This window comes from Ascaphus truei, chromosome 3 (genome assembly GCF_040206685.1).
Source record: "Ascaphus truei isolate aAscTru1 chromosome 3, aAscTru1.hap1, whole genome shotgun sequence".
Lineage (NCBI taxonomy): Eukaryota > Metazoa > Chordata > Amphibia > Anura > Ascaphidae > Ascaphus > Ascaphus truei.
In genome coordinates, this window is record NC_134485.1 from 299,540,749 (window position 1) to 299,684,927 (window position 144,179).

Genomic DNA, 144,179 nt, shown 5'->3' on the forward strand with positions numbered 1-144,179 from the left:
CGACCACAAGCACTTACTCTACATCAGGCCTGCACAACACGCGGCCCGCGGGCCGCATGCAGCCCGTAGGCACTCACTCTGCGGCCCGCGGTGGCATTGGCTGCTTTCCCCCACTCCTCCTCCTCCTCCTCCCGAGCCCCCTTTCCCTGCAGCCGCGAGCTGAGCCCCCTCTCCCTGCCCCCGCGAGCTGAGCCCGCTATCCCTCCCCCCGTGATCTGAGCCCGCTCTCCCCTTCCTCCAGCGAGCCGAGCCCGCTCTCCCCTTCCTCCCGGGGGGAGCCAAGCCCACTCTCAAGTGCGGCACTCCCGGTGCCCGCTGCCTGCGAGCGAGCGAGCACGCGCAGTCCCGCCGTGATCGGAGGTGAGGAGGTGAGGTGGGGTGCAGAGGAATATGTGCAGGGAGGGTGATGTGCAAGGGGCGGGGGGTGATGTGCAAGGGGAGGGGGGGTGATGTGCAAGGGGAGGGGGGTGATGTGTAAGGGGAGGGGTATGATGTGCAAGGGGAGGGGGGGGTGATGTGCAAGGGGAGGGGGGGGTGATGTGCAAGGGGAGGGGGGGTGATGTGCAAGGGGAGGGGGGGGTGATGTGCAAGGGGAGGGGGGGTGATGTGCAAGGGGAGGTGGGGTGATGTGCAAAGGGAGGGGTGTGATGTTCAGGGAGGGGAGGGGGGTGATGTGCAAGGGGAGGTGGAGTGATGTGCAATGGGAGGGGGGGTGATTTTCAAGGGGAGGGGGTGATGTACAAGGGGAGGGTGTGATGTGCAAGGGGAGGGGGGTTGATTTGCAAGGGGAGGGGGTGATGTGCAAGGGGAGGGGGTGATGTGCAAGGGGAGTGGGGTGATGTGCATGGGGAGGGGGGTGATGTGCAAGGGGGGGTGATGTGCAAGGGAGGTGTTTGATGCACAAGGGAGGGCATTTATGTGCAAGGGGGGTGTTGATGTGCAAGGGGGGTGTTGATGTGCAAGGGGGGTGTTGATGTGCAAGGGGAGGATTGATATGCAAGGGGGGTTGTGTGCATGGGGGGGTGATGTGCAAGGGGGTGGATATGTGCAGGGGGTGTGAGGTGAAGGGGGGGATGTACAGGGTGGGTGATGTTCAGGGGGGGTGATGTGAAGGGGGGGTGATGTACATGGGGTGATGTGCAGGAGGGGTGATGTGCAGGAGGGGTGATGTGATGGGGGTTCCATGGAGAGAAGCGGCATCGATGGTGAGTGGAGGAGGTGACCTGTGGATACCCGGTAGAGGAGAAGCGGTAGCGTCGAAGAGGAATGGAGAAGGTGACATTTGGATTTCCGGGCGAGAAGCAGAAGATGTACAGGGAGTATCGCAAAGGATTATAGTGAGGGTTTCTGGGGGAGATATGAGGATGATGATGAGGGGTGCTAGGGGAGGGGGTTGATTTGCAAGGGGAGGGGGTGATGTGCAAGGGGAGGGGGGTGATGTGCAAGGGGGGTGATGTGCAAGGGAGGGGTTTGATGTGCAAGGGAGGTGTTTATGTGCAAGGGGGGGATTGATGTGCAAGGGGGGTTGTGTGCAAGGGGGGGTGATGTGCAAGGGGGTGGATATGTGCAGGGGGTGTGAGGTGAAGGGGGGGATGTTAAGGGTGGGTGATGTACAGGGGGTGATGTGCAGGATGGGTGATGTGCAGGAGGGGTGATGTGCAGGAGGGGTGATGTGCAGGAGGGGTGATGTGCAGGAGGGGTGATGTGAGGTGCAGGGGGGGTGATTGGAGGTGCATGGGGGGAGTGATTGGAGGTGCAGGGGGGGTCATTAGAGGTGCAGAGCGGTGTCCTTCGATGTGCAGGGGGGGTCATTGGAGTGCAAGGGAGGGTCATTGGAGGTGCAGGGGTGTCATTGGAGGTGCAGTGGGGGATGATTGGAGGTGCAGGGGGGGGTGATTGGAGGTGCAGGGGGGGTGATTGGAGGTGCAGGGGGGGATCATTCGAGGTGCAGGGGAGGGTCATTGAAGGTGCAGGGGAGGGTCATTGGAGGTGCAGTGGAGGGTCATTGGAGGTGCAGGGGAGGTGATTGGAGGTGCACGAGGGAGAAGGATGTGAGGTGCAGGGGGGTGGGATGTGTGTGGTGTGCAGGGGGTATTGTGTGTTTTATGTGGAGGGGGAGTATTATGTGTGTGGGTGAGGGGGAAAGATGGGGGTATGAGAGATAGATGGGGAGTATCGCAAAGGTTGATAGTGAGGGTTTCTGGGGGAGATATGAGGATGATGATGAGGGGTGCTGGGGGAGATATATGAGGATGATGATGATGAGAGGTGCTGGAGAAAAGATGAGGATGACGATGATGATGACGATGACGATGATGATGATGATTTTACCCATGCGGCCCATAATTTGTTTCCTTGGAGCAGTTCGGCCCTTCTCGCTTAATGAGTTGTGCAGGCCTGCTCTACATCAAGGGCGCTCGTCGCCTACGGGCTCAACAATCCCAGTGGTCGCTTTTCTTTTCCTGTTTCAATTATATTATTTCTTTCCTATTTGGTTAAAAAAATGTAAAGGCCGATGCTCTCACCCGTCAGTTTTTGGTGGATGACAAAAACGAGGAGCCAGGAAACCATACTTCCCTCAAAATTCATACATTCCGCTAACACATTCGATGACTTGAGAGAGATCGTGCAAGATCAGTACCACATCCCAGAAGGTCTCGAATTCCAGAAGGGCGATTCTTTACTTCACCACCTCATCAGAAAAAGGTTCTTAAATGGGGTCATTCTTCAAAGTCATTTGGACATCCTGGTACTAGAAGAACCACCGATCTTGTGGAGCGGACCTCTTAGTGGCACGGCATGCAGAAGGACATTAAGGAATTTGTTGCTGTGTGCTCGACATGTGCTCAGAATAAGACTCCTGGGAACAAACCACCAGGACTCCTTCGACCTCTTCCCATCCCGGACCATCCATGGACACATCTGTCTATGGATTTCATAGTAGAACTGCCCGTGTCTAAAGGGATGAACACCATTTTAGTAGTGGTAGACCGCTTTACTAAGCAGTCCCACTTTATCCCATTGAAAGGTCTTCCCAACTCTCCCAAACTGGCAGACATCTTTGTCAAAGACATTTTCCGCCTCCATCGGGTGCCGCAGTTATTCATCTCCGATTGTGGCTCAAAGTTTATTTCCAAGTTCTGGCATTCCTTCTCACAGCATTAGGTATATCTTTACATTTTTCTTTGGGTTTTCATCCCCAAACCAACGGTCAGACAGAGCAAACCAACCAGTCACTGGAGCAATATATTCGCTGTTTCATCTCAGACACCCTGGATGATTGGACAGACCTTCTCCCTTGTGCTGAGTTCCCGCACAACAATCTGCACAATGAATCCACCATGGAGTCGCCCTTCTTCATTAATTATGTGTTTCACCCATCTCTCATGTCCATCGCCACACCCAGTTCGGAGGTACCGGCAGCATACAACAGAATTCTTTGGCTACAGAATTTGTGGAAAAGAATCCAGCAGAATCTTACCAGGGCAACTTCTACACAGAAGACACAGACGGACTGCTGCCGTAGGAGCATTCAAGAGTTCAACCCAGGAGACAGGGTGTGGTTATCTTAAAAGAATATCCGCCTCAAGGTTCCCATGCTCAAATTAGCTCCAAAGTTCATCGGACCCTATTCTGTTGTGGAGAAGATCAACCTGGTGGCATACTGTCTGCACCTTCCTCCTTCTATGTGGATTCCATCGGTGTTTCATGTCTCCCGTGTGAAGCCGGGCATCCGGGATCTTCACTTCCCCGATTTATCCACATCTCCAGCTCCCCTCCTTGTACAGGGCCAACAGGAGTACAAGGTCCAGTCCATCTTGGACTCCAGGATTTCCAGGGGGTCGATACAGTATCTCGTACACTGGAGGGGCTTTGGACCCAAGGAACGGTCCCGGGTTCTTCGCCACCATCTTCATGCCCCAAGGCTTGTCCGTCTCTTCAACGCCAAATATTCACACAAGCCCTCCCTGAGAAGCCCAGAGGTCACTCCTGAGGGGATACTGTCAGGATCCGTGATCCGTGACGCGCTCAGCGCACTCGTCACCTAACCCAATCCGTGATCGGGCCCCCTGCTACTTCCGCCAACCATGACGCTTCTCCTCCTTCTCTTGGGCTCAGCCTCCATGCTAGGCACGCGCGCATCCCACATGGAGATTAATGCTACTGTCTCTGGCCACGCCTCAAGACTCCACCCACACAGCAACTTTATCAGTGTGCAGTGCAAACACACTGCGCACGGTCAGCGCACGCACAAGCTGTGTCATCACTCCGCCTCTTGGATCCTCCCAAGACCTGTCTCCTGCACTATATCCTCCTATCACACTCACTCTCTCTGGAGCACCTCCTCCAGCCTGTCACCTCATTGGTCCCTGTTTCCTGTATATGCTCAGCCAGTTCACTGGCAAATCGGCTGTGCATAAACCTTCCTATGTGCAAAGTATTCACTGCTACCCTTGCCTCCACAGGCTTGTCTTGTACTCCGGTTCCCAGTTCCTCTGTTTCAGACCTCGGCTATTCTTTTGGACTCCGCTCTTCTAAACTCCTGACCCCGACTACCAACGACAATCCGCACCTCTCCAACACCGACCGCTGCAAAGTACCACGACGATCCGAACTACTCCAATCCTAACCACGGCTAAGTATCTTCAATGATCTGCACCTCTCCAACCCCAACTCGGGCAAGTATCTCTGACCATCCATACCTCTCCAACCCTGACCCGGCTACCTCAACCTATCTACACTCCAAATGCGCCCACGTGGCTGTGGGTTGGTGTTATATATCAATCCCACCTCGGCCTCACGGTCATGCTTGTTTGTGGTGAGCACTCCGTTACAGTCACCCCTTAAGTTAAGGAATCACATGATACAGGATTGGTTGGTGTGTACCATGTGATTCCTTCTCTTTAAGGTGACTTCACACCCTTTGGAAGCATGGACCCCACAGAGTTAATTCTCCTGCCCTGTTTACTGTTTTATGGGACGAAATTGTCATGGGCACCAGACCTCATTGCCACTGCATGTGATCACGGCACAAAAACAGTAAATCGTACTACATACAGGTATGTACTGTAGTAAGAATAATTTAAAGCAATTACAGGGCAGTTCTCTATTGAAGCGATAATTGCACCACATGAAATATGTACCCCAAAAATATCCTTCTAAAGGAGAAAGAATAACTCTTCCACAATATGGTACTAAGGAGTGTGCAATAATAATAACAAATCTATTTAATTCAAATAACAATCCATTTAAAACAATTAAAAAGCAAAAACATACGCCCATATCATACCCATGAATTCCTCACGACCCAAATAGCTTATTAAAGAAGTGTCTTTTGTGTTTGTTTCTGGTATTTTGGTGTTAAAAAGCATCAACGTTCTGAACCTAGAAAATATCAGTTCCATTACTTCATGCCATTGAATTTCCAGGAGAATGAGCAGAGTAAAGCAACGTCTGAATGTCTTCAACGGATAAATAACAAAATGAACAAATGAACCAGAATGTGTTGTTATAACCTAAAGATGTAAAGTCATTCTCCTAGAATATAATGCACTTACAAATTGACAAAAAGCTACAAAGGGAAAAACAAAAAATAGAAATACTGTAGCTTATGGTCTGCAAAACACTTTTAGCATTCATGTATACAAAACTAAAAGGGTTATAGTTCACAAGAACTGAAAAGGGAAATAAAGAGAGAATGTTTATTGATTTTACCTTCTCTGCTTGTAGGTATGCAATTTTGCAACTTTTTGATCAAATTGAAGATTATGCTAATATTTACACATACCATTTTTTACAATGACATCCACAGCCTACTGTACTTAGTACCTACAGTATAGCAAAGACAATTTATAATTAATGGGTAGATTTAAAAAAAGACACTATGACCCAAAACCCATCTTTAGGATTGCCACACAGACTACCGCTGCAAAATACCTACTGTGCATTCCACAGCTCTTTCATACAACTCCCATTCATAATGAATATTTCAAACACTGAACTCTGCACTGACACAAATACTGTACACAAAAACATGCTCCACTGTTAGCAGAGAGGTAACGTCGTTTGAAATGTAAAATATTTGCAAAAATAGTGGCTCGTCCTGTTCTAGAGTCATTTGTTTTATATATTTTATCTACAGCTATGATTTTCCTAAAATTTGGCATAACATGAAAAGCTGGTTGGTATGAACCTGAAGCTCTCAGTCAAAAGGAGCTTCTTTCTCGTGATCAAAGATTTGACTTCCTCATAACTGAAGATCAAGATGACAACTCACACAATGAGCATCATTAAGGTTGTATTCTGCTTCATTTTGTGTTCTAAAGCATTTTGCTTCTCCCACAAAATGAATATGCTTCTTATGTGACTTACTTTACTGTAGCTGTAATATTGTGGATTTTCCACATAATAGTATGGGCACTAAAATAATAATAATAAGTAAAAGGAACACTTTTTGTTTTATGATTTCATGCATGTAATATCTAGAAACCTACTGCCACAGTCCCAGGCTATCCCGTTAAAACATCCATAACATCAACAACTTAAAATATTGAGAAATGAGCAGTCTGGAGAATCAGACTGCATACAATATTACAGCATCTACAGTATGATTAAATACTTGTAATACTTGTAGTAGATACTGTAAAGTATTTTCTATGTACTAATTATTATTATTATTATTATTATTATTATTATTATTATTATTTATTTATATTGAACAGACATATTCCATAAGGCAGTACAATAGGATTGAGGAACGAAAATAATAAAATGTCAAACATTAACATAGAATGTTATTGTAGATAAGGAGGGCCATGTCCCAAGGAGTTTATAGTCTATAAGGAAGTGTTAAATGTATTTTGGATACCTGCTAATTTGAAGGGGTTGGCGTTGGGGAATGAGCAAGTGGAATATAGCAGAGGTAGAGCCATGAGTGAAGGGTAATGGGTAAACATGAAATGTTTCAATATACCTCTTATTTTATTTTTTACCCAAGATGAATAACAGGGCAGCTGTAACATCAGTGAATGGCAATAAACTGATTGCACCTTTTGTCGGCCCTTCAGCTAACCTTTTCTCTGACTCTGGTGTTATTTATAAGAGAGTCTGAGGTGAAGTGAAGACAACTGCACATCAAACAGACACCTACAGCACAAAGATGCAGAGGGAGAGATGGTGAGGATATCCAAGTTTTTGATACGGTGTCTGTCTTTCCCTGATAATGTTAACCCTATCCACACGGACTTAGACGACAGGAGCAAGTGAAGGTGAAGCATATTGAGGAGACTCTCTTAGGGGGGCACTTTGCTGCAGATTGGTTGTTAGTTCTAAGAGAGTGTGCATTATACATACACGGATCGTTGGTAACACACAAACAAATCAATATATAGTTTTCAGCATGTTCAGAATAACATTGCAATTGATAAATACTGTAAATTAGCACCAAGGTCATGAGCATATTTTATCTCTCAAGTTTGTTTAGTCTTTATTGATACTGCCAGGATACAAAACCTTGGGTCTCCCATAGCAGAAATATATTTCCCAGTAGGCAGGCTCCAGTCAGGAGAGAATAGCAGTGCCTCACTTTTTTGTCTCCATTCCTTGGCACTTTGCCACAACTTCCATGACTGAATCAATATTCTTTAAAGTAACAGCATTGATTTGGTCATTTCACTTTCATTGTTTTACTGTACTTGTCTGGCACACAGGGATACTTGACTTTCATTCCTATTTTAACATTTGGTTTTCTTTAATCGTCTTTTGTTTGCTTGGTTTTATCTAGAGAGGTTATTGAAATATATATTGTCGACACATAAAGTTGGCCGTACGAATGCTAGTTTGTTATTTTGGTTTATCACATAAGATTAAAATATTTAAAGAAATAATGTTTCTGCCATTGGATGTAACGTTTAATTTTGGCTGTTCAAAAAAATTCGGGCAAGGCCTAAGTCAAGTTGAAAACGTAGAGTTAAAGACTTTTTTGCTACCAGTACATGAAAAACAGTTCAATTAAAGAAGGAAAAGATAGAGAGGTACTTTTTCCTGCTATCATCAAGGAACAGAACATTTCCCCCTTTCTATAGTAGTGTGCCAAGAATCCTATTGCCAGATCTGGTTAGGATTACCAGCATTATGTTTTCACCCTCCCTCATTTAACCATTACCCTGTTTAATTTTCTTCACCTTTAATCTTTTAATGTATGTCTATGTAAATTATTAGCATGTATTTTACAAGTATAAGAAAGTCCCTAGAAGATTATAATAAGCTTTGATATTGTTTTACTGTAGTTAACCTCTTCAAATTGTAATATGATAAGCAGATGCTAGAGCAACAGTGTTTTCCTTACATAAAAAGCATGATAAACTGACAAAATTATATGGCAATCCTAGCCACATACTGTACTGCACTCATTTTGTCATCCCAAAATAAATATTAAAATATAAAATAAACACACATACCAGAAATATAAACATATGTTTTTTCTCAATTAAAATCTCAAAATACATTTATCACAGCTAAAAGGGAAATGCTATTTCCCTTGTTGACAAAATGCTTAACATATAGAGACCATTCTATAGTACTATAAAAGAAATCTAAAACAATAGTTACTGTGTTATACTCCATGAATATGTTGTATTCATTTATAATGTTCCATCATATTCCCAAAATAAATATTGTTTATTTAAAGAAGTCAATCATAGCACATAGAGCAGTTAAAAGGGAGATAAAAACATAAAAAATAAATTTATAATACAGCAAACATTAACATAAGATTTTTGTTGATCAGTGGTCCTATTCATTTCAGCAGGAAAGTCATTGGGGCCGATTCACTAAGCTCTGTTAAGTGGCTTTAAGAGCGCAAAGTACCCTCTAAGCCCGATAAGGCTGCAGTGAGATTCACTAAGCAGTGATAACTGTGCTTTATCGGTTTTAAAAGGGCTTTTTTTAGCCCTCGGCGCAAAATGCGCACGATCAGGCTATTGCACTGCTTTTTGCCAGTACTAGAGATTCACTAAGCAGCGCTTAGTGAATCGGCCTTAAAAAACGCGCCAAACAAACGCGCCAGCTAAAGGCAGGTGCAAAAGAAGCTGGACTTAGAAAAAAATTCTTTGTTTACCTTTTTTGCAGGCACACCATCCATACAACAGGCCCGCGGGGGTGCCCGTGTGATCCCCGAGGGACAACGGGGGTCCCCGGGGGTCCGAGGGGGTCCGGGGGTCCCCGCGGGGGTGTCCAGGAGTCCCCGCGGGCATCTGGGGTCGTCCGGGGGTCCCGCGGCCGTCCGCGGGCCTGTGTTACAAATGGTGTGCCCCCAAAAATTAAACAATACTGTAAAAAAATACCCCCGTCCCCTAACACATACACTACATTAATGGGCAAAATTACTATTATCCACATATGGATAATAATGCATTTGCCCATTAAATATCCTATTTCCTCGATTGTAAGATGCCATCGATTCTAAGACGCACCCTTGATTTAATAAAAAAATCCCAGTATATTAAATGTGCAGAATTTTTGTGTTTATTTTTTAACTAGCAGGGTCACATGACACTTCAATAACCAATGGGGAGAGAGAGGCAGACACAGAACGGGGAGCAACAGGCAGAATGGGGGGAGAGAGAAAATGGAGGGAATGTGAGGGAAGGGGGGGAGGGAATGTGAGGAAAGAGGGGGAGAGGGAATGTGAGGGAAGTGGGGAGGGAATGTGAGGGAAGGGAGTGGGGGGGAATTTGAGGGAAGTGGGGGGAGAATGTGAGGGAAGGGGGGGAGAGAATGTGAGGGTAGGGGGGGGAGAGAATGTGAGGGAAGGGGGGAGAGAATGTGAGGGGTGGGGGAGAGAATGTGAAGGGTGGGGGAGAGAATGGGAGGGGTGGGGGAGAGAATGGGAGGGGTGGGGGAGAGAATGGGAGGGGTGGGGGAGAGAATGGGAGGGGTGGGGGAGAGAATGGGAGGGGTGGGGGAGAGAATGGGAGAGGTGGGGGAGAGAATGGCGGGGATGGGGGAGAGAATGAGGGGTGGGGGGCACACAGACCAGAGAGAGACAGATATGGCAGGGGCAGTGGCAGTGTTGGGGGGATTTTTCTTAACCCTTTTGCTGTCAGAGCAGCCAGCATCAGATTTCAAAGCAGTGAAAGAGGGGAGCATGAGAGAGCAGTAAGAACAGGATGGGTAAGAAGGTGTCCTGGGTAAATAAACACACTAGCCATTTACATTTAGTGGCCCTTATTATGATGTTACCAAGTACCTTTTTATTCCTTTACTCATTGCTTTCCTTAAAGTAAAAAGAACATGTTCTAACAATCTCCTATCTTGCAGAGACACACACACACACACAGAGACACAGAGTGACACACACAAACACATAAGAGACACACACAAACATACAGAGACACAAACAGACAGAGAGAGACACACACAAACATACAGAGATACACACTGACAGAGAGCGACACATACAGACAGAGAGAGACAGACACATACAGAGACAAACACACACACACACACACACACACTGAGAGAGACACACACACAAACACATACCAAGACACACACAGACAGAGAGAGACACACATAGACACATGCAGAGACAAACACACACACACATACAGAGAGAGAGACACACACACACAGAGAGTGACAAACACATACAGAGACACAGAGAGAGAGACACACAAACACATCCAGAGAGACACAGCTACCTCTGCACCTCATGCCTTTCACACAGGGATTCGGGAAGTGGGAAGTGGGGAGGAGGGGGGGCACTTCTGGGCAATGTTGATGTGCCCTGGCAGACATCTCCGATCCCTCTGCACCTCGAGGGGAGGGGAGGGGGGGTGATCGCAGCCATGTGCTGTTCATGCACACTGTGAATATCCTGGCCAGCATTTGCAGCAGCACCCCCTAGCGGATTTTTTTTTAAATACATCGATTCTAAAACGCAGACCTATTTCAGCCTGTGAAAATAGGAAAAAAAGTGCGTCCTAGAATCGAGGAAATATGGTATACATTAATCACAATAAAAACATTAAATATATTTTGTACTCACCCTTGTCCGGCACCCATGATGAAGGCCACCCGCATCTTCCTCCCCGTCCATAAACTGGGGTGCTGAAAAATATACACAATAAGAAAAAGAGACAAACTAATGTCCCCTAACCCCTTAATGACATTAGCGGTTATTAACCACTACAGTAATTAAGGGGTTAAGCCACTCTGACCCGATACCCACCCTTCACCCATTTATTTGTACAGTGGCTTCATCATGTATATATATATCTATATATTATAATATATATATATATATATACTGTATAGGCATGATTAACCAATATACAAATAAATACTGTACATGGCCAAATACAAATCTCTCCCAATATCAAACAGCACCAAGCAAAATCAATATCTAAGAAATCCAAATACAAACACTCAATTTGACAATGTGTACATGATACAATTAATCTGTGCAGCATGTATACTATGTCAACCAATGCTCCAAATCAAATACACTAGTCCAAACAAGATACAAATACAATCATTAAAGAAAAACAAAGCATCAACACAATTAAATTACCATCAATTAATCCAATCACCAATCAATTACAATCCAAATCAATTACACACTTCAAATCCTACAAACAAACCATTGTGAAAAATTATCTACAGTATGTCTAAGTAACCATCACACTAAATCTATTTTCCAAAAATAAGCCAATAAAATAATCTATAGCAAACAGCCTTTAACTAAACATTTGAAAAAATGAAATGTACATTAGAAACACATTTTTACACAAAGCAGCAAATTGCAATTCCAAAAAACATCCAAACAAGGCAAGCCAGCAAGTTTTTATTATACCTGTATGTATGTCCATCTATAGTTTACAGACATATATATAGGTGCAATTAAAGAGCATCAAAAACAATTTAATCACATTAAAAATCAACATACAATACAACCACTGATTTGTCCTGTATGTATGTATATCCATAGTGACATACATAAATTCAGGGCAAATAAATGGACATAAAAAAAAATGGACGTCAGGAAAAAAATTCCAAAAAACCTGTAAAATAAAAATAAAATACATTTATTTTGTTTACTTACCATTAGATGAACCACTCACAGAAATCAAGGGGAACCGGAAGCACTGGAACAGGTAATCCAACAAAAGGAACCAGGTAACCATTAAAAAAAAACCCTTACAATCCACACGTGCCTGTATCTTCTTTCTTCTATTTGTAATCCATAGTGGGGGTCTTCTCTGTCTTCTTCTGTCTTCTTCCGGGGTCTTCTTATCTTCATCCGCCACGCCCTGGTCTTCTTTCTTCCAAAGGAGGTCTTTCCTCCTCGGCGTCTAGCTTCAAAATGAGACGACATAGGCTTTTATAGGCCTATGACGTCACATTTTCGTCATATGGTTCTCACGGTCCTGATTGGGCCGTGAAAACTATGTGCTTTGGCCGACAAAAAAAAATGATGATGTCATTTAAAGGCAATGATAGCACAGCCAATCAGAATGGCTGTGCTTCAATTGCCTTTAAGATGACATCATGAAAAGAAAGATGGCCGGCCTCACATGGTACGGTAGCCAATCAGAGTATGGGAACTCCATTCCAACTCTGATTGGCTCAAGTAGACCATGTGACAGAGGCTTTGGGGAGAACGGATGTGACATTATTGAAAGCCTGTCACATGGTACATGAGCCAATCAGAGTTGGGATGTATTCCCCACGCTCTGATTGGCTACCGTACCATGTGAGGCCGGCCATCTTTCTTTTCATGACGTCATCTTAAAGGCAATTGAAGCACAGCCATTCTGATTGGCTGTGCTTTCATTGCCTTTAAATGACATCATCATTTTTTTTTGTCGATATTTTTGAGATTTGGAGAGATTTGTATTTGGCCATGTACAGTATTTATTTCTATATTGGTTAATCATGCATATACAGTATATATATATATTGTGACAAACGGCTTACTCCAGGGCTCCGCCGTCTGTCCGGGACTGTTAGAACACTGTCTTTTAGGGTAGGTTAAATGACGAGGCGTTACGTGCTGTTCCTTTAAACAGGCTATGCCTGGTTTATTCAGTCCCAGGCACTGAGACTGCCACAGTGCATACAACAGAAACACAAGCAAAATAAAAACCTGCTCACCTGAGCAATAACTTAACTTAGGTTTTCCCTGACTCAGGATTGAAGTGGCTATTCCACTTCCAACAACAAAATAAGGAACTTTGCAGTTTTAGACAAAAAGAGCAGAATGATTTAACCTGTTTGGGGAGAGGCTTTTCCCCTCTCTGCTTCCAGCAGACTTCCTGTCTCCAGGCTCTTGGGGATAGGGGTGAGGAACCAGGAAATCAGTCTTAAATACCTGATTTCTAATTAGCAGGACAGGTGACAGAAATCAGGCAACAGACAAACTCTGGTCTGGATCCCTCATCCCTCAGTTCCAGCACTTGCCAAACTGTGGGATGGAGTGCATGTACTATGAGGCTGCACTCCCAACCCAAACAAGATAGAAACTGTTCAGTATCCTGGGAGCCCTATATATGGAATTTATTACCATCCCCTGGTTTCTGTCACATATCCTCACCCCCAGCTCAGACCTCGAGGGATGAGCGGCCATGGATATTAGGGAGTGCATCCTTGACAACCCGTCAGCATTGCCATGTTTGTGCCCTGACCTGTGTTCCACAGAAAATTTAAAGGGTTGTAGGCTTAGGAACCACCTGGTCACTCTAGCATTCTTCTCTCTGTTTTGACACATCCAGGTGAGGGGTGCATGATCTGTGACCAACCGGAATTTTCTCCCCAACAGATAGTAATTGAGCGTCTCTACAGCCCACTTTATTGCGAGACACTCTTTCTTGACTATGGAGTAATTTTTCTCTTGGGGATTTAGTTTCCTACTTAAATAAAGGATGGGGTGCTCCTCACCTTGAGACTCCTGGGAGAGTACAGCCCCCAGCCCTACCTCAGTTGCTTCGGTTTGGACTAAAAACTCTTTAGAGAAGTCAGGTGTGACCAACACTGGTTGGGCACAGAGAGCTTCTTTCAGGCTTCTAAAGGCCTGTTCGGTTTCGGGGGACCACTTTACCATTAGCGGCCCTCTTGCTTTTGTAAGGTCGGTTAGTGGGGTTGCCTTAGTTGCAAAATTGGGAATAAACCTTCTATAGTAACCAATTAATCCCAAAAAGGTACTTACTTGTTTTTTTGTAACTGGCCTTGGCCAATTTTGTATCGCCTCTACTTTGAGTGTTTGGGGTTTGAGTAAACCTCTGCCAATAGAATACCCCAGATACTTGGCCTCCTCCAGACCAATAGTGCATTTAGCGGGGTTAGCAGATAGTCCAGCAGACCGAACTGCGTCAAGCACAGCTTGGACCTTTGGAAGGTGGGATTGCCAATCTTCACTATGGATTACCACATCATCCAGGTAGGCGGCAGCATACCAAGCATGTAGTTTAAAATTTTTATCCATCATTCTTTGGAATGTGGCGGAAGCTCCATGTAAGCCAAAAGGCAGCACTCTATACTGAAAGAGGCCGTCTGGGGTTGAGAAGGCTGTCTTTTCTTTTGCCCTTTCTGTGAGGGGAACCTGCCAGTACCCTTTTGTTAGGTCTAGGGTCGTGAGATATCGGCCTTTGCCCAGCCTCTCTACCAGTTCATCAACCCTGGGCACAGGATAAGTATCAAATTTTGACACAGCGTTTAGTTTACGGTAGTCATTGCAAAACCTTGTTGTACCGTCTGGCTTTGGGACTAAAACTATAGGGCTGTTCCACCCACTTTGGGATTCCTCAATTATGCCTAGTTTTAGCATTATTTAACCTCTAAACTTATAGCCTATCTTTTGGCCTCTGGGATTCGGTACGGTTTAAGGCTAACTCGGACCCCCGGTTCAGAGACTAGGTCATGTTCAATTACGCTAGTTCTACCTGGCTGTGTAGAGAAGACTTCTTTGTTTCTTCTCACTAAATTCTGGACCTCTCGTTTCTGATGAACGGACAGGGTTTCAGCTATGCTAACCTCTGGGTCAGTTTCTCGATTCTCTGATGGACCTGGGGGTACTAGGGTTAACAAGACCTCTCTATCTTTCCCGGGAAGGTTTATATGGTAAATTTGTTCAGGTTTCCTCCTACCTGGCTGTCTCACCTTATAATTTACTTCTCCCACTCTTTCCAAGACCTCATATGGCCCATGCCACTTCGCAAGGTATTTACTCTCTACGGTGGAAACCAGAACTAGTACCCTATCGCCTGGAAAAAAAATTATGACCCTAGCACCCTTATTATATGTATTCCTCTGTGCCTCTTGAGCTTTTTCCATGTGTTCCCTCACTATAGGTAGGACTGCAGCTATGCGGTCCTGCATCTGGGCAACATGCTCTATTAGAGGGAAAAGGGAGACCAAAAAGCGCACCAGCACAAACGGAGCAGGAAGAAACGCTGTGAAAAAGAACGCTGTGACGTTCGAAATGCATTGGATGGGTCTTTTGCCACATTAAAGTGCCCTTTTAATCATTTTTTTGTTCTGGTTTCTTCCTGCTCCGTTTGTGCTGGTGCGCTTTTTGGTCTCCCTTTTCCCTGTATTGCATTGAGTAGCTGCACAGCCTGCCTGCCTGCCCTACCAGGATGTGAGTATTTGCATATTTTTCAGGGGAACCTGCCAATGAGACATATGGTGAGTGGGTTGCACCACACACCACCTGTCTTCAGGAGGATAGTACCCATTATATGACACAATAGGTACTATATCAATTGTTAGTACCCTGGTACAGTGGTCTGGCTTATTATCATTTTGAGATATACCTGCATTTGAGCGCTTCAGCTATTTTCCATATTGCAACATGCTCTATTACACTTCTGTAAGGGGTAACCTCGTGTTCCCAAGTCTCTTTGGCTATATCCAGTAAGCCCCTTGGGTGTCGGCCATACAATAGTTCAAACGGGGAGAAGCCTGTGGATGATTGGGGAACTTCCCTAATGGCAAATAACAGGTATGGTAACAAACAATCCCAGTTTTTCCCATCCTTATCGACCGCCCGGCGTAACATGCTCTTTAAGGTTTTATTGAACCGTTCCAATAAACCATCTGTTTGTGGATGATAGACAGAGGTTCTGAGATGCTTGATTTTTAGGAGTTTACATAACTCTTTTGTTACTTGGGACATAAATGGTGTTCCCTGGTCAGTTAAGATCTCTTTAGGAATTCCGACCCGGGTAAACAGAACTATTAACTCTTTTGCTATGTTTTTAGCAGAGGTGCTACGTAGGGGAACTGCCTCCGGATATCGGGTGGCATAATCTAATATTATCAATATATGCTGATGTCCCCTAGCAGACTTTATTAGGGATCCTACTAGATCCATAGCAATCTGCTCAAATGGTACATCTATTATGGGAAGGGGTACCAATGGGCTACGATACGCTTTGAACGGGGCGGTGATCTGACATTCTGGGCATGAGGAGCAATAATTTGTAATTTCTGCCACAACCCCAGGCCAATAGAAGCTCCGGAGAACCTTTTCTTTTGTCTTTTCCACCCCTAGGTGTCCCCCCAATGGGTGACTATGTGCGAGGTGTAATACTACATTACGGAATGTCCGTGGTACCAACAATTGTTTAGTTATAATTGATTTCCTTTTATCAACCCGATATACTAGGTTATTCTCTACCTCGAAGTAGGGGTAGGCAAGTGACCTATCTGGTTGGCCAGGAGTACTATTCTGGTCCGTATATTCCCCCTTGCTTCCACTAATGTGGGGTCTTCCCACTGGGCCTTCTTAAAACTCCCAGGACTGACCTCTAGGTCAGCGAAGGTCTTATTCTGTTCTGGGGTGGTAAGTGCCTGTTCAACATCTTGATTTGGGGTATTCCCTACCAAGGTAGCCATGGGGAAATGGATTTTACAGCACTCATCCTCTTTCCCCTTCTTATTTGGGCCCTCGTCAACCTCTATTTCTGAAAAAGGGAAAGGATTTGTTTCTTCTGTTACTTTGTTATGGTCCACTATTGAACTCTGGGCGCTATTCTGAGAGGAGGACCACATTTTTAGAAAATGGGGAAAGTCGGTCCCTATTAACACATCATGTGCCAGTTTGGGCACTATACCCACTTTGAAATCTAAAGAACCAAACTCTGTTTCAATAAGAACATCAACAGTGGAATATTCGTGATTATCCCCATGTATACAACAAATTGCCACTCTTTGTGAACTGTTTACCTGTTTTTTCTCAATGGGCAACAGGTATTCGGACACTAGTGTGACCATACTCCCAGAGTCAAGAAGTGCCCGTTACCATTTACCTTTACAAATGCCCACAGATGGTTATTCAAGGGGTCCTCTTGGCTAGGGCCCATACATTGGGACTACAGAGAATAAGGTTCAATGCTGTTGCATTGCATTGGTTCAGCATTTAGTGGGCAGACTTTCACGGTGTGACCCCTCTCATAACAATTTACACATTTAGGTACATAGCCTGTGTCCCACTTAGAGCCCTTTATCGGCTCCCCATTTTGGCTGTTGCCCTTAGTGTGCGAGCCCCTGTTGCTGGTGCTGTGTGAAGGTGGTCATCGCTCTTCAGCCCCCCTTAACCCTGGTACCCTTTTACCATCTCTGGAAGAGTCCTGGAACCTTGGGGAGTGGGGATGCTCCATGACTATGGGTTGTGGGTGCTCTTCTGCTGCATTGTACCTTTCTACGAGGGCCACCAGCTCATCTGCATTGTGGGGTCACTCTGACTGACCCAACGGCGTAGGGCAGAGGGAAGTTTCCTCAACAACTGGTCCATGACCAACCGTTCCACGATGTGGCTTGCTGAGTTGATCTCGGGCTGTACACACTTCCGAGCGAGGTGGATGAGGTCATACATCTGGCTTCGGGTGGCTTTATCCAACGTGAAGGACCATGCGTGAAAGCTTTTGGCACGAACAGCCGTGGTTACGCCGAGGCGGGCGAGGATCTCGAACTTCAATTTTGCATAGACGTTAGCTTCGGCTTGTTCTAGATCAAAGTAAGCCTTCTGGGGTTCGCCGCTTAAGAAGGGTGCGATTAGGCTGGCCCACTCAGCTTCTGGCCATCCCTCTCTCTGTGCCGTGCGTTCAAACGTGAGAAGATAGGTTTCAACATCATCCGAGGGCCCCATCTTCTGAAGGTAGTGGCTTGCCCTGGTCATTTTCGGGACTGGGGCTGCCTCTGCCAGTGGAGTCTTAATGATAGTCCCTCTCAGGATCTCGAGTTCCTGCTGTAAGCCCTGGGCGAACCGTTGTTGCTCCTCTCTCAGCAAGCGTTTTGTCTCTTGCTGGGTTGCATTCGCCTGTTGCTGGTTTGCATTAATCTCTTGCTGGGCTATTAGCAGCTGTTGGTGGGTTGCATTCGCGTTTTGCAGAGCTGCATTCGCCTCTTGCAGGGCTGCATTCATCTGTTGCTGGTTTGCATTAGTCTCTTGCTGGGCTATTAACAGCTGTTGCTGGGTTTCATACGCGTCTTTCTGGGCAGCGACATTGCGTACCAGCGCACTCACCACGTCTTCCATCTTGTTTGGAGAGAAAAAAAACTTTTTTTTTTTTCCTTTTTAAAGTTCTTTAACCCGCAGACCTTTTAGTGTTCTGCCCGCATTCTCTACCATATGTGACAAACGGCTTACTCCGGGGCTCCGCCGTCTGTCCGGGACTTTTGGAACACGGTCTTTTAGGGTAGGTTAAATGACGAGGCGTTACGTGCTGTTGCTTTAAACAGGCTATGCCTGGTTTATTCAGTCCCAGGCACTGAGACTGCCACAGTGCATACAACAGAAACACAAGCAAAACAAAAACCTGCTCACCTGAGCAATAACTTAACTTAGGTTTTCCCTGACTCAGGGTTGAAGTGGTTTTCCACTTCCAACAACAAAATAAGGAACTTTGCAGTTTTAGACAAAAAGAGCAGAATGATTTAACCTGTTTGGGAAGAGGCTTTTCCCCTATCTCCTTCCAGCAGACTTCCTGTCTCCAAGCTCTTGGGGAGAGGGGAGAGCAAACAGGAAATCAGTCTTAAATACCTGATATCTAATTAGCAGGACAGGTGACAGAAATCAGGCAGCAGATAAACTCTGGTCTGGATCCCTCATCCCTCAGTTCCAGCACTTGCCAAACTGTGGGATGAGTGCATGTATTATGAGGCTGCACTCCCAGCCCAAACAGGATAGAAACTGTTCAGTATCCTGGGAGCCCTATATATGGAATTTATTACCATCCCCTGGTTTCTGTCACAATATATATATATATATATATATATATATATATATATATATATATATATATATATATTATAATATATATATATATATATATATATATTATAATATATATATATATATATATATATATATATTCACATGATGTTAAACCACTGTTCAAATAAATGGGTGAAGGGTGGGTATCGGGTCAGGGTGGCTTAACTCCTTAATGACTGTAGCGGTTAATAACAGCTAAGGTCATTAAGGGGTTAGGAAACATTAGTTTGGCACTTTTTCTTATTGTGTATATTTTTCAGCACCCCTGTGTAAGGATGGGGAGAAAGATTAGGGTGGCCTTCATCGTGGGTGCCGGACAAAGTTGAGTACAAAATTTATTTATGGTGATTAATGTATATTTAATGGGCTTATGCATTATTATCCATATGTGGATAATAGTAATTTTGCCCATTACTGTAGTGTATGTGTTAGGGGGCGGGGGGGATGTGTGTTGTATATAGCAATGTTTATTGGGGGCAATTGTCCCCAATAAACATGCTATTATGCCTTATCCCCTTCATTGCCTTAGCGGATAGCCGCTAAGTTAAGGAGCTGCTTTAATGTATTTTTATGAATAGTGTGTGGGAGCAGGGGGTCCCATGAGCTGAACCGCATTGATTTGTGGCTCAGGGACTCCCTGCTTCCTGAGTTACAGGCCCCGGTAAGGGACATCAGATGCCAGTGTGGACACCATCTTTATTGAGCCCACATTGCGTCTTTTACGCTATAAAGATGGCGCCGACACTGGCACCGATGCCCCATACTGGGGCCTGTAACTCGTGAAGCAGGGGGTCCCTGAACCACAAATCAATGTGGTTCAGCTCAGGGGACCCCCTGCTCATGTACACTAGTATTAAAAATCATATTTGGACAGCACGATCGCCTGTAAGAGCCGTGCATTGAGACGCAGCGTCTCCATGCAGTTCTTACAGGCTGCTTTGTTTATAATAGTTATCGTGCTAAATAACTTTAAGCACGATATCAGGGGGGGAAGAAGGTGATTGCGCGCTATGGCCCTTTTGGGCAAGGCACGCCGTAAACGCGCCAAACAGCCTTAGTGAATAGCGCTTATGGCTTCAGCCTTTTGCGGCCGAGCGATATAACCCATTTCAGCGCTAATTAACGGAGCTTAGTGCATAGGCCCATTGAGTCTTGACAATTGGCATCTGCTTCCCCAAAGTGTCTTCAGGCCTTCTCACCTCACCTACTGCAAGTAGAAGCTTCCACCTTCATCATGTTCAGCAAAAAATAATGCAGAACAACCTCCAGAACAAGATACATTAAATAATAATCTTTAGTCACAACTCCAACCTCCATAAACGTTAAAAAAAAATATGGAATTCTGAGTCTTGTCAGTGCCACAAGTGCCATACTACAATTACAGTAAACAAGGTACACTACCGACACACTTTATTGAAGTGTGGTCGGTACCGCAAGCCGGGAAATCTCCCGGCTTGCTAGTGGCCGCCCCTCGGCGTGCCGCGCGTCATAGACGCGCGGTCACGCGTCATCGGGAGCGTGCGCCCCCTGCACGCGTGTCCAGGGGCTCCCCGAGGGAGCCCTGGTGTCCCGCGATCGCGGGACAGCGGCAGGGGGTTCCGGGGGACCCGGCGGACCCGGCAGCGGTAGGGAGAGCGCCCCGATCGGAGGGCGCTCTTCCGCTGCTTCGGCGCGCGCCCGTCACACTCGGGCGCGCGCCAGGCTACTGCTGCGGCACAGAACGGGCAAATGCTCGAATAAACTGTGCCGCAGCAGTATGTGGCCCCTCCTCTTACTTTAAGATCACCCATAATACCCCTATTTAATCAGCATGTCCAAGCACACATGTGAAGGCACTAATCCAGTGAGAGATGTCTTCCCTGGGAGAAAGGTGGGAGCAACATTTGCCACAGTAATAAGTCTGGGCAGTATGTTTTTATTTTTGTACTTTTTTTCACCTTTATTATGACACTTCTGGGTTTTAACTGCACTGTAGGTCTGACAGACTGTAGTACATACTGTATAGTGCTCCTAAATTTTAAACCCCTTAGGTACTGCATACGTGTCATACATCCCATGCTATTGACTACCATTGTTTTGTTATCAATTTTCTCTATGTAGTGGAGGAAATACAAAAGGACACAGTATAACATTGGGGGTGTAGGAATCTGCTGAAAGGGGCTTCCTTCACTTGGTTGCAGGCTTAACATGTTGTAGCCAAATTATTTAACTAAATTACCCATACTTATGAGAAGAAAACACTTATAGAAATGAACTAAATAATTTGTCATATTGCTTGTGCATTGGGGTTTTCTTATTTACTTTACTATATTTGAGGTCACTTTCCAAGTAACACACACATTTACACAATTAAATACATAAATATATAATACTGTGAGTCTGGGCTGTTGCACTTGCTAAGATTTCACTACACTACAATTCGAGCAATACAATATATCCTTAACACCTAATGCAGCATCATATATCTGAAAGAGAATATTACTTGTAGCCATGTGTAAAATTGGTGTACATATCTCTTTCATGCTGGCAGTAATCCTGGTAAGTATGCAGGTGTAGCCCCCTGTAAACAGAACGAGCTACTTATCCTTCTACTACTGGAGTAAGCCCTGGTAAGGGCAGGCGCCAGTAGTGACCATGGGCTTTTCCCCCTCACCAAGCCCCGCCTCTGTGGTGGAGGCAGGCCCCTGAGCTCTGTGCAGGCTGTACAGAGGGGAGGTCCTGCTGACATCATGGGGGGTGGGGCTGAGTCTATTTAGTGGGCTGTCCTGTGTGTGTGTGAAGTCAGTTCTGCATGGAGTTGAGTGAAGTCAGTTCTGCATGGAGTTGAGTCTGGTCTGTCAGGCCTGTGAGAGTTTGGAGTCTCTGGAGAGCAGTGTGTCTGCTGAACCAGAGAAAGGAGAGATGACCCTGTGACAGCTGTGCGGGTAGCTGGTCAGTCTGGGAGAATCAGATGGGAGCTGAGGAGAGTGTGCGGTCTGAAGTGTTGTAGGACCGATAGGAGAGAAGGACAGACCTATATCGAGGTGGACCAATGCCCTCACCCTGCTCAAGGGGTGAGGGGAAAGAGATCTAGCCTCACCCACAGGGCCTACCCTGGTGGAGGTGGAGGCAGGGGTATTGAGGCCCCATCCAGACCATCCTGTCTGGAGACATTACTGGAGGGAAGGAGAGGAGGAATACCAATACATTTGAAAGCCTGCTGCACAGGACTTGCTGCTGTATCTGAACTGCGGCTACTGTGTGCTGCTGCTGTGATAAGAGACAATAAAGAGACATTGCGGTTTTATTTCAGACTGTGTGTGTGTTCTGGAGCATTCACCCTGGGACCAGGGTTATTTCTCTATAAGGGTCCTACCACACATTCTGGGAAGTTATAGAGGATGGAGGCGCTGCACCGTTGCTAAGGAGAAGATGGAGGCATGGTCCTGTATCCCCGACATCACTGCGGGAGACTCAGGCCCTCCTGTTACCGGCAGGAATGCACCACCAACATACATGTAGCCAGCCCTCACTACACCCTAGATATGGCATCTGTGTCTGGGGGGGGGGGGACATGGGTTACACATGGTTGCCAGTAACAATCATAGAGGTTTGCCCTCAAACCCTGGTGAGGTGTCATATGTCCCAAAGGAAGCGACACAGAGGGTGTCTGTTTCTGGAGGTGATATAAGACACAGCACTGCCTAAAGTTAGTGGTTCAGTTCAGTTGGTGTTCTGAGAGTCATGTGGAGGTCTGCAACAGTGTGATGCAATAGCTGTGAGTCTGTGCAGCTCAAGAGAGACAAGCTGGTGAATCTCCCTGAGGGGAGAGGTGGAAACAACTCCATTAGGAGAAGGAGGAACCTTCCAGATGGAGTGCAGCAAAAGAATGAGCGGCTAGGCTGACCACTATGAGGGGCAGCTGCACATAAATATGTCAATAAAGATGCCCAAGTTCACCAAAACCCTCATGTGTGAGTGTGGAGTTACTCAGCAGAGGAAGGCACCAAGAAGGAGTTCCTCATCAGATCCATCTCCCTGTGGACGCAGAGATCCTGATGAGGTGGAGGCGCTGCACTGTATATAGGTAGGACTCAAGCACACTACCTCAGCTGCCTGTCTTGCTGATAACCCCATACCAACATCATGCGGGAGACTCAGGAGTCCTGTAGCTAACAGGTGCACCACCAGATACATCCATGTAATGGGGACCGGTTAGACCACAGGGGCCAATCTAAGATTGGGTGGGTCAGGAGGGGTCCAGAAAAACTGTTACATTTGGAGGCGCTGCTGAGATCTGTGTGAACAGGACAGGCTTTTGCTAGTCACACTTGGGAACAGGGAGAGTGTATGCTGCCAGTCAGTGCTGTGTTTGGGACGGAACCTAAGGGTAGTCAGGGGGCCTGATGGATTTGACAGCTCGCAGGGATGACCTAGGATCCTGAAGGAGTTAGGGGTCTGGAGACAGGGCTATAGCTGTTCTAGTCACCTTGAGGCAGCTAGTTGGTAGGATGCCTAAAGGGATAGCCTGTTTACGTGGTCAGGAATCCTGGAGAGGGTCTGCGCTAGGCTGACCAATAGTAGCTAGACGCCCCAGTACTGCATGGAGAAGCCAGAGTACTCTAGCCCATTCCAGACTACTTACCACAGTCAGCACAGATTGGAGAGAGGAGAGACACAGCATACACTGAGAGAGTGAGCCTAGCCTGAGGTAGTGCAACACGATTCAGACCTACATTAGGTACATAGGTGGTGCATAGGGCATTCTTTATTGCATCGGTATGGTAGCTGCCCCACAGAGAGGAGCTCCATGTGTGATAACAGAATCATATACAGTGAGAAGATAGCGACTGCAAGAATGGAGGATCCGTGCGGCGCGGAATGTCTAAAATGGCAGACAGAGGCAGATGGAGGGAGCGCACGTGGTGTGCGTTCCACGGAAGAGCAAGCTGCAGAAGGGACTTTTGCAAGCATGCTGTGGAGTGACGCCAAGGCTGTGGCCGCGCCGTTTTGGTCCTGCTTGGGACCGCGGGGTGATACCCTGAAGGACAGTGTTGAGGACATTGTGGTAGTGTGCAGTGGAAATGAGGAATCTGCTTGCCAGGCAGCGAGTGCTATAAAAAATCTACCTCAGTTGCAATTGTGAGTGGCCGGGTAAATCAAGATGGCAGTTCTCGCTTCCCTGGGAGACCGCATGGGCCGAGTGCAGAAAATGCTGCAAATGCTAAAGTTGCAGAAAGTTGGCCGGGAGTGGCGCCAAAAGGAAAACCCCACCCTGTTGGGGGGTGTAACAGGGGATTTATCCCTGTTCACAAATGTGCCTCTAATCCAGCAGTGTGGTGGTTAACTGCTGGTAGGCAATTAACTAACACCACCTGTCTGATTGCAGGTGGTAGAAAAAGCCTGCCTTTGAGACAGGAAGAGAGACTCCTTTGCTCACACCTGAGTTGAACTTGGAGACAGAGCAGAGATTCCTTAGTCCACAACTGGGCTGCACCATGGAAGGGCAGATGTCTTGAGCGACAAGCTGACCACAAGACAAAGAGGACAAGATTTTAACCTGGAGCCTGACATTTTCTGTACACACAAGGGTACGGTTCCAGGAGAGGAGAGAAGCTTCCCCTACAGCAGCCCAGCTAACAGATAAGACTTTTTCGTATAAGACTATTATCTATGTATGTGTATTGATAAATGTATCCATGATTTGGGGCTTGTAAATAGCTTAGCTAACCAACCCAGTCAGAGAGGGCTGAGCTACATGTATAGATAGTCTCCAAAGCAGAGATAGGGGTTTTTGGTTGGCTCACTATTTCGCTTATGTTGATTTTTTTGCTGTTTAAAGCAACAGGCACAATAAAGCCTTGTTATAATTTCACCTTACAACAGCCTCCATTGTGTACCTCTGCACATGTCCTCCTACATATGGTGTAAGAAATTTGGGATGAGAGGTGGCCTTTGAAGTTTAAAGGGCCAGAGATTGCCTGTGGAATTTTTTTTTGTGCTTTTGCCTGCATACAGTCTTGCAAACAAACCTGAGCAACAAAAACAAAGATTCACCTTTAGCAGAGATTAGAATTAAAGGGGCTTTGCCTTCCAGCACTATTCAGGGTTCAAGAAGTGAGTTAGCGCTCCAGAGGAGCTGGGCTTTATTGTTTTCGTTAAAAAAAAATAAAAAAAATTTGCGCTGAAGCAGTGAATACAGACAGTTACCCACGAGCGGTACTGATTCTGGAAGTAAAGACTGCCACACCGCATAGGACTACCAGCTGTGAATGGAGTATATGCAGAAAAGTGTGAAAATTGATGCAAGAGTGTGCTGAAGCAGGGGAATTTTCAGCAAACAAATGCTGAGTGTGAAATTGCCCTACAGGGGAAAAAGGGATTGCTGAAATCTGTGTAAAAGGTATTCCAAAGCCAAATCCTGAGTGTTGAGTTACCCTGCCGGGAGTGAAAGAAATATTCCACTGCAAAGAATGTTTTTTTTTCTGCAAGTAAAAAAAAAAAAGTCTGCCTGTGTATCTTAGGAGAGTGAATGCCATAATACCCAAAGATGAGACTGAAAATTACTGAACTCAAGCAGAAAACCAATTCTGTTGCTGAAGCGGAGGTATTGCCATAGCAAGTAAATAGTGTAAAGCAAATGCCTTTGCTGAAGCCAGAAAATGGGCAGCTAGCAAGCATTGTATTTAAAGAAATAGAACTCTGGGAATTTAATATGGCCACCCAGCTGAAGTTAAATACAGACTCTGTAAAAATAGGGAAGAAAATTTGTTCCTGGTGTAAAGAACCCCACCACACGGAGCAGTGTCCCTTCAGGACTTATTCAGACGTTGAGAATGAATGCATGCACATTAATGCTAATGTTGTAAAACTTACCAAAGGGAAGGAAAAGTCTACAGAGAGGCTTGTGAGAGCTACGACCTCTACAAGCAAAATATGCCCACCTGTAGGACTACAACTATTTGGGGTTCTAGCAAATTCAGTGACAACAGCTGCAATAGCGCCTCCTGAGGTCAGGAAGAAAAATATACCTGATGGCCCCAAAATGGAGGACAAAATACAGTGTTCCTGTAATGAACCCTACCCCATGGAAGAGTGGCCCTTCCAGTCTGATGAGGAGGAAGACATCTCTTATGGGGAACCCAAACCGAGTCACACCCACAAAACACCCCAAGATTGGTGGGGGTGCCTGAAGTCGGTACAAACCGAAAAGACCGCTCCCTATGATGACGAATATGATCGGCGGGAGAAAGAGCGGTATCAGTGGATCACCGAATATTTCTGTCAGCTATTACAGTTGCAAGAAAAGCCAGGTGGATCCAGTGATGCTGCTAAAATTTCAAATGAAGATGGAGACCCCAGTATCCCTGAGGGGACCGTGTCATCCAAAACAAAAAGGCGAAAAAAAAAAAGCGGTTCTTCACTTACTGTGGAAGGAACAGACACATCTGCAGATCTTGCGGAGGAAAAGGGGGTCCGAAATGCCCTGCAACCTAGAGAAAATGGAGAAGTCGTCCCGCAGATGACCGAATATCCAGAGGGCCCAAGGCAGAAGTCGTGTACCCCAAAGAAGTGTCTGTCCGGTGCTAATAGTGAAAAAACCTCAACCAACCATCCCAGGGAAGCGGAGCCGGAACCGGTGAGTAACGATCCCTTGACCAGCCCTGGGGATGCCCTGAAGGTTGCCAGGCGTGACTGTAATCGGCTACGGGAAAATAACGTGAAGCTACAGAAAAATGTGCTCACAATGTACTCTTTGGCCAGGACAGAATTGGACGATCTCAAGACTGAGCTAGACACTGCAAACTCTACTATTACCGCCATGGATGAAAAGCAGAGCCAATCTGATAAAATGATGGCTAAGCTGAAGCGGAAGTATGAGGAGGCACTGAAGCAGATGACGGTCTTCCAGCAAGAGATGCACACTCTTCGCCTAGAGCTGAATGCCTCACAACAGGAGGTCAACAGTGTCCGGACAGAGGTAGACGTATCTCAGAAGGAGGTTCATACACTCCGCAGAGCACTGGATGCCTCACATCATGAGATCAACAGCGGCCGCACAGAACTGGAAGTCTCCAGAAAGGAACTTCACAGTCTCACTGAGGAGCTGGACATTTCAAAGAAAACTATCCTACATCTTAACTTAGATCTCAAAGTCTCTCAGAAGGAGCTTCAGAACCTAAACCTGTAGATGGAAGTCTCACGCCAGGAGACAGCCCGCCTCCAAGCAGATGTGCAAAAATGGAAGGTGGACTGCAATGAGGCCCTGAATAGTACAGAGACTGGAAAAAGAGATAATTTAAGATTAAAAAAAGAAAATTCTGAGTTGACAGAACACGTCAAGTAAATGTTTGAAGCAGAGCACCGACTGCAGAACCAACTGCAAGGTCTGCGTATGTACCTCAAGTATGCTGAGGAGAAGCAGCAAACGCTGCAGGAAGAATAGCTGCAGGCTGCTAAAGAGGTACAAGCGCTGCAGGAACGTCTGAATACCCAGTACGTCCCCACAGAGCAGTATGAGGAGTTAAAGGCCACTCTGCATGTCACCAGAGCATCATTATAGGCAGAGCTTCGATACCAGGTGACTCTGTATGAGAGGGAGCGTGAGAAGGCTCAGAAACTGGAGCAAGAGTTGGAGAGACAGAGAGACTGTTCCATTCCCTTGAGTCAGTACACCAGGTAGGACTCAAGCACACTACCTCAGCTGCCTGTCTTGCTGATATCCCCATACCAACATCATGCGGGAGACTCAGGAATCCTGTAGCCAACAGGTGCACAACCAGACACATCCATGTAATGGGGACCGGTTAGACCACAGGGGCCAATCTGAGATTGGGTGGGTCAGGAGGGATCCAGAAAAACCGTTACATACTGTAACAGTGATAGACAGACATTGTATGCGTCTAAAGCCTAGGCACCATACTCTGAATAGTGAACATCATGTTTGGAGGGCTATGTGTAGATATATTTTTTACCTGGATTGTATGCTAATTACACTCCATTATTCAGCATTAGCACTTTACTCTCCTTGCAAAACTAACTAAGATAAAATTGTTTATGTTTTGCTGTTGTTGCTTCTTTAATTAGGACTGCATATTTTAGAGTTGTGGTTCAACAGATCTATTTCCTGTCACTTTCAAAAATGTCATTATTTTATTCTAACTTTATATTATTCATATGTAACCCTTCCTGTCCTGTTTTGTAAGGGAATTTACAATGATGTGTGTGCTGTGGGCTACTCAGGGTGCATTTTTTCATCCAGGGTGATAGTCCACGCAGGCTAGGCATATATTTAGATGGTACAGATGGGCGCCAGGAGTTTTTTAGATTTGAAACAAACAGGTTTTATTTGTATCTTTTTTTTTTTCAACTTTTTATTTTCATTGTTTTCCAAGCATACAGCGGTGTAAATACATTTTTTGGCCAATATTAGCTGAGGTTGCCACATAACTTGCTGATTCTCTTACGCATAACACGTTGATTCAGGGGGGAAAGGGTTGCGCCACATCGGGGAAGACACATGTGGGAAATGGGGGGGGGGGGGGAAGGGGTAACACGAAGGGGGGGGGGGGCAGAGGTGGGGTAGGGGGGGATGGGGAGGGGGTGTTGACCTGTATTCCACAGCTTCTTGTAACTCCTCGGAACTCTCGGCTCACGCCGTGCAACCCAGTGTTGGGCTGTTCTTGCCACGTCCCCTCTCTGGTCTGTGTCTGGGGCTCGTACTCCCCCTATTACCGTCCGGAACACGTCGAAGGAGAACTCACCTTCCATTATTACAGCCAAATGGTGGCATTGCTCACCCCTGTGATGTCAGTCTGTACCAACCAGGGGAACCAGACTTTTTGGAAATTTGCGCCAGTGTCGTTGACCAAACTAGTCAACTTTTCCATCTGGCAAACAAACCAAATTCTATTCCGAATCTTTTCTAACGATGGAGTTGTATTTTGCTTCCACAATGCTGCTGTCTCACACCTCACCGCCGTCGCAAAATGAGCGATCAATTTGTTCCCCGCTCTTGACAGGCCCTCTAGTGGCCGATTCAGGAGAAATAGCCAGGGGTCTAGAAGAATTTCAAGGCCCAAGATCCTCTCCAGCCAATTCTGAATCTGTTCCCATATTGGGCGCAGTCGAGGGCAAGACCACAGCATGTGCAGCAGGTCTCCGGGCTCTCCACATTGTCTAGGGCACAAGGGGGAGTAACCCGCGACAAATTTTGATAATCTAACTGGGGTGAGATACCACCTCATTAACACCTTATATGAGTTCTCCTTCAATGTCGTGCAAATCGATGTTTTTGCTGTCGCCTCGAGTATGTCTGTCCAGTCTTCGTCCTCTAAAGTCTCCCCTAAGTCCCTCTCCCAGTGGGTCATGTAGTCAAGACGTGTGTTGGGGCCGGTCCCAGGATCGACTACCTCTCTGTACAACCTAGATGTAAGTCCCGAGATGTTGTGCCCTCGTGCACAGAGCGATTCAAAATTTGTCACTTTAGGACGGTTCTTGTATTTGGTGTAAAATGCCCGGATCTGGAGGTATCTAAAAAATTCTGTGTTGGGGATGCCTTTGAAGGCCTGAATTTGCGTGAATGTTTGAATAGTGCTCATGCCCTCCAGATCCCTCAACCTCCCGTAACCCTTCTGCTTCCAAACCATAAAGTGTCCCTCGTCCAGCCCTGGAGCAAAATCTGGGTTGCCGAATAGTGGTGTCATCAAGGAGTACTTCTTAGTTAAGGCGCATTTGAATTTAGTATCTTCCCAAATCGAGAGTGAGTTAGTTATTGAGGATAGCGGTCTCGAGATTTTCTTTAACCTAAATTTTGGGTACCAAATCAGATTCTGAATGTCCAATGGGGCACACAGCTCGCTCTCCAGTTTCACCCATCTACGGCGCTCAGGATCTACGTGCCATTGGATAATTTGGCTCAATTGTGCCGCTTTGTAATATGAGAACAAGCAAGGTACCGCCAATCCGCCTGCTGTTTTGGGTTTAATCAGTGTTTTTGCTGGAATCCTAGCTTTCTTATTGTGCCAAATGAATTTAAAGATCTGAGCCTGCAAGTCACTTATCTCCGCTCTATCTATGGGTATGGGGAGTGTCTGGAAAAGGTATAAGAGCCTGGGCAAAAGGTTCATCTTCACGCTATAAATTCTTCCAATCCATGAGATCCCGAATGTCGCCCATTCCTTCAGCTCTCTTCTCAAAGATTGCAAGAGTTTGGGATAATTTGCTTTATATAGTGATTTGACCTCCTTCGTGAGATTAACTCCCAGGTATTTAATCATTTTGGGTTGCCAATTCAGATTGAAGTTAATCTCTACTAGTTTTTCGGTAGTTTTGGGGAGGTTTAGGCTTAGCGCCTCTGATTTTGATTGGTTGATTTTAAACCCCGAAACTGAGTTGAATTTGTCCAGGAGGTCAAAGAGGTTGGGTAGGGAGACTAGGGGCTTTGACAGTGTCAGGATAACATCATCGGCGTATAACGCGGTTTTGTACTCCTGAGACTGAATGTGGATTCCCGTGATGTCTTTATTGCTGCGAATGTGATTTGCAAGTGGTTCCATGCATAGGGCGAACAACAGTGGCGAGAGTGGGCAGCCCTGTCTTGTACCACTTTTAATGTGCAGCGAGTCTGACGGGTACCCTTGATGGATTACCCGCGCTGTTGGATTTGTGTACAGCGCTTTGATTGCCCGTATTACCGTTTCCCCCATTCCAAATGCTGCAAGCGTGGCATCCAGGTATGGCCAGTCGATTCTGTCAAAGGCTTTTTCCGCGTCTAAGCTTACAATCATCCCCGGGATCTTGTTGGCATTTATGTAATCTATAGTATCAATTATCCTTCTAGTATTATCGGCCGCTTGCCTACCTGCGATGAAGCCAACCTGATCTGGGTGAATCAGCCTAGGCAGAATCGAACTCAATCTATTGGCCAGTAATTTGGAGTAAATTTTAATATCTGAGTTAATTAAAGATATTGGCCGATAGCTTGGACAATTGATGGGATCTTTGCCCTGTTTATGGATCACTGAGATGGACGCTTGCAACATCATGTCTGAGAAGGAGCCCCCTGTCAAAATATGGTTGAACATCCTCAGCAAGTGCGGGGACAGGATTCCTATGTATTTTTTATAATACAGGTTAGAGAATCCATCTGGGCCTGGAGCTTTAGCAGGTTTAAGATTAACAACTACCTCTTTTAGTTCCTCCGCTGTGAACTCCTTACCTAGGAACTCCCGCTCCAACCTTGTCAGTTTTGGTAGGTTTGCTTTGGCTATAAATTCGCCTAAAGCCTTATTTGTTTTAGCGTTATGCCGAACCTTCTGGCCATCGTATAGCTTTGCATAGTATGCTCTAAACTCCTCGACTATGTGTTTGGGATTGGCTGTTATCTCTCCCGTTCTAGTCTTAATCGCATGGATTGTGTAGTTGTGTTGTTTATTGCGAATTTTCCTCGCTAGCATGGTATCTGGCTTGTTCGATTTTTCAAAAAATGTCCTCTTTGTCCAACTCAGTTCTTTCTCAGCCTGGGAAGTGAGGAGGATGTTAAGCTCTATTCTAACGTCCTTCAACTCCTTCAATGTATCTGCGTTCCCGGATTGGATATGTTGTATAGAGAGCTCATGGAGCCTCTCCCGTAATAATTTTGTTTTGGCTTCCCTCACTTTTTTCTTACCCGCTGCTATGCTTATCAGGACCCCTCGCATAGTAGCCTTGTGAGCCTCCCACAAGGTGACGTGAGATTCCACACTGCCGGAGTTAGCTTTAAAGAATTGTGAGATCTCAGTTTTAATTCGTTGAGCGGTCTCTGGGATCTTTAATAAAGACTCATTTAGTTTCCAGTTTGCTCCCGGGCTGATCAGCTTAATCTGGGAGCACCTCAGCTCAATCGGTGCATGATCAGACCATGAAATATCATGTATCCCTGAGTAGGTGATCTGAGGGACCAGTCTAGCTGACACCAAAAAATAGTCGATCCTGCTGTAGCTGTCGTGTGGGTTTGAGTAGAATGTGTAACTCCGCTCCCCAGGGTGTTGTTCCCTCCAAATATCCACCAGCTGATTCTCTCTGATCCCCTGTCGGAGAGCTGTGACCCCGTCCACTCTGTCCCTATGTTTCGTCTGTGTTCTGTCCATATCTGGGTCCAACCGTTTATTAAGGTCCCCCGCGAGTACTATACTGCCCTCTGCGACCCTGCTTAGGATGGCGAAAAAGGATCTAAAGAACTGCGGGTCATTCTCGCACGGGGCATAGATTGAGGCCAATGTCAGTTTACTGTTTTGTGTCGTCCCTATCAGAATCAGATACCTGCCTCCCACATCCCTTTTAATCTTCTCTATTTTGAATGGGAAGTTATTGTGTAGGAGTATAGCCACCCCCTTCCTTTTTTCTCTTGCTGAGGCTAAGTAAAACTGTCGGTATTGGGCATCTAAATATTTGGGGTTATGTCTGGCCCGGAAGTGTGTTTCCTGTAGGAACAAAACATCTATTTTCTTTTTCTTATATTCAGAAAAGGCAACCCTCCGCTTCTGCGGACTATTAAAGCCTTTCACATTTTGGGATAACCAGGTTACAGACATTGGGGAGTGTGTATAGATCTGCTTACCCTATTCTGTGCCCTCATACGGGTGATTTTGCCGGACGATGGCTGAGATTCCTTTAGACAGCGTGACTCCGAATGCTCCTGCAGTCGCTCCATGTGGGGGGTCGGGATAGGGGGGAGGGGGATACGCACAAAAACAGACAGGGGAGACAACACAACATGTGGTATAGACAGCATCACAATAGACAACAATATAAACTGTTCTGAGCTTATGCCAGCCCTTGCTGGTTTGAGCTCATGTGCCCGGGGACCCCGTGGTCTTGCGTCCACCTCACCGTTCATCACTGCAAGGCTCCAGTTCTGGAGACAGTCCACATTCCCCGGGTCTTGCCCACCTGACCCCAATGTATCCAGGTCAGTGTGGTTGAGGCCCATGCCTACTACCAGGAGAGAGGAGCTACCTCCTACCCCCCCGCGCTGTGGAGCATTATCTGATGTGTCACTAAATACCCACATAAAGTATACCATTAAGTAACTCTATCACCCAGCTTTCCTGGGAAACCCAACTTGTTTCGAAACTTCAACTTCAACTTGAAACTTTATCTTCTTTCCCCCCTCCCCCCCTCCCCCCTCCACTCCCTTGATTGGGATAATGAACCTGTTGTGCTACCCCTGTTTTAACTCATTTAGCTGCCTATCCTCTTTCCTGTGTTGTTATTTGTAATTTTGTTTTCCCTGCTTTTGTAATTTTGACTCCTCCTTTGTGCTTTCTTTACCATTCCCCTTCCACTCTCTGCCCTCAGTTCCCTCTCCTTGCCCTCTCTCCCCCCTCTTACCCTCTCTCCCCCCTCTTACCCTCTCCTCATCTGCCCTCCTTCTCAACCTCCATCCACCCCCCCTCCCTCCTCTCCCTCTATCTGTGGAGCCTAATGCTCCGCGTGTAAGCAGCTTCTGCCGTCTCCCCCTGCTGTGATATGGGGCTGCCTTGCCCAGTGTGTCGCCAAGCCTCTCCTCTGGCTCCCCTCCCCTTGTCTCAGTTCTCCCCTTCCCTTCCGGGTGGCGCGCCGATGACGTCATGTCCGGGCGCGCCGATGACGTCATATCCGGGCGCTCTGTTCCGGCCGACGTCAGATCCTGCTGCATGCGGATCGGGTGAGTGGGGCCTCCCTCTTCCTCTGCTCCTCCCAAAACTCCGCCCCCGCTTCCTCCCCTCCCTCCCACTTGCCTGGCAGCAGTCTGTTCGCGCCATTTGCAGGGGCGCCATGTTTCCCCGGGAGAAACTCCCGCTTCTTCCCCGGCTCCTCAGTGTAGCTGCAGAAGGCGCCATCTTGGGGGCCATTATCCCCTGACAGTAACACGATGCTTCTTATGCTGCTAACGGGGGACCGCCATCTTTCATTACACAGGAGGATAACTTGAAAGCTGCTTCAAACTGCAGCAACAGGTTGGAAAAAGAAACTTAGTCTCTATAGCCAATAACTGTCACTTCTAGGGGGCAACGTGTCCTCTAGGAGAATCGGGGGTATAACTAGGGGGTAATATCCAGTCCAATCTCCCCTCCCGACCTTAGGGTTTGTTTTTATTGTTGGTCTTCCTGTTCTCGGCCGCCCTGCTCACTCGTGTCCAGGAGGTTTCTGCAATCGGGCGCTGCTCTGATTGCTGCGGGAGCTTGTCCCCAACTCCTAAGGATTGCAGGAGTGCTGCCCCCTCCTCAAGATGCCTTATGGTGCGGGCTTTGCCATCCTTAATGACGAGGAGTCCAAAGGGAAAAACCCACCTATAACGTATGCCCCTCTCTCTCAGTATTTTTGTAAGGGGCTGTAGTGCCTGTCGTCTGTGTAGAGTAGTGGGGGAGATGTCCTGGTAAACAGCCAGCTTCACTCCCTCGAATTGGAGGGTGGGGGATGCCCTTGTGATTTTACTAAGCGCCTCTTTTATTTTAAAATAGTGAATGCGCAGGATGACATCACGTGGGGGATTGTTGGGAAGAGGTTTCGCTCGCAAGGCACGGTGACATCTGTCCAGTTGGAGCTCAGAAGGGGACTTATCTGGCAGCAGGGACTCCATCCACCTCTCCACAAAGTCCTCGATGTCCGTGACCTCCTCAGGTATGCCTCTCAGCCGGAGATTGTTCCTTCTGTCCCTGTTTTCTCCGTCCTCTTGCTTCTCTTCCAGCTCGAGCAGCCTTTGTTTTATGTGATTTAATTCTTGTCCCGTGTGCTGGTGACACTCCATAGAGACATCCATCTGCTGCTCCAATTCGTGGGTGCGTTCTCCTATGCCCTGTATGTCCTTGCGCAGCCCATCTATTTCACTACGGAAAAAGTCTTTTATTTCCGTTAGGAACTTAGTCATGTCCTTCCTTAGGACGGGCTGCATCCCCGCATCCTCCTCTGGGTCTCCTCTGCCCTGCGTGGAATCTGTGTCAGAACTCCCCCATGGGAGACATGGCAGACATGGCCATCTCGTCCCTGGCCTTTACTTGCTCTGTGTGCCAGAAATAGGATCTCAAATCCAGGGACTTTCTCTTCGTGCTTTTTGTCGTGGCCCGAGTTATGGGCATAGCCGCCGCTTCAATGCTGCTGAGGGTACAGTAGCGACATATCTTATTGCACTAAATACCGGCGGCATGCCGGGATCTGCCCCAGCTGCCGCCAGTAATGCACGCGCGCCGCCGCGTTCCCCCACTCACCCCCCCTCCTCCATCGCGCGCAATTTACTCACCCTTTCGGACCCCTGTACCCCATCTGCTCTGCCACTCTGCTTCCCCGAACCCCCGCTTACCTTAATTTCATCTCCAGGGGTGTCGGGGAAGCCTGGGGAAGCCGGGGAAGACGGGGAAGCCGGGCGCGCCTGTGACTGTGACGTCACAGTGCGCCGCCACGCGCCGCGGCTACCCGCTTCCCAGCCACATACAGCCAGCGGCTTTTGCTCGAATAAGAGCTGCCGCTGCTGTATGTTTTGCGCTGAGTTTGGGTGGGTTTTTCTGGTATTTATTTATATAAATGCGCTGGGGATCGGAGGAGCTCTCAGCTTAAGCAGCCATCTCCCAGTCCGTCGCACATGTGCCTCGTTTTATTTGTATCTTAATAGTTATAATACTACCTCTACGGATTCCCCGCTGTCTTGAGGAAACACAATTCATTTGGTATCAGACTGAGTTGCTCTTAAAACAGTTTACAATTAAACAGGCCCTTCCTAGTATTCTCTATCCCTCTCTTACTAGGGTTCCAGCTTGGGGTTCCATTTCTTACTGTGATAGAATAGGAAGTCACTACTCTAAGTCCTGCTTTACCCACTCTGCACCCAGTCCCCTTGTACTGGGGTGATATGTGAGGGTTCCTCTTACTGGTACTGTACTTCATCACTTTAGCATCATGCCTAAAGTATAGTGCACTAGCTTTGGCAATAACAAATGCAAAAACCTTAGGGGGTGCTTGCCTCATATCTGTTATAGGGTTAGGGACAGGCCAATCCTCTTGTAGTAACATACTCTTCTGTAACTCTTGTCCAAGGGCCTCAATTGGGACACTTCCATGTTCTGCTTTAGCTCCTATACTAAGGGTCTCACAACAAGGGGCACTTCCCTGTACTGTAAAACAATAACAATGGTTTCTACTCCAATCTAAATTCTGACAACGGTAGCCATTCCTGGCTTGGCTACTAATCTACCCTGCCTGACATGTATGTCCTGGTATCAGTACAGGCAGTGTTAGGGCTAGTCCAGGGTTGTCCCCACCAGCAAGTAGCTCCCTTGAGAGACAGGGTGAGGTAGGCTAAGGCCTGTGTGCTGCCCAATAAGGGGATCAGAACTTAGATTCTCCCCTCGGTACATAAGGGGCTGCACACCCAAATTGTTTCAGTTGTCTCTCCCCCTTGAGAGAGACTGGTCTCACAGCAGAGGTGATCAGGGTTCTGTCACCTTCTGTCCCCTCCCTTAGGGGAGTGGGAGTGAGTACCATACCTCCTGCTCTACCAGGGATTAGGAGAAGATCTAGGACCGCCCTTGGTGCCCATGGCTGGGGGTGCGAGTCCAGGGACCATCCAGAGGCTGGAGACCAGTGATAGATTGTGCTGTGTACCCAGTGTATGCTGTATACAGAAAGAATAAAGACTGTTCCTGTTATCAAATATACTTCTGCCTGGGCATGCAGTCTGTCTGGGGGAGGAGGAGAGAGTTCTTCTGCAGGGACTGCATCCAGAAGTACTGGAGCCTGTGGTAGATGGAGGCGCTGACACCAAACTGAGAAAGAACCACATGTCATCCCTAAAGCCTGTCCTGTTTCCCTAACAACATCGGCGGAAGCTAAGATCTACTGTGAGCCAAAAGGTACTTAATACCACTGTACACCTGGCAGCCTGGGAAATCTCCCAGAGGATGGGGGAAACAACACTACACAGCTTAGATCCTTACTTGGTCTCTACTCTCAGTGTCTCCTCTCTGTAATCCTCCTGCTCTTGACTTTTTACACCACTCTTACTCCACCCCCTGGTCTCTGGGCAATAAAAGGGGTGTACCTAAGCTCATACATGGTCATTGGCAGACAACTTATTTAAAGAGTAAGTGTTTAATATTTCCTTCTTTAATCCATATAGTAATCTCATGAAATGGGAAAGGGTTTACAACAACATATTATTTTATGCATATTGAGTGCCTCTGTAACTGGAATACTTTTGTCCAACAAAATAGTGGCTTCCCATATCCTCTGGTATCCTCTGTAACTGGAATACTTTTATCTCGGGTACATAGTTGATGGGCACAGAAAGAAGAACACAAATATAGAAAATTCATTATTTTAGGACAGCCACTATCTTCACGAGTATGGCAGGACTAATAGGGCCCATATGTATTAAGCTGAACTATTTTATAAGACATTTTTTCAGCGCTGGAAGACACCATATGCCCCTATATATGCCCCTATATATGAATGGGTCACTAGGTTTCTCTGGTGCCAGGAATTGTCTTATGAAATAGCATCACTTTGTAAATATGAGGAAAAGTATTTTGTATCTATAGATATAGTGCTTTTGAAACATGTTGACAGCACATACTGAAGAGTGTGAGAGCAATAGTCTGTTTCTGACTGTACATAACCATGGAAAATGATTGCAGCTCTCAATTTTATATTTCTCATCACTGCAACTTACTGCACTCTCCCATTTTATTTAACTGAACAGTAGCTGTCAGAAAGAATGTAAATGAAAATTGTATCCAAGTGCAGCTTAAATGTAATTTTGTATTTATTAATTCAAGTTTAAATATATAATTTATTGTAGTCAACTAACTGTCTCATTATTTTTGCAGTCGTACTGTATATAGTACTTTTTCATGTTTGTTTTCCTTGGAAAGGTGGTTTCAGGCAATAAAGACACCACAAGGTGTCTTTTTAGCATAGCACAGTTATGGGTGAATGTGTCAAAGTTAATCCCACTAAAATTTGAATTAAATGTTTTTTCTTCAGTAATCGTGACATTTAGTTCTTCAAAAACCACGTGAAAGCATGCAAAATCAACCTAATTCTTTATTTCGCTGTTTTTCCACTGCCAAGTTGCTGTTTTTTAAGTTCGTCAAAGCTAACTTAAAATGTTAATTGTTTTTTTTTTTTAATTCTTAATAGGAGTCTTTTTTCGCAACAAGTCAAACGAACCCAAAAAAATTACTTTTCACGGTGGATTCAAACTTTGGTGAAAAATTAATTCATCTCTAAATAACACCACCTTGTTAGTGTGTGAATTAAAAGCCTGGAGTCACCGTTTCAAAATAAACATGAAAATGTATGCTTTAACATAAAATAAATAAGTGAATGGACTGTATGTTGTCTTTTTGCACTGGAAGGTCTCTTATGGCATAGCATCACTTAGTTAATATGGCTCAATCTTCAACGAACACAGAATTAGTGCAAGATGTCCTTAAAAAATAATCTTATTTCTCATTTATTATTTAAAGATCCACTGAGACAAAGATGCCATATAGAAATTCACACATTTAATGATGTTAACCTAGTACATCAGAAGGAAATGGGCAAGAACTGAATAAGGCAGGAAACATCAAATGAACAAGTATTATTGAGCATTAGCATGGCCAGACTCAAACTCAACAAACCCTACACTATGGCATTTTATTTTCATGTTTGGCTGAAGTTGGTCTAGACAGGCCTTTTGGGTACCCAGGAACATTCCCAGTAAGCCATGCCTTTTGTGGTATCAACTTTTCAAGTCCCCTGGAATTACCTGGCTATAAATTAAATCTTGGATACACTCAAGACAAAGTCAAATCATGACATAAGTAGAGTATTTAATAATATTTACAGGTGTAGCAAGACTTACTGTTCCCATGACCGTGTGAAACAAAGCAATTCCCTGGTATTTTTTTTCTGTCACTGTCCCATAACCGCGACTGAATGAGGGCTCCCAAATGCTGTCGTAGTAATTTGTAGTAATGATAGGCGGTGTGTCTTTAACTTAAATTCAATGTACACTATTCCAAGCCTATTTCTACAATAATCCAGAATTTGTTCTGTTTTGTGTAAAGTAACCCCCTTAATTCATTCTTTCAATGCTAGGAAACTTCAGAAAACAGACACCATCTTTATACTGTTAATTATGATATTTATTAAAGTCAATTAGAGAAACGTACTGTACATCAGTGTAAGATTAATGAAAATATCAATTGCTTTATACAATAACAGAAGTAACAATAACGGGAAAAATAATACAATCTTGTTCAATTCACATGCCCTATTGGTCTCTTGTATGGTTTTACCTGTAAAATAATTGAGAAGAAATAGATGCATTAATTAAGCACTGTACGCTTTATCAGAAACAGCTGTGCATGTTCATTCTATGTATACTGTATGGAAAGCATATGTGTTCTATTGAATTTGTGTGCATGCATGGCATACTGTAGGTATATGCCAATTGAATAGATTGCATACAGAATGTGTTCAATTCAATTACTGTGCATGTACACTCTACACCTACTTGTTTAACACATACTGTGTTTGTGTTTCATCAAATTCATACTGTGTGTGAATGTCACCGTTTTTTTCAAGACAATTACACAAAACACAGTGCATCTGTGACATTCATTAATGATAGTGGAATGAACTGGGTCAGAACACCTCCAGAGTAAGTAACGACATTGTGCTCTGGTATACTATTGACTGTATAGAATACTGTAGTACTGTGTATGCTTGTTTTATTCTTGGCAATAACTATACTGTATTTGTCTCTATACTTATGTAGCCATGGCTGGGTATGACTACTATTCTGCCCTTGGGCTGGCAGTAAACCTTGGTACTATCAGGTTGCCTGTAGTTGGTATGGGGTTTTTCCCCTTCCTATGGTACTGCACTTGAGTGACAGCAGAGGGTGGTACAACCTTTTGTAGCTGGGACAACGGGTGCCTGCCTTCTGGCTGTACTTAAGAGCAGGACCGCCCTAAAGTTAGAAGTTGTTCCTTCGCCTCTGAGGAAGGCAGGTCACAAAATTGGGAGCCTGAGATTGGGGCCTCCCCATGTGCTCTTCCCTCTGGGGAGAGTGAGTGTGGACATGGACCATACCTCTGCCTCTGCTAGGGAGGTGGGGAAGAGCTAGGATGGCTGTGGGTGCCCTTGGCCTGTAGTGGCAGTCCAGGGACCATCATCCAGTGAATCCTCACAGACTGTATTGGGCAGATCCTGCCTTGTTCCTGTTACTACAGAGCATAGTAATAAACTCTTTCCCGTTTGCAATATACCTCCTGCCTGGTGCGTGACCTTAATGGGGGGAGAGGTAATAAGTTCTACATTGGAAGATTACCTTCAGTTTCTGGAGTCTATGGCAGATGGAGGCGCTGCAGTGCTAAAGAGATATGGGGTATGAACCCCGGAAGCCTGTTCCTGTGTCCCCACTACCCTCGGCGGGTGACTCAGCCCTCTTGTTGCCAGCAGGTATATGCACCACACACCCTTTAATGGCCCCTATCTGCGATTGGGTGGGGAAAATACCGTTACACTTATATATCCCCCGATTTGAACCTCATCGAATTGGTCTGGCATGTATAAAAGTATCATCTGTGTAAGTAAAGTGCTGTATGTTAAACCTGTTAACAAATATGAACAAGTGAAGGGGATAAATAATGACTGTAATGAATGTCCTTGTGTAGAATAATACAACAACTAAATCAACCATATCAACAATTTGTTTCAAGTGGTTATTGAAAGAAACAATATGAGAAAAGGATGTACTGTAATAATTAATTGTACTTGAAATTATTATAAAGTGTCAGTTGTAATTGCATAAACAATTTAATGTTTCAAAGTGTAATGTTTTCCATTCTCTTGTAATGTACCATTATCAAGTTTCTTAGCTTAATGATCTCACATAGGGCCAGCACTCTAATCAACAACAGGCATAACCTTGGGAACTGCAGCCTAGTATCAAACACAGAAGGGGTGTGAATGGCTTATTGATTTGCAATTTTGGTAAGAAAAGACAGAAGTTTTATTCAAACTAGTTAATAATCACCAATCCCCAAGCAGATTAATGACAGAGTAATAATGGTTCTATACAGTGCATGTATTCCATGTATTGCAAGAATGTATTGAAACATTTTGTGACACAATTACACAGGCAGAGGACAAGCTACACAGAGCTCAGGTGGGCACGCATATGGGCAGGTCTGGCTGCATTCCCATGCCTCATGCTGAATGTGGCTGAGGTGCCTGTCAATTAAAGACTGTGAAAGGACTTGGGTCAGTATTAATGTATGTTTGGTTAATCCCCAAATCTTCTTTTTAAAAAAAATTTTTTTAACCCACAGCCAAGGCTCAGTGTTTTGAAGCACAATACAATTGGTTGAGGGGAGAGTTGAACAATGTTGGCTGAAAGGGTGAAGGGAGCCCACTGAGAGAAGCTGATTAACGTGTTATTGGATACTAATACTAATACTGTTGTGCCAGTAATATATACTGCAGTATCTTTCGCACCCAGCTCAGGCAGGGTTGCTCATGCCGAGGGTGTTTCCATGCTTCATACGACTGTAGTGCCTGACGAGTGAGCCGGAAAAAAATGAGGTCAGTAAGTATTCTTACTTACTGAAAACTATACCGGTGTGTGGTTCAAGAACAGAATTGGAATAAAACGTAGTGACTTGGCTCCTATAGAATGCCTACTCATGATGTATAGGAAGTATATGCTCAAATCCAAAACTGTGTCAAATTTGCACGTACTGTATGTTGTAACTTCAGGAGAGGTGAACCTCAGTAGAAGATAGACTTCCATAGCACAGATCAATATATCAAAAACGTTTGTAAAGAAAGTAAAATATCACACTTACATGCTTTTTATTATCATACTTATTGTATCACCATATACTGTATAGACGTCCTTGATCTGAAACGCTCACCTCCTCCGTCTCGGGCTCCCTGAGACTCACAGTCTTATGTTTAAAAGTTCAAGTAGAGAAATATAATTTATTTTTCACCTGAACAATTGTCCACCATTGAAATCAGTTAAGTTCTGTATGAAAACATCCATTAAGTTATTGTGCTGTTCAATAGACTGACCATGGACACGGATAAAGATATTCACTAGGCCATCTGTAGGACACATTGTAGAACGAGGAACTGGCGCACAATCCAATAAAGTGGGTCCCAGGATATAGGAAGAATTCTTAATTTCTTAATTATCCATAGTTCAAAAGGAGGTGAGCACCCTCCTACGCGTTTCGAGTACACCCGTACACTTTATCAAGGAAGACCCCGCAGATGGCAAAGAAGACCCCGAAAAGAAGACCACAGACGGTATGGATTATAAAGACACAAAAGAAGACACCACATTGGATTACAAAGGTTTTTTATTTTATGGGTTTCTGGTTCCTTTCTTTGGTTTTGTTACAGACGTAGCGGTTTAAACGGAAGTCGGTCATTGGTCATCTAATGGTAAGTAAACTAAAGAAATGTATTTTATTTATGTAGTAACTGTTTTTTTGATTTTTTTTTTTAAATGTCAGATCTATTTTTTTCCTTTTCATTTAATTCCCATGTACAGTATGTATATATATATATATATATATATATATATATATATATATATATATATATATATATATCCCTATGGAGCTATATACATACATGTTAATTAAAGGGTTGTTTTGCAAATGTTATTTACATTTTTTCATGTCTTGTACACTACCGACACACTTTATTGAAGTGTGGTCGGTACCGCAAGCCGGGAAATCTCCCGGCTTGCTAGTGGCCGCCCCTCGGCGTGCCGCGCGTCATAGACGCGCGGTCACGCGTCATCGGGAGCGTGCGCCCGCTGCACGCGTGTCCAGGGGCTCCCCGAGGGAGCCCTGGTGTCCCGCGATCGCGGGACAGCGGCAGGGGGTTCCGGGGGACCCGGCGGACCCGGCAGCGGTAGGGAGAGCGCCCCGATCGGAGGGCGCTCTTCCGCTGCTTCGGCGTGCGCCCGTCACACTCGGGCGCGCGCCAGGCTACTGCTGCGGCACAGAACGGGCAAATGCTCGAATAAACTGTGCCGCAGCAGTACTAGTATTTCCCCTGTTTGGTTAGAATTGTGTGTATAAAATGTTTTGTATAATTTGTTATGTCATTTAAGATGCTGATAGTTGCATGGGTATATGTTGGGACCCTGCCTTGATTTTTTTATTGTGGCTTTGTTGGTGAACTTAGATTGTGTATGATCGTGTTAGTTAGAAATAGATTTTTTTTTGCCATGGATTGTTTTTGCATAACAATATTGAATATGGTTTTTATTTTGGATTTTCTTCTAATGTATTTCGGATGCCATAAATTGTGTGTTGGTAATTTATTATTGTCTACTTGCTTTGTTTATATTGCATGTTTACTTTCAATCGTGTATTTGTTTTGGACCTTTGATTGCTATTGTGTACATGATGGAAATATTATTTGCATCATATAAACATTGTTCAATTGTATGTTGTCTTGCAATTTACTGGTTTGGATAGGTGCTTGCTGTATTCCCTTTTAAGATGTGTTTTAATAGTCATTTGGCTTTGTTTTAATTTTGTCTGTGATGTTGTCAATTAGAGATCGGAAGTGTTCAATTAGTACTTGGATATCCTTTACCATTTCTTTGTAGATTGCTTAATCATACATGTATTTGAAATATTTATATATATATATATATATATATATTTAACATAACATAATTTTATTTATATATATATATATATATACAAAGAAAGAAATATCAGTAGCGCCACTCGTGAAATCAAGTAAAAATGAAATAAAATAAATGAATATTAATTATTAACGTGCAATTATTATGTGCAATATTAATGGTATTACAATATAAATCAATCTAGCAAAAATGATAACAAACAGTGAATTTGAAAAATTGAATAAGGTGATATATATAAAAAATGTGCTAATGTATCAAACAGGGAAAAAAATGGGAGAGGGAACAAAAAATGGAGGAAAGTCGACCCTTGATGAAAGTCCAGTGTAAAATCAATGATGATATGAGATGCTGTTCAGGGATCCACGGCTGCTCTCAGAAGGAATAACCAATTGCAACAGGGAAACTATAGAAAAAGAAGAACAAAGAGCGCACGTCCCATAGTGTAAAACAGTACATTTAATCAATAAAAAGGACAAGGGGATTAAGGACACTCACAAGGATAAGAATTAAAAAGGCAATTTGTGATATATATAATCACCACCAGCAAGGCCACACCATCCTGGAACACATCTGATGGTATAACATCCCTCCGGTGTACCTCCAGCAGTAGTTTGGTGATTGGAAACAAAGTCTCTCAGCGTCCGTGCAGTAAAGAGATTCTTTCAGCCTCAGATCAGCTCCATGCGCTCTCCGGCCGTAAAGCGCACACTGCGTGATGACGTAGTGTTGTGGTAGCGTGCCCTGACGCGTTTCGTCACGACAGTGACTTTTTCAAAGGGAATATCAGCTAGGGGGAGTGCTCTGTATATATGGACGCATTCAATCAAAGAGGAGTGGTAACAGAGCAGCCAGAGGCCAATCGCCAGTGTCCAGTCAAGAAACCAAGGCACTGGCGATGGGCCAATGAAAATCACCCTGCCAAACCTGACAGCACAAATACTGATATGCATGGGTATAACTAGATAAACTACAAATAAAATTAATTATAATAGGCAATATTACCAATTTTAACCACTAATCAAGACAGGTGGATATAGAGAAATATTAATAAATGACATACATTCACAGAAGGAATTGTACACAATAATAATGATAATAATAAAAACTCTCAATGTTAAAAACATCTTAATCCGTATATAGGCGCTGACATCAGCAGATGGACATATAACAAATATGTAGGATTAATTCATTAATAAAGGAAGACCCCTATTCAACAACAATTCATTATAAAACAATCAATAAATATGTAAACATACACATGTATTATGAATCTAAAGACCAATGATTTAATAATTCTAACCTCACTAGACTAATGAAATGGAATTGAAACAATTAACTAAAAAATAAAAATAAAAATATGAATAGATGTACACATAAAAATAATAATGATAAAATACATGTTTAAAAATAGAAGGAGGGGAAGGGGGAGAGGGAGGGGGAGGGGAAGGGGGGGGGAAGGGAAAGGAATGGAAGTGCACTATGGGAGGGGAGAGGGGAAAATTACTGTAACAAAGGAAAGAGGATGGCAGAGTCAATAGACCAGGACTGGGGATTACACCAAGGTACTAGTGTCAAAACATTCATTGAGTCCACCAGGGGTTAAAGTTCCCAATTGGTGGATCCAATATGTCTCCCTCCGACACAACATTTTGAAACGATCCCCCCCTCTAGCAGAGGTAGGAATGTGTTCAATACCCATAATCTTTAATGAGTCAGGACTCTTGTTGTGAAAGTTTCTAAAATGTTTTGAAAGACTATGGGCATTTAAACCATGCAACACATTCCTCCTATGCTCGAGGAAACGGGTACTGAGGGGTCGTGTGGTGCGACCAACATACTGCTGGCCGCAACCACATTGTATGAGGTAGATCACATAGGTGCTAAGGCAATTAATACTGCCCCTCACCTCATGTTTCCCACCTTTTCGAAGGGAGACGAACTCCGCTGAACCAATAAGATGCTTACAAGTGATGCAACGGCCTCTGCCACACCTGTGGTTACCAATAGGGCCCACAGGTGTGGCATTGGCAGCCCCATCAATCCTGGATAATTTACTCGGAGCTGGAATTGTTTTAATATTTCTGGCCTTTCTGTATATTATTGGTGGTCTCTCAGGAAGGATATTACCCAAATGGGGATCGCACTTCAAGATACTCCAGTGGGAATTTAGTATACCCCTAATAGTTCCAAATGACTGATTAAAAGTGGTGATGAACCTGGGATTCCCATCGATGTTATTCGATCCGTTCCCAGGTTTACCATAACCCACATGCGTCTTAATGGAGTCTTTAGATTTCTTGAGTAACGTAGATCTGCCAGCTGCCCGTGCCCTACCGAAAGAGTCGTTGACAAGAACGGGGTCATAACCCTTCACGGCAAATTTGTTACTTTTATATATATATATATATATATATATATATATATATATATATAAATAAATATAATATGTGAATTATGAAGCCACTCTACAAATGAATGGGTGCAGGGTGGCTTAACCCATTAATAACTTTAGCGTTATTGTTATTAAGGGGTTAAGTAACACCATAATATATTTGCAATATGTTGTGGGTGGGTTATGTATAGCTTTTTAATAATTGATATGTTTATTGCGGGTGTGTGTATTGTTTTGAATGTGGGTATTGGGGGTAGGAGTTTTTGTCCCCAAGGGACGGAGGGTAGGCGTGATGGTGCTTATGCCTCACGGGGTGGGTAGTGGGGGGGTATATTTATGTTGAAGTATTTGTGTTTTTAAATTATTTTTTTGGGGCACAGACTTGATACTGCAGGCAAGCGGGGACCCCTGCGGAAACACCCGAGGGCCACCGCCAGCCTATAGTACCATTCCTGTGCCTAAAACAATAACTATGGGTTATGTATATAAGGGGGGTTTAGGGGTTGTTGGGAGCTCAGAGGCTTATTGTGTTGTGTTTTGCTATGTTTATTGGGGGCAATTGTCCTCGATAAACATGCTGCTGTCACTTAACCACTTCATTGCCTTAACGGATAGCCGCTAAGGTAATGAAGCAGCATTACTGTATTTTTATTAATAATGTACATGTGCAGAGGGTCTGCGGACATGAACCGTGTTGGTTTTATATCCGGGGACCCCCTGCTTCCCGAGATACAGGCACCTTTATGGGGTGCCGGTATCTCCTATGAATGGGAATGTCCCGCGTCACGTGATCGGGCTATCTCCATGCATAGGAGATACCGGCACCTCATAACGGGGCCCGTATCTTGGGAAGCAGGGGGTCCCCGGACATAAAACCAACGCGGTTCATCTCCGGAGACCCCCTGCACATCTACAATATGAATACAATTGTAATGTAAACATTTTTTATTTGCCGGCGAGATTTGTGCAGAGAGAGGCGGATCTCGCTCTCTGCTGACAGATCTCGCCAGCGGAGCCCTTCTCGCCAGGGCTCGCCATCTCTCTGCCGGATTCCTCTCCCAGATACTGCACCGACACACTTTATTCGAGCAAATACCCGGTATGTACCTGGCAGATACCTGGAATGCACCACTCCTCACCTCTGACAAGCCCCGTTGCATTTGCCTTCCCAGCCTGGGTTCATGCCTGGCTGATGGGCGGCTGATCTGTTAAATGATAATGATTAGGATTTAATAGGCTGCAATGCTTCGCGTGTCTACCAGATGGCATAAATTCATGAATTATAATGCAGTATATATATATATACTGTGCAGTATTGCAGCCAGCGGGAATAAAATGCTTCAATCCCTGCTTGGAAAATAACTCAATGCACTCGGGCAGAAAACAGTCACAAACCTCAATACACCCGGGTATACCCGAATTCGTGGGACTAGCCAAGCTCGAATAAAGTGTGTCGCCAGTGTATGCGCACTTTCCTGCATACTGCGAGGGGAATCCGCCAAAAACGTGGAGAGTTCTAAGTCTGGCGAATGGCCATTCTCGCAGTTCTCTGCATAGGCCCCGCAGAATGTTTCATTAATCAAATGTTAACACACTTTCCAAATACATACACAATATGCTTTATTACTTTAGTAAACTAGAACAACATAATTTCAGCAATGACAACAATGACTGAAAAGGAATCATTTTGTGCCATAAATATTGTAGAATAGTTGTACTTGTGTACATTTCTACAGCATATTGTAACCATAACCTCTAAAAATACTGTAAATATTGTCTCTCAAATGTAATATGCATCATTTATATTATGACTAACTGGATGTTTAATGTACCTGATGGGAAATCTTGCTAAAGTGGCACAAAACTAATTTCTTTCAAGCACCATTTCACACTTGTGTTGGACAGAATATTAAACAGTAGCAGTTATATTAAATTGCATTTATATTTACCCTCAACACTATATACTGAATAATTTAATTTGCTGAATATTAAGTTAAATTATTTTTTAGTTCTACTGTGTGCATCAGAAACTAATAATTAATGTGAAGGAAAAAATATGTGGGAATACTGGTGTAAATAGATACATTTGTTTTGCTTTATTACTTTGATAACACTCCAGCGAAGATCAAAACACTAGCCTTTTAAGATTATGCTGATTTATTAAATTACCTTTAAGCACCGAGGAAGGAATATAAAGGTATATTTGTGAAGGTAATTTTCACCCTGGATGAATGTATCAATGTTATGTTGACCCAATTTGCATCACTGTAAAATTTGTGAAGAACTGTATGAGTAACATATCTCTCAATGTTATATACAATATTGTGTTTAAAAAATAGATTTTCCCTTTCTTATTGCATCATTTCAAAATGGCAGTTATGGGGTAGCATTTAACCTGTTTGCTCTACAGATCCACATCAGACATAAGACTTAAAACATTTGATATATTAGCTGATGCAGCTGATAATTACAGTAATTACTGTAGCTCACCCGTTTTGTTTCTGATCAAAGCTAAGTACTGTATCTGTCAATGTTAAACTTATATTCGGTATTCTGTATAAAATACCCTTACCAAACACATTTCTGCTCAGTAAGCAATGTAAAGTATTTTATTCTTTGTTGCAAAAAAGTTTTGCAAATTACGTTATGCTGTGGCCCAGATCCTTAAAGTTCTGTCAAGTCACTTAATGGGATATTAACCTACAGAACCTTGATGTCACATTATGCCAAAGCACATATTTTCAATGCAGAATAACGTAACATCAAGTCCTGTTTACTCCCGTAAAGAGCATAGCCTTAACAATAATGGCCATTAGTGATAATGTCAAGCAAAATGATATTCACATACCATAACAATACATATTCACAAAAGTCTGTTAAGGTTAATGCGGACCCATAACATTACATTAGTTAGGTTATACTTGTACCTAAACTTGGCGTTACACTCAGACAGACTGGCATAATGTTACATGAATTATAATGTTAAAAGTTACATAGTTACATAGTAGATGAGGTTGAAAAAGACATATGTCCATCAAGTTAAACCTATGCTAAATTTAGACAGTTCTTTATCCATATTTGTATAGCCATGGCTAGGCCAACTATCTGTATGCCTTCCCTGTCACGTAAGTTCTAGTAAGATTCAGACAGTGACAAGCTACCCTATGGGGTTTTCCCCTCCGGCAGCTTCTGTGAGTGGCAGAGGTGGAGATGACATGGGAGTCTGTGTCTGTCCAATAACGATGCAGAGCCTGTGCCCTCCCCTTGTGGCACAATAGAGGAGGTGTTCTAAATTATATAGAGAAAACCTGCCCTCATATGGTGGGGTGAGGTGAGTCCCTCTTCCTCCCTGAGGGATGAGGATGTAAGCAAAGTTTCCTCCAGGCTGGGATGAAGACGTGCTAGTCCCTCATGCCTTAGAATATGACAACAGATTAAAAGTGATAACAATTAAAAAAAGTGTTGAACTTATATATCATCAGTGATAGTGACTTCAGTGATGATAAATATAATAAGAAAATATACAGACGAATATGGTTTGCAGCTTCAGCCCCACAGATGATTGCTTCCTCAATCCACGTGTTGTTTCAAGTTTCCAGATTGTAGGGGAGCGCATTCATGTAGAAAAAAATAAACACACCACAAATAGTGCAATATGTCTGACCAGGAAAACAATCTTTCTCCAATTCTTGTGAAATTTGTACTTACAAATTTCACTCTTTGGCAAATCCCATAAAGGTATCTTTATATAGTAGAACCACAAATGATCCCAAAGATGTAGTAGACAGGTAACACTATTCACCGGATCAGACCTTGATATAGTAAAGCAAGAAACCGGAGAAAGTGCCGACTGGTACAAATGGATTTATATATAAAAATCATAAATAAAACACACTCACATTGTGTCTGATCTGAAAAAGCATTTTGATCAACAAACAGACGCCGGCGTCTGAAGGCTGGATCTGTTTCCTCTGCTCCAACTATGCTTGGATCACGTCTCCTCCCTCCACGCTTGCGGTACTGGTTACCCGGATGTTACGCCGGAGCGTAGTCGCCTCGGTAAGGCTGGAGATACTGCATACAGCGTCCTGCTTCATTGCCACACTCAGCGCGTTTCAACTTTCAAAGTTTTCTTCAGGAGTGTTTCTTTCTCTTTCAGGTGCTCACAGATCATGCGATCGAAAGACTCTGAGGTCTATTTTCCTCTCTGAGTTTGCTTACATAGACCACTTGATGCTGTGTTATTCTATGCTATATAGCCTATTAATTAAGCAGCAGCTGTATATCCACCAATAATGCAATAGGTTAGGGTATTTAGAGACTGAGTCCAAAATCTGTGAGATCATGAGAGAATGGAGCGTGGGCTGCAGCATTTTTAATGATCGAATAGAACTGCGCCATGAAAGTGGTACCCTAAGGACACACTTCGTCTGGGCCACGGATTTTTATGGTCAGGTACTTTAAAAGCCTGATCCTATATTTTATAAATAAACCTACAGAATTCTTCCCGTTGGAAGTGGTTCAGGTGTTTTTCATTGCTGTAAGCAGTGAATGGAACTAATACTATCAATGTTTGTACTGCATTGGTAGTTGTTTAATATGTGATGTAACCACTATTATATTTCAGTTCCATGCTGACAGATGGTCCTCCAAATTTGGTTCCAAGTGAGGGCCATTGGATTTCACCAGAGTGCGAATGTAGCCATGGCTGGTTCTGGCTACCAGTCTGCCCTCCCTGACATGCAAGTCCTGGTAAGAGCAGGCAGTGTCAGGCACCTTATTTTGTTTTCCCCTCCACAAGTAGCTTCCCTGAGTGACAGAGGTGGAGACGGGACAGGGTCTGTGTCCAGCGCTAAATTGCATAAGTGTGCCTGCGAGTAAGTGGCTGCATTAAATATGGGCATCAGTTTCCAGACCACAGATTTCAAAACCGCAAAGTCAATTGAATAAGTGGTTTAGCTGAAGTTTCTTCTTCCTACAATATATCCAGCAGTCTCGTTATCCACTTAAGTTGAAATGGTGGCGCGCGTCTGCGGTTACCGATGAAAGCCAGCACAGATACATTGTATGCCGGCTTGTAGCCTAGACCGATAATAGGTCAAACCGGTACCCACATCACAGAGCCCCTACAATTAAGTGGATGACTTGCGCTAGGAAAGAGCTAGCAGTCTAATGTTTGGAGTGCAGCTAGTTAAAAGTGTACCATGAACATACATATTGGTTTTATATTTGTTGCACATACAGAACCTACATAAAAAATAAAACTGTATTTCAATGGTGATTTAAATGTAAAGGCAGGAACCCTTTCCAAAAAAAAAGAGAGAAAAAAGAGAAAACAGTGGTGCTCCTTCAAATGGGTGAATCTATTTGGAGCCCCTGGGGTGGCATAAATAAAGAAAGGAGAGGCTCAGAGTGATATCAAAGGACTAATACTGGCCCTGATGGTACTGCGGCTCAATCAATAGGATCATCCCCTGATCCTAGGTGAAGTGGTGAATGGAGTGGAGATGAGCGCATGTAAGGAGAAGGAACATAAGACAATAAATTGTGGTACAAATTGAAAGGTGTATATAAACAGTGGGGTGAGGGTGATGATACTATAAATACTCACACGGGCCCATGTGAGCAGGATCCCTCAGCGTTGTCTTTGATGTTCTTTTTCTGGTCACGAAGTGGGATCATCTACTGGAACGGATACTGGCTTGCATGGGTCGCTTGCTGATGCTTTCTTATAGCCGTGTATTCTGGCTCATAGGACTGGGAAAAGATACCCCAGGAATCCTATGTGGATTATGAAGCCCACATGACTTTGCATGAGACCCAGTAGGTGGAGGAGTACAGAGTCAACACGTCCATACACAGTGAAGTGGTCCCTCTCTCTGCATCTACCTGCACAGATCTTACAGTTGATTGCACTGTTTTTTTTTATTTTTTATTTTTAGTACATAGGATTTGAAGCAGGGGGTCTCCGGAGCTGAACTACATTAATTTCAGGTCCAGAGATGCACTGCTCCCCGAGGTAGAGGCCCCAGTAAGGGGTGCTGGTATTTCCTTCAATTTTAAATGAGATACCGGTAACCCATACTGGGGACTGTACCTTAGGATGCAGGGGGTTCCCGGACCTGAAAGTAATGTGATTCAGCACTGGAGACCCAGGCTTCAATCCTGCTCTGTGTAATAGAAATAAATATATAATATAAACAGAGCTTCATTACCTTAGTGACTGACTGCTAATTTAATGAAGGGGTTAACCCTTCTGTTACCTATCATTGAGTCCTAAACACTGACAAGGGAAACTACCCCCTTCACCTACACCCTTGGCCCCCAACACCACACATAGAAATGGGCCAAATTAGCCTAATAGACAAATATGGCGCTTTAGCACATTCAAATATACTACACATTACAAAAAAAAATACAAAAAAGTAAAAATGTTTTACGTACAGTACCCTGCCAAGATAAAGTCTATCCTCCTCCCCTTCTTCCACACAGGCACAAACATTCCAGCAAGGGCAGATGTCCAACCATTAAAACAGCAGTACCCATTTTTTTGGTGTTTAAGTGGGTGTGTAAAGGGTGTAGTTGCCCCAGGGTGGGTGGTTAGGCCTTCTGGGTGCATATTGGGTGGGTTAACCCTTAATTACCATAGCGTTACTACCCCTATGGTATTTAAGGTGTTAACCTCTCCTGCTACCCAATTGGGAGACCTTACCACCCACCCTGGGCCAACTACACCCTTCACCCACTCCTTCTACCACCATCATCCACCCCCACATACGCACACATACACACCACCACCACACAAGAATGGGCAAAAGCCCTTAGCCAAATATTGCTAATAGTGCATGTGTCCGTTCAAATATACAGTACTGCACATTACAATAAGATAAAATACAAATAAAATACAATTGTCAGGTTCTCCTAGACAATCTGCCCCTAGCCCCTTTCTCTGTACACCGGGTGTGCTGCTTGTTTCTGTCTGCTCTGTGGTTCCTCTGTCTGTCGGTCTCCTCTTGTTGCTCCTGTCCTCTATCCTTATAGTTTCCTGTTCCTCCCTTGCCTTTGTTTTGTGTCCAGTCTCCTTATGCCCCTGCTTCTGTTCCTGTTCCATGTGAAGTCATTACTTATTTAAGGCCCTTGCTAGTTATCTGGCTTGTCCCCGTTTGTTCCCTGATCCCTGGTCTCAGTCTCAGAATAGTGAGTTTAAAACTATAAACCAAATGTGCAAGAACCTGTCTGTCCAAGCCAATGAAGGAGATAAGAGACTCCATGAATTAGAAGAAGAAACAATTGACCCAGGAAAAGTTAGACGTACAGGCCGCTCTGCAGAGAGAGTGCTACAAGTAGAACGTGTCTCCCTGTATTTGCGCACACAAGCAGAGAATATGAGTCAGCTACAAGAACTGCGTACAGATCTGCAGGACGCCAAGGAGAACCATCTGAATACTGAGGATAAGCAGCGAGTTCTACATGAAGAAAGTATCCAGATTGCTAGCAATGTAAAAATACTGCAAGAGCATTTGAGTACCCAATGTGTCTTCAGAGAGCAGCATGAGGAGCTGAAGGCCACACTGAGCATTACCAGAGCCTCGCTGAAGGAAGAGCTTAGAGGCCAGGTAAATCTGTATGAGACGGAGAAGAGGTGGTCCAGAAACTGAAGCAAGAGCTAGAGAAGCAGAGACAATGCTCTATCCCTAACAGTCAGTACTGGAAAAGGCAAGTGGCTGGGACCCTAGCGAATGAATTCGCTGAGCTCCAAGACGTAATGAAGGATGCGTGGAAGCAAGCTCAGAGCAAGCACAGTAAAGAGATGAAAGCCCTAAGAGGAGAATTGCTGGATGCACTCAAGAAACAGGGGTCCGTCGCTTTGGAGTGGAACTTGCAGCCAAGCCTGGAAGTAAAAGAGCTAAAGCTGGCAGCTGAACTCACAACCCAATAACTCAAAGTGTTGCAGGCACAGATCGCTTTGCTCCAAATACAACTCACTAAAAAGTAAGAGAGAGAGGAGGTGACCGTCCGCCAAGTGACCGGCGTAACACTGTGCTATGAGGTCAAAATGGCCGATGCCTGCAAATTACTGGACCACACAGCCCGTAAAAAGGCCCGGCTGCTACGGGAGCTGTGTAATGTCCTGGAGGAGTACGGCAGCTACTTGTTGGAAATAAAGAAAAGGAAACAGATTTAAGCCTTGCTCTGAGTCAGCTGGGAGATGTGGAATCGTGACTTAACTCCAAAGAAGCTGAACTGGCAACTGCATTGAGTAGGAAAGGAAATGCAGAAGGACAGCTTCAAGAGCTAAAAACTCAAATTGCTGGTCTTAAATGCTCATTTAGTGATACCACAAAACGAAAGGAGACTGGACAGTAGAAACAGATTCAGGACATCAGACAGAATTCACAAGCAAGCTGGTCTGCAAGACCTGAGCAAGGGTTACAAGGAAAAGACATTTATTGCTAAATTGAAGTCTGAAAAGAAGTTCGCGAAAGAAATTCCAAAACTAAAAGAGAGTGAGCTCAATGTCCCTACTGACGTATGGATAGCCTGATGCACCTGTTACGGATGCCCATGTTACTGTTGTCCTTGCCACTGCGATTGAGTTGAACTCACCCATCGGGAAGTTCCAGATTCCAAAACTAAACGAGATATGTTGGTTACAAAAAAAGACCACGGAGAGTGAATTCAATGTCCCCACTGACTCATATGGAGAGCCTGATGCACCCATTCCTGATGCCCATGCTCCTGATGTCCATGCAATGCCCGATGTACCAGTTACTGGTTCCTGTGCCATCTCGGTGGGGACAAGTATTTTGCCCGTCAACAAACAACCAGACGTGGGTCACCCTGAGACTGCCTTTCATCAAGGCCACCGGGATGAGCCTGAAGTATCGTCCGGAGAATGCTCTTGAGAGGGGGAGTAATGTCAGGTTCTCCTAGACATTCTGCTAGTAGCCATAGTTACTTTGTCTGTCCACCGGGTATGCTGCTGGTTTCTGTCTGCTCTGGGGTTCCTCTGTCTGTCTGTCTCCTCTTGTTGCTCCTGTCCTCTGTCCTTAAAGTTTCCTATTTCCCGTTCCTCCCTTGCCTTTGTTTTGTGTCCAGACTCCTTATGCCAATGTTTCTGTTTCTGTTCCTGTTCCATGTGGCGTCCTGTACTTATTAAAGAACCTTGCTAGTTATCTGTATTGTCCCCATTTGTTTCAGATCCCTGGTCTCTGTCCCTGCTCCCTAGTCTCAGTTCCTGCTCCCCTGCCCTGCTCCTGCCTTCCTGTTACCGAACCCTGCTTGTGACTCCAAAGATCCTGCTTGCTGCCTGCCACCGAACACTGCTTGTTACCTCTACAATCTTGCTTGAAGCCTGCCACTGAAACCTGCTTGTGACCCAGACGATCTTGCTTGCTGCCTGCCTCCTACCTCAGCCCATGACTCCAACAATCCTTACCTGCTCCCCGCTGTTCCGGTCACCGAGGTCCTACCCACTTCATGAGTCTCCCATTGACAACAATCAAAACAAACACTAGCCATGTAATCCATTGCTTGTCATTGCTTGTCACTGTGGATATCTATGCCCTCAACAGGGCACAGATAGCCACATTGGCCACATTGGCAATAAATTAGCACCCTACCACCACCACCCCCACTGATTATATAGAGTATGTCATGTAAATGTTCACTGAAATATTACATGCCATTTTTCTCTATTTTGAATTCATTTTGCAAAGCTTGTCTACCATATAAAAAATGTTCAATACAATGTGGGACAATAATTAGTGAAAATTGCTCACTTAACTGTATCTATCCTGTATGTGTAGCTACATTATAACCTCAGCATTTAATTTGCAAACAAAATCATGTGTAATATCAAAACCCCATTTAACTTCTGGCCAAATGGGGTTGCTTGCTTGCTAAATATTTTACTTTTTGAGCTATAAGGATGCCCTTGCTGTAATTTGGAACAAGTGCAAAGCAAAATATGGGTCTCAAAAAAATTAAGTGCTCTCTTATTACTAATTAAAAGCTCTCATATTCCTTTCCACATGGCCAGGGCAGATGCTTCATATCCTCTTGCTGCTAAGGAAACACATCAATTCAAATACAATATTGTGAACAGCACCTGCTACTTGCTGCACCTGCAGTGATGAGACTATATTTCTTTCTGTCGGTAAATTAGCATTCTCTGAGGGCTAACAAGATGGGGTTTTTTGCCTTCAAAACTAGGCTTTTTCATTTTCCCCAGTGATAAAAAAAATAGTTTACTTCCATTTGTGATACTAAATATATCATATTGTTGTTTGCTTCACTGATGCACACACCTGCCTCCTGCTGTAAATGCTGTATTACAGTTTTGAAAAAATCCCTTGGGCTGTACATTCAGGTATAGTCTTGTAAGTATAGCTTAATATCATGTCATAATATCTTATGGAAGATGCAACTTGTCAAGTCATTTTAGGATTCAATCTTCATCTTTTGAAATTCTCAAAGTGTTCTTTTAGTGTTTATAGTTTTAGCAGACAAATAAAAGGCTAGCAAGTCATTTGTAAAGATAATAGCTAACAGCGTGCATTTCCATTTCCCTAGTTTCCATGAAAGCTTGATAAAGAGAGAAACTGACTGCAGGGCACTGATCTTAGTTATTCATTAACTCACAAAAGTTCAAACTAGTATGTAGTGGGTAAACAATAAAAAATAGAATTTTAAATTGGGTAATTATAAAAACTGCCAGTTGCTTTAGCTTTTTACCATAGTTTTCTTAACAGCCTCTTTACCATTTTTAGGGTTTAGTATATTATGCAAGAAAACAAAAACCGAATGAAAGCTCTAAGAGTGCAGATTATAGAAGAATACAACAATTAGACCGGAGTCTGTGTGGAAGGTTTCAAAGGACGTAAGTCTGTAATATTGCAGATAGTGATAAGTAGGGCAAAAACACAGAAACTTGGAAGATAGTGGATACCTGTATAGGTTTCAGAGAGTTCTCACCAGATTGCTGCCTCAGTTCATAGCCACTTAATCTAGTTGGTGTGGAGTAACATTACTCACAATCGTGCACCGTCATTTTAGTTCCAGCTGATCTGTGTAGATAGATTCTGCTGCTCCAGAAGCACCTCCGCAATCCCCAATGGCGCCCACTCGAGCCAAAGAAGCAATTGAAGAAGTGGATAGATCAAGGTGTTGCTGCTCCAAGGAAAAATGGGAAAACTCACCAGAAAAATTAGGTAAAATTAATTTATTGAACTACATACTGTAAGAAAACATGAACAAAACAAAATTCCTCCTCCTCCCATGCGTTTCATGCCCCCTGTGGCGCTTTTCAAGGAGTATACAGCTTGGGGAGGGAGAAACCTATTTATACCTCCCCCAGTAGAACAAGACAAAAGAAATATTAAAATAGATGATTGCAAGAAAAACATGCAACATGCATCACATATGGAAAGAACAAACAAGAAAATAGGAAACAAAATGTTTGAGACTTGTATAATTAATCGACTAGGTCTATGATGAATTGAAACAAAACAAGTATAATAATCCAATAATCAAAAACTTTCTTTATATATAATGGATATAATGTAGAATATGCCTGGACAATGTGCCTACATGTATCTGAGAATCAGACATGATTCCCAGGTACATTTGTAGGTGAACCAACAACTCCAGACCCAAACTACCTAGGCACATTCTAATAACAATTCCTCTGCAAAATCCCCCATGAAACTTATGCCCTAGCAATCCCTGTTCGCTGACATGCCCGTAAAGATAAAAACACATAAAATACTTTTTTTAACGCAAAGCACATGTAAAGCATACATTGTTACTGGGAACAGATATGGATAATAGATTATTTGCCTTTTATTAAAAACAAGATTAGCCAGCATAAATAAAGTAAATAAAAACCGTTCTACTTACCCCTGCAAACATTCCATGTGTCATTTGCCCTTTTTTTTTTAATGGTGACGTCATGAAAGGGACTGAAGCCAACCAATCAACATGAAGTCACCAAACCCACATGGCCACAGACAGATGGTAGTCCAGTCAATCAGATTGTGAAAAATATATCCCCAATCTGATTGGTTGTAGTAGACCATGTGACGGCAGCCATGTTTGATTTTGTGATGTCATGTTAAAGGGAAATGAAGCACAGCCATTCTGATTGGCTGGCTACAGTCCCTTTCATGACGTCACATTAAAAAAAAAGGGCACATGGTTTTCACAGCTGATCAGATGTCGTGTGAACCATTTGCCGCCCAAATGTGACATCACAAGCCATATTTAAGGCCGTGACGTCTCATTTGAGCCTAAGAAGCCGTTAGGTCAAAATTGTTGATTTAACATGGGGCTATTAGATTAACAGATGAAGATAAAGGGGCCTATGCAGAGAGCAGCGCTATTTCGAAATTCGCCATTTTTTGGAGAAAATCGCGCAGAAAGCAGCAGAAAATGGCGAGTTCCGAAAAACGCGCCAATTTTTCTTTTCTAGTTATAAAACTCGCCTCGCGGCTGGCGAGAACCTCAATCTCGCCAGTTTTAAAAATATCCGTATGCAGAGAGGCGCGAACGGCATCTAGCGGCTGTTCGCGCCAATAAAATGGCGCGATTGTCTCAGTTTTAACTCGCCAGAAAAAACTGCCGCTCGCGGCCATTGCAAAGGGAAAAAAAAAGCCGCAAATTTGTTTTAACACATTTCTGAAGCGCGCATCTCGCCAATTTAAACTCGCCACACGCATCCATGTTAAACATAGCAGAATTCGCACTTTTCTGCATATGGAGATTAAAACTCTCCAAAAAAGCTACTTTTTAATAAATTCGCCAATTTTAAAATTCGCTGCTCTCTGCATAGGCCCCAAAGACAGAAGATAAAGAAAAACAAGAAATAATCACAGATGAAGAAAGAAGAAGATGAAGGAAAATTACAGAAAGTAGACTTTTGTTACCCGTCCTTGATCTTCACGGTGGATGGCGTTGGATTGTGTTTTGTGTCGTCACGGTATGAGAGCTTGCTGATTCCCCAGGATTCAGAGGGCACACGCTTCTAAAGGTAAGATAAATATGGAATATATGTCTATATTTTTTTCCAGGTTTTTTGATTGGATTTGTCTTTTTTTATGTTTTTCATTGGCCATTGACAGCTAATGTATTAATCTGTGCCTGTTTATGGTACAGATGAATACAGTGAGAGCCAATGCATTTTTTAGCAAATGCATTTATTCTAGTGACTGTTTTATTTTCTATGTCTTTTTATTGTTTAGATTAAATTGATTTGAATTGTCATGGCTTATTTTTTTCTTTTTAAAGATTGGTTAGCGATTTTATTTAATGTATTTTGGTGGCTACTGGTTTTAATTAATGTGTTGAGTAGTGGTTGTATGAATTAATTGTTGTGTTGGTTACTGCTTTTAGGTATTAAATGTATTTTTTGGCTAGTGATATGATTTATGTAATTGATTGCATAGTGGTTTTAATTATCTTATTGAATGCCTAGTGGTTTTATTTCTTTAATTGATTGGCTAGTGGTTTTATTATTTATTAGTTAATTGCTTGGTTGGCTAGTGGTTTTAATTTTTGTTTCTGGGTGTTAGGTGCTTGTTGTATCTGTTTTATTATTTTGTATTTTTGATATTCATGCTTTTGTATTAGTGTGACCATTGACTGCTATAGTAGCTTATCATGCCCATATTATATGGGTATTATGTACTACTATGCCACTCAATGGGTACAGGGTGGGTATAATGAGTTTGGGGTAGGTGGTTAGGGCTCCCGTGTAGGTAGTGGGGGATGGTGGGTTAACCCCTTAATTACTAAAGTGGTTATTAACCGCTAAGGTGATTAAGGGGCTAGGGGCAATTCGATTGTATTTTTGTATGTATTGTTGCTGGCATCAGAGGACATGGCCCTGCAGTATGCTGATGAGGATGCCCTCCATGTTGGCAGGGGTAAATAGAACAGTTTTGATTTAATTTATTTTTGCTGGCTGGCTAATGTTGTGTTTAATAATGGGCAAATAATGTATTATCCATATATGGATAATAATTATTTTGCACATTACTGTACTGTATGTGTTTGGTGGGGGAAGATGAATTTATTGAAATGTAGGCCATGTTTTTGTTTTTTTAATACAGAAATGGTACCGCAAGGCTTAGGGAACACACGGGAACCACCCAAGGACCCCCAGAAGCCCACTGGGACCACCTGAAGACCCCCAGACGCCCATGGGGATCACCTGAGGACACATGAATGCCCACAGGGACAACTTGAGGACCCCTGGATGCCCACGTACACCACCCGAGGACCCACAGACACCTGCAGAAACCACCTTGGATCCCTGTGGGGCCCGTGGTCACCTGCAGGGACCACCCAAGGGCCCACAGACACCCATGGGAACCACCCAAAGGCCCCCAGAAACATGTGGGAACCACCTTAGGGCCCCAGAAACCCATGGGGATGACCCGGGGACCCCCAGACACCAGCTGGGACCACCCGTGGACACCATTGGGGCCCACAGACACCTACAAGGACCACCTGGAGACCCATAGAGCCTAGCGGGGACCACCCGATGGCCCCTAGACACCCATGGGAACACCCTATGGTTCCCTGTTGGGCCTGCATACACTCATGGGGACCAAAAGAAAAACACAGTACAAGTGCGCAACTATAATGAATAAACAGAGTGAATTGAAATAAAGGGCATTAACCACTTAATACTAAGTGAGTATAAGTAACTAGGTTTCCAATAAGGAGCATCTGCTGCTGTGATAGGGTGATCCAAGACCCTGAATCTAGACAAAACAAAACACAAAACAGCGCACAAAGCTCATGGTGAAGTAAGAATGAACAATTTATATTAAAAAGTAATTCAAGGTTCTGCGTACATCAGATAAAGGTAAAACAGGTATGTAACTGTAACTATGACAGTTGTTACCACTCAGGTATCAGGACACAGGAGAAGGCTGCAGCGGATCACCCAATGTCAGGAATCTGCTGTCATATTAGGCTGTGCTTTCATCTGCAGAAGTGGAGGGTTCCCTTTAGGCTTCCACGTAATCAAGGTAGATAAGTCCCAAGCTCTGTTTAGGAGTAGCTGGTAGAGGGACAGTCTCACCGATCAGGGTCAGCTCTGCCTCCCACGCTAGCTTCACTTAACCAGCAAAGTAATAGAATACTAAGGGTACTAGTAGATCAATAAAAGTATAATTCCAACTAGTTTCATAGCAACTATAAAGGCCACTTCAACAGGGAAGTGGCCTTTATAGTTGCTACGAAACTAGTTGGAATTATACTTTCATTGATCTACTAGTATTTATATTATATTTATACTGCCAATTCTTGGAGTCAGGAAGAATTTTTTTTTCCTCTTATGAGATATCATTGGATGATATTTCACTGGTGTTTTTTGTTTGCCTTCCTTTGGATCAATATACTGTAAGTACGGATATAGGATAAAGTATCTGTCTAACTTTAGCATAGGTTGAACTTGATGGACGCATGTCTTTTTTTTTCAACCTCATCTACTATGTAACTATGTACTGTGTATATATATAAAATCTGATTTATTTTTCTTAACAGAATTGTACAGTAAATAAAATAGGACAATAGTATTTTATTTTATTTAAAAGAAACCTTGTTAAAGAAAAATATATATGTTTGGTATTGTTGCATACTGTATAACAAATGTGTGACATTGGACTTCAGGCCTATTATAGTATTCGTTAAAAAGAAAAAGAAAAGTGCTAATGCAAATTAAGTTCTTGAAAAATATAATATAATAGTATCTTCCAATTTATATGGAAAGACAAAAGACCGCGGGTGGCTAGATCGGTAATGTTAGCTCCAAAGGAGTGCGGAGGTCTAGGTGTACCTGATATAATAAAATATTACCACGCAGCCCATCTAAAAGAAGCGGTGGTATGGAACAATGATCCAGCGTCTTGTTGCTGGTTGGAGATTGAGGCCTCCTACGGCTCTCCCCTATCTCTCGAGCGATACTTTGGACCGGAGGGGGAGGGGAGATATTATCGGGCAGGACGGGACTGGGAGCCATGAGATGCACGTGGAAGATTTGGGCAAAAGCAAAAGTCAGGCACGGGCTGGCATCCTCCCCTTCCATTCTTACTCCCATTTTTGGGAACCCAGAGTTTCCCCCGGGGTGTGACACTAAGGAGTTTGTGCAGTTCCAGAGGGCTAACATACGAAAAGCCTCAGACCTATTGAACAAAGGGTCGGTGATGGCACTTGCGTAGCCGCAGGGGAAACATCAATCGGAGGAATTCCCTCTGTCTGGGTTCTTCCAGATCAGACATTTCCTTCAAACAGTAGCCAAAAAGTCAAAGTTTCAGGGCCCCACGCCCTTCAAAAGGGTTTGTGGGGTCCAGACGTACCAGAAGGGTCTGATCTCGGAGATCTACTCGTAGCTAGTGTGGTTCAAGATACCTGCCAACCATAACTATATGATGAAATGGGCTGAGGACCTCAATTTGGAAATAGATAGAGATGACTGGGAGGACATCTGGGAGGCAGCAGTTAAAACCTCAATCTGCACTACCATCAAGAAAAACACCTACAAAATCCTATATCAGTGGTACCTATCCCTGAGTAGGCTGAGCCAGATCTTCCCTGGCCTCCCCGACCTTTGTTGGAGGGGTTGTGGTCAGTGTGGAGACCTGGTCCATATATTGTGGACGTGCCCCGGGGTCCAGACATTCTGGAGCATGGTCCGTGGACTAATCAAGGAGATTTCTGAGGTGGAGGTCCACCTGGATCCACTGATGTTCCTCCTGGCAAAACCGGCGGAGGTAGCCCCTGCCCCTCTTAAAAAATGGATTGCACGCTTACAGCTTGCTGGAAGAAAATCAACCCTCCGTCAAAACAAATGGTTCTTAGACGAGTGAATGAGGTGAAACTCATGGAATACTTAACGGCTCTTTTGAATCAAAAGATCGAGCAGTTTAACAGGGTCTGGGACCTTTGGCCTTATAACTAAACCACTGGTGGATGTCCAAGGGGGGGGGGATCTTTTGGGCCTTTCCTCCGGGCTCCTGGGTCCAGTTCGGACATGGTCGTTTGCTGCCTCTCCCCGGCTTTGGGGGGTTCTCCGATGGGGTGCGGGGGAGCTGCCCCCTCTCCCCTTCCCCGCTCCTCTGACCAACCCCCAGCCCCCCCTCTCTCTCTCCCCTCCCCCTCCCCCCCATTCCTCCCCCCCTTCTTTCTCTTTCTATCCTTTGTTACTTTCACAGAGGAGTACGGCGGATTCTTGGTACACTAATACTGCCTCCTGCCAGAGGTGGGTACAGGTTCGGGCCTGGCCAAAAGCCCATGTGTGGTTTCACCGGGTGAATGCCAGTCACGATTTGCTACCATACACCGAAAACAAGCATTTTTTAGACCGATTGTTAAACCTTTTCTGCGACTCATATGTTCATTTTCTCCAAGAATGCTCCTGATTTGTGATGTACTCCTTTGGTAAAAAACCCAATAAAATATTTGAAACAAAAAAAAATATATATAATATAAAATAGTATCGAAGTGAGGTGAAAATAGTCTTTCTGCAGCCAGAATATAGGGGTTCTCGTGTCCCCTATGAAGAGAATACAAACAGGAGAGATCTGGCGCATTAAATAAGCTTTAAATTTAAAGCTGTAGTTACCGAGGTGCCTGTAGATAAATAACATAAATCACTGATATTTAGGAGAAAATATACATTTACTAAAATACATAAAGAAAGATAAAATATACAAATAATTATACCTAAACCTTGATTAAGCTAATTCAATAACACTACCTATTCATAAAGAAAACTTGATTTACAAATATTGCAATACAAAATCCTTACGTGTGGAAAAGGGGAGGTTTTATGGTATTCATCTATGGCATGGGGAATAGGAAATGGAGTAGTTTAAACCCTGAAGACGCCCCCATTGGGTTTAAAACATTTGTCCATTTTTTGTAATCTTTCATATATATTACACTTTTCTAATCATGCAAGTTGTGCCTCAAGAACCTTTTTTTCAATATTTATCTTGATCTGGGAGGTATTTTTCTTGAAAGACACAAGAGAAGCCTTTATTTTATTATTATTCTTTTTTTTAAAACAATGGTCTTCACTGTGACTGTTAATATAGTAGTGTTTGGAAATGTTCAGATTCTTTAGTTAGAGTTGTATACAGTATTTGGCGTTCTATATTGTAAAGGCTATATGGCCCCATGGACTAGTCAGTGGGGTGGTGATGAAAATACTGTTAATTTATGCCCAGCCCCCCCAAAAAAAACCTTTTGGAATATAGAAAATAGGATGGAGAAAGTTGAGAGGTTAGTGAAGCCAGCCACTGGAGGACTTTAAGAGTCAATCAGCTTCCCTAAAAAATACATTTTTATCTAAAGGACCTCAAGTGGCGAATATAGATCATGTATATAATAGAGCTCTAGCACTACAGTAGATAGAGGAACAATTTGAAATAGTGGGGTCAATAAACATGAGAATAATGAGAATGATAAGGATGTTATTCATTACAAAATTCAATGGGGCTTCCAGTTGTATTAATAAGATAATGTCAAAGCATTGGGGGATTCTACAGTGTGACCCTATTCTTAAAAATATTATTGCAGAGTGCCCTACAGTTGTGTATAGGAGAGCTAACACCATTAAAAACGTGTTAGCTCCCACTTTACTTAGGAGTCAGCAAAATACCAACACGGTCTCACACACTAATAGTTTGCGTTTAAAGGGTTTTTATCAATGTGGTGGCCGGTGCTTGACTTGTAAATTTATTTCGGAAAAGACGAGGTCTTTTACATCAAATGTCAATGATATAATTTACCCAATCAAAAGTTTTATAAATTGCAATTGTAAATTTGTAGTTTATGTTTTAATGTGTGCATGTGGACTGAAGTACGTAGGGAGAACGAAACGTACCCTTAAACCACGCTTTTTAGAACACAGAAGTAACATACTTAAAGGTGTTCTTACGCATTGAGTTTCCAGGCATTTTAAAAAAAAAGCATAATATGGACCATGTGGTTTGCGCCTAATAGGTATAGAGCAAGGTGAAATGGGACCAAAGGGAGGTGATAGATTTTTTTAAACTATGTCAGAGAGAAACCTTTTGGATTCATGAACTGGGTACACTATCACCAAGAGGTTTGAATGAGGAGATAGACCTAGTATCATTTTTATGTTAACATTTATATATCTTTTATCTTTAAAGTTAGTATTTAAGGTAACATTTGTGACTCGGTTTGAGGTTTTATGGGATAATTCAATTTTTAATGATTCACACTAAGTAAATAATTAAAATTCATTTTACTAAATTATCTTAATAGCAAGAATTAATAGCTTATTATATTTAGCAGTATTTTATAAATAATAATATGTTATTATGTGTTGGATGCAATTTATTTAAAGCATTACCATGTGTCGTTTATTTTTTATTTATTATTAATTATTTATGTAGGTAATTTATTATGGTGAATTTATTATGGTGATTTTGTGTGTGTGTATATATATATATATATATATATATATATATATATATATATACACACATATAGGCTATTACTGTATATGTATGGCTGAATTATTTATTATTACTAATTAGTCTTGTATAAGGTAGGATTATATTTAATATGATATGTTGCAAAACATCTTTTAGGTTGCCATATCCTTGAATACCCTATATGGGGGGATGTAATTAGAGTTGTAAGGGTTAACCAGGTCCTAAGGTATTTAAGAATTTGCATCTCCACTGAAAGCCACACCCCTTACGAAGAGGCTATGCCTCGAAACGCGTAGGGTGACTTTCATTGACGTTAGAGAAAGGTTTGGAGTGTGAGGAGGTCAGAGTGGGCCCCTGAAGAGGAGAAGGAGGAGCGCATCACTTAGTGATCCGTGCAGAGATTCAATCATCCCTTAACTGCCGGTTAGCTGCGACGCTGCAACGGAGTAAGGAGTCATGTGGTGACGCACCAGTGAAGGGTCACGTGGTGCGTAAGGAGACTCCGGATTCTGTCAAGGCATCAGGGAGCAGTGGACACACTGTGGCAATAGGCAGAGTATCCTTGCAGAGGAGGGACGCTGTACTCCAGAAGCACAACTTGCCAAACCACTGCAATTTTTATTGGATGTTTGTGAGTGTAATTCAATTTGTCTGTCTTATTTTTGAGTAAAAACTTAATTGAACAGGAGGTGTGCACTTTCTCTTCTTCTCTTTTATCATACAATTTCCTGTAATGCTTGTTCTGTGGCATCAGACCCTGTCCCACTCTGAAACCTAATTTGTCTCTCTGTCACTCCCTATCTTCGGGATGATGGTGTGAATGTTTATTATTTTTATTTATTTATAAAATATTTTATCAGGAAGTAATACATTGAGAGTTACCTCTCGTTTTCAAGTATGTCCTGGGAATGGGGGGGGGAAGGAGTCGTCGGGTGGAGAAATAACGTCTCATAGCATGGGTGAACCGTGTATCCCGCCTGGTGTGCCATGGTGAAGGAGAAGATGTGGATGACCAACACCTCCTTCTGTGGGGGGAGGGGTGTGGTGGCCCTTCCACAATGACCCATAGCTGGATTATAATATCTGGAGAGATGTAATGCAGAGCATACATAATCTCAAATGTGTAGGTGTTTGTTCTAAAAATGTTGCAGTGGAACACTTATCTCCGGGAATCGTCCACACATGCCCCTACCTTAAAGGAGCTCAACAAGCCATAGCGGGGAAAATTTAGGTTTGAGAGTTAGGAGAGGAGGCTGTAATTCCAGGAGCTCTTAAAGCCTTGAGACATTGATAAGAAGCATCTCTGTGTTCCTCTTCCTCACTTTCTCCATGATGCAACTCCTTGATATGCTCCTTGGAGGTGCCACCACCAACGATTTCACCATCATCTTCTCTAAATTCCACTGGGGGACTCCCTGAACAAAGCTGGACAGCAGACACAACATCCTAACCTCTGTAAGGGATCCCTGTTACCCTATCCACTCCACCTGACAGCAGTTCATCTCCTGAACTCTCACATTTCCACCTACTGAAGCTTCCAGTACACAAACTAGAGCAACAGAAGCAACTGTAGAGTGCTTGTTGAAGCAGACAGGTGGTGCAGCTGAAACTAGATCCAGGCCCAGTGTCAAAACCTATTATAGTGGTCAACACCATATTGGACCTGAACCCTGCTCTGCACATCCAGATCCATCTTCTCTTCAGTTCAAGCAACAGTTGGTCCTATGTGCTGGATGCCTCAACTGTCTCTGTCACTGTCATGAAGGCACCATGTGAGGTTAATGAGGATGAGGAAATAGCAGGGAGCAAAGATGACACAGGGTGAACAGGCACAGGCGCAGATGTTTCCTCAGGTACGCTTTCAACCGGGGTTGAAGAAGGCACAGTACTTCACATATTTCAGCGCCTGATACAAGCAGGAACAGTCGCTGGTACATTAATCACTGCTAGAGCTCTTCTACCCACAATGCCTTAGCCTAAAACAGTTGTTGGTGATGACATCCTCATTAGTATCCCAGGATGGGCACGAGCAGAGCACCTCCTGCCCTCACTGCCACTGCTACCACCAAATATAGACACAAATAAAAAAAATATTAATAGAAAATATTTTGCAAAAAGAGAAAGAAAAGAAATTGTGTGTCTGTGTTTTGTCTGCATGACTGTGTGACTGTGCATGTGTTTGTCTCTCTCTCTGTCTTTCTCACCCTATCACAGCAGGCTCCTATGTCTTAACATCTCCTCTCTCAAATTGTTGTGAAGATAAGAGGACATTGCCACATGGCAGTGCCACATGGCATGCTGTAGCTCCTGTTGGAAATTTTAATGATGGATTAATCTGATGGCGGGGTTTAAAAATGCCCTATGTATTAATGTTTTATCTATTTTTTTTCATACAATACAATGACGGATTAGAAATAAACACAATCCGTGGACTGGATTTACGGTAAACCTGCTGGGGGGTTATTTTTCAAAGCCGGTATAACCAAGCCCAATAGAGGAATTTTAACTAATCCATAAAGATTGAATTTGCAACAATACGTCAACGGATTTTACCACGGGGAACGGATTTTTAAGGAAATTCCTGGAAACAGATTCATTATTTTCAGTTACTGTATTATTTTTTCTTGTATGTGACCAAAAGCCCTATTAGTCCAATTCTGGGTGGTTAGTCACCCTGGGTTGCAAGTTGTAGGGGTTAACCGTAGTTTGCCTTAGCAGTTGGTAAAGCATTTTTATTAGCACTAAGGTAGCCAGGGGGAAGGCATAGTGGTCAGCTAGTCATGGAAACCAATAACTAGATCACTATTTGGAGAACTAAGGGGTTGATGTATAGTTAAATGTGTTGTACAGTACTTAATTTTGTATCACTTATTCAATGTTAGTTTAGGTTATCATACCCGTGTATGGAATACCATTATAATGGCCATTCTAAACATAGCCAAGATAGGGCTAACGCTAGCCATGCCATAGGCGATGAAAAAAAGTGTATTTTAAATAAAGGGGCTTGACGATGAATAGAATGGAAATAATATTTGTGGTATTTAGGTTTTTTGGTGTAATTCCAAATATTTTTACCAACCGCTGCAAATAAATGGGTTATTTTTAGCAGTACCAAGTACAGTAGATTAGTCGCACCATAAAAATAATGCTTTTTTTTGTCTATATCAATTTTTTTGCAGATCAGAGTTTGACTACTCCAGACCTTTGTCTTTTTAGTACATTTAAAAATTTCGGCTGCGTAACCAAAATCAAATGCTTTTTTGTAATCCACAAATTTTTAGCACATCTGCCTTCATGCCTTCTTGCTTCATGCTGTCAAGCTCAGGCAAACTTCTGCCTTCAGAGTGATGGCAATGGCTTTTCAGTATCTTCCATATCTGAAGCTTGAGGCCTTAATTGCCAAATCAGTCTCACTTGCATATTGGCAAGTACCTTTCTTACTTTAGTGGGGTATCTTGTTTAATCTTTCATAGTATGATTGAAAACATACCAGTACAAGTGCAAATATACATCATCTAGAACACCCATTACCACCTTCCTGCAATTGAGGCAGTAAGATAAGGTTATGAAGGAAGGGTATACACTGTATATATATATTTTTTTTTTTACATTTCCTGAACACTCATATTCTGAGTAAAATGGTGGAAAAACATTGCATGACTATCCTATGTACAGTAGAAAACTATGGGTAACGGTGTTTCCCCCACCCGGTGGGAGCTTTGTCCATTACTACAGTGTATGGTGCATATATCTGCTGGCAACAGGAGGGCTGAGTCATCCGACGGTGGTAGTGGGGACCCAGTACTAGGTTTCTGGGGTTCATACCCCACATATCTCTTTAGCAGTGCAGCGCCTCCATCTGCCGTAGGCTCCAGGAACTGAATGTGATCTCTCATGGTAGAACTATTACCTCTCCCCCCAGTAAGGTCACGCACCAGGCAGGAGGTATATAACAACAGGAACGGTTTATTGTCTTCTGTACAGCACAGTTACACGGCAGGCTTCTGCCCGATGCAGTACTCTCAGATCTCACTGAATGATGGTCCCTGGACCGCCAATACAGGCCAAGGGCACCCGCAGCCATCCTAGCTCTGCCCCACCTCCCTCATAGAGGCAGAGGTATGGTCCACACTCACTCTCCCCCGAAGGGAAGAGTACAAGGGAAGGCCCCAATCTCAGGCTTCCAGTTGTGTGACCTGCCTTCCTCTGTGGGGGAAGGACACTAGTAAATTTACGGCGGTCCTGCCTTTAAGTACAGCCAGGACTAGGGCACCAGGTCTGGCTCATGATTGGTCATGCCCAGACCTGATGTCACCACCTCCCGCTGTCACTCAAATGCAGCTCCGCGGAGGGGGAAAACCCCATATAAACTACTGGCAACCTGATTGTACCAGGGTTTACTGCCAGCCCAAGGGCAGAATAGTAGCCATCAGGTGACCTGGCTACATTATATAAACCCATGCTTTCATGACACAAACTGGCAGTGATGTTGGGAATGAGAGATAATACACTAGGATAGGAGTTGAAGTTTCTGCGCATTCTTGTAGTATTTATTGCGATTTCTGTTTGGATTGTCATGTCATATTTGTTGTCTGTCTGCGTGGGTGCATGTGCGCTTGACTTTAGTTGATTTTCTGTACTTTGGAAGTTGTTTGTCATTTTTCTGTGTCTTTCTGTTTGTTGTGTGATTGTGTTGTGTAGTGTTAGGTGTGAGAGCCTGAAATATGGAAGCAAGAAGGAGAGTAGTGATTGGCATTAACTACTGAACTCATCCTTTTTGCCATCATTGCAAGAATCGTCAGAGGTGGCAGTACTGTTTCACTTCAAGTCTGTCACCCTCAAATAGACAGTCTCACTTCAAGTCTGTTACCCATCAGAAACTGTCTCATTTCAAGTCTGCGATCCAACAGAGACTGGCTCATTTAAAGTCTGCTACCCATGAGAGGCATTTCCACCAGAGACGGGCTTGTTCAAAGTCACCAAGATCGCCGCTTAAGCCAGGTTCTTGTTGCCCAATGGTCTTCCTTGAAGGAAGGGGTACTGTGAGGATTCGCCAGGTGCATGAGCAGAGATGCTCCTCTGTCTTTGCTGGTGCACCAAGATGGTCGATGAATCAGGAAGCTCTGGGATAAAGGTTGTCTGAGACATTGAGAGACTACAACCCCAAAAAGAGTAAGCCGGTAAGAATAGTACACACATTTACTGTACCTGTGAACTGCAATAAATAATATAATAAAAGTATAATGTACAGCAGGCCTGTACAACTCCAGTCCTTGAGGGCTGCAAACAGGCCAGGTTTTCAGGATACCCCTACTTCAGCACAGCTGGCTCAATTAGTGGCTCAATAATAATTAACAATAAAAATTGAGCCAGCTGTGCTGAAGTAGGGATAACCAAAAAGAAGGGCGATACCGCTTAGCCTACTACTAATTACAATAATCAAAATAGAATCAGGGTGCTATAGGAAAACTAACACTTATTAACAGGGTGGGTCCCAGAAGAACCCGAAAAAGTTCCTATATCTAGCACTCACTGTGGAGAAATAGTAGGTGAGTAATTACTCAACAAAATATAAATATCCCTAACAAGTAGGTGAGGCTAACCCTCAGCTGTCCACTAACCCAAAACCAGAGACAAGCTGTCAAAACTACCCCACTGTCCTCATCGAGGTGTAAGGACTTTTGGAGGGTTAAGACAAAGCACTCGTCAGCCAATGGGGACACAATCCCTGAAAAGAGATTGTGATGGTACTGTAGGGGGTCACCAGTCTTCATAAAAAGGTTAAGCCCGACTGGTTACCAATGAAAACCGTGGTCCCTGATAGCTTAGTAGCACCATATGCCAAGGGCACTGTATGTATACCGTAAAACCTGTCCTGATGTGTGATAACCTTTTCCTGTTGTGTAAAAAAACTGGAATTTCAGTAGTTTCAAGGGGGATATTTGGGTAAAAAAGTATTTAGAATCTGTAGGAGTTCGGGGGACAAAGTTACTGGTAGTCCCGTAATTCTACCCGATGAGCAGGCAGACTCTGTGGGTACGTGACGTGAATTACACTGGGGCTACACAGTTTCCCCCAGAATCTTTGTTTTCGACCCAAAGTATCCCAGTCTCATTTCCCCCACATATATGATGTTCCCCTAAGGTTACTAGGTTTATTAAAGAAGTTTAATGTTTAATACATTTGTATAAATCTCTATACAGACAGTCCAGGCAATCTAAATAGGTGCTGGGATGTCTGCATAGAGGTCGGGGATCAAAGAGGAGAAGGGAGGTCAAGAGGTGTTGGAACCGTTTGGTCAGCGGGGAAGGGCAGAGAACTAGGTCTGGGGAACAAGGGCTTCCTGCAGGGAAGACACTTGGTTTGCCAGATCTGGTGAAGCCTGCCAAGCGGTAGGCAATGGGCTGGCTGGGAGAAGCCCCTGCTTGTAGGCATGATTCCCACTGGCCAATTCATATTTCCCGCTCGCCCGGCTTTCTGAGCCAGCTCGACACACCCCCTCCTCTGACATCAGCAGTCAGACGAGTCCCCATTCTGATTAGCTGGCTAAGTTACGATCTGGTCTCTGATTGGTCTCCAGCTCCTTCTCCATGGTTGACATAGAACCTCAAGGTCTATGTAAGGGGACTGGCCGAGCACAGAACCAGACGATCTAGAGGCTTGGGTCAGTGAGGCGCTGTGTGCTTTTCAAAGTTGTTCTGTTTTGAATAGCAGAGCAACCGGCTTTGTTTTTAAGCTAGAGAAGCCTGCCTAGCTGAGACCAAGTTTAAAAATTGTGGCCAAGTTCTGAGCAGAGAACGAAACAGGGAAAGCACTGTGGCTCTCCCGAAAAGAGTACCACGTGTTCCTGGATGTGAGTCAGACAGGGTAAGCCTTCCCAAAGCGGGTGCCCTGCACCCAGTCAAGGCTATATATTCACCCCTGAGACCCAGTTAAGTGTATTTTATCTTTATTTTTTTTATTATTTGTGTAGCCGAGCCCCTATTACCTGTGGTGCGAGGTTGCAGGCGGGATCGGAACTGCTGGAGATCCGCGGCGGACTCAGAGTGTGGAAGCCACCATATTGGGCTTTTGCATGCACAGAGTAAAGCGGTGCACATGCGCAGAGTAAAGCAGTGCGCATGCCCAGTGAGTTGGTAGTTGTGGTGGCCATTTTAAGGGCTTTGCAAGACACAGTGCAGGACTTCAATTCCCAGGGTCCTTAGGGAGGGAACCCCACATGGGTCGTCCCAGCCAATAGGGCTAGAAGACCTGGGAGGAAGGGAGATAGCTTTGGCGCGCAAACACCACGTGCGCCAGTCGGATAGATGGATCAGTAGAGAAGGTAGTATCTAGGGAGCAGTGCTTCCCTGCACTAGGCCTACTACTGCCCCTTAGGCCCCAGCTAGGCCCTGAGTCACCGCTTGAGTTGAGTATTGCAGGGAAAGCCCCAGATATGAGCACTTCCCCTTAGAGCATACTGATAGTATTTTTACGGTGATAGGATGGCACAGTGGTGCTCTGTGGTTTGGGATCCGGTCACAGGCCACCTCATAGACATTAGGTGAGAAACTCCAGCTGGAGCTCCCTTCACAAGGCGATCACAATGCGGATCACTTCCTGGACAAGGTGTGAGGGGAATTGTCAGAGGCCCCACAGCGTGGGACCTAATACAGCACACTGACATCATGATTCTCTTGTCTGGCCATAGACCAGGAAGGTACCATTGTGCACCCCCACATCACAAGGGGGGTAGCACTATCTCACATTTTGGGTGGGCTTGCTCGTGTGGACATCAGGTTACAGGTGCCATGGGCACCCTCAGTACATTGGGGGACACACTCTTGGTTGGGAGTGTTATTGTATTATATTCTATCTTATTGTTGTTGATGTGTGTCACTAAACTGTTGTTATATACCTGTGTGTGGATTACTCAATACTGTGTTAGATCCTGTGAGGGGTTATCCTGCCAATGCTAGGATCCCTCATAGGTGGAGGCGCTGCACCGAAGTATAAATAGCTCATCCCAGGCTCCCAGTGGCAGAGGCTTAGGCCTCCTGTAAGCAACAGGTACAGCAGCAAGCGTAGTCACCCACGTAGTTTCCCATAGGTATAGGGAAAGGTGGCTACATTTGTATGTCTGCAGGTTTCACCCGAATAACTCTCATTTTATTCCACTACCTTGTTCTGCCTAGTGAATTGATTCCGAATGGTAAAAAGTGTTAAAAGTACTGGTCTCCCGTGACAGAGAGCTTGACCATATTGTGTTTTTTTACAATGTGCCATTTTGTATCATTTGTTTTCTTCTTTTAATACAAACTGTGTTGCACAATTTGAAATATAAAAAAAATATATTGTTTAAAAAAAAGATTTTGTCCATTTTTTTCCCGCTACTCACAAGGAAGGGCAAGGCTTTTGGAGTGGGAGGGAAAGGGAGTGGGTTCGAGAGTGGGAGATGTCTGTAGTTGCCCCCGGGTGGGTGGTTAGGTCTCCAAGAATGGTGGGGGTAGAGGTTAAGCCCTTAGTTGCCTTATCAGTTAGTAAACAATTGCATGGTAATGCTTTACTAGACACCAAGGTAGACAAGCAAGGTAGGTAGTGTAGTAAAATTTTTAGATTTACCCCTTTGTGGTCATGTACACATGAAAACCCATGAATAGCTACAGTAGCTACTTGAGCTACTAAGGGATTAATATGTAATACTGTATATTTAAATTAATTTTTTACCACCTTTTAAAGGTTAGTTTAGGTTGTCATGACTACTGCATGTATATAATGACCAATATGTTGGCCATTATATAAATAGGCAAGAAAGGGATATCGCAAGCCTGAAGTAGGTGGAAAAAAATGTGTGCTATTTCAGGAATTTATCAGGTTCCGATAAATAGCGGAACCTGATGAATGACATGATAGTAGTAAATAATGCAGTATTATGTCTATTTTTTAACAGATCTGTTAAAAAAATGTTATTTGTAGCGGTGCATTGATGATGTATAGCACTATAAAAATAATGCATTTTAGGCGGTAGTACCACATTTTTTGCTTGTTGGACCTTGATATATCCAGGTTTAAATTCCAAATCAAGCTTTTTTATTCAAACAAAGTACAATTGTATACATGTTTTATGATTCGGATTGGCAGTTTTTAATGAATTTTAAATAAAAGGTGTTTTATTTTATATATGTTCAGTTCAGAAACTAGTAAAAACTCACATAATACATGTATTAATTAATCAGTTTAGGTCAAAAGGTATTTTCGGCCAAAAACCATCTGTAACGGCCACTTTACATTACATAGAATTACCAACTAAGTAGGTGGAGATTTCCAACAAAATTAGCTCAAAATAAACCACACTATCATGCCTGACAATATTTTGTTAAGGGATATGTGGCAGGATGGCCTGTAGGCGATGTCAGAAAGTAGTCCACACATGTAGTTTCAGGTTAAAGCAAATATTAGAAGAAATCCAATAGGAGAAACCAGAGCACAGCTATCCAAAAATGAACTGGTAGAAGCAAATACCAACTAAAGATTTATTAGATTAAAAACAAAAACAAATACATGAAAAGGGTCCTGGCAGATCCTACATGCTATCATTCCACAGGGGATAGGTGGAGTGGTTACATACAGAAATACTACTGATATTGTTTATAGACTTTTAAGGATCTCCAACAACCAAATATGCTTACACATATGCTGTTTCATTGAGCACCGATTTTTTTCTAGGGGCCATGTTCAGTCCTGAGAATCTCTTCAGTTAAAGCAAATATTATTGGTTTTATTTCTTCACCACATAACTAAATATTTGGGCACACCGTCCCTTTAAGGCAACACAAAACATAGGAAAATAACAAAAAATACTAAAAAATAATACTGTAAATGTTCCCAGCACACAAAAGAAGGAAAATGGGGGAATGGTGAACCAAAAAGTTTAATGAGCAAAACACAAAGTGAGTGAAAAAACCACAATACAAAAAGGGGGAGGGAGGGAATGGAAGGGGTGGGATGAACAAACGTAAAAGTATAGGGGAAAAGGGGGGCGGCAATGTCTTCAGGCCCATTCCCAAAAGACACAGGGTATCTAATGGTACTTCCCTAGTCCCTATACACGTCTCCCAAAGAAAGCACCAAAAACAAATGGGCAATGAGACATGGATGTATCCTAGTAGGGAATAAAGTAACCAGGTAGTATCCTAACAAGGGTTAATAAGGCATGAATGAATCCAAATAAGAGTTAATGGGACATGAATGCCTCCTAACAGGGGTTAACACAAGGTAATATCCTAACAAGGGTTAATAAGGCATGAATGTATCCAAATAGGGGTTAAAAAATGAACCACATTAATCTAGGTAATGTCCAAAGTACTCAAGCACACACAATCCAGCAAGATACGCTTAGGAAAAAATGCTATAGTTGTATGGCTGTACAGACCAACATAGAGAACCTGACCACAGTCCAGCAAAGGCTACAAAAGACAACATGATATGCTTAGAGTATTGTGGCTATACAGACCAAACGTGCAGTAGCATGTGTGCTAGAGAGATCACATGGTACTGCACGTTTGGTCTGTATAGCCACAATACTCTAAGCATATCCTTTTGTCTTTTGTAGAGGATACTACCTGGTTACATTATTCACTACTAGGATACATCCATGTCTCATTGCCCATTTGTTTTTTTCACTCACTTTGTGTTTTGCTCATAAAACTTTTTGGTTCACCATTCCCCCATTTTCCTTCTTTTGTGTGCTGGGAACATTTATTATTTTTTAGTATTTTGCTTATGAGGAATTATGGTCCCCCTTGTTCTACATTGTACCTATTACCCTTTATACATTTATGTGTGCTGTCTATACTTTGTCCTTTTATATAGGAAAATAACATCTGCTTCGCATTGGGAGAACTTACTCACATTCCAAGCCCTATCTATCAAGTTGGCTGGCTATCTCCAGTTCCCAACCTTTTAACATACATCACAACAGTCAGGAAACAATATTAAGGTTCTTACTGTCCTTTAGAAAGAGGGTTGGGAATCCATCTGCATAGTAGCTTGCTTAGGACAGCTCTGTAATATGAGGCAGCCACCTGCTACAAGCATTGGCTTCCTTATATCATCATGCTGGTTGTCAGGTGTGTATGCTTCTTTCCTGAATGCCTAGCTATTCTTACCAGGTTAACCTTCTGAGTGCTGGATGAAGGACTCAGATATATGTTTCTCAGGCATAAGTATCAGTACCTGACTTCACCCTGTCACATGATATTAAAACTTTCATATACCAATCATAATAAGAATATGTATATGCATTTTTGACCGGTAATAATCAAATTTTCTTTAATGGTTCACATAGTGGTTAATTCCAAAACTGAAACTATCCACTGAGAAACATGTAATGAATTTCATGAATTCCAAAAGGTAACACTTTGCAAAGTACAGTTCAAAACAACCACAAACCTATAAAACTATATTTAGAATGGGTTTTCTTTTATCCTGGAGAATTCAATTTATATTCAGATTGTGCAGCTGTATCCTAGAACCCAACCACCATTTTTAAATCTGCTGCCACATCACCAGGATAATGGAAGTTGCTTAAAACAGCAATCTGTAAAACAGCATGGTGGCTAAGAAGATTATCACTACAGTCTGTTTGACAATCTGTTCATGAAGACTTTGATTTAAGTTCTGGCAGACATAATTTGTCAGTACTTTGTTCTTTTTTTTGTTTTTTAGCCATGAGTTTCTACTGTAGCTCTTCATAATTGCTCAAAAGAAGACTTAGAGGATTAAATATGTACTCCATATGATATGTGTTTCATACTTTTCTAAATATATATATACTGTAATAGCTATAAAAAAAACTTCATTTTTACAAATAGATTTTAACAGAAATTGAGTGGAATATTGAACAAATGTGTGATTCAAAGCAATTTTTACTTGGAATGTTAGTGATATTTATATGAATTCAATTGGGTTCTTTCGTTATTATCATTTTTATCAATAGTAATACACACAATGTTGGTTAATAGAGATTTTTTGCAGATTTGGATCCACCTCGGATCAGCCGGTTTCTTTGGTCTGCTGATTTCCACGTATCAGTCTCAAAAAGGTAAATCTGCCTTTTCTGATTTTCTTTCTCTATTTCTGATAATCTGTGCGACAGATTAATAATTTGAACCAAAAACAGTAATCCGCAGATGAGGTGATGGGGAGAGGTATAAATAGAGGTGCAGCTTAAAGCTGAAGCCATTTGTTACAGGGGTTAGCCGTGGGTTCATTAGGCGGTGTTGCTGCTGTACAGCAGTATATCTTAAAAAGAAAAAAAATACTTGATGATAATTTTTGTATTATTACCCTGCTGTGATTGTATTGACTTTCAGTAAAGTGAGCTATGGGCTCTGACCCTCATGCTGCATATTTTACTGTGATTGTAGTATAGTAACTGGACCGCGTTATAAGAGGGTTCAGCTATGTATGTATGTATGTATGTATGTATGTATGTATGTATGTATGTATGTATATCATATGTATGTATGATTATCAAGATATAAATGAAAATATTATTAATATCAAGGAATAAAGCAAACATATAATTGCAATGTGCAAGTGTCTAATGTGTATATAAATTGAACTAGTAAAATAGTCCTTTTAGTGCTAAAACAAATGTGTACAACATTGTATAAAAAGGAAGAAATATAGAACCAGTCCTTTCAAATTGTCCAACAGATGACAGAAATATGATGCTGGTGTGGGGGTCTCCGGCTGCTCTCAAAAGGGATGAACCACATCCGATGGGAATCTAGAGGAAAAAGAGAGGAGAGAGCGCACGCCCCATAGTGTGAAACCATACATTTAATGTTGGGAAGGAGGGGGAAGGGGAAGAAAATCACTCACAAGGGTAAATGAATTAAAAGCAATTTGTGAATGTATCACCACCACCCGGTATGTCCGTGATAGGATCTGCAGTTCAGCAGCTTCAATGATGTAGAGGGGCAATGATCCATCAGGAATCCAAAGGTGCCTCGGGTAATTCACAAACAGCGTCTTTAGAGTCCCAGAGAATGTCTCCTGTGCTGGTTAGCCGCAATACTGTTCCGCGCTCGATCCGGCCTGTTCGTGCGCATGCGTGATGACGTAATAGTTTTTCACACATGGCATCTCCATTTTGGCTTTATTTTTGTTAAATAAATCATGACACGGTGTAATATGTCATGTGTTGTTGTTCATCTGAGGTTGTATTTACCTACTTTTAAGACCTGCTAAGGAACAGATTATTGTTATTATGTCCTGATATGTAAAACCATATAATTCAAAGAGGGTGTACTTTCTTTTTCACACCACTGTGCATATATATATATATATATATATATATATATATATATATATATATTGGTATATACCAAAAAAGAAAGAAGCGCCAGTTCCATACAATGAATAATATAAACTGGAATTTATTAATAACCTGAATAGTCTCAAGGACAATGCAAAACTGGTGTGTTTAAAAAGCAATATTGACAAAAAATAAAATGAAATGGTTAGCAGCAATATGCAAGTGACATATATGAGGAACTTGTGAGCGCGGAGGCAATTGATGGTAAGGAGGAGGTAACCACTGGAGCATATAAGAGTAATTGTTATCTGTGTATTAGCTTACAGCTGGCGGCATTTTTAAAGAGCCAGCAACCGCTGCACAAGGGAGCAAAGGGCGTGAAGGCAATTAAAGTCTGTTCAACTTGCTACCAACTCGGAATTGGAGTTCGTGGTGGCTTTGGGCTCTACACATTTACTCTGCCTATGGGGACTCCAGTTACCATCGCTGAGGACCACAATTAGAGATTTCTCTCCCACGAATGGTTCTTTTTTAAATCCTGTAAGTGCACATTCTTATGGGTTGCTATTTTTTTAAATAAATGTACCATATTTTTATTCAGTTACGTGCTATGGAGCTTGCGCTTTTGTTTGTTTTTTGTATATATATATATATATATATATATATATATATATATCAAAAAAGAAAGAAGCGCCAGTTCTGTACAATGAATAATATAAACTGGAATTTATTAATAACCAGAATAGTCTCAAGGACAATGCAAAACTGGTGTGTTTAAAAAGCAATATTGACAAAAAATCAAAAGAAATGGTTAGCAGCAATATGCAAGTGACATATGAGGAACTTGTGAGCACGGAGGCAATTGATGGTAAGAAGGAAGTAACCACTGGAGCATATAAGAGTAATTGTAGTCTGTGTATTAGCTTACAGCTAGAGAATAATAGTCACCAATTAGAGAATGACCCTTCTCAGAAGTACTGTCCCGGCCAGCTTTATTCTAAAGCTTGCCGGGATAAATGCGGGGCTTTTTTCCGATTTGAACGGAGTTTCCCGCGCGCTGGCCGCTTCAAAAGATAAGCGCTAATGGCGCTTATCATTGAAAGCGCCCAAGGCACGGGAAACCGGCCGAAAAGAGCCGTGCACCGTCCGCGGGTTAAAAATTCCCGCGGTGGCAGCCGCTTTAGAGTAAAGGTGGCTGCCACTGTAAATAGGTGTATTGTAGACAGACCTGATGGTGCACGGAGTAAATCCTCTCAACTTGCAGTCTGATACCGCTGTAAAACAGTGCTCACTCCTAGAAGAAATCCCTCATGTGATGTAATGAGACCCAGCTGTTTGCCAAATCTTACGTAGAGATGGTAATTTGCTCCGTGTCAGACCTCATAGGTAAAATTCTGGTGTATGCCTCTTCCTGAGATGCAGAGTAATATCCTGTGCTCAATGCACCTCCGTGTTAAGACTCGCTCTGTCGCAAAGTGTACAATTACAGCGTATATCCAGATAGAAAGCTGAAATCTGTACTTCAAGTTCCTCTGAGTGTAACCGCGTCACTGCGTAGCTGTGTGATGGCATCACCACATCGGAATGCTACGCAGTGACGCGGTTACACTCAGCGGATTACTTTGTGGTGTTAGTTTTAGTTTGAGGAGCGCTTGAGTAATCTCCTCTTCAGATACTGGGCTAAATTGAAAATTGTGGGCAGTGTTGGGAGGGGGTTGGGCTATGTGGGAACTTCCAGGATGAGATTCAGGTTTGTGGTTTGGGCTGCGTTTCGCTAATAAGTTAGTGGCACACCCCACAAAGTAATCATTGAATGCATTTGCAATGTCATTGGGGTTTGTCAGAGTAATATCCCCCTTAGTGATATTACTTGGTTGTTGATGGTTAGGAGGCTGGAATATATTGTTGATTACCTTCCAGAAGTTAGCTGGGTTTGAAGTATTTTGGTGGAGATTGTCAGTGTAATATTGTGCTTTTGCGTGCCTTGTTTGCCTTGTGCACATGTTCCGCAGGCATCTGTAGTGATTGAGATCCTTGGTAGTGCCAGTTACTTTGTAGCTTTTCCACAAGGAATCCCTGAGCTGGTAGAGTGCAATAAGATCAGTTGTAACCCATGGAAGATGGGCCCCCCGTACCGTTATTTTGTGTAGTGGAGCATGGGTATCGCAGAGTTTTAAGAACTCAAAATAGTCGAGCGCAGAATCAGGGTCGGGAATTAAATCGATTCTGTGCCATGGGCAGTTGGTAAGGTCATCCAGAAACTGTTGTGGGTTAAAGTTTTTAAAATGTTCTAGTGAGGAGAACTTTAGGGCTTGAATGATGGGGCGGTTTAATTTTCCTTACACAGTACACTATTGCATGGTCACTGAAAATATCAGGAAGGATGCCAGAGGATTGGATTCTGCTGGGGTTTGAGGAAAGAATCCAGTCTAGCAAGGAATGGTTATGCGATTTCAGGTTTGTCCGTGTGGGTTGGGAAATGAGTTGTGATAGGATAAGTGACTTGAGTTGTATCTGGATTTTGTGGTTTTTAGGGTCAAGCCAATTGAAGTTGAAATCCCCAAGAACTAGCAGCTCACTCTCCTCATTCAGAGAGGAAATGGAGCCAAGAAATTGGGTGATATCAGTCAGGGATTTTAGAGGGGCTTTAGGGGGGCGGTAGATGCCAACAAGCAAGATGGGCTTAGAAAAGGGGAGGCAGATTTTGCCAACTAGAATTTCAAAAGAGGGTGGGCTTGGTGGGCAATTTAACAGTGTAAATTGTAAGGTGTCTGCAATATAAAATAACACCCCTCCTCCTCTCTTTGACCTATTTCTCCTAAAAATGGAGTATCCCTGAATGGCGATAATTGCATCAGGGGTTTTAGGGGTTAGCCATCTTTCTTAAGAATGATGGCTTTGGGTTTATGCATAAGGCACCATGCCCTTAGTTCGTCCAGTTTGGGCAGCAGGCTCCGGATATTTATATGGGCAACAGATAGCCCTTTTTGGAATTTAAAGGTGAAATTTTCAGGGGCATGGGACAGAGTTGAAATGGGAGGACCTGGGTTAGGTTCAATATCACCTGAGAGAGTAATAGTATATTAGAAATGTGGGTAGTTGTTTGCAAGTTGTAAATTTGTGGTGTTTGCCATTAGAGTGAGCAGTGGTTGGTGTGCTGGTTTTTAGAGTTCTCCACCAACATTCAGTAGATAGTGCAAGGCTTTTTAGTAGTCCAAGGTGTATGGTGATGTTGGGTGTGGGCCAGGATGGAGGAGTTTGTATTGTATAGAGGGAGTAACATCTCCATGAGGCCAGGAGAAAGATAAAAGTTAAGATATATAGCAGGGTCATTGTGCCTGAGGTAGGCAGTGCTGCATGGAGCTGTTGTGAGCAAAGTCAGTACCTATTAGTACTAGTGATGATCTAGCTACAACTCGTACTCAAAGTAATCATCATAACAGTCACAGCAAGTATAAGCTGATGAACAATAATGACACTGTATATTACAGTAATAACATTCACAACATTCTCACTGCAGAATACCCACTTCCCCTCTCCCGCCCCCTGTCTAGTAGAAGACAATTAACTTCCATTTAAGAAGAGATAAAAAAAGGAACTGAAAGAGATAGATCAAGTCAGCCTGCTGTCCCTATCCCTAGCTATTACTTCTGAAACTAAAGTGGTTAATGCGTGGAACTTTATTTCTGTAAAATAGAACTTGTTGTAAAATGCAGTACATTGTATAACTGCTGCAGTGCCCATGGGGCCTACTGTACGTGGGACGCGCCACAAGACCACTCAGAGTCTGCATACTGGAACATATGGGCAATATCAGAAAGAAATTGATCACACACAATGTGTCGAAGCATTTCCATCTAATTCATGATGGAAATCCTGAAGGCATGACCTATAGAGCAAAAAGCGTAAAAAAAATAAGGTGTGCTACTATAATAAATAAATAAATAAAAAATCAGTGACAACCGTAAATTTAACCCCAAAAATTCTCAACAATCAAAAGTGGTGATACACACATGTAAATGTGATGTTGAAAAAACTTATATAAATACGTGACCTGAATTAGGTAAGCAATGAGAGCTTCTGCAGCTGTTTATCAAGGGAGCGGCTCAACACCCCAAACAACTAAAGAAAGAAAAAGACAAGAAACAACGCACAACGCTTATAGTGTTGTATTATTAATTATAAATATTGTATAGAAAAGGGTAACATATCGGCGTATATCAGAACAAAATGGTAAAAGCATATCATGTAAAAAGACATGAGTTACCTGTAAGGAATCGGGGGAACACGTCCTTTGCGGCGTGTTCCCTACTTACCTGCTGCTGCCGCCGCGGCCACTGTTCCTGCCCATGCGCGCTCCCCCGCTCTCATTACAAAGCGCGCACGCACTCGCAGCTTTCTTGCTGCCGCACGGAACCTAGTCCTGCCTCCCACATGTGTCGCGCGTCACTCCTGCGTGGCGCATACATGCGATGACATGCGATGATCACCAGCTGAGAGGCAAGTCTCTCCTCCCTGCCTTGTTACCTGCAGCCTATCCCAGCTCCACTGGGGCCGCGCCTCCGCTCCGCCGCCTGTCCCCATTGGTCTGTCCTGCCTTTAAATACTTCCTGCTTCCTCCCATGCTTTTATCAGCATAATCCTATGTAGCCTCGTGAAGCTCACTTCGTTTGTGCAGTGCTCTGTCTCCTTTGCAGTTAACCTCTTGTGTACCGATGGCTTGTTTTTGGATCCTTCTGGATTTTTTACTTTGGCATACCCTCGACTTTGGTGATCTCTCCTACCCTTGAACACAGCATATAGACTCGGACTACGCTGCTCTCTCCAATCCCAGACAATGGTTTACGGACCCCTACTATCCTGTCTTCTCCAATCCCGGAACTCAGCAAGTATACCGCATCTTCTACACTTTCCAATCCAGACCCGGCTACGCTAAACTATCCACCTTCCAGGCCCGCCTCCGCTGCTTCGGGTGTGTGGTGTAATACCTTCCCACCTCAGTGCCGTGGTCTTGTCTTGTTTGTGGGCAGTGTGAGCGTTACATTACCACACAGTTGGCCGACATGTAGATGGAAGCGTGGAAATCTCAAACACACTTAGGGTACAGACAGGAAGATATCACTCTCCGTCAGATGAATGGCACCTTGTATTGTTAAACGGAAAGTGAATACATGCACTTCTGCCTAATGGGTTAACAATATATGTGAAATAAATATATATACATGATGTGCAAATCTATGGGGGTTATGTACTAAGCTCCGAGCTTTCGCACTGGCCTGAAAAAAATTAGCACGTCCGATAAAAAATGAAGAGAGCGGCGCGATTCACTAAGGCCCTGAGCCCATTTTCTATCGGACGTGCCAAAATCTGAGTTATCGTGCGTGCAATGTATTTTCCCTCAGATAGCGCACTGAAACTTCACGTACGCTAGCTGAATAAGCCGCCTGTAACATTTGCATGGAGATTCTGTATCTCCATGCAAGGATGTTACAGGCGATCGTACACAAAATAAATACATTTTAATAATAGTGTACATGAGCAGGGGGTCTCCAGAGCTGAACCGCATTGGTTTCAGGTCAGGTGACCCCCAACTTCAGGAGATACAGGCCCCGTTATGGGGTGCCGGTATCCCCTGCACTTTGAAAGCTTCCGCGTCACGTGACCGGGACATTTAAATTCTGCAGGGGATACCGGCACCCAATAACAGGGCCTGTATCTCCTGAAGTAGAGGGTGAAACCAATGCGGTTCAGCTCAGGAGACCCCCTACACATCTACACTACTGTCAAAACACACATATCAATGTCAATGTCATATCAAGAGTTCCTTACCGTAGCGGCTTTCAGCAATGCTAATGAAGCTGCATTAATGTACATTTTAATAAAAGTGTGCGGGAGCAAGGGGTCCCCTGAGCTGAACCGCATTGATTTCTGCCTCAGAGACCCCCTGCTTCCCGAGTTACAGGGCCAGGTATGGGGCATCGGAGGCCAGTGTCGCCGCCATCTTTATAGCGTCCAAGACACGACGTGGATGCTATAAAGATGGCGGCGACACTGTCACTTGGTTTTGTTACCTCAATATATTGTTATTTCAACTTGGCTGTGTGCGTACTCTTCTTTCCGGACGAAGATCTGGTAATACCTGTTGTATATATATATATATATATATATATATATATATATATATATATATATATATATATATATATATGAACAAAACACAAAAAAGTGCAAGCTCCATAGCGCATAACTGTGTACAAATAGGGTGAATTTATTTAAAGGAAAGTGTCCCTAGGAGATACACTTACAGGATGCTAAAATAACACAAACATTGGAGAGAATCTGTAAGAGGCATCATCTACAAGAGCGGGTGTTCCGACAATGATACTGTGCACTTGATGTAGCTGTTTGCAACTCCTGCCACGAGTCCTGCAGCGTTTCAGCATCTCCAATGCTCAGAACACTTCCATGTGTAGTACACTGCTGGAAGTGAAGGCGGATCAGCTGAAGAGAGTATCAGGGAAGTCAGGACCTCCTCCCTCACGTCCGTCTAAGATGACGTCACCACGTCTCTACGCATTTCATCACGTTGCGTGACTTCCTCCAGAGTTCAGAGTTGGGATTTTGTCCCACGCTCTGATTGTCTACCGTACCATGTGTCGCCGGCCATCTTTGTTTTGATGACGTCATCTTAAAGGCAATTGAAGCTTAGCCATTCTGATTGGCTGGCGTCATTGCCTTTAAATGACATCATCAATCCCCCCCCACACCAAATCACATGGTTTTCACAGCCCATTCAGGGCCGTGGGAACCATTTGACGAAAATGTGACGTCATAGGCCTATAAAAGCCTATGTCGTCTCATTTTGAAGCCAGACGCCGAGGAGGACGGACCTTCTAAAGAAGAAAGAAGACCAGGGTGTGGCGAAAGAACAGAAGAAGACCCGGAAGAAGATAGAAGATAGAAGAAAGAAGAATACAGATGAAGACCCTCTTTGACGAAATGGATTACAAATAGAAGAAAGAAGACACGTGGAGGGTTTATTATTTTATGGTTACCTTTGGATTGGTTCGAGAGCTTTTGGTTCCCCTGGATTTTGGTGAGTGGGCATCTAATGGTAAGTAAACAAAAGAAAAGTATATTATTTTAACTTTTACAGGTTTTTTTGATTTTTGATTCATGTGTTTTTTTTATTTTTTTTTCATTTAATGCCCCTGAATTGATCTATGTCCCTATGGATATACATACATTCAGGGACACTGAATGGGTGTGTTGTATGTGATTTTTTTGATGGAAATTCATTGTTTTGTAAGCATTTTAATTGCCCCTGTATGTTATGTCTATATATATATATGGATAGACATACAGGGATAATAAATGCATGATTTGCTAATGTTTATGTTTTTTTCATTTATTTCAAATGTATTTAGCTGCTTGATTTCTACATTGTTGTGTGTGTAATTTAATTTTTATTTAGTTACATATCATTTTAATGCTCTTTGCAGGAGTATATTTCAGGGGCTTGCTTTTGAATAATGGCTTTTTTCTTGTAATTAGATTTGTATAATGGTTGTTACTTTGAAGTAGAATTGTTTTGTCAATGGTTTGGATTTAGGAATTGAATAGTGAATTGTATAATTGATTTGAATTGTATTGTAATTGATTTAGGAAATTGATTAATTGATTGATGGTAAATGTATTTATGTTTACTTGCTTAGTTTCTATTTCATTTTGTTGATGGCATTGTATGTTGTTGTTCATAGTGTATTTTATTTTGAAATTGATTTTGCATAGCGTTACATGATGCACAGATTAATTGCATCATGTACACACTCAATGCAATTGTGTGACATTTTATATGCATTTGTCTAGCTGCTGGTTTGTTGGGAGAGGAGATATCATTTATTTTTAAAAGTGCTGCTGGTTTAATTGTAAGATGCAATGTGGTGATTTTCAGATTAAGATTTCCTGTTTTTATTTATGCATGTTTTATGTATTTCATAAGGGGCAAATAAACTATTATCCATATCTGGATTTATATATTTAAAATGATAGGACAGGTTTATTTTTTTACATACAAGGTTGGTTCCTCAGTTCTGCGGGGACCTCTGGAGACCACCTGAGGTCTCCTTGGTCGGACGCTCACGGGTACCAGGCTGTGTGTCCACGGGGGACACCTGCGGGGAAGAACCGGTGGCCCCATCTGTGGGGACCACCTGTGGGCCACCAGACCCCCATGGAAACCATCCGAGGCCCCTCAGACACCGCGGGCCTATCCGTGGAGACCCCATTGTGGCCCACGGTGACCTACAGAGACCACCTGGTGGACACCACCCATAGGCCTCCAGACCCTGTTTGAAACCTTTTGCTGGACTACTGTGAGGTATACAGACAACCGTCAGGGCCACCGGGGACTCCCGTAGGCCTGGGGTATTAACCCTTTATGTAAAAGAATAAATCAGGTATTTATGGGGGGCACAGGGGGTGGGTTATGTAGTGTTTATTAAATATAGTGCTGTTTATTGTTTTTAATGGGGGTGGGGGAAGTGGGTAATGTCCCCAAGCCAGGCTGGGTAGGCCTCCTTGTGGGTAGTGGGTGGTTAGACCTCACAGGGTTGGTAGTGGGGGAGGGTGTATAGGCCTCCCGAGTGGTGGGTGAGGGTGGTTTAACCCCTTAATGACTATAGTGGTTAATGACCGCTAAGGTGATTAAGGGGTTAGGGGACATTACATTGGCTATTTTGATTGTTTTGTATGTTTTGCAGCTTAGGAGGGGACATGGGCAGGATGAAGATAAGGATGAATACGGCCTTCATCATGGGTGCCTGGAAAAGGTAAGTGTAATTTCTGTATTTATTGTGATTTATATGTATTTTAAATGGGCAAATGCATTATTATCCATATGTGGATAATAGTAACTTTGCCCATTACTGTATTGTATGTATTAAGGGGTGGGAGGAGCGGGTGAATTTAGTTAGAAATATTGTTTATTTTTTTGGAGGCACAACATTGGTACCGCAGGCCTGCGGGGACTCCCGCGGGACCCGGGACGGCCGCGGGGACCCCCGCACTCCCACGGGGACCCCTGCACTCCCACGGGGACCCCGCTTTGTCAACCGGGGACACCCGCGGGACCCCCGGACCCCTGCGGGTTCAGCCGGGGTCACCCGCGGGACTCCTGGCCTCCCTCAGGAACCCCTGTGGAGTCAGCCGGGGACACCCACCGGCCTGTTGTATGGGTGTTACGCCTGCAAAAATGTAAACAAAGAAATTTTTCAAAGTCTTGCTTTTTTTAACGCGTACGATAAGTTTGCGTTGCTTAGTGAATCCCACAGAAGGGCAGGATTCAGCGCAAACAGCTGATCGTACAAGCAAAGTTGGACTTTGAAAAAATTATTGGAAAAAGTCAGTTTTAGAGCGCAAAGTGCCTGTTTGCGCGGCTTAGTGAATAGCGCTGGGCGGAACTTCACATTCTAAGAGCACTTTGCGCTCTTAAAATGACTTATCACTGCTTAGTGCATAGCCCCCTATGAGATAAAGGAGACTTTTAGTTACATCCTTTGATCAAATAATGCCCAAGCCTGCCACCAAACGCCAAGGTAAGTCTCATAGGCAGGTCCCTACACTGACTGCAACTAGTGTTATGTGAAAATGCCCCAAAGGGGGTTAAAATGTCCAAGCATGTGCTTATATATCTAGTGCAGTTAAAAACTGGTTAATACCAGTGAGAACACTTACATGTGAAGTGAATGGTGGTAATCCAGAGACCATACTGAGAAAATACTTATAAAAGGGAGGGTTTAGTCTTCCACAAGTTGCTTATATATGCACTTGCAGGCAATTAGGCCAATTATATTTACACCTTAATAGTGGTGCCCCCATAGGAGCGTGCAGCTAAGAATTAAAATCGGCCTAACAGAAATGCCAAACAAATATATGATCACCTGCGCTTCATCCATGTATTGTTTCACAGTAGTTCTTATTAGTAATAGTACTAGTCCCATTGGCTGTGTCCTGGGTAACGGAGCACAGGGTGTTTTAAAGTCACTCAGAGCACCTCCTCGGTAGTGCAGAAAGGGTTCCCTCACTTCTGCTCCGAACAGGAGATGTAACTCCTTTGCGTCAGAGCGGAGGGGGATCCTAGTGGAACGGCATATGCAAAGCTGCTCTGGAGCACGGATCAGAAGGTCCCGCGAGTCAGGTCCCACGGTAGTGCTGGCACTGGATGATGACGTCACCGCATGCGCGCCACTATTTGGCAATCGGCGCTTAGGAATAGTTCCTTACCAGGCAAACAACACAATAATGGTGCTGGGGCTTCTGGAGTCAATATAGAATCAAATATACTGCTTAAAATCTTACGCATTTCGTAGCTACTTCCATGCTACTTCCTATAACCTATGACCTATATAGCAATTGAATTTGTTCCACCCATCTGGAGAGGGGGCGACAGAGTCCTAAGACTCTGCCAGAGGGGTAAATTCTGGATCTATAGATGAAAAACATTGATCTCCAATGGTCTGATATCGACATCGGACCTTTTCTACATTAGAGCGCTAATTGTTCTTATTATGTCCCCAACCACCTCCCTATAATACATGTACTTCCAATATGGGGTATCACTCACCCTGGTGCACCCCTTATACTGTACATACATTTTGCCTATACACCTATCCCCTTTTCTGGGAAGGTGTGGCATTCACAGAGGTCCCCCGCTGAGAGCGTGAGGCCTCTGTAAAATTACATTCTTGGCTCTAGTCACACGTCTCTATAACAATGCGGCATTATAGGACGTCTGTTGTCATGGAGACATGACTCAAATGACGCCGCGAGTCATGTGGCGTCCCATGACCCGCAGCATCATTTGACACAACATTAGAGGTGAGCGGTGGCGTGACGGAGGAGCAGAGCAGGTAGGGGGTGCGCAGCGCTGGGAGTTTGCGCACCGCTGCCCTATGTATATATGAGAGTTCGATGTGGCACATACAGTATAACTTAAATACATAAAGGATCAGACACCTTGTCAAGGCACGGTATGGAGTAAATGGCTGCTACTTAAAGGCCAGAACAGGTGCAGCCGATTACATCCTTCATCGTGTCTGAGGGAGAAATAACCTCAGATGTAGATCATCTTGCTAGACGCAAGGAGCTCATGGATGTATTTGTGTTGAAGAGGGACGGTGGCGATGTCTGGACATTACACCACCAGTTCAACTCCACTGCAACATCCTAAACCCTACATCCTACACCCTTCCATCCTCCACTTTTAACAACATATAAAACTAGGGATGACACTCTCTTTAGGGATAACCTGTATGTACTGTACACCTAGGCCAAAACCTATTCCCATCATTCCTCCTAAGTTGCTTTTTCCACCAAAGTCTCTGCATTTCTCCCAAGTCGGTTAATTCCCCCCAAGTCGGTTAATTCCTCTATCTACTGTAGTCGGCGTACACAATTTACTGTATCTCCCATTTCGGTTCTATTTTATTTTAACTACCTCTCGGCTTTAAGTGTAAGGCATAAACTTAGTGTGGATACACATTTGGCTACAAATTTATCTCTAAGAGATGGCAATGCAGAAATATGTGCAAATATAAAATGTTTATCTTTAAGAGCTACATTAGTTTTAAATGTATATACTGTATCATTTTAGTTTGAACATCAAAAACAGCGATAGTCACAATTATTTTGCGATTCATGTCAATTTAAATTAATGTGCACTGTAAGTGATGGAATTGAAATTTAAATTGCCTGATATAAGTAACATTTTATATATATTCCTTTATTCAAATATACCATTAAACATGTGCTTAGTACTGTATATTAATTTTGACAGAACAAGTCATATAGTATTAGATACAGATTAATTAACAAGACAAAATACAGTGGCTGTTATTCGAACAAATTTTGAAATGGATTCTCGAGATATGCCCATGATCCTCACTAGGTTTGCGGGGGCAGACTATAAAGGCCCATCTGCCGTTCTGTAATAGACGCACAGTAAGAAATAGGCTGAATCAGTCACTCTAACTGTGCGCCTCTCACAGGAGATCGCAGGGGTTTTATTTAATTTTAAACAGTACAGTACAGTACAGTACAGTAATGGAGCAGGGGGTCTCCGGAGCTGAATCACATTGATTTCAGGTCCGGGGACCCACTACTTCCCAAGATACAGGCCCCGTTATGGGGTGCCGGTATCTCCTACAGATGCTGCGGCCATTATTCAAACCCTTCACGCGCTGTATACCTCGGAATATCCATGTCATGGCGCGTGATTTCTTCCAACCTTACCACATTAAGACGTGAGTGCAGGCGAGTGCAGAAAATGGCCTTTTAGTGTTCTGGTTTTTAAACACCTGAAATTGACACAGTAGCACAGTAGCACAGTACTGTACACATTGCAATTTATTCATTTCATTGCACACAAAGAAACAGAATCCATGAAATTTTAAAAAAGCAACCGCGATAAACACGGGTGCCTGCGGTGATTGGCCACGTTAATGTAGCATGGAATATAGCAGAGCACACGGAAACAGCTCCGTGATTTGTTCGAATAATGGCCGCTGCATCTGTATGCATGGAAATGTCCCGATCAGGTGACGCAAGACATTTCCATGCATAGGAGGTACCGGCACCCCATGACGGGGCCTGTATCTCTGGAAGTAGGGGGTCCACACACTTGAAATCAATGCGGTTCAGCTCCGGAGACCCCTGCTACATTACTGTAATGTTTAAAATTAAATATCTAGTAAGCACCAATACACAACACACCCCGTGCTCCCACATACTGTAAAAAACAATATTTATTTCATTTCCTCACAGAATTAATACTACAGGCCGGTGGGGGACCCCAGGTGGTCCCCACAGGTGTCCGCAGGCCCCACAGTGTACCACAGGAGGTACCCATGGGTGTCTGGGGGCCTCCGGGTGGTCCCTGCTAGGATCCATGGCCTCCAGGTGGTCCCCCCGGGTTTCTGTGGGCCCCAATCGGGTCCACGGGTGGTGCCTGCATGTATCTAGGGGTCCCTGAGTCATCTCCATGGGTGTCTCGGGGCCCTCGGGTGGTTCCCACAGGCCCCCAGTTCTTCCCTGCAGGTGTCCATGGGTCCTCTGGTGGTCCCCGTGGGCATTAGGGAGTCCTCTGGTGGTCGCTGTTGGTCCCCGCTGGCCTGTGATACCATTCTTGTATTTAAAAAAAATAAGCGTGGCCTACTGTACATTACAATAAATACACCTCCTTTGCCCTCACATAAAACCAATATTTATTTTTATAGAAACAGGATTAAAACCACAGACTGGCGGTGGTCCCCAGGGGTGTCCACAGGCCAACAGTGCACCCTGGGGGTTATCCACTTGTGTCTGGGGGCCTCTGGGTTGTCCCGCTAGGATCTGTGGCTTCCAGGTGGTCCCTGCGGGCCCCAACAGGGTCCACGGGTGGTCCCCACGTTTGTCTGGTGGTCCCAGTTCATCCCCATGGGTGTCTGGGGGCCCTTGGGTGGTTCCCACGGGTTTCTGGGGACCCTCGTGTGGTCCCTGTGGCCCACACAGATGTGGGACCCCCAGTTCTTCCCCACAAATGTCCTCATGTGGTCCCAGTGGGCGTTTCGAGGTCCTTGGGTGATCCCTGTTGGTCCCTGCTGGCCTGTCGTACCATTCCTATATTTAAAAAAATAAACATGTCCTACATTTCCCGAAATACACCCCTCCACCCCCTCCAAACACATACAGTACAGTAATGTGTAAAATTAATATTATTCGGATATGTATCATACATTATTTGCCCATTATTAAACAAAACAATAGCCATGCAGCATAAATAAAGTACATAAAAACCGTTTTACTTACCCCTGGCAATATGAAGGGCATCCTCGTCAGCTTACTGCAGGCCCATGTCCTCCGTTGCCAGAAAGAATACATAGCAAAATACATTCTAATGACCCCTAACCCCTTAATCACCTTAGCGTGAATAACCACTATAGTAATTAAGGGGTTAACCCACCCTGCCCAGCTACCAACCCGGGAGGTCTAACCACCTACCCCGGACCCACTATACCAACCCTGTACCCATTGATTATTATAGTAGTACATCATACCCATATAATATGGGCATGATAAGATATTATAGCAGTCAATGGTCACTCTAATACAAAAGCCTGACTATCCAAAATACACAATAATAAACCTACAGTATACAACAAGCACCTAAACCCCAAAACTGTAAAATTAAAAGCAATAGGCAATCAATCAATTACATAAATAAAACCACTAACCAACCAATCAATTAAATAAATTAAACCCCTAGACAATCAATTAAAGAATTCACACCACTAACCAAACAATGCATTCCACATATAAAAGCAGTAACCAACACATCAATGAATTAATAAATCCACTAGTCAACACATAAATTAAACCATTAGCCAACAAATTACAGTACATCATTAAATAAAAATGCCGAACAATCTGTAAAAAAATACAAATCAAAACAAGCCATCACAATTAAACACAATTTAATTAAAACAGTTAACATACATAGAAAATATAACAGTCAATAGAATTTGCTAAAAAATGCATTGGCTATTACTGTATTCATCTGTACTGTAAACAGGTACATATTAATACATTAACAGTCAATGGGCAATGAAAAACATAAAAATAGAAAAATCCAATTCGAAAAACCTGTAAAAATAAAAGTACATACATTCAATATTGATCTTACCTTTAGAAGCGTTGGCCCTCGGAATCCCGGGGAATCAGCAAGCTCTCCTCTGGTGACGTCACTAAACACAATTAAACGCCATCCGCTATGAAGATTTGGACCAGGTAACAAAATTCTTCTTTCATGTGGTATCACCTTGTTCATCTGTGACCATTTCTTTCTTTCTTTCTTTATCTTCATCTGTCAATACAACCCCAGGTTAGATCCACGATGTTGCCTCATCAGCTTCTTGCGCTCAAACGAGCTGTCACGGCCTTAAATATGGCCTGTGATTTCACATTTGATTGGCAAATGGTTCTCACGCCTGTGAGAATCATTTGCCAAAAAAACGGGGACCCGCTGTGGGAGCCCTGGGGACCTGCGGGACCTCTGAGGGCCCACAGACACCCGTAGGAACCACCCGAGGGCCCCCAGACACCCTTGGCGATGACCCATGTACCCCCAGACACCCGCAGGGACAAACTGTGACCCCTTTTGGGGAGTGCAGTGACCCGCGGGGACCACATGGAGGCCACGGAGCCTAGAAGAGACCACCCGGAGGCCCCCAGACACCCATCGGTACCCCCCAGGGTGCAATGTGGGGCCTGCGACCACACCCATGAAGACCACCTGGGGACCCCCGCTGGCCTGTGGTATTAATCCTGTGTGTAAAATAAATAATGTATCAAGGAGAAAAGGAAACCTAGTATATAAGCACTCTGTCACAACTGAATGTATAGTGAATGTATTAAAATACTTTATTTGTACCAATAAATAAAAAAAGGGGGTTTAAAATAAAATGTATGTCAAACAGTACGTGACTGCCATTTGTAACGTAACTCTGGTAAGTTAGGTTGATTAAACATATGGAGATCCCTGATAGATGTTCAGGATCCGTTGCTATTATATAGCTGCCTATAAATATAGGAATGGGGCCGTAACGGGGCCACTGTTTAGATACTGTCTTCTCCCCGTAGGGACGGATCAGAACATATAGTGATTAACTATGTAATAGTGCGTTAATGATCCGTGGCAAGGGTAGCGATGATAGATTCAATCAATGTGACTACCTATATATATGATCAGTACAGAATTAGTGGGTAACCTCCTTGACTTTATGGTAAGTGATAGGGTTATGCTTATAGCATTCGAGAAAGACCCATGTAAGAGTTTCTTCCCCAAACCCCCACTAGCCTATAGGGTGATATAGTGTGCCCTGTGAGGTGACTTTGTAACCCTCACAGTGTAGTCATCAAGCAATTACAGCTAGATAAGTACTGATATATACTCTGACTAAGACTAATGCAGGGGATAGTATTGTGTCCCCCAGAGATGGTATACAGCTAATCTCCTGTGTTGGAGATACTACTGTAAGGTAAGAACCCTCATAACACTTGCCCAAGGAGGGTGACAAACTGATACAGTATATAAATAACAAGATTCACATCCAAAATTTAGCATGAGTAAAGCACTAGATAAATCCTTTTTTGGGGGGGGGAGGGGGGTTACACAGTGCATCATATGCAAAGCACACTAAACATAGTAGTGCAATAGTTAATTGGTAAATGGTGAATATGCTTCGCAGTGAGAGGCGCTGCTGTCCTGGAGCCTCATGAATCAATAGCTGAAACCTAGTTGATTTCTGCAACGGAGAGGCAGGTATCGTGCACAGCGGTACATGTGAACTCGCAGTCCACGCACTCCCCTCTCCATGCCTCAGTGGTAATAATTAATAAGTTGTTGCTAGCCTTAGTGTAAAGCTGAAAACTAAGCGCAGTGGCTGGTCAGGTGCGGTCACTACGTAACCTAGCAGGCTAGTGTGAGTATTCCAAATGGAGCCACATGTGGGTAAAGGAGCCCAGGTTACCTGCCGCACAGCATGCTGTTGAAATGAGAGGCCAGTTCTATCAGCTGTTAGGTACCGGCATTTGAATTTCCTTGCTTAGACCTTTTTGCGCTCCATTTGGAATACTCACACTAGCCTGCTAGGTTACGTAGTGACCGCACCTGACCAGCCACTGCGCTAAGTTTTCAGCTTTACACTAAGGCTAGCAACAACTTATTAATTATTACCACTGAGGCGTGGAGAGGGAAGTGCGTGGACTGCGAGTTCACATGTACCGCTGTGCACGATACCTGCCTCTCCGTTGCAGAAATCAGCTAGGTTTCAGCTATTGATTCATGAGGCTCCAGGACAGCAGCGCCTCTCACTGCGAAGCATATTCACCATTTACCAATTAACTATTGCACTACTATGTTTAGTGTGCTTTGCATATGATGCACTGTGTAACCCCCCTACCCCCCAAAAAAAGGCTTTATCTAGTGCTTTACTCATGCTAAATTTTGGATGTGAATCTTGTTATTTATATACTGTATCAGTTTGTCACCCTCCTTGGGCAAGTGTTATGAGGGTTCTTACCTTACAGTAGTATCTCCAACACAGGAGATTAGCTGTATACCATCTCTGGGGGACACAATACTATCCCCTGCATTTGCCTTAGTCAGAGTATATATCAGTACTTATCTGGCTGTAATTGCTTGATGACTACACTGTGAGGGTTACAAAGTCACCTCACAGTGCACACTATATCATCCTATAGGCTAGTGGGGGTTTGGGGAAGAAACTCTTACATGGGTCTTTCTCGAATGCTAAAAGCATAACCCTATCACTTACCATACAGTCAAGGAGGTTACCCACTAATTCTGTACTGATCATATATATAGGTAGTCACATTGATTGAATCTATCATCGCTACCCTTGCCACGGATCACTAACGCACTATTACATAGTTAATCACTATATGTTCTGATCCGTCCCTACGGGGACAAGACAATAACTTAACAGTGGCCCCGTTATGGCCCCATTCCTATATTTATAGGCAGCTATATAATAGCAACGGATCCTGAACATCTATCAGGGATCTCCATATGTTAAATCAACCTAACTTACCAGAGTTACATTACAAATGACAGTCACGTACTGTTTGACATACATTTTATTTTAAACCCCCTTTTTTTTATTTATTGGTACAAATAAAGTATTTTAATACATTCACTATACATTCAGTTGTGACAGAGTGCTTATATACTAGGTTTCCTTTTCTCCTTGATACATTCTTGTCCCTACCTAGTTAGCACCTCACATTGGTTCATTGCTCAGCTGTGCGGGTGTTCTTTGTATACATATGTAAAATAAATAAATAATGGTTTTACAGTATGTGGGGGCACGGGGTGGGTTGTATATTGGTGATTACTAGATATTTCATTTTTTTTTTATAACTCTGATTTTATTGGGTGATACATTACATATATAGTAACACAACCCATCGGCTTACAAAAGACCACCGTATTTTCTTCTCCACCCGCCGCCAAAAACAAGAAACTGACCGACAAGACTCACAAGACAAACAGGGAGACAGGATCTCGGGAAAGCTGGGGAGGGGAGAGGGGGAGGGGGGGAGAGGGGGAGGGGGGGAAGGGGATATGTGGAGGGGGCGACCTCGTTGATTGGAGCTGCTGTTCCATCTACCCACTTTTCCTTTGTATGCGCGAATTTCCTTCTAATGATAATGGCCTATGTCTCCACCGCTCGGAGAGACCCCGCCTCTGTGGTCTCCAGCTTACAATCCGTCGTAGTAGATCCCTACGGTCCTGGATCCGTTTGGTCACCAGAGAACGCATGTTTTAGATATTATTGCAATATAGTGGTACTGTCCACCCCCGGGATGTCTGTCTGAGCCAGCCATGGTGACCAGACTTTTAGGAACTTTGTGCCGGAGTCGTTGACCAGACTTGTCAACTGTTCCATCTGGCAAACAAACCAAATTCTGTTTCTGATTTTGTAATATAATTGGGATATCTGGTTGCTTCCACAATGCTGCGATCTCACATCTGGTGGCAGTGGCAAAATGTGTAATTAATTTATGCGTTGTGTTCGAGAGCCCCCGGACCCGCCTGCCCAATAGGAACAGCCATGGGTCAAGGGGGATCTCCACCCCAATCAACCGCTATAGCCACTCCTTAATTTCCACCCAAATCGGAGCCACCTTCGTGCACGACCACAACATGTGGCGCAGGTCCGCTCTTTCTCCACATTGCTTGGGGCAAGCAGAGAATAGCCTCTGACAAATTTAGATAGTTTTGTTGGTGTGTAGTACCAGCGCATCAGGACTTTATATGCGTTCTCCTTTAACGTGGTACAGATAGAGCATTTATCTGCTGCCTGCAGGATCCTATCCCAGTCCTCATCCTCTAGTGTCTCCCCCAAGTCCACTTCCCACTGTCTCATATAGCTAAGTCTGGGCTTGTCTTCTGTCTCGGGGCAGATCACTTCCTTGTACATTCTAGAGGTTAGTCCTCTTGTGTCCGTTCCTCTTGAACACAGCTGCTCAAAATTTGTTCTCCGGGGCCGAATCGGGGCCTTGTTATAAAATGCCCTGATCTGTAGGTATCTAAAGAATTCAGCGTTAGGGATATTTTTTTCCTCTTTGATATGATCAAAAGTTTTGACTAATTTTCTACCTTCCAGATCATTTAGTCAGAGATACCCTGCCTGAATACATTTTGAAAAATTAGAACTAACCAGGCCTGGAGCAAAGTCCGGGTTACCCCAAATGGGGGTCATCAAGGAGTTTTGTGTTGTAAGAAAATATCTAAATTTGGTGGCCTCCCAAACCTTCAAAGAACTCCACATGGCCTGCAGAGGTGTTCGCATTCTGGACCGGATAATCTTGGGTAGCAAAATCAGGTTTCGCAGCTCCACGGGTGCGCAGCACTCTCTCTCCAGCTCCACCCACCTCCGGAGAGTCGGTTCGGCGTGCCACTGCAGAATCTGCATTAACTGGGCTCGCTTCGTAGTAGGCGAGCAAGCAAAGCACCCCAAACCCTCCTCTTGAGGTCGACCTCCTCAAGATATCTTTTCTAATTCTTGGGCCTTTTTTATTCTAGATAAACTTTGTTATTGCGGACTGTAGCGAGAGGATCTCATCTTTTGGTAGGGGGATCGGGAGGACCTGGAAAAGGTATAGCACCCGTGGAAGGAGATTCATTTTTACGCTATGAATTCTACCTATCCAGGAGATACCACACTCCGCCCAACTCCTGAGATCCTCTCGTAGAGTCTTAAACAACCTGGGATAATTTGCCTTATACAAGGCTTTGTAGTCTTTGGTGATATATACCCCTAGGTATTTGATCGTGGAGGGCTGCCATTTAAAGTTAAAGTTTAGTCCAATTAGTTTTTCCACTGGTTTAGGTAAATTTAGGTTGAGGGCTTCCGACTTGGCCTGATTAATTTTGAACCCCGAAATTTGGTTAAATTTCCCTAGAATTGAAAAAACATTGGGCAGAGAGGTGAGAGGTTTAGATAATGTCAGGATCACATCATTCGCGTACAGTGCCACTTTATGTGACTGCTCGTTTAAAGTTATTCCCGAGATATCCGGGTTACTCCTCAGATGTGCCGCCAAGGGTTCTACACAGAGGGCAAACAGCAAGGGGGACAATGGGCATCCCTGTCTCGTGCCACGGCGGATCTGGAACTGTTCCGATGGGAACCCCTGGTGTCGCACCCTCGCCGCCGGCCCCTCGTATAGTGGCATAATGGCTCCCAATAGGCATCCCTCAAAGCCAAATGCTTCTAGCTTCTAGCGTCTCCCTCAGGTAGGGCCAGTCGATCCTATCAAAGGCTTTTTCGGCGTCCAGACTTAATACCATTGACGGAATATTTTGCTTTTGAGCCAGATCAATCAAATCGATTATTCGCCTGGTATTGTCTGCCGCTTGCCTTCCTCCTATAAACCCCACCTGATCTGGATGTATCAACCTGGGAAGAACGATACCCACTCTATTAGCTATAAGCTTAGAGAAAATTTTTATGTCCGTATTGATTAACGAGATGGGCCGGTAGCTCTTACAGTTTGCCGGGTCCTTTCCAAGTTTATGGATCAGAGAGATAGACACATGAAGCATCTGTGCTGGGAACGAGGCCCCTTACAAGACCGAATTAAAGAGTTTCAGCATATACGGGGCTAGTATTTTCACTTATTTTTTGTAGTAGAGGTTTGAGAAGCCATCTGGACCGGGCGCCTTGGCTGGCTTAAGGAACTTTACAACTTCCGTTAACTCTTCTAAAGAGAAGTCCTTCTGTAACGCTTCTCTCTCCGTCCTGCTCAATGTGGACAAGTTCGCCTCTTTTAAAAAATTCTTGGAGATTGTCCCTTGTTTTCTGATTGTGTATGACCTTACCCCTATCATAGAGCGATTCATAGTAGTTTTTAAATTCCGCTACGATCCGCTTAGAATTTGAGGTAAGTTTCCCCCCTCTGCGTGCGAATAGATTGAATATGGTAGTTTGGTATTTTGTTTCTGAGTCTATTGGCTAGAAGGGTGTCCGGCTTGTTTGCCTTCTCAAAGAATCTGCGCTTAGTCCAGCTCATCTCTTTTTCAGCCTGGGAAGCCAGTCGTATATTCAACTGTCGTTTGGTATCTAGAATTTGTTCAAGGGCAGATTCATTTTTGGAGCTTTTATGCTTTGCGGTAAGGGATGCCAATTTCTCCCGCAGCTCTTTGATCTGGCTCTCTTGTTCTCTTTTGCGTCTAGCGGCTAGCCACATAAGAGATCCCCTGAGGGTAGCCTTCTAGGCCTCCCACAACGTGGTGAGTGATGACACACTACCCTCATTCTCCGTAAAGTACTCCTTGATCTTGTCTGCGATCTCTATTACAATTTTTGGGATTTTTAACAACAGCTCATTTAGTCTCCAGCCCGCTCCTGGTCTGTCTAGCAAATTTAGTGTGCACTGCAGCTCTATAGGTGCGTGGCCTGACCACGAAATGTCGTGTATTCCCAAATGGGAGACCACTGGGACCAGTTTATTGGATACAAGGAAATAATCGATCCGGCTATAACGGTTATGGGGGTTGGAGTAAAACGTATAGTCTTTGGTCTGTGGGTGTTGCTCCCTCCAGATGTCCACCAGCTGGCAGTCACGTAGTCCTTGGGTAATGTTTAGTACGTCCTGTCTGAAGGGGAGGTTAGGTGCTGTGCAATGGTCTAGTTTAGAGTTTAATGTCCTGTTCAGGTCCCCTGCCACAATCATATTTCCCTTTGCTTCCTGCTGCAGTTTCCGGAAGAAAAGGGAAAAAAATTCTGAAGCCGGCTCACATGGAGCATATATTGATGCCAATGTAAGGTACTGACCCTGGACGGACCCAACAAGGATAATGAATCTGCCCTCTGCCTCCACCATCCTCTTTTCTAGCTTGAACGATAATCTATTGTGGATTGCAATGGCTACCCCTCTCTTTTTTTCTTTTTTGTGCTGATGCTAGGTGTACAGTGCTAAAGTCTTTGTCTAAAAATTTGGGAAAGCTAACTTTGGAAAAGTGGGTCTCTTGGAGAAAGAGAATGTCAACTTTGTGTTGTTTGTAGTCTTTAAAGTCCAATTTACGTTTTGCAGGGCTGTTAAAACCTTTAACATTATGGGAGATGCACCTGATCTCTTTATTCATTGTGCTTGTCTTGATACGGCTCTCTATCGGTACCTTTCTGGGCTGTTCTGTTCTGCCGCAGCGGTGCGCTCTTCCCGGCTCCGGCTAGTCCACTTCCACCGCTTCCTGCCTTGGTCGCACATGGGAAGGGGGGGGGTGGGATGGCGGTGTGTGACACATAGGGAAAGACCAGTAGGGAACACAGAAGGAAAAACATCACGTAAATACAAGCACAAAAAAACAGTATGTTCTCCACTCCAGGACCTCCCCGTCCTGTAGCCAAGTCCAGCGCCTTTGGGGTGGTGACTCCTGCGGCCTCCAGACCACGACCCTTGCTTACCCCCCAAAGGATTTTAACAGGATCCAGGGGGACCCACCTCCCTTGGCCCCGTCCGCAGCACATGCCGACGCCAAGGCGTGAAGCTCCCTCCCCACCCCGTGCCCGCGCTCTCTCTATACCCCATTTAACCCCTTAAACCCATAACCATAACCTTAGTAACCGTAACTAGCCTGCGTGAGCTCTAACCTGAGCTTCTGTAAGACTCGAACTGCCCCTATAGCGCGCTTCCAGTTCACCTGCTTTCTGCCCTCTTCTCTGCCCACCTAGGTGCTCCTAACTCCCCTGCCCCCCAGTCCCTCTCCAGGCCCCCTCCAAATATCTTTCTGCCCCTTCTTTCGTGGCTTCTCTAACGCTGCTCTTCCTCCCCTCCTCCTCCTCTTCTCCTCTCTGGCTCCCCCTGTCTTCTGGGCATAGCTGGCTCAATCTTTTCTGGTGGCCCGCTGTCTATCCTTACCCACCCTCTAACCCTCCGGCCTTCTAGACCCCCCTCCGTTCTTTCTGCCATTTTCATTGTGCCCGGCGCTAGGCTGGGCTCCTGCGTGGGGCTTTCTTCTCCCTGATGATGCTCGCCGGTGCGCCCCCGCCTGCTGATGACGTCAGCCGCCCCAACCAAGATGGCGTCTTTCTGTTTGGCTCCGGTAGATGACGACTTCCGGTTTCTGGTGGCCGCCATTTTGGATCGTCTGCTGCCTCGAGGAGGATGGAGCGCGCTCTCTCCTCCCGCCGTTTTACCTCTTCCTGGTTCTGCGCCTCACGCTGGATCTTTAAGAGCGCCATTTCGCCCGCCATCTTCCTACATCCTCCAGGGCCGGAGTCAAAGGTGAGTTTCCCTCTTTTCTTTAGCAGGAGCTGCCACGAACTTTGTTGATTGAAGGGGGTTTGGAAATCGTCCGGGGGCTTCCAATATTCCCTTTCCACGGGGCATTACCGCTGCTATGCCTTTCCAGGCGGGAATACCCCTTAATGTACAGGCAGGCAACTTTTCTTGGGACTTAACTGGATAACTTATAACTTTGTGTGAGCCATTGTTGTGGCTGTCATAGTCCTTCACCGCTTGCTCCCCTTGGACTTTGGTGAGCCCGCTCCTCCGATCCATTCCGGCTCTAGTGTGTCTGCCTCGTCTGCTGCCCCCACCGGGGCACCCTTCAGGCCCAGTTTAGCTAGGAACTCCGGCCCCTCTGCAGGTTCTTTCATCGTGATGGACCTCCCATTCCGCGCCACCAGCAACCCAAACGGGAAGGTCCATCGGTACCGCACGTTCTGCTCGCGGAGAACCTTAGTAACCGGCAGCAGGCTGCAGCGTCTCATTAAGGTTACGGGTTACAAATCTTGAAAAATGAACATTTTATTGTTTTCGGATTCAATGAAAGGCAGGGCCCTTGTGTGCCGTAAGACTGCCTCTCTTGTGGTGTAGAAATGTAGCCGGATAATAATGTCCCGCGGCTGTTCGTTGTGAATTGGTCGGGAGCGGAGGGCCCTATGGCAGCGGTCCATAGCTAGCGCCTCCTTGGCACAGTCCGGCAGCAGGGATTCCAGCCAGCATGCTGTGTACTCTTCACTGTCTCCTACCTCCTCGGAGACCCCCCTTATTCTGATGTTATTCCGCCTGTCGCGGTTCTCCACATCTTCCTGCCGCTCTCGTAATTTGTCTATTTGTCTCTGCAAGTCGCCTGTCTTCTTCTCCGTTTTTTCCCCTGCTCTTATGGTGAGATCCACTTTAGTCTCCAGATCATCCGTTCTAGTCCCCAGCTTCACCACGTCTCGCTTGACCTCCTTAATTTCGGCCTGCAGTAGCGATTTTAAATCATTATAGAGTCAAAATCACAGCGCCGTACTGGGAGAAGGGATTGACTGTTTATTCCTTCCTCTGCCCCCTCTTGCTCCGTATCGGTGTCTGGCTTTGAAGCCGGCGCCATTTCTCCTGCTTGCTCCCTCGCGCCCGAGCCTCCAAAATATGCCCTGACATCGGCCAACTTTTGCTTATTTTGACCTGCTGGCTTCTTCGGGGCCATCCTGATATGGTTATGCGGTGCTGTCTAGAGGTTTTCTAAGTATTTTGTGGGTTTTGGGATATTTTTAATGTAATCTTTGTTGAACGCGGCCCGGAGCTATGTACTTATGCTTCCATACCCTGGTCCGTTGTGCATGCGCCTCCTAGATATTTCATTTTAAACATTACAGTAATGTAGCAGGGGGTCTCCGAAGTTGAACCGCATTGATTTCAAGTGTGGGAACCCCCTACTTCCTGAGATACAGGCACCATTATGGGGTGCCGGTATCTCCTATGCATGGAAATGTCTTGCGTCACGTGATCGGGACATTTCCATGCATTGGAGATACCGGCACCCCATAACGGGGCCTGTATCTCTGGAAGTAGGGTGTCCCCGGATCTGAAAATCTATGCGGTTCACCTCCGGAGACCCCCTGCTCCATTACTGTAATGCTTAAAATTAAATAAAACACCCGCGATTGCCTTTGAGAGGCGCGCAGTTAGAGTGACTGATTCAGCCTCTTTCTTACTGTGCATCTATTACAGAAAGAAAAAAAAACTGGAGCACAGCCTAAGAAGTGGGTCCCCAAGGTATAATTGAAGAATGATCCTTTACTAATCCATAAAACAAACGGAGGTTAGCACCCTCCTACGCGTTTCGTGTACGCCAGTGCACTTTATCAAGGAGTAGGAGGGTGCTAACCTCCATTTGTTTTATGGATTAGTAAAGTATCATTCTTCAATTATACCTTGGTGACCAACTCCTTTGGCTGTGCGCCAGTTTTCTTTTTTCTACACTGCACCAGCACTTCGACTCGGCAGCACGCCTTTCAGGACATTGAGATTGGGCAATATGTGAGTACTTTTATTATCCCACTATTGTGTTACATTGTGAACCAAGGGACCATCCCCATGAGGAATACATAGGGGCTTCATTGTTGGTCCATCTTCAGGGATCTTCTGGCCCCACAGAGGACTATATATCTTCATTATCTCACTAGCCCTATTCTCTGTACCTATTTGCATTTTATGAATGAGATGGATCCAGAGCTGGAGCACATTAATCACTAACTATCCATCTATTATAGAAAGGCAGACCCCGGTAGAACTCACACAGCAGGGACCCCTGCTGTGTTAATCCAATGGGCCATTATAGTCTGCAACTGAATATATTACAACCGCCACACGGCACAACGCAACATTTACCCAGGTAAATATGCGAATAATGGCCGCTGCATCTGTAAGGCCAGTACAAGGTCGAGTGCTACTGACATACAGTAAATGGAAACAATGTTAGAGGGAGTGCCTGGTTAAAAGAAATGACAGCACAATTTAAGTAGTGTAGTGGGAGATACACAGATAAAATAGCATATCATATAAGTGTAAATGGTATAACAGTGTAAGTGAAAGAGGCTACTTCTGTAAGATAAGAGTAAATAAAAAGAAATGGAGAATGGGCAAAATATGAATATAGGTTTGGAAGATGGTTGGTAATATTGGTAGGTATTCTATTGAGATACTTTCTTAAAGAGATAGATTTTTAGTTGAGGTTTGATTTAAGGGAGAGGAGGAGCCTGGCAAATAGAGGTTTGTAGAGCATTCCAGTGATAGGGTGTTGCAAGAGAGAATGCTTTCAAATGTAAGAGAGCAGTAGGGATGGGTGAACTAAACAGATGCTGTATCAGAATGTGGTGTTCATGAAGGTGTTTAGTGAAAGATTAGATATAAGATATGTGTAGGGGCAGCAGTATCTCCCTCTTTTAAGGACAGGGGAAAATGTTTTAAGGAAATACAGGATTTAATATGGAGCAAGGTGGTTGATGTGAACTTGGGAGAAACAGATGTCATCCTTTCTACTAAATTAATAATTGGTTGAAGGGCTGAGTGATGTAGGAAGGCCAGTTATAAATAAACTGTACTGTATATAGACGTGACTTTGATATTGTCTTGCATAACATATTCCTATGCCAATGTGTTCTAGATGAAACCATTGTGCTCTGATTGAAAATTATTATCATGAGTTTTATAACAGGTATTTATGTCCAACTGTGAGTTAAAGAGCAGTGTAATTTCATGTGTGGCATTACAGTAGCTCTGCATTATGCAGTTACCGTACTGATGCAGCCATGAGTATCCGAACACTTGCCTGGGAAAATCTGGGGCAATACCTCAGTAATGGTGCAACATGTCTGTGACATTTCTGCAGACAGATTAATGGCCCATCAGATTAACACAGCGGGGGTCTCTGGCAGTCCCATTCAAACTGAATGAGACTGCCAGGGACAGCCGCTGTGTTAATCCGATGGGCCATTAGTCTGTTTGCAGAAATGTCACAGAAATGTTGCAGCATTACTGGAAGATTGCCCCAGATTTTCAAAGGCAAGTGTTTGGATACTCCTTGCTGCATCTGTATTTTATGAATTACTGTACTAGATAAAACTCTAATGAAAATACATCAATAATAGAACTATAGAAGCAAATATCGCAAAGTCTCCCATGTTGGATACAAAACTGGTGCAAGATTTGTACAACAATAATGATCATGTTTGTCAAAGCAAAATATCCAATTGAAAACAAATTAATTATTTGCTTTAACAGATATTGTGCTGTTTTTTTGTTTATTTTGCACTTCATTTGAGCTGAGAGTCTTTTGTAAATAACCCTCAAACAACCTTGGAAAACAGATGGAACGATACAAAATAAATAAGATAACAATTGTAAATTAATACATTAATAAAAGTATTACATTAATGAAAAAAATTCAATGTCAGGGAAACAGAAAACTTTCTGAGTGTCTGTGTGATCCAAAATATTTTGTAAAAAGTACAAAGCTGCTGAAAAATATTTCTAATGCAGTGTGTATGAGGCACTAAATCCTATTGACTAATAGACCAATAAATGCAGGAATTTTCCGATGACCTATCCTGACAATTTATAATATTAAATTAAGACTGGTGCTGGATTAAACCAAAGATATGTTTGAAACTGACTAATTTTAATTGTCATTATTGAATGTCAATGTCCCCTGCTATCTGTATCTTCAAAAATGTTATAAACAAAATTACAAAATCAGCTCTCTTATAGGCAGCCTGCATACATTCAGGCAGAGTTCAAAGGCTTCCTACATCTTTTAATTAAAATAGGGAACAGCTGTACTCCTCAACAGAGCAGGTGTCAACCGTTTCAGCAGTACTTTGGGAATATATCTCTCTCTAACTTCAAGCTGTCTCAAACACTGCTGAAGTATAAATCATAAATTAAGCAACCAGCTTCTGTTTAAAATTACGGATTTATTGTTTATTGATTGCACAAATTTATGTCTCAGTTCCAAATTAGACCTTCATAAAGATAAAACAATTCTGAGGGAAAAAAATTATCATGTTTAACATTGTGTAATATTTAAACAGAATGTCATCACTGTACACTTAAGTGCCACAGCCTCTCCTGGCATATTGTGATCATGTGATCACTCTTCAGAGGCGATCACATGATCACAACATCATGGATGACACTAGTCTCCTCTTCTGTTCCTTACCCGGACAGATCATGTTTAGCTCTCCACAGGAGCACAGAACAAGAAATGCTCTCTAAACTAAGCAAACAGTCCATGATGTAGCTACAGATTATTAACGAAGCCAACATTATTGCAGCTACAGATGCTGGGGATCATGTCCCTGTTAAATCAGAAGACTAATCCCTTTCAGTTGCCAGGTGGTGCTATGACTGTAATTTACATCCGTATATATTTAATGGTTAATCCAACTGCCATGTAGTCCATACAGCAAAGTGACATCACTTGTCCGAACAATGTGAAAGAGCATGTGCACTTAAACAATGCAGTTTAAGAGCTACAAATGTAGCAAAGCTTATTGTCTCAAGCAGAGGGACAAGCTGAGGATTAACACTGCGGCTGGTCCAATCGAGAAGCATGAACCCGCCCAAAGCACTACTATGCGCATGCGCTTCGTGTTGTCAATGGAAGAATCTAAATAGAACAATAAACTAAATAGAAAGTCAGTCAGCATCACTAATGAATCTATATTAAGACAAAATTGAAATGGTGCATACGGGCAAGAGAATCTCCAAATCCTTGCAAAGTACACAATAGAAAAAACACCCATAGCACTCCATACATAAAACTGGCACCCACACAAATGATATTCAAAATAGTGCTCTAATTCTCCATGGTGAAAGAAACACCAAGAAAACTAATTATCGCTAATTGGAAAAAAGTGTCCATATACAAGGGGGGCCATGATTGGGCACTGTGGTCCTTCTTTAGGCCCATTCCCACCTAAGAGTGGCACTTCCCTTTAAATCAGGTGCTCTTTCTTGTCCACAAGGGAAATTAGATGATGTCCCAGGAATCTGAGGATATATAGTCCAGGATCCACTGTATCACTCCTGCTACCCAGCTTCACCTCACACTTACACCAAATGCTTTTTTTTTTTTACATTTTAATTTCATGTCTTTTCTTTGGTGCTTATTATTTTTTTTTCTTCAGATAGTTTATTAGTTTTCAACATAGTACAAGTAATAGACATAGTATTTCCAACAATATGACCATATAAACATTATCCTCTACTGAATACTAGTATTATTAAGTAGAAATTCAAAACATGTATTTTCAAAAATAGAGAAAAAGTTGGTATTACCAACCAATCTCTTACAAGAAGCCCATTTTATGGTGCACACCATGGCTGTTTAAAACGTAACATTTAATAAAACTACAATTAATATGTTAACACGTGTAAATAAATGTTATTATATTTTATTGTGTGTATTTTCTAAAAGTATTTACCAGAAGGTAGGATACAGAAGCTGCTATGTACTATGTATTCTTTCAATACAACTAATTATCAATAAACTGTCATATGGTATTGATGATGTATGAGATCTATATGACAACTTGGTACACTGTACCTATTTACTAGTTGTATACCCCATTCATTGTATTTTCTCACAAGAATGTACAACCTATAGCTCAAAGTATCTATTTGCAAAGATATAGTATAGTTGTGTACCCCATTAATTTTATTCTCTCACATAAATAACCTATAGCCCAAGGTAAATTCAATCGCAATGTTGATCATATGGGGAACACATAGGCATATATGTGAAAAATAAGGGGTTAATAAAATGCACTGTTAGGGCTGTTCTCAATATCACAGCATACCATACTGTATGCTCACCATCAATTGGGAAATAAATACATTACTCCTTTGTTACTACTTAGTATTTACAATGATCTGCTGATAGACCGTGTGATTAACTTAACTATAATTAAACAAGGTAGCTAAATATAAACGCTGGGACTGACACAGCACAGCTCCAACATCGCTGTATAGTTTTACTCCTACTGTACTCTAATAGATAATGCAGGCACTGATAGTATTGGAAAATACAAATAAATGGTGACAGTGCGCAGCTAATACATGGTAAGACACACAAAGTGAATACAATGTGAAATAAACAATATTGTGGACCTTATAAGTGTAAGTACACTAATGATGCATCTGCAGCCTTTCTTGGGGGGTGGCTCGACACCCCTAGAACTAGAGAAACGTCAAAAGAACAAGGCGCACAACGCACATAGTGAAGCACAATTAAAAAAGTGAATTTTACAAAAGGATAATAAGTTCTGCGTACATCAGAATAAATAAAATCAAGCAATGGATTAGTGGGGTTACCACACAGAGAGGACAGCAGGAAACGTCACTCTTCACTCTTCAGGGGAGGAAACAGGAGACCAGCGGTCATCTTTCCAGACAGGAGGGCCCTCTGAGTCCATGGAGTACACTCACTCCGTCTCAAGGTGATAGGATGGTATGTCCACAGTGTTAAGTCCCGCACACAGGTCCCGTAACAAGGCACAACAGCCTCCGTCAGTACCACCACTGCCAACAGCAGCCGCTTCACCTCGTGGGGCACCTGCCGATGTCGTCACGGACTTCTCCTCTATTTCAGTGCCCAGAGGAGCGTCCACAGCAGCGCACAGCACACAACGGGAAAGGTTGTCACAGGGGACAGAGAGGAATGAACCAAGGGTAATCTTGGCCACAAATGGATATAAAAATGAGCAGAAACACATTCCAACGCATTTCGTAACAAACAGTTACTTCTTCAGGGATTACCCAGGGAGGACAGGAATTTGGGTTCAAACAATTTTCAGAAAATCTATCTGGTTCTCGTTTGGCAAAAAGAGATTTACCAAGGTGACTGCTGAGCCTGAGAGGGATCTGTGAACTACAGTACCAGGTATCGGCCTTCTGGATCTGTAACTGTTTTTTCTACATTGAAAGGAAAACCCTGCCTAATTAAGATTGCCACCCTTCTTTTCTTACTGCTGAACAAAGAATAGAATACTTGTGGAAAAATGTTTATGAATGTTTTAGGTGGATCGTAGATACCAAAATGAGTCTCTTGGAGGAAGACTATATCTCCGCTTGATCTTTTAAGTTCCTGGAGTGCTAATCTCCTTTTCCTATTAGTCTGTAGCCCTTTGACATTCAGTGATATAAGTTTTATAGTAAGTGGAGTTACCTATAGTTAGTGACGATAAATTAAGAAAACTAAGACTCGTCCTCTCCCACTGGAGGTATCTTTATATATTTTGAAAGATTTTCCGAGGTTGTGATCTTGGATTACCCCACCCTCATTTGCATGGGTTTTTGCGGCCGCAGGGAAAGGGGGTTGGGGAGGGGAGGGGAGAGGGAAGAACATAGGGGATAAGACAAGAAGAATAGAAGAACAAGTGGGGCATAGAAAAAGCCCCAAAATGAGACCCTGGAGGGTATAATTCTCTTTGGAGACATTCCTGGTCTTGGGAATCCAGTGTCAGTGAAGGGATGGTCAGGAGACCCTCCTTTGAGTTAGTGGACAGTTCCCCACCTCGTCAGCGAGTATATATATATCAATTGGGATATCATGCATTTTGGTTTGTTTATTGCCTGGTGTTAACATTGATGATTTTGTTTGGAGTAGAGAGGGGGGAGGGAAAACAGGATGGGAGAGGCAGGGGAACAGGAGGGGGAAAAGGGAGGAGGGGGGAAAGCAGAGGTGAGAAGGGGGAGGAGAGGAAGAGGACTCTGAACACATCCTTATTTAGTTTAGCTTATAATTATGATTGCTGTTTAACCACTGTACTTGATATCTTTCACTCTATAGACATACATATCTGTAAAAAAACAGCTAAATACAATTTTTTCTTCATTTAACACATCATTTTAAATACAGGATATTAACATATTAACCTTTTCCATAAACAGTATGTGTGGTAAGGGGAGGGGGCAATGTAGTGGGCCAAGTAGCGTGGGGAAGGAAGGGGGGGGGGGAGAGGGAACAGAGTACATCAGAACTTTTTAACCTCTTTACTAGCTAATTTTAACTAGAGCTCTCTCAAAGAGCTGCTTCACTTTGTTCCACCTTAGTGGGCCTCAAATGGTGTTGTTTGCCCAGTGCAATATATTAACACTATACGTAAGGGCAAGGAAAAAAATGCTTGACTAAGCCTATCAAACTTAAAAAAATTTGCTAAAGGGAAGTGAGTTAAGGCACCAGACCGCTGGAGTATATTTCGTCTCTCAGTCTCAATCAACCCAGAACTCAAATAAATTTTGTCCAACCTGGTCGTCCGGGAGCCATACATGGAGTATTTCCTCTCCTCTGGTTCCTAATCTATGTGGTAATGGAGTCACCCCCCTGGGTTATTCCAAGGTGATTCTCTGCATTGGTCTGTCAGGCATCCTCCGGCCCCCCAAACCGATGGGGAAGGAAAGCCATGCTGGAAGGGCTGCTCCAGGCCTCCACTGCACCCCTTCCCAACCCCCCAGACCACCCAAACTTTAGCCCTCCCAGGCATCTGATCGGCGAAGGAGGAAGGCAGGGAACGATCTCGCCATGCCCCTATTGCCAGGCAATCAACAGGAGAAGACCCAGACCGGCAACTCGAAAAGAGGCTCACCCAGGCCCGAAAAACAGACCTCCTCCCACTGTCCTAGAGCAGGACCAGGCACCACGTGTTACCATCAGCAGGAGGGGGGAGAAAAGACGAACCTCGAGGTCCCGGTGATTGTTTCATTTAGGGAGGGCTGTGCTTCAATGTATGACTTTTATAGAGACATCGTTATCTCGTCCTCAGCAGTTGAGTAGGTTTCCTCATGTCATAAGCATCTAGGTTGATTGTGTATTGGTATGTAAACGGTAAGGCATTTTTATTTGTATATTCTTTTTAGGGTTTCCATACATTTGGCACACCAGGTGATGACCCAGTCCATGACAGGGTGATCCATGCTTCATCAGTCCTTTTCACTGGCTCTCTGTAAGCTTTGCCCCGCCAGTCATTCAGAGGCTCGTGGTGGCCCACCAACCTGGCCGGCTCTCTGAGGCTTTGGAAGATCTCTGGCCTAATGAGCCTGGGAGAGTCCCAGAGTCAGTAGAAAGTGTTCTATTTCTTCTGGGTGTTTGATACATGGGTGTTTGCCATTTTTTATTACGTGTTTGAATGGAGAGCCCCATCTGTATCTGATGTTATTATCTTTGAGTATGAGAGTTAAAGGCTTGCTCTCTCTGTCTCTCGTGCGCGTTATTGTGACCTTTGATAGATCATTGAAGACTTGCAGTGTTTCGTCTTCAAAAGATATGTTGCATTTTTCTCTGCATGCAGTTATAATCTTCTCTTTAGTAGTATAACTGTGTATCCTTAAGATAATATCTCATCTGCACCTGGGATCTTCGGATCTAGGGCCCAAAGCCCGATGGGCACGATCAATTTCCAAGTCCTTCTCTTAGAGGTCTGGGCTGATTTTAGTTAGAAGCTTGATCCAGGGACATTCCTTATTCGCTGGTTTTGTCTCCTATCCCTGTTCTCCTGGTCGAGACAGTCTTGATTGATTTCTTGTCCCATTCTTAAGATTTCATCATCTGCCATGCTGTGTAACGGAAGTGCTTCATCCATTTTTGTTTCTAGCTCAGTTGTTCTGTGAGTGAGGGAATTGATCTCAGCTTTTAGTTCTTTAACTGCACCTTTTAAGTCCTCTTGAAACGACTGGTGCATTTTATCACTCATTTTAGAGAGCAGCTCCTCTACGTATGATCGTGTTATTTCTACTCCATCCAGGGCATTCATATTTGTACTCTCCTGCTCTTTGTCGGGAGGGGCTACATGTGCTGTAGTGGCGCCATCTTGGGCTCCCCTACCCTAATTTGGTGGACGTTGTCTCCGAAGAATCGGTCACATCTTGTGTCAGGGGCTTTTTAGATTTTCCAGCCATGCTGGAAAGGCTAAAGCGATTTATTTAATTATTTTTGTTTGTCCTTTTCTAGCGGGGAAAAAGTCCTATTTTGCTTGCTTTGCTATGAGGGTCTCTGGAGCTCCCTCCCTAACCATCGATTACTGTGACGTCACCGGCCGTCTCCCAATTAGAATGTTTTTATTGTTTATAAGGTCATTCAGTATTCAGTATTGCAGACTACTGTGTCTTTTCTCTGCAATTTGGTTTTTAGACGCAAACATTGACTATTGAAGATAGCATGTACAGTTGCTTCAGCCGCACCTTAGGTAGGATCCAGCTTTTTTTCTATTTATTTTACATTTGTTATAATTTCTCTGCAATGGAGTGGTGCTTGCAAGTCTTTGTAATGTTCTTAAGCATTTAGGCTGAAAATGCAGGCACCCAGCTTCAGTTCCATTCCCCTCACAGCTGCCCACCTCCTCCATCTTGCAGGCAATTGGCGGCCATCTTGTTCTGAGACCAGAGAGGGACTGAGGTTGGAAGCTCCTACTTCAATTTTAATTGTAATTGCGACCGGCAGCACCGATCACCTATGGGGGAATACTCTCACTCACACACTGAGCCCACACCCTTAGCGGGAGCAACCCTCCTCAGATTAGCTCCGATCGCTTTCCTCTGGAGGAAAAATGGCCACCTCTCCATTCGGTCCACCAGCGCCCCTGACTCCTCGGTTGATCAGGACTCCAGGGATCGCCTGTGGGGGTGGCAGATTGCCAGCGGCTACCAGGCTCTGCCACACAGCACACAAGGTTCTCCCTCACCTCCTGCAGATTGCAATTTGTATTGATTTTAAGAGCTACAATCTCATTCTGCAGAGCGTGGCCTCTCCGGAACACAGCCACCTGTGTCTGTCGTCGCTGGCCTTCCTCACTGTTCTTTTTTCAGCCAACAGCGACCATCTTTGGATGCAGCCGGATCCAAACTTTTCCAAAACCCGACGTCTCCTCGTCACAACTACAGCCCGCCCCCACCGTTGGGCGCGGATCCCAGAGGAGCAAGAGGCAAGTGAATTTTGCCTAATAGTTTAGCAGGGAGGGAGGAGGATGGCTCGGCAGGGAAGGAGCTGGTGCTTATTAATTTTTGGGTAGCCCATTGACTGCCATAGTGGCAAACATGGTGCACCACTGTGCCAATCAATCAATTGGTTTATTGGCAAATGTTTTTTTTGTATTGAAATGTAATGTATTTTAGTTAGTGCTTGTTTTTTTATTTGTAGCGTGCCCATTCATTGCCATTGTGGCAAACCATCCCAATATTATGCTTGTGTCCTCTGTTTCCCCTCTTTTCCCAGGCGTTGGTTTCCATCATTAGTGTGCAGAATGTGGACCATTAAAACATTAAACATTAAAAAGGCACCATATATTATTTATAAGTAATATTTGGTGTCTTTTTAATGTTTTTAACACATTATTTTTTAAGTATTGTATATATTCATTGAGGGTTATCTTTTATTTCTCTATGGTATTTTTTAATTTATTTATATGCACTGATTGTCTTTCTTGTCTTCATTTAGATTCTTCGGTTCTACTTTGGATATTTACATATTTTTATATCATGAATTGTTATTTTTGATTTTTCACTATATCATTTATTTATGAATTTATATTATGTATATTTAGTATAAATATTCTGATTTAGAGCTGTTTGTATAATTAGGTGTTCTCACAATTATATATTGTCCGTTTTTGTATTAATTATGTATGCTGCCACCTGTAAGGATATGTGTTTGAGCCTACTAGGCTCAACCTGCTCTGTGATATTCTTTATCCCTCCCCTTGTGGGGACTATATAACTAAGACACACTGTGCCATATCCTTACACCCCTGAAGAAGTCCGGTCATTCGGATGAAACGCGTAGGGATATTACTTTGGAGCCTCTGCCTTGCCGATAGCTGTCTCCCCGCTGAGAGATCCAAATCTCGCGCTGACGCCGACTACCCAGCCGGACAACCCTTCCTCTACCAGTGAAGCATGGAAGGAGAAGGTCCGTGATGTCAGACCCGCCAGAGTGCAGGAGTAAGAGACATGAGAAGGACTCTATTCAGCAGAGTTAAGCAGAGCCAAGCAAAACTGTGTCGTTCCTGATCCCAGAATGGTTAAACTGATTTTTATATTCTGAAGCATGTGAGTGGACTGTAGCTCTTGCTCTAGTTTTGTTTATGTATTAAAACTGTGTTGCACTATTTTTTCTTCTCTTTTCTTTTTAACATATGCTGCTTATACTGAGACCTGATTCCTGTGAACAAACATCTTTACCTTTTTGATGAGTATGTAACATTTTAGGGATCAGTGAGGTAACCTTATAAAAACAATAGTACACAAAGGAAAAGGAAATTAAGCCAAACCGGAACAAAATAATACTGTAGCTACTTGTATCAGTTCTAAACCTAATTCACTCTACTTGTACTAGACTGGTAATAAACTCTAGGGTGTGTATTGGGCATATTTGTTACCCACTAGGGTTTATTACCAATATAGTATAAATAGAGTAGATTAAGTTTAGAGCTGCTACTAGTATTGTAGCTGTTATTTTATTTCTATTTGGGTTAATTCCCTTATCCCTTGTGAACTATTGTTTTTATAAGGTTTCTTCACTGACCACTATAGTTATATACACATCAAGCAACCTTTGAAGGATTATTCATTAGATATATTAAGGTGCCTGATACACATTCAGTTCTAAAATCACAGTAAGAAAATAATCTAGATTTAATTAATATTTTCTTGTGATTATTATGGGTATATTAAAATATTAATTTCAGTGTGGTAGTTGTTAATTTTTTAATTTGCAAGTAAAGGTTATGTTTTAATTGCAGCTGTCTGGAGTGATAGCGTTGGGAGTGTGGAGACGGCCCTCTTGAGCGTCGCACATGCGCAGAACAATGAGGTGCCCATGCACAGTGGGGCAGATGTGCAGTGGCCATAGAATACTGCGGAACTACAAATCCCAGGATCCTCTAGGAGGAAGGGTATAGCTTTGGCGCGAGAACACCCTATGAGGCAGTCCTGACAGATGAGGCAACGGAGCAGGTAGTGTCCAGGGAGCAGTTCTTCCCTGGGCTAGACCTAGGCTTGCCCCTTAGGCCCCAGATAGGGCCTTAGTCATCCCAGCGGTGTATTGCAGGGAAGGCCCCAGATTGGGACTCTTCCCCTTAGTGACTATTAGTGCTGTTAAACCTGTGATTGGACGGCCATGTGGTGCTCTGCAGTTTGGGACCAGAGCACAGGCCACATAGACATTAGGTGAGGCACTCCAGCTGGAGCTCGCCTCACGAGGTGGATCAGGACTCATAAGGCGTGAGGGGATTGGTGTCGGAGGCCCCATGGCATGGGACTGGACTGATCCTTTGATCGACAGTGACACCTGAGTAAAGGAGTGCCCAGGCAGGTATCCTAAGTGCTATACTCTCCCCTTAGGTGAAATTCCCATGTCATCACTGGATCCAATTTGGGAACCATCCAGTAACCTGGAGCCTGCAATACAGAAACACGTTACACAGATGTTACAACATAACCGATAACACAGTACACAGACGACTAACCCATATCATGCACTGTTTACAGCGATAATGAGGCAGTAACCATTCTTCCAACAGGAAGAAGAATAAGACCCTTAAAGTATTTGGGGTCCGGCTTCTTTACTACCCGCTCATCAAACAACTTGGTCCAGATGTAGTACACCTTTGGACCATTGCCTAACTTCCACACTGTCTTTAAAGATACAGGTACCCACTGGCAATTCTTCCATGATGGAGCATATTTTAGACTTGTTTATAAATCTCTACTCAGAAGTCTTAGCCTTTAGATTTTCCAAAACAGCCTGCTTGAGCCAATCATGACGGTTGTTTTCTATCTCTTTCATGACCGGCTCAGGTACATATGGAAAAGTTTAACCATGAGACTGACGGTATTGATGTAATATGGCTCTGTCAGCTCTACTGAACTTTCATATTTCGCTGTCAGCTCCTTGACCAGGCAGCACCCAAAATTTTAGTTCACTGAGTTCTATCTCCTGATAGAAAATGGAGGGTCCCTTAGGTACTCTCAACCCCTAAAATAGTCTCGCCCACCATCTTACGAAGGGCTTCAGCTATTTCCTCAGGTGACAAATTACCTTCCTCCAACCAGTGGTCCACAACAGAACTATCCACAAGCAGTAGCTGGGTCCTTTTTAAACTTGCGGCGTAGTCCTAAAACATCGGGTCCCACCACTTAAGGGGTTCCCAGTCTGATGTTCTGTGTGTAGACTACTGGACCTGGTGTTCATCTTGGAGGACACACCAGAAGTAGCTGACTGTTGGGACAATGATGATTCCCTAAATGACCTGAATGACCCCGGGGACATAGCTACCAGTATCTGGCTTGCATAGGGTATTTCTCCCTCAGAGTCATCATCTAACCACCCATCTTTTCCCCTAAAGTCCCAGTCCCTTAGCTCAGTTGACAGGCCAAGGGACAGATTATCCCTGGGAATTTGGTCAATACAAAAGTTGGATGCCACAAGGGCCGAAAGTGGAACAACCGGCCGTGGGTCGAGGCCTAGGATGGTCCCGGAAAAAGCACTCAGGTTTGGGCTTACCCTAAGATGGTATAGCAGTGGCGTGTGACAGGGATGATGATGGGGCTAGTGATGGGACTGATGACGGGGCATGGGTAACTGGGGCCAGTGAACTGGGCCTATCAATGTCCATGACCAGACTAGTATGAGTAAGCTTATGTCGGCCATGACCCCTAGGGGATGGTACAGGGGCAGAGCTAAAGGATTCACGTGTCTGATGACCTCTTCCCCGGAGCGGGATCTGTGGTGTGACAGGGCCAGTGGTGTACTGTCCAGCACTCACCCAAGAAAGTCCTGACTCAGACTCCGCAGCCACCATCTTGATGACGTCATCAGATCTCGCTAAGCCGCCTGGCAAGCACAAGTTCGGCAGCGGTGATGACGTCACATCCAGATGTGCCGGAAGTTCCTCATCCCGCAGCAAACATGTCTCCGTGTGGCTCCTCCTCTGGTAAGGCCACAGCAGACTCCTGTTGGACGGAAGAAAATGGAGCCTCAGCCAGCTGAAGTTAGGAGATGTCATCTGATTCCGCAGGTTCCTCAGTGGGCGGGTCTTTTACAGCACCGACGTCTTCCTTGGGCGTGGGGTTCCGGAAGCACCTCTGCCTTCAGGACGGACATCGCTGGATCTGGAATCTGCCGCAGGACACAGGTAGGTGCAGTCCTTTTCTCTACAAGTGTCTGGCAGCTTGATTCTCCTTCGGAAGAGAAGGATAAGGACACCTCCTCCGGGCCACGATGTCGGGGCGCCTCGCACCCACTGGCAGCAATTGGCATGGAGCAGGCCTGCTCCGGCACCACCATGGTATGGCACCCAACACCATCGGGGCAGTCGACTCATCCTCCCTGCGCACCAACACCGGTTCAGGTCCTGGAACCATCGGGACTTGGACCACGGAGAGCCGTCACGGGCACAGGAACCCTGGCACCTGGGATAGTTGAGAGCAGGGCACACAGGTGGCCCTGCGAGGTATAAATTGGCACAGGCCGCATTACCCTACAGTAGAGTATGGTCGTAGGCTGGAAGGGACACGGGTGTAGGACAAACCGCTGAGGCCACATCGGATGGTGTGGAGGCACGGTCTATTGGCTGGAAAACAGCTGAAGGTGGTACAGGGCTGGCAGGCCACATGACCAGGGCCCCGCAGTGCTGGCACCGTGTGGTAGGGCTGGCGTCACCCCTGGAAGCCGGAAGTTGGGGCACACACACCTCAAGTGGTGTTGCCATAGACAGTGACTACTAGGTAGCCACCTGGCAGGTAGAAATTTGTCAGCTCCAACTCTTTTCTTGAGATGAGGTACAATAGTAACAGCTAAGCAAGGCAGCTCTTCTCTCTCTCACAGCTCTGCAGAACTAAAGTACAGCAGGGTGTGGTAAACTCCTCCCATAGCAGAGACAAAGTCCTGGATTGGTTTGCAAGTGTTGTCCCTCCCCTAGGTGGAACACATAGCACTGGCAGGGCGAACCAAGGAGTGACCTGGCTCCAACTGAGCCAGTCAGAGTGATGGGCGACGTCAGCTTTTGCCGCCAAACAGCATGCAACTGTTTTGCAGAACTTGTAGCTTGCTTTTGCAAACCCATGCTGTCCAGTGATTTCGATGGGAACACCATCTTGTTTGCGCAGAACATGCGGTGGACTCCGTTTTAGAGCGTACAGTCTTAAGAAATTAGGTACACAGGGTCCCTGGTGACGCCTCAGGGGCCCGTTCCTTACATTGTATATCGACGAACAGTCCATAGAAAATAGGTACACAGGGTCCCCCAGCTCCAACTGAAAGGGGCCCGTCCCTATTGTGAATGAGATGAGGGGTACAGGCTCCCTGGACTATTTCTCACTGGGTGCACCCCCATAAGCACATTTCAGGTACCCAGGGACCCAGCAACAACTGAAAGGGCTCTGACCCCAGTATTTTCTTTTTGGCAGCATGAAGGGTTCACGTTCCCTGGATTTCCCATCAGGGTGTGCCCAAGAAGGAACTTGAACTGACTCTCTCCCCCCACCCCCAACCCCCTCCCCAGGAGGTGCTGAGCTCAACTCCTATCATTTGAACACTTCCTCCCTAAGCTCAGAGAGGAAGGGCACAGGGTCTGCACCATGATTGGCTATACACAGACTCCTGTTTACCTCCACTCCACTCATTCAGAGAGGCAGCATGAGGAAGGGTAAACCCACAGGATAACCTGCACTGTCTGTAGCTATCAGAACTTACGTGAACGGAAGGCAGAAAGATTGTCTAGACCAGCCATGGCTATAGCTGCACTGAGGCTCATACAGCGCTTCTAAATTGTAACCCCTTAGCCACCACATGCATGTCACATATTTCATGCTATTGATTATATTATTGTTTTTTTCCTCTTTTCTCCGTGCAGTGGAAGAAGTATAAAAGACACAGTATAAGATTGGTGGTGTGGGACCTGCTAATAGGATCTACCTTGATGTGGTTGCTGGCTTGAACTGTTTTGGTCAAAGGATTGAACTGGAAGGCCCATACTACTTGTGATAAGAAAAAATATATAGAAAAAACATATACAGTAGTAGTGTAATACGCATACCTGTATATGCACTCGTCGGTTTGCTATATAGTACTTACAGTACGTAAATATCTCCCTGAGACACAAACTGTATATGTCTTCCACTGAATTACACAGGTTCTAGCATAATAATACCACAATGTGGCCAGCCATGGGACACAGAGTGGCAAACGCTGGTATTGACACTGTTATTTCAAGTAATTAACATTAAGCAATTACATATTACGCTAAGAATCACCTGTGAAAAAGTTTAATGATGTGATTGTCTACTCAATATTTGGGTTTGAGTTTGCAATAACCTTGGTCACATCTGTACTCCATGGCACCCCTAGCCTACCAGACCTGATGATATGGTTCAGTAGCTACTTCATGGGACTCTCAAGCAGTTAAAGTAGCATTCACCCCCACATCTTCATTTTTCCCCCTTACTGTGATGCTCCCAGATTTGATAGCCCCCCTGGTTGCTGACAAGTTAGACAGAATCTGGCAAAAAACTGCAAATACAGCCATGAGGTTTACCAAGATACAGTATGATGATGTTAAGGCTTTCTATTGACTACTGAAGCAAAGGCTGACCAAAGAAGTCATTGTGAAGGTGAGGGGGTAACCAGGCTCTTAATAAGTCAAGCTTTGTTTTTGTTACTGTACCTCTGACCCCAAAAAAGGGTTAAAGAAGAGTCAGCTCTTGAACCCAGGAACTGTCTCTGCATAGCCTGTAATTTGCGACAATAAAGAATTTTTGTGTTTTTACCTGTTACACATGTCCGTCTGTGCCCCCCCCCCCCCCCCCTCTGGGAGATTTCACTGCTACACCATTGTGTGGTGCATACTTCTGGCTCACAGTAGATCAGAGCTTCCCGCATTGTTGTAGGGGAGAACAGAACAGGCTTCTGGGGTAGTGACTGATTCGTACTCACGGTGACAGCGCCTCCATCTCTTTCAGGCCCCAGGGATGTGGAGACAATTCCTGCAGGAGATCTTTTTTCCCTTCCCCTGATAGATTACAGTCTCAGGCAAGAAGGTAAATTTGAACAGGATCACATTTTGTTCTTACATTACAGATGGTCAGCATACATAGCTCGTGGTTACAGCAGTTCTTGGGGCTTCACCCTCAGGATGTACCCTGGACCTCCACTCCAGGCCAAGGGGCCCTGAAGCAGTCCTTGCTCTTTCCTTACTCACTGGTGGAATAATGGGGTATAGACCCTCTTCCACTCCCCTAAGGGAGGGAATACAGATTGGCAGAGCCCTGCACAACTGTTGTGGGTTGACCAGCCTCTCTCAAGTAGGAAGAGGCACTGCCTGAATTTAGCAGTGCAGCCCCTTAAGTACAGGGGAAGAAGGTACCATGTCTTAAGCCCCAATTGCCTGTGTAGCCATAGTCCCACCTCCTCTCCTGTGACTCACTGAAGCTGCTGTGAGTGGGGAAAACCCAAGATTAATCAAGGGCAGGCCTGCTCTTACCAGGGCTTACTGCCAGGAGAAGGGCAGACTGGTAGCCAGAAACCATCCCTAGTTGCATACCTTTCCAGGGATGCCAGCGATCAGTGATTGCTAGGGCATGAGATTCAAGGGGGGTTTTGCAGTGAAATTGAAGTCAGAATGTGCCTAGGTAGTTGGGGTCCGGAGTTGTCGGTTCCGCTAAAAATGTACCCGAGAATCATGCCTGATTCTCGGATACATGTAGGCACATTGTCCCGGCAATATCTCCCCTTGAAAACGCATGTGCGACTCACCGCTAGGGTTCCCTGCTTCAGCATAGCCCAGAAAAGTAAATAGGGCAAAGGGATGCAAAGTATCCATGTAACTATGAGGAGTCCCTAGGTTAAGGGGGATACCAAGTTAATGTTCAGGTAGCCAAGAACCTATATTGGGGTTCATGGGTACTCCAACCATATGAGATTGTGAGGGGACACTCAGAGTCCAGTATATATATATATGAGCTCCTTACCAGGCAGATCCAGAGTCCCAGGCCCACAAAGCAAGGAAGAGACAGCACACTCAGTAGTATCCAAAAAAGTAGTGTATTAGTAGAAAACAGTCACATTTACCGACGTTTCGGTCCTAGAGACAGGACCTTTCTCAAGGGAGTGCTCTAAACATAGTGAAGACAAACATAAATATATACCCACCATCAAGTAACAAGCAGAGTCCTGATAGGTCAAGTCACAACACTAAACAGCTGCAGACACTCACTAGTCAGATCTGAGAATGATGTCATATATGCGACCACTGCTGGAGGGGAAACGCTTAACAAAGCATCACAAGTAACCATGGAGTCATTGAGGCTAAAGTCAACAGCATCGCACATGCGCAGCGCAAGTGCCTCAGTGAGTGACTGAAAATAAATAAATATATCCAGGAATTACTATGGAGCCGTGTAGTCAGTGCGGATCGTAATAAGTGAAAAAGGCAGTGTGGTCGCGCAAGCGCGGTGTGAGTGGCAAAGGAAGGGACTGAGAATAAATAAATATATGCAGAGACTGCTACAGAGACATGCGCAGTAGTTCCGAGCACAATGAAGCAGAAGGCAATGGTGTCGCGCATGCACAACGCGAATAGCACCATCAGTGAGCAGAAAAATAAATAAATAAACAAAAAACTACTATAAAGTAACGGGAGCCAATATAAACGCACCAAAGGTACACCTAACAGCCACAGCGCCTGGAAGGAAGGGACAGGCTACTTGAAACACCAATGTGGATGTGAGACAAGGGAAAGGGAAAGGAATAAGGGACCAAGTGAAACACAGGACACAGAAGGAAAAAATAAGACAAGGTGAGGAGGGAAGACAAGACAAAAAAATGATAAAAAAGCGTGATACCACATAGATGAGCACATAGGAACAGACAAATAATTAGACACCAGAGAAATAGAGTGAGAACAACAAATAACATTAGCAACAAGCAAAGAGATAATGTGGAAGAACCACAAAAATGACAAAACGCCATAAAAACAACAAATGAGACCAAAAAATATCAAAAAGATATAGCAAAAAAATTACCAAATATGACCAAGTCCATTGAAACATTAGATGAAACATCCAAGGCGAAAATCTTCGTTGAGACCATGTGGTGACATTGTTCTTAGTTCGTAAATCATTTTGGCCTCCAGCTGAAGTAGCAACTTGTTTCTGTCCCCACCACGAGAGGACGTGTTGGCTTGCAGGATAGGCATACATTTAAGTGTGGATAAGCTATGCTTGTGTTGCCTGAAGTGTCTGGCTACTGGAAGATGTTTTAGATCCTCACCAGTATCAATGTCCAATAGAGCTTTTCGAATGGTTGACCTGTGAATCGCCATCCTTTCCTTAAACATCCGGCTTGTTTTTCCTATATAGTAAAGCCCACAAGGGCATTTAATAAAGTAGACTACAAACCGTGTCTCACAATTAATAAAAGATCTGATAGGGATGGGTCGCCCATTATGTGGATGGGAAAATGATTGGCCAGTCTACATGAAATTGCAATTGATGCAACCATGACATTTGTAAGTGCCAGGTTTCCTACTAAGCCAAGACAAGGTAGGTGTGTATTCACTCGATGGATCAGCCTGCACCAGTGCATCCCGGAGATTTCTACCGCGACGAAAGCACATGCGTGGCGGCATTTTACACAATTGGCCAATTTGGGGATCATTAGCTAGAATGTGCCAATTTTTCGTATACTACGCTGAATATGGTTTGAGGCAGTAGAATAAGTGCTGCTGATATGAATACATTGGTCATCCTTCTTGGTTATATGCGGTATAAGTAGAGATTCCCTCTCCAATGCTTGTACTCTCTTCAAAGCCACATGAATTTCAGTCCTTGGATATCCCCGATCAATGAATTTTTGGGCCATTTTTAAAAGTGAGACCTCTACTAGTGAGGGATCACTGGTGATTCATTTAACCCTCAACATTTGGGAGAATGGAAGACACGCTTAAGTGACTGAGGGTGGTGACTGGTTGCGTATAGCAGCAAGTTTTATCTGTCGGTTTCTGAAAGATTGACGTCTCAAGTTTACCATCCTTTTTATAGACCACAGTGTGAAGGAAAGTAACACTATCCATACTCTGAGTGACAGTGAAACGTATGGTAGATGGAATCGAGTTAAAATATACAACAAATAAAGAAAGTTCCTCCTCTGAACCTCCCCAAATGAGGAATATGTCATCTATGTAGCGTACATAATGCTTGATGTTAGTGGCAAGGGGAGTATCACCTAATATGTACCAATTCATAGCTGTACATGAACAAGTTAGCGTATGAAGGTGCCATGTTTGATCCCATCACTGTACCAGTTAGTTGCAAGTAAAAGTCACGTTCGAAGCGAAAAAAGATTTTGTGTAGAATGACCTCAACGAATTGTAATAAGTATTCCGTTGGTGGACCGTCATATCCAGCGAGTAGAGAATAGTGATCCCGGATGGCCTCCAGCCCTTCAGCGTGTGGAATATTTGTGTAGAGGCTGGTAACATCCATTGTTACCAGCAGCATTTGAGTAGTATCAAATGTAATATTACCCAGTTGATTGATGAAGTCAGTGGTATCCTTAACATACGATCTCATTTTGGCCACCATAGGTTGTAACAGGAAGTCCACATACTGGGATATAGGGTGACATAAGGATCCCATCGCCACAATAATAGGTCTACCTGGTGGTTTTTGAATGGATTTATATACTTTTGGGAGCACACAAATAACTGGTACCACTGGATGACTCTGTGCCAAAAATGATCCAATTTCTTCAGAAATCCAGGAATTATTGACTCCCAATTGGATAATGGAGTCAATCTCACGTTTGTAGATCATCGTGGGATCGCCCTTAAGTTTCTTGTAATAAATAAAAAAAAAATTTAAGTTGTATAAATATACTTACGCGTTAGTTACCGTTGCTGCCCTTTTGCGTTCTCTGTTTTTTCCGTGTACATGATAGCTCAGGGTGGTTGCTGGCACAACGATGCCAGAAGTAGCTAACCAGCGTTGGATAGCAGCAATTCGGTGTCCGCTCATGTACATCTCCTTAATTCGCATGCTGAGATCCTTGGAAATCTTTTTAACAACCATTGCTGTGAGTAGAAAGAAATACAAACACAAGAATGTATATTCGATGTTTAGTCGATGTATATTCAATGTGCAGTGAATCCACAAAATGGATGGTGTATTTATACGGTAATAACTGACATTAGAGTACGCCCACTTTCAACACCTGTACCTCGCCGCCATGCATAAAAGGTTACACACTTTGCATAGCCCACCACTCGATGATCTTTATCTGAACTTGCCCTTGTCCAGATACAGCATTATGCCATCTGCATCCATGGATCAACCCCGATTCTACGGACGCAGGAACCCACTCGCCTCTGCCGTGCCTGTCATGCAGAAAAAGAGAAAGGCCGTTTCCCTGCCAAGGCAAAAGCGACAGGCTAAGGCCAATAAAGAAAACCTTCTGCTGACCCCAAAGGCTAAGGGTTTTCGTAGACGTCAGCCTTATTATGTCAAGTAGAAATACGGTTGCAAACACAGAGTAGGTGGCGCTAACTATATATAATGTAACCCTAATGTAGGTAGTACCCTTGCATAAGGGGCTGCCTAAACACTAAAACTGACCCCCTGGTCAGATAACAGAACAAGAAAAAAAAGAATAGTGTTAAAAAGGCGCCGGCAGGTAAAGGATATATTCACCAACAGGAAGAAACCGAATTGGATTCCAGACGGTAGAAATGTGCTTAAAGAAAATGTACATTTTCTTTAAGCAAATTTCTACCGTCTGGAATCCAATTCGGTTTCTTCCTGTTGGTGAATATATCCTTTACCTGCCGGCGCCTTTTTAACACTATTCTTTTTTTTCAAGTAGAAATACGGTGATGTACTCTCGACGCAAAACAAATGGCAGCCAACCCATCTAACCCGCAGACCACTTCCTCACATACGCTTCGACGACTCTGCCGCCGCTGTCCCGGAAATCTTCAGCCCGTCTTCTCCACCCCTCGTCCTCGACGCTGCCATCGCCCTCCCAGAAACCCACAGGCCATCTTCTCCAGTTGTATCCGACGACGCTGCCGCTGGTGCCTCTGAAATCCACGGGTCACTTTCTCCTTTGCTCTTAGACAACTCTGCTTCTTGCCCGGAAATCCAAAGGTCACTTTCTCCATCCCTCTTCGACGACGCTGCCGCTTCTCCTCTACCGGATATCCAAAGGTCACCTCCTCCACCCTTCTTTGATGTCGCTGCCGCTTCTCTCCATGGAACCCCCATCTCATCCTCCATTGCACCCATCCACCCAGATGTCCACAGCACGCCATGCACAAGAAGCAGCTCGTTAGACCGGATGCAAATGGGATAAGTGTGGATATCCCCAGGAACTCTATTGTGCTGGCAAAGATAGATCTGCTTCTGGAGACCATGCTAAATGTGGATCAACGGATGGATCGACGGATGGAGAAGATAGGGGCTGACATAGCGGGTATACATCATTTGCTCTGTGTTCATGCCTCGGTTTCCCCGACGCCGGAGCAAGAGGGTGCATGGATGTGCTGAATGGGAGCATCGACCCCCTTCCATCACCAAGCGCACCCCCTCCACCAGAAGATGTAGTGTACATGTATGCCGTTGAGGAGGACATGACAACCCCATCAAAACCACGCCAGGAGACAACATGGTGACCAAGACCGGAGGAAAGCTTCCTCCCAGACAACCTACCATCGCCCGTCGCCTCAAGCACACCCGCTTTCAGAAGACCTACATTCGCTCGCATCGATACGGTGCCCGACATCACCCTGTGCGATCTGCCACCGGCACTCAGGGAGAAGTATAGGGTGCTGAGTGCTGGCGCACCCCACAAGTATGCCTTGTTACTTTTTAAGCACCATGTGCCCTACTCTTTGTACTGCGACTGGGCCTTCAGAGTGAACTACGAAGGAAATCGCGTAAAAAAGCGCTTCCTGCCAATTTAAGAAAGACCATTCTGGGGGAATTGCGGCGCTTTTATACAATTACAGATCCTGTAATGAAAGGCGTTCGAGACTGCATTAATGGCGTTTTGCGCCATGCAAGGAATCGGCCATGGACGGACAATCTGGTGGACTTTCTGGTTTAATCACGGGTACTGTAAGACCATACTGTTGTGCTGAACTGTACTGTACATGTTTTGACCTGCTGTACTTAAATAAAGGAGATGTTGTTGTGTGTTTTTTAACTTGTATTTATACAGAAATGTTTTAACTTGCTGTACACACACACAGGACCTGCACAATTCCAGTCCCTGAGGGCCGCAAACAGACTCGGTTTTCAAGGTTGTCCTGAAAACCGGGCCTGTTTGCTGCCCTCGAGGACAGTCAGTGGTGCAGGCCTGACTGACTGACTGTTTTGCACACCATCCCACTGTATATGTTTTGACTTGCCGTTCTTTAATAAAGGAGATGTTGCGTTTTGTATATTTTATGAATAAAGAATTTGTTTTTATAACATGTGACTGTAAACCATACTGATTGACTGTAAAAGTTTTTACTTTTTGTACATAAATGTTTCCACTAGCAGTAAACCATACACCTGTTGATGTTTTGAATTGCTGTGCACTCAAAATATTTCTACATTGTACAGTATTTGTAAATAAATGTTTTTGTACTTACTACACCAATAAAAGAACATGTTGATTTGTTTTACATTGTTCCATTGGCTCCTTTGCTACTGTAACAAAATACAGTGTTTCTAGAATGTACACTACTGTCCAGGCATACTGTACTGTATACTGTAGGCATGCTCAGTACAAGAGTATTAAAAAAAATAGAAGACACATACTGTACTGTACTGAATGTACTGGCACTGTATAGAAGACACATACTGTATGTACAGTACTGTAATACATGTAGAATAAATGCATAGTTTTTATTTTTTCGGGTTTATTACACAGTATACTGTATATGAAAAAGTATTGTATATTGTACGGCCGGAAAACATCAGCATACTGTTTGAGGTACAGTTTTCTATCCTAATCAATAACAACGGCCACTAAACTGTAGACTCCGGTACGGGGTTTTTTAAATCCGATTCAGCAATGTGCAGGCATTGTTACACAAAGCGATATTATCCATCGAAATCCCTCCATTAGCCGTTTTCTTTTCTGAGGAAAAACAAAAAGAAAAGTTTTACTGTAATGGTCAGCCCTCTAAAGAAGTTCCCAGCCAGTCCCACCAATAATTTTCTCGGGGGGGCGTCTTTTCGTCACATGCGCATGCGCCTACCGTCGATGTAATGACACACATATGCATTTCAAGAAGGTTCCAATGCGCATGCACCTCGCGTTCCACCAATTGTTCAGTATCTGCAGCACAGTACTGGAGAAGCCGCTCAGCCAATAATATTGCTTACAGGAGAATCGCTTGACTTTTGAATCACGCCGATATTGATACTGTATTGTCAAAATAAAAAAAACACAGAAAATAATACGGCAACAATACTCATCATAGAATTTCCCATTCAGCTCGCGCCGGCGCCGGTCCACTGCCAGTCCAGTGTTCTTGATCATCCATGTCGATAGTTTGCAGCGGGACTAGTACACCTGTAGTGAGCTGATTAGGCTGGAAATTGCTTAGGTACATGCAAGCTTGTTCGAAACTGCACGCGAAATCCGGCTCAGGCTTGCTGGATAGACAGCAAGGTTGTCACTTACGGTGGGACTGTTATTGGAAGCCGGTGCTGGTGCTGGTGCATAGCTTGGCAGTGACTGTCGTTTTTTAGTTGGTTTTAACACGACCTTTCGCCTTTTGCTGTCTGCTTAATCATAGATACAGGCAAAAGCCGGTGATACACACCAATACCCTTCAACAAATTGTGGCTCAATACGATAAAAACAGGGATCGCTACATAACCTTTTCCTTATTGCACGCTTCCACGTATGAGGAGCTGGCGAAAATTTGTAAAAGTCATAGTTTTCGATAAAATACTGAACTGTTGCCATCTTATCATCTGTTGTATTAATCGCGGCCCATATCAAATACGCGTAACTTCTGTCGGGTTTTTGGAAAACGGGCTGCACTTGAACACTCATGGCGACGGCTCTCTGGAGAATACTGTAACAGAAACTGGTCTTTGTCTTTATTTAATATGAAAAGCCTAAATTGATACATTTTTGCAACCTCTTCCTTCAGTCTCAAGGCCAATTTACAATAGCACACTGTGGTATATTTTTAAACGAAACACCTGCAAGTTGACACATTACTGAAGTGCATGCGCATTACAATTCTTGAATATCTGCCATCTGGCGGACACGCGAAAAATTGCAACCTATTAAATCCGAACCATTCTCAATAAACGCATCAACCGTGCATCAACCGCGCATTACCCGCGCACGCCACGTGGCTGAGAACGCAAAATGAATGCGGCATGCTCCTGGTGAAGTCCATCGCATTCCAGGAAAAAGCCAGGGAAAAACCGGCGATGTGTTAGAATAAAATGAGCCGCAGCAGTATGTGCTCATCTATGTGGTATCACACTTTTTATCATTTTTTTGTCTTGTCTTCCCTCCTCCCCTTGTATTATTTTTTCCTTCTGTGTTCTGTGTTTCACTTTGTCCCTTATTCCTTTCCCTTTCCCTTGTCTCACATCCACAATGAGTATGTGCTCATCTATGTGGTATCACACTTTTTATCATTTTTTTGTCTTGTCTTCCCTCCTCCCCTTGTATTATTTTTTCCTTCTGTGTCCTGTGTTTCACTTGGTCCCTTATTCCTTTCCCTTTCCCTTGTCTCACATCCACAATGGTGTTTCAAGTAACCTGTCCCTTCCTTCCAGGCGCTGTGGCTGTTAGGTGTACCTTTGGTGCGTTTATGTTGGCTCCCGTGGCTTTCTAGTAGTTTTTTGTTTATTTATTTTTCTGCTCACTGATGGTGCTATTCGCGTTGTGCATGCGCGACACCATTGCCTTCTGCTCCATTGTGCTCGGAACTACTGCGCATGGCTCTGTAGCAGTCTCTGCATATATTTATTTATTCTCAGTCCCTTCCTTTGCCACACGCACCGCGCTTGCGCGACCACACTGCCTTTTTCACTTATTACGATCCGCACTGACTACACGGCTCCATAGTAATTCCTGGATATATTTATTTATTTTCAGTCACTCACTGAGGCACTTGCGCTGCGCATGTGCGATGCTTCTGCCTTTAGCCTCATTGACTCCATGGTTACTTGTGATGCTTTGTTATGCTTTTCCCCTCCAGCAGTGGTCGCATATATGACATCATTCTCAGATCTGACTAGTGAGTGTCTGCAGCTGTTTAGTGTTGTGACTTGACCTATCAGGATTCTGCTTGTTACTTGGTGGTGGGTAAATATGTATGTTTGTCTTCACTATGTTTAGAGCACTCCCTTGAGAAAGGTCCTGTCTCTAGGACCGAAACGTCGGTGACTGTGCCTGTTTTCTACTAATACACTTCTTTTCTGGATACTACTGAGTGTGCTGTCTCTTCCTTGCTTTGTGGGAATGGGACTCTGGATCTGCCTGGTAAGGAGATCATTTATACCTACTGTCTATATGGGATAAGCACCTACTTTACTGCAATATGTGTGTGCCATTTGTCTTCTCTCTCTCTCTCTCTCTCCCTCTCTCTCTATATATATATATATATTTATATATATATATATTGTGGCAGGACGGCCTTGCAGCGGGGTCAGTAAGACACTAGACACGTTGGGAAACGTTAAACTATAGTGGTTTATTAGCCACAGCAAAATAAAGTACAGGTGCACTGTCCCTTTAAAAAAGTACTTCCTAGAAATTAAAGCCTATTCCCGTTAGGGAAACTAACTTACTTCTTGAGCCCTTACTAACAGGACAGCCAGCTAATCTGGTTATGCCCAAAACATATGCAACACAAAGTATAACCAATAAGTGTAAACATAAAGTCTTATCTGTGTCAGCTCCAGTAGCAAACAGGAACACGGTTCCGGGGAGCAGGCTGTGTCCAGCCTCGCAGCAATGTTTATCTTTATCCTGGGTTGGGGTCCCAGCTGGTCCCAGCAGCAAAGCTCCTCGCAGGACTGGGGGACCAGAGCAGCAGCAGCTACAGCTTCCTAGCCGGGAGAGTTCTCTCCACCCTCACGTGGAAAAACAAGCTCACCTTGTGTGAGCAACTTCCTGCTTTTTAAAGCACTTTTTTTCACTGATAGTTCAGCCCCTGTTTAATCAGTCCTCAGCTGTGCTTTCTCTGTCTGAGGAGATTAACACTCGGTGAACTGGCTGCAGCATCTCTCCATTCACTGTCATAGCCTACTGAGTCAGTGACTCTGTCACATATCCCTCTCCCCAGCGAAACATTGTCCTGTGGAGCGGCCCGTGCACCATTCCCGTGCACCAGCATCTTTGTCGAAAAATATCTGACGTCGGCCCTTCCCTCCCCCTTTTTTATTTTCTTGCCTTCCAATTTAGGCATTTTCTTTTTGGGGTAATTACCAGGCAATCCGGGCCTGAGGACTGGTACCTCACTATCTCCTTGTGTCCAGAGTCTCCTTTACCCAGTAGAAGAGCTTTGACCTCGGTCAGCTCATTGCATACACTCACCAGTGACTGTTTGGCCTTCTCTTGTGAAGACTGCAACTCTGTTTTAGCGATGATGGTTTTTGGACCTTTCTCCCTCAGCGTACCTTCAGTGTTAGGTTCCACAATATTTATCCTTAGTACATCAACTGGGTCGGGATTCTTATTAACCCGAAGTGCACCTCATGGCACCTCTCTTTTACCATCAGCAGACTCATAGGCTTGGGCCTTTCTGTCTTGACTCTTTCCAGCGACTCTCTCAGAGTAAGTTAAAATCTGTGCGGTCTTTCTCCCCTTATGATCCCGGGCACACTTCCGTCTCATTCGCGGCTGTCTCTTCACAGTGGCTGCCCTCATGGCAAGGAATCCACTTTGTGTCCCCTGGGCACTGTAGTTTGATTGGATTCTTACTGTGCTAGTGCATCACAATTTGGCCTTCGCATTCCGTGCCTTGTGGAAAGTAGACTGTAGTTCTGCAACGGTATCACGGTCATGCTTCCTGGAGTGCCTCCCTTGTTTTATCTCTACTGCCACCTTTTCCGTGGACTGCTTCAGTGACCCAAATGTCTGTCTTGGGCTTGTAAGCTTTTCCTCCAGCTTCATCTGAGCAACCTCCTGCTGGGCAGCCGTAGAGTCCAAAGTAGCATCCCGCTTAGTATTCAGAGCCTCAAGCTCCTCCCAGACCTTGTCTAGCTCCAGCTGTAGCCGAGCCCCCTCATTGGTCGTGTAGTCCAGCCGCTTGTGGAGATCAGCCATCTCGGTTTCATGGTGCAACATCTGGCAGGCCACCTGACGGACGGACACCTCCTCCCTCTTGGCGCGCTGCATCTCGCACTCAGCCATCTGCATCTGCAACTCTTCAATCTGATGCTGCCAGTCCCCTCTCAGGGCCTTCACCTCTTCCCGGTGCTTACTCTCGGTTTGCATCAACGCCTCCTTCATCTTTTTGAGCTCTGCAGTTCTTGTTGCTAGGATCGCTGCTGCTTCTGTTTCCCAGGCCTCTTTCTCCTTGATATACTGACTCATTGGGATGGCACTGCTTCTCTGCTTCTCCAGCTCTTGCTTCAGTCTTTGGACCTTCTCATGTTCCCTCTCACACAGAGTCACCTGGCTTCTAAGGTCCGCCTCCAGCGATGCTCTTGTGGCTCTCAACGTGATCTTCAGCTGCTGCAGGGCGAGGCATTCTTTTTCCAGCATTTTCTCTGCATTCTGCAGAGCAGCCTGTACTTCTAATTTTTCTTGCGCCAATTGCGTCTTCACTTTCTGCGCTTGGTGAAGCTTCCCAGTCCCATCACTGACCTGACCAGTCAGGTTTAAAACCTCTTCTTTCAGGTTTATATTCTCCATTTTCACAGTCTCTATATCCCTTAGGACCGTCTCATTGGCTTTCTTCAAAGTACCCAGCTCTGTAGTTAGACAGTGGCCCTCCTGGCGTGAGAGCTCCAGCTCTGTTTTGAGCGCGCTAGCTTCTTGGTGAGAAACGTCTAAGTCTTTGATGAAGTTTTGCACATCTCTCTGGGACATCTGACAGCATAATCTCCAGTCAGGACTTGTTCTCTCTGATTCCATGTTAGCAATTGCGGTGTTGGCCTTATTCAAACTTGTCGTCAGCTCCTCCAACTCACTCCACAAGAGACGCTCTGTTTTCTTTAAAGCGGCATACTCTTGTATAGCTGGGAGTATACACCTCTGTACCTCGGCATTAGCTTCTCGCTCCCTATTCAATTGTTCCTGCAAGACATCATAATCACGCTGGGCAGTTTGGAGTGCAGAAATTAAGGCCTCTTTTACCTGGATCAAGGATTCAGCTTCCCTTTGCTCCTTCTTTTCCTTTGCCACCGTTCCTGTGAAAATTCTGCCCATCACTCCGGTCTGCAGCACATCTCGGTGGCTTGCTGACGCCTGTTGTCCTAATACCGCAGGCTCAAGTGGTTTGGTCACTTCCTCGGTGACTTGAAAAATATTTTTCTTCTTTCTCTTGGTTTTATTAGTTCCAGAGACATCAGTGGTACTAGGCACACACACACTGGTCACTTTTGCAGCTTTCATCTGCGGGTACGTCTCTCTTCTCGGGGCCACATATGCGTCGTCATCATAATCATCATATGGCCTGAAGGGACACTGTTTTGTATGGTTATGTACATTGCAAAACTGACAAATGACGGCGGCCATTTTAAAAACCCGTTTTTTTGTTTTTTTTTCACACCCGACGAGGCAGACTTTGCACAACACACGTAAGTTGTTCTTGCTTTACAATATTTGAACCTTCTGGGTTCTTCTTAGGGCAACTTCTTTGCAAAAATTCATTTTCACTTTCTTTTTACCAGACAGGGCAAACTTTACCTCACAGCACTTGCTAGCTGCAAATTCACTCACTTCAGCAAAAGGCATTAGCTTTACACAGCAATCTTTTCATATCCGACGGGGCAAAATTTACACTCAGCACTTGCTAGCTGTAACTTCCATGCTTCAGCAAAAAATCATTTTTTTTCTTTGCTTGAGTTCAGTTTCTCAACACATCTTCATCTACTGACACCCAGAGGCGTAACATCCCACTTCTGACACCACCTGTGGCAGGACGGCCTTGCAGCGGGGTCAGTAAGACACTAGACACGTTGGGAAACGTTAAACTATAGTGGTTTATTAGCCACAGCAAAATAAAGTACAGGTGCACTGTCCCTTTAAAAAAGTACTTCCTAGAAATTAAAGCCTATTCCCGTTATGGAAACTAACTCACTTCTTGAGCCCTTACTAACAGGACAGCCAGCTAATCTGGTTATGCCCAAAACATATGCAACACAAAGTATAACCAATAAGTGTAATAATAAAGTCTTATCTGTTGCAGCTCCAGTAGCAAACAGGAACACGGTTCCGGGGAGCAGGCTGTGTCCAGCTTCGCAGCAATGTTTATCTTTATCCTGGGTTGGGGTCCCAGCAGCAAAGCTCCTCGCCGGACTGGGGGGACCAGAGCAGCAGCAGCTACGGCTTTCTAGCCGGGAGAGTTCTCTCCACCCTCACGTGGAAAAACAAGCTCACCTTGTGTGAGCAACTTCCTGCTTTTTAAAGCACTTGTTTCACTGATAGTTCAGCCCCTGTTTAATCATTCCTCAGCTGTGCTTTCTCTGTCTGAGGAGATTAACACTCGGTGAACTGGCAGCAGCATCTCTCCATTCACTGTCACAGCCTACTGAGTCAGTGACTCTGTCACAATATATATATGCATCTCATCCCAGCCTCTGTCTAAAAGCTGTGTTTAAAACAGTATGCATTGGCTTGAGGATTTGCTTGTGTAATACGAGCTTGAGACAAAAGGCAAAAAGTGACACTGTGTGCTCATTTGCATGTCATTTCCCAGAATCCCTTGCTGCAGTGGAAACGCTGTGTGCTGGGTGATAATGGGGAGAGACAGGGTTGCAGACCTGTCTAAGACATGCAAATGAACATACAGTAATATTTACAGTTGCTTTATACTTTACTTTGGAGGGTTTTTGTCACTTTTTTTACCCACCATAACCTTAATAATTGTGGTGAATACCTAGTCTAGTCTCAACCAGCATAGCCAGTAACCAACCTCACACTGATGATACCCATCAAGGTTGAAACATGTCTGTGAGTGGGTTTACTGGCTTTGCATCTCATCCGAGCCTCTGTCTAAAAGCTGTGTTTAAAACAGTATGCATTGGCTTGAGGGTTTGCTTGTGTAATACGAGCTTGAGACAAAAGGTGGCACTGTGTGCTCATTTGCATGTCATTTCCCAGAATCCCTTGCTGCAGTGGAAGTGCTGTGTGCTGGGCGATAATGGGGAGAGACAGGGTTGCAGACCTGTCTAAGACATGCAAACGAACATACAGTAATATTTACAGTTATATATATGTGGGAATAACGGGTAGTAGAAAAAATAAAGTGCAGCTTTCTATTCTATTCCCCATACCAAGAGGCTTAGGAAGTATTAAAAGTGTATTTCTTTTTAATACTGTTATAGTGCTGTATTGTGCACTATAAATGAGCTGGGACTTTCGGAACCAAATGTTCAGACAGGCTTCCAGGGCTACCAAGTTGGAACCAGTAAGTCTGCTGGACATTGGAGATGAAAGCCGCCAGAGGTGTGAAAGCCATTTGGGTAACAGGGAAAGGCTAAAGTACCCAGGTCCTGGGATCAATGGCAGTCGTCCGGGCTGCCCTTTGTCCTACCAGACCTGGAGGAGCATGACCCAGTGGGTGGCAGGAGATATAAAACATACAGAACACCTACAAGCTCAAATTGAACCCCCAAAATACCCACAACATATATATAAGCATATAAGTTTCACAGAGGAGTGCTACTGAGCATGGCAATTTATATTTAAAACCAGAGACATAACATAAAACACAGACAAAGCTCAGTGCACATCCAGAAAAACTTATATACGGTACAGTGCCTAAATATACATGTATAAATAACTAATAAATAAAATGGTCTTTTAGTTTAACATTTTGGCCAAATTGTTGTAAGCCCTTGAGCTTGGCAGGAGATAGTCAGGGACAGAGGTGACAAACTTGCGCATGTCCCTTGGCAATTTCAGATTTCCCGCAGACCCGGCTTTCCATACCGGCTTCGCTCTGTTTGGCTAATGAGAAAGTTCCCACGCTCTGATTGGCTGTAGCCCAAAATACTATAAGAAACCCCTAAGCCAATCAGGCTTGAGATTTCCAGCGCCAGAAGTGCGTGCGGGCTTTTCAAAAGTGCTCATGCGCAAATAGCAGAGCACCAGCTTCATAAAAGTCTGCCTGGAAAATATTCTAAGTCCCACTTTTGGCGGCTAAATTCTAATAAACTAACGTAGCGGCCGTGGCTGGGAATGCAAGCCGATTTTAATTCCAGGAAGTTTGATACTAACCCCCGGTCAGAGGAGTCCAAGTTCTCTGAAGAGAAGGGAGCGGTGGCATGTTGAACTTCCTGACAATTTTGGAACCAGAAGATTTCGGACTAAGTCCCGGTCAGGGGAAAACTCTTATTTTGAGTTCCCTGAACCTAGAACAGTCTAGTTTTCGGCCCCCAGTAAGTGTGCTTTTCATCTGTATTTTGTGTTTCACTGTGTATTTCTGTGAATAAACTCCAATTTATTTCATAATCTTGTTTTGCTCAATGAATGATTCTGGTAAAGGTGGACAATAAACCCAGTCTCCCGTGACAGTCATTTTGTTCTCCCAGGCAAATATTCTTGCCCGGGATTATTAAAGTTTCATTTACGAGTAACTGGCACTGTTGAGCTCCATGTCATCCCCTGAAGTAACCAAAGCAAAATAATACATATGCAAACAAATTGAGATACAGTATGATGATGTTGTTATGCTCACCGCATGTCTTGTGAAATTGCCAGCACAACAAGATGGTTCCAGACCTTAAATGTACAGCATAGTAGCACAAATGTAAGAAAAGCACCAAAATATTAAGAGACATACTGTATATATCACTTAATAACAACATGTTACAATATACTGAATTTTTGCTTTATTCTATGTCCCACATGGTATGCTGGTGCCTTATGAATAAATAATAATACCACTTTATAAAACCAATACAATGTGTATGAAATCTGAGTTAATGTGGCAGAGTGGAACGTTTTGTAACATCTAAAATTATTCATAACAGACTAATAGCAGTAAAAGCCAAGGCAATGTGATTGAATTTGCTATATTTTGCATTGGTGAAAACAATTATAGTAATTATGTAGAAGCATTATTTAATACAGCATATTATTTGTCTTTATAGACTCTTCCAGTAATATAGAAACATAGAAATTGATGGCAGCAACTAATCCCTTGACAAACCTAGTCTGCCCATATCCCTGTCTGTTGCAAATCCTTAGACTCTGTTTGATCACTGGAATTTTTTATGTTTAGGAAAGCCTTATATTTATCCCAAGACTTTTTAAAATTCCCTTCCTGTATTTTCTGGATTACACTCTACTATCTCTGTTGGGAAACATTTCCACAAATCCTCCACCATTTCTGTAAATAAGTACCTAAACCTGCCACCCTCAAGCATTAGAGCACAATTTGTTAATCTAGCACTTCTCTTTCTCTGAAATTTACTTCCCTCCATAACTTTGTTGAAATATTTTATATACTTAATTTGAACCCTTACACCAAGTACAGGAATTTTCACTTTTTTTTGGCATTTGATTGAAGTTCCCACACTTTTGACTATTCCTCTAATTTACCAAAATCATTTATCATTTTGATTTCCCTCCCCAACCCAGAAAGTCATCTCTGTTGCAGATCTTTGTCTCATCTGTAAAAATGCACACCTTTCCCTTCAAGACCTTCTGTAATGTTGTTAATAAATATATTTAATAGCACTGGACCCATTACATATCCCTAAATTACTCAATTGGTCACCTTCCCCTACCCTATTTAGCACAATAATCTCACCAATCCTTCAACCAATGTGTTCACCATTTAACCCCCTTACAATCCATTTGAGATGGCAACTTGTTTTTCAGTCTTCTACAATATTTGGGACAGTGTCAAATGCCTTATTAAAATCCAGGAAAGCTACATCTATGGCTCCACCCTGTTCTATCAGATTTTTTTCACGTTATTTTCTGTCAATAACCCCTTTGTAACCAAAATATTGTAAGATATTAGTGTAGCCCTTGTACCCCCCTCCCTATGTTAGATGGGGTCATCTTGTTCACTGCTACTCCATTTAGGTGATGTGCTGTACCTGTTGGGCAACAGGAGGGCTGAGTGTTCCGCGGTGTTGTGGGAAGAACAGAAAAGAACAGAACAGGACAGGTTTACAGGTTATTAGGTTACTAGGTTACCCTAGTTCTTTGGTGCAGCGCCTCCAGTCAGCATTGATCCTCTGGATAGCAGCAGGATGGCCCATACTGATACCTTTCTTTCAGCAGCAAGACATTGAAACACACTGGTGATGGTTCGTTGGTATTTATTGCAATCAGAGCAGATGTACAAAGCAGGTGCATTCTTCTCCCAGCACTCTGGTTAAGGCTTGAGGCCCAGACACGCCTTCTGGACTCCACCTCACATCCTCTAGTGAGATGGAGGGCAGATGGTGCTCACTCCACAGAGGGAGGAAAGAGCGAGAAAGACTTTAGGAATGTGCCAGAATTTATAGCCTGGGGTGTGACTGTAACTCTGACTTATTACAAATCAGATCTGGATACTGATAGGCCCTCATATCCAGTGTGTGGTCCAATCAGTACCCACCCCTCAGGCTAGCACTCTCTGGCTGTTGCTAAGGCCCGCCCTTGGATACATCTAATGAATCCAAATCTGGAAAAGCACACAGGGCCTTTAAGAAGGAATTATCTCATTCACTGCCTGCACCTAACAGGTCTTTCACTGGTAGGGTTCCGGAAAAGAAGTAGGGGCGGAGGCTAGGCTACATTAGAATATAGATATTCAACAAACTTTTATTTTAACAGTGTTTCCATTAATGTCCCTACTACTTCACTGAGTAAATAATTATGTTAATGGTGTTACTGCCAGCACCCCTCTATTTTAATATGTTTGGATGTACTGTATACACCCCCATCCCATTTACAGCACTTGTTTGCTTTCAGTTTGGAAAGTTTAATTAAAACTCTCATCTGTAAATGGACTTGAGCCTAGCTCTTTTACATTTATAGTCCTGTTTCCTAACTGTAGTACCTCCCCTTTGCCTTCAGCTGTGAAGACTGAATAAAAACATAATCATTACGGTGGTCTGCCTTTGTCTCCCTTAACATGACTCTCCTCTTCTGTTGTTAGTATTACTATTTCTCCTTTGCTGTCCTCTTTTCACTTCTATACCTAAATTAGGTTAAATCTCATTCGTTACTGACTGCCTGGCCCGCTGCACATCTAATTACTTGATTACCCTCCTTATACCTAAGCTGATATTGTATTGCATTGTATTGTATTATATGTCTTTATTTATATAGCCGCGTTACTTCATTTGTCTTTTGTTCTTAGTTGGTTAGTGGTTCTTTGTATTGTATTGTATGTCTTTATTTATACAGCGCCATTAATGTACATAGCGCTTCACAGTAGTAATACACATGGTAATAAAATAAATAACAGATAATATAAATAACAGATCATGGGAATAAGTGCTTCAGACATAAAAGTAACATTAAGGAAGAGGAGTCCCTGCTCTGAGGAGCTTACGGTCTAATTGGTAGGTAGGGAGAACGTACAGAGACAGTAGGAGGGAGTTCTGGTAAGTGCGTCTGCAGGGGGCTAAGCTTTATGTATCATGTGTCCAGTATTATCCACAGTGCTATTCATATGCTTGTTTTAGAAGTGTGTCTTAAGGTGGGTCTTAAAGGTGGATAGAGTGGGTGCTAGTCGGGTATTGAGGGGAAGGGCATTCCAGAGGTGCGGGGCAGTCAGTGAAAAAGGATTAAGGCGGGAGAGGGTTTTAGATACAAAGGGGGTAGAAAGAAGACATCCTTGAGAAGAACGCAAGAGTCAGGATGGTGTATAACGAGAAATTAGGGCTGAGATGTAAGGCGGGGCAGAAGAGTGTAAAGCTTTAAAAGTGAGGAGGAGAATCGAGTGTGAGATGCGGGATTTGATCGGAAGCCAGGAGAGGGATTTCAGGAGGTGAGACGCGGAGACAGATTTAGGAAAGAGCAGAGCGATTCTGGCAGCAGCGTTAAGGATAGATTGTAGGGGAGACAGGTGAGAGGCAGGAAGGCTGGACAGCAGGAGGTTACAGTAATCAAGACGGGAGAGAATGAGGGCCTGAGTCAGAGTTTTAGCAGTCGAGCATCAGAGGAACGGGCGTATCTTAGTGATATTGCGGATGGAAAAAGCGACAGGTTTTAGAAACGTTTTGAATGTGAGAGGAGAACGTAAAAGAGGAGTCCAGTGTGACCCCTAAGCAGCGTGCTTAGGCTACTGGATGAATGATCGTACTTCCAACAGTAATGTGGAAGGAGGTAGTAGGGCCAGATTTGGGAGGAAGTATGAGGAGTTCTGTTATTGCCATGTTGAGTTTAAGGCGACGGAGGGCCATCCAGGATGATATAGCAGAGAGACATTCAGAAACTTTGGTTTGTACATCGTTATTTATCTTCCTTCCTTTGAGTCTGCATATATTTCCAAAAAGCTGTCTTGTTTGCTTTTACAATACCTGATACTTTCTTTAAGATGCAAAAAGAAAAATAAGTCAGTGTCTTTTTTTTCATTTACTTTCTGGGGTGGAAGTACTGTAGGGAGGAATCTCCCTTACCTTCTCTTTTTTTATACATACTGTATATATTTTTTAGTGATACCCATGGCTCTAACATTCCCCTCAAATACTTCTACCATGACACGGTCCATTAAATATTTTTCCATTTCTTTAAAATCAGCCCTGCTAAAATCTATAACCTTAGTTTTTGTGTGGCGTGCTCTGTTTTCTATATATTAAACCACACTGATTGATGGACCACTATAAACTAAATTCTCATCCACTATTACATCTGATACTACCTCCCTATTTGTACTGTAAGTACAATATTTAAGTCAAGTATGGTTTTTGTGAGTGGCCTCCCTCACCAATTGCTTGAGAGATGTCCCTGGCGAGGAATCCAGGATGTCCCTGCTTATGGCTTAAGCTGCAATACACCCTTTCCATTTCACACCATATAGATTAACGTTTCCCATGATTATTACCTCCATTGTCATACTAGTGATCAGGGCCGCCGACTGATTTCCTAGTGCCCAGGACAAAAGCTTTGCCCTGCCCTCTATTTGTTGGTGCCCCCCCTCTGTGCTAGTGTCCCACTCCCCATGTCAGTGCCGCGACTCCCCCCCATGTCAGCAGCCTTGAGAGCCCTCACCTTTCACACCTGTATCTCTCTCCCCACTGTGTCTCTCACTCTTCGCCCCTCTTTTCCTCACTCACTCTCCCCCCTCCTTTTCTCACACACCCCTCTTCTCCTCCCCTCCGCTACCACTCAATTACCCCCTCACACTCAATTCAACATTCTCAATCACCACCTCCGCTCTTTCCCCCCCCTCCCTATCAACTCACATAATACCCATAAAATGTTCCCTCCCACACTGCCCTCTCAATAAAAAACTACTCCTCCAAATAGACACCACTTCCCCCAAAAACGGCAAAATTTTAATATTGTACATGTATTCTTTTTTAAATTATAGCATTTATTTTAAATGTTTGTTTCATGTTCTGGGGTTTTTTAAACATGTTTTTATTTATTTTTGTTAATTCCAGAAATTACTATTAGCCACATTTGGCTTATGGAGTTGTTAGGCATTAGTCTAGAGGGGTTAGTTTTGATCGGGTGCTGGGAGTATGTAAAAACATTTTTTAACTTAGGTTGGAAGCAGGGGGTCTCTGGAGCTGAACCCCATTCATTTCAGCTCCAGGGACTCATGCTTCCAAAGATATACACCTCCATAGGGGTGCCAGTAGCTGCTCCGAAATGGGCCACCATGAAGCCGTGACATCATCCGCTCGCAGCTTTCTTTTGGTCCACGTAACATTGGAGCTTTAAACTTGCAGGAGATACTGGCACCTCCTATGGAAGTCTGTATCTCCAGAAGCAGGGGGTCACTGGAGCTTAAATTAATATAGTTCAGCTGCAGAGACCCACTGCTTCAAACCTAAGTTAAAAATAATAAATATTTTATAAATAGTTACTTCACTGTGCTCGAACAATAAAGGCAGAACAAATGTACAGGTTAAATAACAAGAACAATATTTACAGAAAAGTGTACTATATTTTGTGGCAGAACTGCCAGGCTCTCTAGGCCCCCTGATGTGAGGCCTGCCACACCTCAATCTTAATGGGACCAGTGGCTCTGGAGGTGACATAGGTAACTCCACAGAGCATGGAGGAGGAGAACCCGGTGTGGCCAGAACCAAGGAGACCCCTGATGTGGGCAGGGACTCATTTGATAATGCAGGGGTGGTGAGCATTGAGGGAGGTCTTAGGCATTTCATCCCCTATTTTCCAGCTGTAGTCAGGATATTAACAGTAGCAGTAAGCTGGCTAAACTGTTGCTGAGGCGGAATTGTGCTGCCATATCACGTTGCCCAAGGCCCATAATCAGCAGGTATTTGAAATGTTTCCCAGATGCCCATATATGGTGTAAAATCCATGCCGCTAGAATTGCATGAACTGATACTCCACAAGAACAGCTGCTTCATATTTTCCATCTGTGGGAACAGCTCTTAAGCTAGGAGCTGCACGTCTGGGCACTGAACTGGAGGGCTGAACCTCCAAACCAGCTGGATGAACAGGAACAGAAGGGGCAGCAAGAGCAGCAGGTCCTGTGGCAGGGGCAGGTGGAGCTACTGTGTGGGTAGATAGAGGAGGAGGAACTCCATATTCCTCTGGAGGAAACGTGGTCAGGAGTATGGTGAACATTTCCTCAATCTGACCTTCTTCCATGTGCTCTTCGGCTTCTGTCAAGATCTGTCTGCTTAATAGTTATTTAAAATAACATATCAACTCTAGTAATACTTAACGTTATTACATACAACAACATTTTGATAGATTTTGTGTGCATAAACATCCATCTTTTAATGTTTCTTTATTTAGAGAACATTTTAGCAGGTCAAATAAACGAGGCACTAATCCACAAACTGGTACTAAACTTTTGAAGGCATTTACTCCACGGCACATAAATGTGAGCTAGGGCATTTATTACCCATTTATGGGACATTTATATTCAGAGTTACAGTACAGTACCTCTAATTTTCAAGTATTTCCAGGGCATTAAGAAATGTTAAGTATTTTTTAAATGATTAAATATAACATGTTTGTAATGCCAAATATCATAACTTTAGACAGGAAGCTGATTTGAGGGACATGTGTAATAGCTAAAGCAGTGGTGTGATCGTTAGCAGAAGGAAGAGCGACAAGACTCTTCAGAGAATCATAAAATTATAAACAAATTGCTGATGGCGGATCTTAGGCGATAAATGATGGGAATAGTAGGTGTTTAGATACCTTTAATAAGATGAATCCTGTTTTTATTAAATATTTGATACCGTGACTATTTATCTGTTTAGTAAACTACAGATGCAACTGTGAGTTCTGGACAAGATTCTGAGGAATCCATTAATATGTCGGGAAAATCCTTAGCATAGACAATAGACTCTTTAATGGCCCATCGGATTAACACAGTGGGGGTCCCTGCATTTAAATGAGATTCATGCTGTGTGAATCCTACCGGGCTATGAGTCCCATTCAAACACAGGGACCCCTGCTGTGTTAATCTGAAGGGCCATTACAGCGTCTATGGACTATGATGCGAAGTGTTTGATAGATGCTTGTGAATTTTCATCACATGCTGGGCCAAAACTTGCAGTTGCATCTGTAGTGTTATTATATTTAGTGTGCAGGTATATCGTCCTAAAATAGGCAAAGGATTTCTTTATACTGATTTCTATCTTAATGCAATGTGCAAGGCATGGTATAATGTTTTCTAATCTTATGAGGGCACACATCTAAGCATGTCACATATGTTATTTAACAAAATACTTAACACCTCTATGTGTGACAAATAATACATAAATCTTGTTCTTATCTTCAAGTTTATGTATATAGTGATATGTATACTTTAGATTGATATACAGTATATTATATTATATATGTACTGTATTTGTACTTACCAGGTCGATCCCTTTGAAGA